This window comes from Prionailurus bengalensis, chromosome X (genome assembly GCF_016509475.1).
Source record: "Prionailurus bengalensis isolate Pbe53 chromosome X, Fcat_Pben_1.1_paternal_pri, whole genome shotgun sequence".
NCBI classification, from domain to species: domain Eukaryota; kingdom Metazoa; phylum Chordata; class Mammalia; order Carnivora; family Felidae; genus Prionailurus; species Prionailurus bengalensis.
In genome coordinates, this window is record NC_057361.1 from 107,582,352 (window position 1) to 107,699,407 (window position 117,056).

General features: G+C 37.5%; 1 protein-coding gene across 6 annotated transcripts; it reads right to left on the minus strand.

Moving 5' to 3' along the window:
- Window positions 1–29,272: 29,272 nt before the first annotated feature.
- SMARCA1 (SWI/SNF related, matrix associated, actin dependent regulator of chromatin, subfamily a, member 1) lies at window positions 29,273–101,518 on the minus strand. Of its 6 annotated transcripts, none has more exons than XM_043571169.1 (25): window positions 101,174–101,518; window positions 96,400–96,486; window positions 93,944–94,110; window positions 93,517–93,617; window positions 93,311–93,411; window positions 90,504–90,683; window positions 86,031–86,186; window positions 84,413–84,544; window positions 83,376–83,444; window positions 77,898–78,007; window positions 76,339–76,565; window positions 75,251–75,372; window positions 72,899–72,934; window positions 71,835–71,987; window positions 69,421–69,553; window positions 68,505–68,653; window positions 67,623–67,742; window positions 61,133–61,243; window positions 60,757–60,870; window positions 51,081–51,203; window positions 48,641–48,773; window positions 44,716–44,834; window positions 44,391–44,603; window positions 31,111–31,221; window positions 29,273–30,011 (listed from the first exon to the last, which is right to left on the minus strand). In XM_043571169.1, the coding sequence occupies exons 1-25, from the start codon at window positions 101,342–101,344 to the stop codon at window positions 29,940–29,942; spliced, it is 3,210 nt and encodes a 1,069-aa protein (XP_043427104.1). In that variant the 5' UTR covers window positions 101,345–101,518; the 3' UTR covers window positions 29,273–29,939. The 6 variants fall into 6 exon arrangements, with proteins under 6 accessions (XP_043427104.1, XP_043427108.1, XP_043427107.1 ...); XM_043571173.1 differs by having other exon boundaries at window positions 29,273–30,080; window positions 101,174–101,466; XM_043571172.1 differs by having other exon boundaries at window positions 31,080–31,221; window positions 101,174–101,466.
- Between the last annotated feature and the right edge of the window lie 15,538 nt (window positions 101,519–117,056).

Sequence of the window (117,056 nt, forward strand, 5' to 3'; positions counted from 1 at the left end):
GAGCCAAGCATAGACGAGAGGCCCACAGAAGAGGGTAGGAAGGGCAGAGAGGCAGTGCACGCTACACAGACTGGCAGAAGGGAGCCGGGATGGTGGAGGGGCAGCCCACCCGGCAAGGCAGAGCCCCCGAGTATGGCTTGCAAAAGTGGAGGGGCCGGATGGAGTGTGTTCTGACAGCCAGTGGGACTTGTCATCTAGAATGTTATAAGTCAACAGCTCTGCTCCAAAAGTGGGAGGGCTAGAGGACAATGGGAGGGAGAGTTGTTGAGCCCCGGAGGACAGCGCTCAGCTTGGTGGGGAACAAAGGTGTTGGGAAGCCACATCTCCCTCACCCATCCCCTAGCCAAAATCCCAAAGGGAACCAGTTCTTGTCACGGAACTTGCTTGCACTGCACAAACACCCAAGCTGTGCATCTGCAGATCATCCCTCCAACAGGTCTGCCTCCCTCCCAGTGCCGCAGGGCCCCTCCCGAAGTGGACAACCGAAGGCAAAGCAAGTTGAGTCTGCCCCTTCCACCCCTGTGCACCTTGTGGCTATACACCAGCTAATACGCCAGATCCCATCGAAGCAGCACCACAAGCCTGGCAGTGTGCAAGTAGCCCAGACAAGGGCCACACCACTCCACAGTGAGTCCTACCCCTGGGGGAGGGGAAGATAAGGTACACACCAGTCTGACTGTGGCCCCGGAGGCGGGCTGGGGGCAGACATCAGGTCTGACTGTGGCCCCACCCACCAACACAAGTTACACAGACAGCACAGGGGAAGAGCCATGCAATTCCGCCCCACTCCAGGGACTATCCAAAGTGGCGAAATGGAAGAATTCTCCTCAAAAGAAACTCCAGGAAGTAGCGACAGCTAACGAACTGATCAAAAACAATTTAAGCATATAACACAAAATGAATTTAAAATAATAGTCATAAAATTAATCACTGGGCTTGAAAAAAGTATAGAGGACAGCAGAGAATCTATTGCTACAGAGATCAAGGGACTAAGAAACAGTCAGGAGGAGGTAAAAAATGCTATAAATGAGCTGCAAAATAAAATGGAGGCGACCACAGCTCAGATTGAAGAGGCAGAGGAGAGAATAGGTGAATTAGAAGATAAAATTATGGAAAAACAGGAAGCTGAGAAAAAGAGAGATAAAAAAGCCCAGGAGTATGAGGGGAGAATTAGAGAACTAAGTGACATAATTAAGCGCAATAATATATGCATAATTGGGATTCCAGAGGAGGAAGAGAGAGGGAAAGGTGCTGAAGGTGTACTTGAAGAAATCATAGCTGAGAACTTCCCTGATCTGGGGAAGGAAAAAGGCATTGAAATCCAAGAGGTACAGAGAACTCCCTTCAGATGTAACTTGAATCAATCTTCTGCACGACATATCATAGTGAAACTGGCAAAATACAAGGATAAAGAGAAAAAGCTGAAAGCAGCTAGGGATAAACATGCTCTAACATATAAATGGAGAGTGATAAGACTAGGGACGGATTTATCTACTGAAACTTGGCAAGCCAGAAAGGAATGACAGGAAATCTTCAATGTGTTGAACAGAAAAAATATGCAGCTGAGAATCCTTTATCCAGCAAGTCTGTCATTTAGAATAGAAGTAGAGATAAAGGTCTTCCCAAACAAACAAAAACTGAAGGAATTCGTCACCACTAAAACAGCCCTACAAGATTTCCTAAGGGGGATCCTGTGAGACAAGGTACCACAGACATCACTACAAGCATGAAACCTACAGACATCATAATGACTCTAAACCCATATCTTTCTATAATAACACTGAATGTAAATGGACTAAATGCTCCAACCAAAAGACATAGGGTATCAGAATTGATGAAAAAACAAGACCCATCTATTTGCTGTCTACAACAGACACATTTCAGACCTGGGGACACCTTCGGATTGAAAGTGCGGGGATGGAGAACTATCTATCATGCTACTGGAAGTCAAAAGAAAGCTGGAGTAGCCATACTTATATCAGACAAACTAGACTTTAAATTAAAGGCTGTAACAAGAAGGACATTATATAATAACTACAGGGTCTATCCATCAGGAAGAGCTAACAATTATAAATGTCTATGCACCGAATACAGGAGCCCCCAAATATATAAAACAATTACTCACAAACATAAGCAACCTTATTGATAAGAATGTGGTAATTGCAGGGGACTTTAACACCCCACTTACAGAAATGGATAGATCACCTAGACACACGGTCAATAAGGAAACAAGGGCCCTGAATGATACATTGGATCAGATGGACTTGACAGATATAGTTAGAACTCTGCATCCCAAAGCAACAGAATATACTTTCTTCTCGAGTGCACATGGAACATTCTCCAAGATAGATCACATACTGGGTCACAAAACAGCCCTTCATAAGTGTACAAGAATTGAGATCATACCATGCATACTTTCAGACCACAATGCTATGAAGCTTGAAATCAACCACAGGAGAAAGTCTGGAAAACCTCCAAAAGCATGGAGGTTAAAGAACACCCTACTAACGAATGAGTGGGTCAACCAGGCAATTAGAGAAGAAATTAAAAAATATATGGAAACAAACGAAAATGAAAATACAACAATCCAAACATATTGGGATGCAGAAAAGGCAGTCCTGAGAGGAAAATACATTGCAATCCATGCCTATCTCCAGAAACAAGAAAAATCCCAAATACAAAATCTAACAGCACACCTAAAGGAAATAGAAGCAGAACAGCAAAGGCACCCCACACCCAGCAGAAGAAGAGAAATAATAAAGATCAGAGCAGAAATAAACAATATAGAATCTAAAAAAACTGTAGAGCAGATCAACTAAACCAAGAGTGGGTTTTTTGAAAAAATAAACAAAATTGATAAACCTCTAGCCAGGCTTCTCAAAAAGAAAAGGGCGAGGACCCAAATACATAAAATCATGAATGAAAATGGAATTATTACAACCAATCCCTCACAAATACAAGCAATTATCAGGGAATACTATGAAAAATTACATGCCAACAAACTGGACAACCTGGAAGAAATGGACAAATTCCTAAAAATCCACACACTCCCAAAACTCAAACAGGAAGAAATAGAAAGCTTGAACAGACCCATAACCAGCGAAGAAATTTAATCAGTTATCAAAAATCTCCCAACAAATAAGAGTCCAGAACCAGATGGCTTCCGAGGGGAATTCTACCAGACATTTAAAGCAGAAATAATACCTATCCTTCTCAAGATATTCCAAAAAATAGGAAGGGAAGGAAAACTTCCAGTCTCATTTTATGAAGCCAGCATTACTTTGATTCCTAAACCAGACAGAGACCCAGTAAAAAAAAGAAAACTACAGGCCAATATCCCTGATGAATATGGATGCAAAAATTCTCAATAAGATACTAGGACATCAAATTCAACAGCATATAAAAAGAATTATTCACCATGATCAAGTGGGATTCATTCCTGGGATGCAGGGCTGGTTCAACATGTGCAAATCAATCAACGTGATGCATCACATTGATAAAAAAAAAAAAGATAAGAACCATATGATCCTGTCAATCGGTACAGAAAAAGCATTTGACAAAATTCAGCATCCTTTCTTAATAAATACCCTCGAGAAAGTCGAGATAAAAGGAACATACTTAAACATCATAAAAGACATTTATGAAAAGCCCACAGCTAATATCATCCTCAATGGGAAAAAACCGAGAGCTTTCTCCCTGAGATCAGGAACACGACAGGGATGTCCACTCTCACCACTGTTGTTTAACATAGTGTTGGAAGTTCTAGCATCAGCAATCAGACAACAAAAGGAAATCAAAGGCATCAAAATTGGCAAAGATGAAGTTAAGCTTTCATTTTTGCAGATGACATGATATTATACATGGAAAATCCGATAGACTCCACCAAAAGTCTGCTAGAACTGATACAGGACTTCAGCAAAGTTGCAGGATACAAAATCAATGTACAGAAATCAGTTGCATTCTTATACACTAATGATCAAGCACAGAAAGACAAATAAAGAAACTGATCCCATTCACAATTGCACCAAGAAGCATAAAATACATAGGAATAAACCTAACCAAAGATGTAAAAGATCTGTATGCTGAAAACTATAGAAAGCTTATGAAGGAAATTGAAGAAGATATAAAGAAATGGAAAAACATTCCGTGCTCATGGATTGGAAGCATAAATATTGTTAAAATGTCAATACTATCCAAAGCTATCTACACATTCAATGCAATCCCAATCAAAATTGCACCAGCATTCTCCTCGAAGCTAGAACAAGCAATCCTAAAATTCATATGGAACCACAAAAGGCCCCAAATAGCCAAAGTAATTTTGAAGAAGAAGACCAAAGCAGGAGGCATCCCAATCCCAGACTTTAGCCTCTACTACAAAGCTGTAATCATCAAGACAGCATGGTAGTGGCACAAAAATAGACACATACACCAATGGAGTAGAATAGAAACCCCAGAACTAGACCCACAAAAGTATGGCCAACTAATCTTTGACAAAGCAAGAAAGAATATCCAATGGAAAAAAGACAGTCTCTTTAACAAATGCTTGCTGGGAGAACTGGACAGCAACATGCAGAAGGTGGAAACTAGACCAGTTTCTTACATCATTCACAAAAATAAACTCAAAATGGATAAAGGACCTGAATGTGAGACAGGAAACCATCAAAACCCTAGAGGAGAAAGCAGGAAAAGACCTCTATGACCTCAGCCACAGCAATTTCTTACTTGACACATCCCCAAGGGCAAGGGAATTAAAAGCAAAATGAACTATTGGGACCTTATGAAGATAAAAACTTCTGCACTGCCAAGGAAACAATCAACAAAACTAAAAGGCAACCAACGTAATGGGAAAAGATATTTGCAAGTGACATATCGGACAAAGGGCTAGTCTCCAAAATCTACAAAGAGCTCACCAAACTCCACACCCGAAAAACAAATAACCCAGTGAAGAAATGGGCAGAAAACATGAATAGACATTTCTCTGAAGAAGACATCCAGATGACCAACAGGCACATGAAAAGATGCTCAACATCGCTCCTCATCAGGGAAATACAAATCAAAACCACATTGAAATATCATCTCATGCCAGTCAGAGTGGCCAAAATGAACAAATCAGGAGACTATAGATGCTGGCGAGGATGTGGAGAAACGGGAACCCTCTTGCACTGTTCGTGGGAATGCAAACTGGTACAGCTGCTCTGGAAAACAGTGTGGAGGTTCCTCAAAAAATTAAAAATAGACCTACCCTATGAACCAGCAGTAGCACTGCTAGGAATTTACCCAAGGATCCAGGAGTGATGATGCATAGGGGCACTTGTACCCCAATGTTTATAGCAGCACTCTCAACAATAGCCAAATTATGGAAAGAGCCTAAATGTCCATCAACTGACAAATGAATAAAGAAATTGTGATTTATATACACAATGGAATACTACGTGGCAATGAGAAAGAATGAAATATGGCCCTTTGTAGCAACATGGCTGGAACTGGAGAGTGTTATGTTAAGTGAAATAAGTCATACAGAGAAAGACAGATACCATATGTTTTCATTCTTCTGTGGATCATGAGAAACTTAACAGAAGTCCATGGGGGAGGGGAAGAAAAAAAAAGAGGTTAGAGAGGGAGAGAGCCAAAGCATAAGAGACTCTTAAAAACTGAGAAAAAACTGAGGGTTGATGGGGGGTGGGAGGGAGGGGAGGGTGGGTGATGGGTAATGAGGAGGGCACCTTTTGGGATGAGCACTGGGTGTTGTATGGAAACCAATTTGACAATAAATTTCATATTAAAAATAATAAAAAAAACAATTGCATCAAAAAATAATAAAATTCCTGGGAACAAATTTAACCAAGGAGGCAAAAGACCTATACTCCAAAAAGCATCAGACATTGTTGAAAGAAATTGAAGACAACACAAATGGAAAGCTATACCATGCTCATGGATTGGAAGAATACTGTTAAAATGTCTATACTACCCAAAGCACACTATAGATTCAATGCAATCCTTATCAAATTACCAATAGCATTTTTCACAAAACTAAAACAAATAATCCTAAAATCTGTACGGAACCACAGAAGACTTCAAATAGCCAAAGAAATCTTGAGAAGGAAGAAAAAAATCTGGTGGTATCCCAATTCCAGATTTCAAGATATACTACAAAGTGTTAGTAATTAAAACAGTATGGTACTGGCACAAAAATATATACATACATCAATGGACAGGATAGAGAGCCCAAAAATAAACCCATACATATATGGTCAAGTAATCTACAACAAAGCAGGCAAAAATACACAATGATGAAAAGACAGTCTTTTCAATAAAAGACTGTGGAATTTAAGAAATAAAACAAATGTGATATCATGGCCTGTGAAATAGACCCCTATGTCAGGCTCTGTGCTGACAGCATGGCACCTGCTTGGGATTGCCTCTCTCTTTCCCTCTCTCTCTCTCTCTCTCTGCCTCTCCTTGCTCATGATCTCTTTTGTTCTCTCACAAAATAAATAAACACTAAACAAAGAAATAAAACAAATGAACAAACAAAAAAAACAAAAAAGACTTAAATACAGAGAACAAACTGGTGGTTGCTAGAGGGGAAGTTGGTGGGGAAATGAGCAAAATAGAGAAATAGTACTAACAGGTACAAATTTCTATTTATAAAATAAATAAGTCGGGGTGCCTCAGTGGTTTAGCAGGTTAAGCCTCCGACTCTTGATTTAGGTTCAGGTCATGATCTCATGGTTCATGAGTTCAAGCCCTGTGTCTGGCTCCACACTGACACTGCAGAGCCTGTTGGGATTCTCTCTATCCCTCTCTCTGTGCCCCTCCCTCGCTCAGTCTCTCAAAAATAAATAAATAAACATTTAAAATAAATAAATAAGTCATGGGGCGCCTGGGTGGCTCAGTCGGTTAAGTGTCCGACTTCAGCTCAGGTCACGATCTCGCAGTCTGTGAGTTCGAGCCCCACGTCGGGCTCTGGGCTGATGGCTCAGAGCTCGGAGCCTGCTTCCGATTCTGTGTCTCCCTCTCTCTCTCTGCCCCTCCCCCGTTCATGCTCTGTCTCTCTCTGTCTCAAAAATAAATAAATGTTAAAAAAATTTAAAAAAAAAAATAAATAAATAAATAAATAAATAAGTCATGGAGATGAGAAGTACAACATAGGAAATATAATCAATAATATTGGAATAACTTTGTATGGTAACAGATGACTATACTTATGATGAGCGCTGAGTAATGTATAGAACTATTGAATCAATATATTGTACACCTAAAACTAATATAACATTGTATGTCAATTATACTTCAGTAATTAAACAAGAGAATTTTCTCCTTAAATAAATAATAATAATAACTTACATGATGTTCTGTCTGAAAAAATATTTCGAGGCAATAAGTACCTATAAGCATAACATGCATAATAGTCCATTTTTCCCACTAATAATTTAACACAGTGATTAAAAGTATAGGCTCTAGAGTTTAACCCGCTAACATCTACTGAGGACCTACTAAGTGCCAAATCTATCCATCTTCACAATAATCCTTTGAAGTAAAGTGTTATTTAGCACCATTTTTTAGATGAAGAAAAAACAAGGCCGAGAACTTGAATTATGTACAGCTAGTGAGAACCTGATGGCAAAGCCCAAGTGGCGCTACTCTAGGTGCTCCTAGAAGGAGTCTAATCTACCCAGAGTCATGTTATGAAATTAGCCACAGGGATCTGGTAGAAGGGGAGTGTTGTCTTCAATTCTTGTCAACGCTGTCAGAGCAAAATCTTGTTTTCAGTTCATTCAATGATTTCAGTAATTTTGACACCAAGGAGTCCAGAGAATTCAGACACCTTTGCCAGAGTTTTTCAGACTATTTAAATGTTCAAACTACCCAAAGGAATTGACAGATTCAATGCAATTTCTATCAAAATCCCAATGGCATTTTTTACAGAAATAGAAAAAACAATCCCAAAATTCATATGGAACCACAAAAGACCACAAATAGCCAAAAGAAGTTTGGGAAATAAAAACAATTTTAAATAGCAACCTCAAAGAGACTTAAGATATTGAATCCCTAAAACAAGGACAAAGTGCTACGACAAGGGACCAATTAGAGAAAAGGTTTGTATAAACTTAAAATGTTATTTCCAAAATAAAACCTTGTGACAAGATTGAGCATAAAGCTGAGGAAATTTCCCAGAAAATAGAATGAAGAGAAAAAGAGGTGGGAAATCTGAGCAAAAAGATAAGAGACATAGAGGATCAACACAAAATTCTAAATTTGATTAACAGGAATTTCAGAAAAGAGAATTGAGAGAGGAGAGTGAAAGAAATGATCAGAACAAATAATACAAGGTAATTTTATGAGTTTTGTGAAGAACAGTTTCCATATCAAAGGGGCCTTCTTCAGTGTCAAGTGCAATGAATCAAAAACACTCCACAGCAGGCCACGTCATTGCAAAATTCCAGAATGCCAAAAATCAAGAGAAGTTGCTAAATGCTTCCAAAGAGAAAAAACTAGTCATCTACAAAGGTACAAGAACCAGACTGACATTATATTTTTCATCAGCAACATCAGATGCTAGAAGACAACTGAGCCATGCCTCTAAATTCTGACCAAAAAGTACTTTCAAATGAGAATTCTGCATCTACAAAGTTATCAATCAAGTGTAAGAATTAGAATAAAACATGTTCACACATTCAAAATTCAGAGTTTATCTCTCACACATTCTTTCTTAAGAAGTTAGTTGAGAAGCTGTTCCATCAAGAAAAAGTAGTAAGCCAAAAAGAAAAAAAAAAGACATTGAGGTCCAAGATCCAGTGGCTCTCTACTCAAGGACTGAAATGAAGAGACCGCTTTTCTTTAGAACTAGGGAGCCAAGTGGAGGGCTCCAGGAACGAGGTATCCACAGAAGACAACAGGCATCAAGATATCTTATACTATCCTTAAGAGGTGCCTGGGTGGCTCAGTAGGTTAAGTGTCCAACTTTTAATTTTGGCTCAGGTATGATCTCATAGGGTTGTGGGATCAAGCTCCATGTCAGACTCTGCACTGACAGCACAGAGTCTGCCTGGGACATCTCTCTCTGCCCCTCTACCCTGTTTGCATGCTCTCTCTCTCCCTGTCTCAAAATAAATAAATAAACATTTAAGAAAATAGAGATGTTATACTGTAAAAACAGGAACAACCTAAGGAGATGATAAAAGCAGGAAACACCTGGGAATTAGGAGAGCAACTGAGGTAGCAATAACTTAAGTGATACAATGCCCACAGACTCTTCTGGGAAGAACTACTTAAGGATGTAATATATTCAGGCAAGAAATAAACAAAATAAAATCTTATAAGTAGAGATTTATTGGCTAGTGTTCTTTGGTAAAATTGGCTAGTGTTCCAGGCAGTAAATCAATGTAAATATAGAACTAAAATCAAGCAAGACATTGAGGTTACAGGGACTTCCCACATTGTCAATGTGGTAAGTAGCAAAACTACATTCCTCAGCCTGCCCTACAGATAGCAGATGGCTGGGGCAGGTAATGAAATAAAAATGGCACTTTAGCCTTCTAAAAGAGTCTTTTTGGGGGCACCTGGCTGGCTCACTCAGTAGAATATGCGACTCTTGATCTCAGGGTCATGAGTTTGAGCCCCACATTGGGGTTACTTAAAAAAATTAAGACTATGAAATAAAGTATATCTATATATTTTTAAAGTCTTTTTCACCTTCTTCCCCCTTCTTCCTGTTTCTTGCCTGGAGTATAGACACAAGGACTAGAACACCAGCAGCCACATTATAACCTTGAAAATGAAAATCACACACTAAACATGGTAAAACAGAACACAGGAATGTTAGGGAGTTCCTAATAAGTTCATGGAGCCCTGACCATGTCCTGACTTACCTCCAGTCTTTCTGTAGGTGTGAGACTAAACCCATACATGTTTAAGTCACTAGAGTCAGGTCTCTAGTAACTGGCAAACGCAATTTCTAACCAATTACTAGAACATGAAATAAATGTTACAAACCTTGACTTTGTGATTATTGTTATATTAAACAGAACTTGTAAGGGGAGAGGGAAAAACATAAGTGTGATTTCCTCACCTTTCATAGTAGAGAGTCAATCAATATAATTAAAATTGAAACAATAAGGATATAAATAACAACCTCTTGATTTTTTTTTCATCAATTTTTCCCTCAATCTTACAGGATCTATTAGAAACTGATATGCCTTGTGGTGAATAAATATTTTTCCAAAGTGTATAGTTTCTCCAGTTCGACCTCATTTTCATTTTATTCCATTAATTTCTAGTAACAGTACGTTGAGTAATCTTGATAAAAAATGTGTAATATGATTCAATTTTTTTAAAAAAATGATTCTGTACATCTATCATCTGTCTGCAGTGGGATATCTAGAATGCTGTTAACCTCACATTAATGGTGATTGTATCAGGGTGGTGGGGATTGGGGTGGTTGTAGCTCTCAACATTTTACTTTGAATGGCTTGAATTTTTTAATAATGAGGATGTATCAATTTTAGAAGAACAATAAGGTCATTTTGGAATGATATTGGATTCAAAGGTCTCCAAAAATCTCTAAGCTCTATAAGTCTATGATGTAATATTTTATGAAGCAAATATAGAGCTATAATTCAATGATAAAAGCCTCTACATTTTTTTAAAAAATTATGCCTCACTTTATCTTCTAGCCTCCTATGATAACTGATCTTTGTCTAGGTCCAAGACCTATTAGAAATACACTAGATAGGGGTGTCTGAGTAGCTCAGTCGGTTAAGCATCCAACTCTTGATTTCAGCTCAGGTCATGATCTCATGGTTCGTGAGATCAAGCTCTGAATCGCGCTCCACACTGACAGCACAGAGCCTGCTTGGGATTCTCTCTCTCTCTCTCTCTCTCTCTCTCTGTTTCTCTCTCTGTTTCTCTCTCTCTCTGTTTCTCCCTCTCTCTCTCCCTCCCTCCCTCTCTAAAAAATAAGCTTTTTTAAAAAGTGTTTAAGAAACCACTAGATGACCTCAAGCAATTAACCTTAGAAGGCAGTATGTTCTCATCTCAACTAAAAACAATTTCTTGAATACAAATGAAAATTTTAAAACAGGAAGCAAAGATCCAATCCAAGAACAACGAAGAAACATTACTTACACATAAAGCCGTTCTAATATTTAATTGTATGACAGTAAACTGTCTACCTAGAGAGGTTGTAAATATAACTTACATTGGCATCCTTTCTTCAAAACAAGGAATCAAAATATACTATCTGGTAGGAACACCCACTATTCCCCTAATCTCCCAGCTCTTTCATACATCTGTGCCTTTATACACACCCTAATGCCTTCTCCTTCATCTATAATTTGGATAAATGCCATTCACCTGGCAAAATTCAGTCTTTCCTACAACTACAAGCCTATAGCACTTGGCATATACTGTTATAACAGTTTGCAGGGCCACAGTGTATAATTGTATAGTTTGTGCACTGCACAAAGGTACCCAGATAACGGAGTAAGTGGGAGCTGAAATTCATCTTGAGTTCAGCTGCCAAGCCAGGCTGTACCTGTCTAGAAGAAGTCTTTTTTATTAAATTTGCACAAGGTGCCTTATAGGTTCACATTGACTCTTACAATTATTAGGTTGAAATCAAAGTTTACCCATCTATTGTACCCATCAAGGACCCTGCATAAAGTAGTAATTTAATGTTTGCTTAATGGATCCTGAATAAATATAAGATATAAACAGTTCCCTTAATCTCTTAACATCACAGTGAAAATAAGTGTCAGGCATTTTTCTCTTCTTTTATTTAACTTGAAAAAATATTTTTTTAAGTTCTACAGAAAAAAAAAGGAAGGATATAAAACTAAAATTTCATGAGTAGCAACTGTATGTCAGGAGCTTCACATGTATTATCTCATTTTCTTTTCCCAATAACCCTACCCATTAAGTCTCATTCAGAGTGATAACCAAAATATTTAACACCCAGTACAACATGGGCATCCATCCATCAGAGTGGACAATGACCCAATCAGAACAGAGCCCAGCTGCAAACAGCTGCTCCACTCATGCTGGTAAGTATCAGTCCTGAGTATATCATATCATCCTATTACAGATGGGCAAATTAATGCTCAGAGAGGTTAGATAATGTGTCGAGCTCACATAGCTAGTAAGTGGACAAGCTAGGACTAGACCCTGGATGAGTCTGATTCCTGAAACCAGTGCTCTTTCCATGATACCATGATGCTTCTCCCTGGTCTCTAAAGCCCAGCAGGAGTGTGGGAAGTTGGGTCTGAGTTTCCTGATGTTTAATCCAATGTCTATTCACTAGACTATTTACTTCTCCAAAAAGGAATAACCATTGTTTACAACTCTAAAGTAATGACCCTCATTCCACAAGTCACACACAACAAATAGTCACATTGCCTTAGAGTCATACTTCGTATCTTAATAAATCTGAGTGAGACATTTTTATTACTTTATATATTGAAGGGGTTAGTAAAAGGAGACAATTCTTGAATAATGCTCCTGGCTCACTTTGCATTTTTAAAAGTCTGTATTCTTTAAATTTGAACTACATAATGCAGTTCCTTTCAGTAAATACACTTCAACTACTGAAGAATATACCAAATGTAATTTTGTTCTGTGACAGTTAAGGGCAATACTTTTGTATATTACACAGTTTAGTACCAATTGATGAATTCTAGCTTGTTTTAAGACCTCATATGTTCTATGAACATATGTTCATTTATGGATCTTGTTATTTACTCAATCCTTGGATCAGCCATTGCATAGCACTATGGCCAGACACTATATACATCATGCCAAATCCCTACTGAGAGTGAAAACATTCAATAATGTTTGGTTTCCTTTCAGGTTGTTTTCCATTACAGCCTTGTAGGAGATTTTAATAAATTTGTTGCTACTATGAAATCAGTTCTTCTCTGTTAAGGAAAGGGGATTTCCCCCCTTAGGTCAGTTTTACTAGAATATAATACTAACTTAGAGGCAATCACCTCATTCTGATTTGTGACCAAAATGAATTTTCCTGGCATTAAAAGAATAAACCTAAAGAAAGATTATCACTTTAAAAATGCTTTTTTAAAGACTTGATTTCTTCTTTTTTACAGAAATAATTGGTGAATGTCTAAAAAATGCAAAATTTATACAAAGACACATTGAAATTGCTTTAGAAGAAATCAACCCAACTACAAAATATGTTATTTACAACTATACTTACATAAGTAAACATAGAAAATATTGTACATATGCCTTCTGTAATATGGGTTTGGAATCCTCTTTCCACATAAGCCACAGGAGTGGTATTCAACATATTTAACAATCACTATGGCAAAGACATCAGCCAATCAAAATAGAAGCCAACCTTAACCCTGGAGCATAAGCCTGAGTCCTCATACCACAAATTCACTTTTAGTTGCTAGGTAGTAAGAAGACCTTGGGGTTTCCAGGGAGAGATCAAGTCAGCTGGGGTGAGGGAGGCACTCAAGAGGCTCAGGAAGGAACTATTTACCAATCACTAAGAGGTATTCAATATTTTAAATATATATATATATATATACACACACACATATGTATGTATATATATATTAATGTTTATTCATTTCTGAGAGAGAGAGAGAGAGAGAGAGAGAGAGAGAGCATGAGCAGGGGAGAAGAAGAGAAAGAGGGAGACACAGAATCTGAAGCAGGCTCCAGGCTCTGAGCTGTCAGCACAGAGCCCGACACAGGGCTCAAACTCACAAGCATGAGATCAAGACCTGAGCTGAAGCTGGACACTTAACCAACTGAGCCACACAGGTGCCCCTTCAATATTTTAATAACAAGTACAGTGGTACTGGCTATTAGATAATTAACATTAGTATGTTATAATGAATATTCTATTTTATTAAATATTACTATATTATTTACAAAATAATAAGTATGGTAGGTACCATCTGAAAACTAATCCTGCCAGTCAAGATGCTATACTTAAAATGTCCGTCAGTGCCTGGCATACCCCAAGCCCTTTGTTTAACCACCCTACCCTTAACCCCTGCTGTCCAGGCAGCCATGTTATATACTATATTACTCAGACATTCACTGGCCACAGCCACCAGGACTGGCCATAGCCAATGGGACTCAGTATGGGCTCACAAGCCAAGGGCTGAAATCCAAAGGCCAGCTAGGAACACTTTCTGGCCTAACACAAAAAGATAACCTGACCAACCAATCAGATTCCTAGTCTTAGGATTTGGCGTTAGGAAACACAAAAAAGTACGCAAGGGGCAGTTAGTCCTTTCCTGGGGGGAAATTAGAATGGAAAAGATGATAACAAAGTTATCACTAAATACACAGAAGAAGGGGTCAACTAGGGTTGAACACAAGTGGCAGCAGTTAATCACAGAAGAGAGTATGGACATCACAATCAGCACATAAAGAAGGATGGCAATCCAGGTGCCAACAGGGACAAACACAGTGAGACCTGAGGGGTTCCCACAGAATAGAAAACCCAGAAATAAACCCACAACTAACTATATGGTCAATTAATCTTCAACAAAGCAGGAAAGAATATCCAATCGGAAAAAGACAGTGTCTTCAACAAATGGAGTTGGGAAAACAGACAACAACATGCAAAAGAAAGAAACTGGACCACTTTCTTACATACATCATACACAAAAATAAGTTCAAAATGGATGAAAGACCTAAATGTGAGACCTGAAGCCATAAAAATCCTAGAAGAGAGCACAGGCAATACCTTCTTTGACATCAGTCATATCAACTTTTTTCTAGATAGATCTCCTGAGGCAAGGGAAACAAAAGCAAAAATAAACTATTGGAACTATTGGAAGGTAAAAAGCTTCTTTCTGCACAGCAAAGGAAATAATCAACAAAACTAAAAGGCAACTAACTGAATGGGAGAAGATATCTGCAAATGACATATCTGATAAAAGGTTAGTACCCAAAATATATAAAGAACTTATAAAACTCAGCAGCCAAAAACAATCTAAATGGGCAGAAGACATGAACAGACATTTCTCCAAAGAAGACATCCAAATGGCCAACAGACACATGAAAGGATGCTCAACATCACTCATCATCAGGGAAATGCAAGTCAAAACTACAATGAGCTATCACCTCACACCTGTCAGAAGAGCTAAAATCAACAATACAAGAAACGACAGGTGTTGGTGAGGCTATAGAGAAAGGAGAACCTTCCTACACTGTTGGTGGGAATGCAAACTGGTGTAGCCACTCTGGAAAACAGTATGGAGGTTCCTCAAAAAGTTAAAAATATAACTACCCTACAGTCCATCAATATCAGTATTGGGTATTTATGCAAAGAATACAAAAATACTAATTCAAATGGACACATGCACCCTCATGTTTATAACATTATTTACAATAGCAAAGATATGGAAGCAGCCTAAGTGTCCATCGATTGATGAATGGATAAAGAATATGTGGTATAGGGGCACCTGGGTGGCTCAGTTGGCTGCGTGTCTGACTTTTGATTTTGGCTTAGGTCATGATCCCAGGGTCGCAGGATCCAGCCCCACATTAGGCTCAGCATTGAGCATGGAGCCTGTTTGGGATCCTCTCTCTCCCTCTGCCCTTCTCCCCCATTCATGCTCTCTCTCTCAAATAAAGAAAGAGTATGATACACACACACACACACAATGGATTATTCAGCCACAAAAAAAGAATGAAATCTTGGGATTTGCAATGACACCGATGGAGCTAGAGAGTATTATGCTAAGCGAAATAAGTCAGAGAAAAAAAAATACCAATTCATTTCATTCATATGTGGAATTTAAGAAATAAAACAAATGAGCAAAGGGAAAAAGAGAAAGAGTGAGAAACCAAGAGAAAGGCTCTTAACTATAGAGAACAAACTGATGCTTACCAGACGGTAGGGTGAGGGAGCTGATGGGGATTAAGGGGTGCACTTGTCCTGATGAGCACCAGGTGAGGTATGAAGTGTTGAATCACTATATTGTACACCTGAAACTAATTTAACAGTACATGATAACTAGAATTAAAATAAAAACCTAAAAAAAAAAACTTAAAAAGCCAAAAAAAAATTTTAGGGATCCCAGTAACACAACTGACAGATAAACTAGAGAAATTCTCCTGGCTTGAAACTACCAACAAAACCTCACTTCTTTTTTTAATGTTCATTTATTTATTTATTTGTGGGGGGAGGGGCAGAGAGACAGGGAGAGAGAGAATCCCAAGCAGGCTCCACGCTGTCAGCATGGAGCCCAACACAGGGTTCCATCCCACGAACCATGAAATCATGACCTGAGCCAAGATCAAGAGTCCAGTGCCTAACCAACTGAGCCACCCAGGCACCCCAAAACCCCACTTCTACATGACCACCAAAGGCCTGATTCAAGCACCCTAGAACAGGGGTTTTTAAAGTGTGATTCCTGGACCAGCAGCATCTACATCACCAGGGAACCTGTTAGAATGGAAATTCCCACTGAAGGCCAAACTCTGGAGGTGGATCTCAGCACTCTGTTTTGTTTTTTTTGTTTTTTTTTTTTTCTTTTGAGAGAGAGAGAGAGAATGTGAGAGAGCATGAGTGAGCAAGCATGAGCAGGAGACAGGCAGAGAGAGAGGGAGAGAGGGAATCCCAAGCAGGCTCCTTGCTGTCAGCACAGAACCGATGCTGGGCTCTATTCCACAAACCATGAGATCATGACCTGAGCTGAAATCAAGAGCCGGAAGCTCAACTGACTGAAGCCCCCCAGGCGCCCAGCAGTCGTGTTTAATAAGCCCCCCAGGTGATTCCAATCCAAGCTCAGGTTTGAGAAGTAAACCCTCAAAGCTGCCTTGCCCAGCATGCCAGTATTACCTGGAAGTGGACTGCCACTGCCCTTAGAACACGTCAGGGGTAAGTCCTCCCAGAGGCAGATTCTCCAGTTGGTCAGATTTGCTGACCAAGGAATTGACTTCTGTGCAATAACGTATGCCTACTGATTCCAGTATATAATTCACCATACCCAAGCAGCTGCAGGATGCAATATATACTCTGAATAAACAACCATAGGTAGGCCCAGGACTTGAAGATTTGAAGATGCCACCTAGAAATTATCAACACTGGGTCCAATAAGCAGCTTTTATTGAGATCTTTCCACATCTAGATAAAACTGGCTTGTCTTCCTCCTGCAAGTGGAGGGAGCCGGTGTTTGTGGCTGAAGCCTAATAGGTAGATTGTTTCAGGCAAAAACAACTTTGGTGCAGGATACAGGAGAAAGATTAGTATACATTGGGCAAGAACCAGACTACAGGGAGGTATCAATCACTACCTGCTTACAACCTCTGCTGCTCATGCTGCCAAGTTTCATATCACATGACCTTGCCCGGTAGCCACAGGGTGTATGCCTGACCCAGTTGCAGCCAAGTCAGTCAAACCATTTACCTACAATGTGACCTGATGCAGAAGATGATCTATGTCCCTGTGATTCTCCCACTCAAAAAATCTGAGGACTGTAGCAGTTAGAAATGACAGCTAATGCTTACCAAAAATGCCCTGGAGAAGAGAAGGATCTATGAAGGATCATGGCAAGGCAAAGTAACAACAAAAGCAGAATGCATTGAACAGCATGAGGTTCCAAGAAATAAAATCAGTAGGCCATCCATTAAGGCTATAGAGAAGCAGAGATACTGAGATAGAATGACAATGACAAGGACATTGAGAGACATCATGTGGTCCTAAAGAGAGACCGAAAGTAAAACTGCCTGGATTCCTGCTGGCTTACAATACTCACCTTTGCATATTTAGGTATCAGAGTGAGTTACTAGAATGCCTGAGAAGGGGGCCATTTAAATTTGTTTTGGTGTAAGAGCAGGTGAGGGTGATTAGCAAGTTGAGAGAGACAGATGCACTGTAATGAGAGAGACAAAGAAAACAACAGAGAAATACAGGTCAAAGGAGACAGAGAAAGTCCTACTGATGCAAAGCTTGAAGGGCATTCTGTCAGACAAGTGGTCACGGCTACAACCCCTTCTCCCAGAAGTTTACCCTAAAGTCCAGTGAAATGAAGAACAAAGGAATAAATGAATGCACAAATTAATAAATAATAAATACATTTTAAATACATGAAATTAATGACATTTGTCAGGATGGACAGAGGTGACTCTGGTCAAGGCCCTGTGGCAGAATAGAGCAAGGGAGCTTCTGAGATCAAATCACTATGAGAGTAGAAAGAGATGGCACTAGTGAGCCAGCCCTTGCTCACAGCCAGGTAGTCAAAGAGGAACAGGACTGAATCTGAGGGGTGCCAAACCCAGCAACCAATTGCACCTCGGTTCTTCTGGTGTCCTTAAGAAAAGTTAATGTTTCTAAAGAGTTCAGGTGTTTGAATTCCAGATCAGTTTTTGCGAGAGCACCTTGGCCCAGGGGTGGCCTGGGTGGGATCTCACTAAGGGGCCAGGGAAGTGACTCGAGTGGGAGTGTTCTGCACTAAACATATCAACTCTGTCATGATGAGTGACAGCGCACAGTCCAACACAGCAATGGCAACAGGGGAAATCAAAGGATCAAAAACCTTGCCAACTTCAGTAGCAGTGAAAGTGACATAAAAGCCTGTCCTGAAGCAAACAGTTTAGAAAAACCAAGGTAGAAGTCTCCACCCTCAAAGGGCTTGTCTGAGTTCAGACCCAGTGCCAAGAGAAGACTAGCAGGACCAAGCCCTGAACCCAGATAAACATACAGGACCTTGGGGGCATTCCCAGACACACAGAACATTTTGCTCTTACTGCCTATTTTGACCCTGCCATCTTAACCCCAGAAACATTTTTGTTCTGTGTTTTGCTCTCTCCTCGACACAGAGTGGAGTCACTCAGGTTAGAAGAATTCAACCTTGGTAGGAGTTTAATGCCTCTACTTCAACTTATAAGAAATTCCTTTGAATGTATAAATAGGGACTTGACATCTTGAAAGCAACTGAGCCCATGAGGAAAGACACTGTATGCTGATATCCCCAGTTATACAGCTGGCATATGTTGCATTAAGTCCTCTTCTCAGAGTACTCTTGTTTTACCAGTTTATAACAATGATAACCTGAAGTGTGGTGCCTGGGGGCAGAAAAAAAAGGCATCTCCTGAAATCCAAAAGCTGGCCTGATGGTCACAGCTAGGTCGTGTTATTCTCCTACTGGACATTAACAATTTCACATATCAACCCCAAAAAATGTTACTCTGAGAACATGAAAGTGTGCGACTAAACAAAGCCACTTCATAATTTTGTCCTAAGCCCAAAGTCAAGGTCACTGTGCCCCCAACAAACTACCAAACACTGCTGCTCCCTCTCAGCTAAAATGAGTAATCGCTATTTCTTTACCAATTATAGCTTTTCTATCTCTAACCTGCCCTCTCTATAGATTTTACTGAGAAACCCAGTTATAGAATCATCCCTGATTTCTGACAGCATCCAGTCTAGAAGGAACCCTCATTTCCTTAGACCCTCCCTCAATCACCTAACCAAAGCTCAAATCCTATAATAGGTTCTTTCTACTATCCTCTCAATGTGAGACCCCATGGTTCCCCGTGGTTTGTGTTCTCTCCCCTACAGCAAGTAATAAGCCCAACTTGTCCAACTACAGGTGTGTTCCTGGTAGACTTTAGCTGAAGATCACTGGCATGCCCCTAAAATGTATTATTTTAATTGATTAATTTTGTCTTTATTGTTATGTGTGTGTGTGTGTGTGTGTGTGTGTGTGTGTCATTAAATGTTGGAGGACATAAACTTTCAGTATCATATTGATGATTTCTGGGGGTGGTAATAGGGTTTTACATGTTGAGCATACAATAGCTGCAAAGAGGTTAAGGAGAACAGGTAAATAGCTATATTATATTAAGAGAAACTGCCTAGTTAGGTTATATAATGGTAAGTAACATTAATTATTAAACCACTTGAGTGCATTTTAATGGAAATTTGGTGCTGTTTTAACAAAATTGGTGTCAATTTGGGGGCTCAGGGATGCGTGACATTTTCTCCCATTTAAAGTAATGGTAATTGCAACTTTGACTTAGGAGGATTTGCACTAAAGGAGATTGCCAGAAACAAATGACAAGAGGAAAGATTATAAGTATGGATGTGCAAGACCACAGATTCATTCTGAAGAATGGGAAAATTCTGGAACATCTGAGGGGAGTTGCTCATAATTTCCTTATGGAATCACCAAGAAATTACTATCAATTTCCAAGTCATAAAAATATAGCAAGTAGAACTAATCAACACAAATAAAATGGTCAATGTCTAAAACTGCACATAGTAAAATTTATTAGAAACAAAAAAACAAAAAATACATGTCATTTGTAACATTGGAAACATGGTGAAACTGCACATGATAAAATTTGTTATTGACCATAATTTTAAAAATCACACGTTCTTGAAAAATTTAGATTTATAAAATTTGACCCAGGGAAACTATACCTTGATGAAAATAACATCCACAAATATGAAAAATAATTTATTGATAAGTTAAAATGAAACTAATCAATCCCAATGAAAATATGTTCAGAATAAAAATACAAATGGAAAAAAATGGAATTGTTCTACCTTGCAATTTAGAAAACTCATCAAGGATTTTAGTTAGCGTAAGGGAATTTATTTCAAATATTTGCTCAATAAAAAATCATCAATACTGGGGTATTAGTTAGGATACAGTTCCATATACCAATAACAACAAAATTTAAGACAGGGGCTTAAACAGATGAAAAACCATTTCTCTCCCAAGATAAAGAAGTCTAGAAGTGGGGGCACCTCAGGGCTAGAAGGCAGTTCCATGGTCATCAGAGACCCAGGCTCTTCTATCCAGCTACTACATCATCCTTGATGTGCATCCATTTAATTCAAGATGATTGCTTGAACTCCAGCCATCAAGTCCACATTCCAACCAGAAGGAAAGAAGAAAGGATGAAGAAAACTTTTAAAGACACTTTCCAGAAGTTGCAATGTCACTTCTGTTTACATCTCACTGGCCAAAACTTAGTACAGGTCCATACCTTGCTACAAAGGAAGCTGGGTAATAATAGTCTTTTAAGCCAAGTGGCAGTGTGGAAAACTGAAAATAAATGTTCTTACTAAGCAAGAAGTAGAAGATGTGTACTGGGATGCAATTAGGAGTGTCTGTCCCTGTTAGCATAATTGTGATATACATGCTTATACTCGGAAACAGGGAGTCCAAATATTCTTGGAGCCAAAATAGATGGGGGATCCAAACTCCTAGATCAAAAATACTACTAGGTCAAAATGGTAGCCAAAAATAAAATACTTTGTACCCCTCACAAATATATCAGGAAGGAAGTCTCTAAGTGATAGACTCTGAACTTTCCACTGAGCTATGCCCATGGGGGCTCAAATGTTATAATTTGGGATACTGCTAGAGGACTATTATTCACACACTAACTATAAATCGGGACACCTCAACAGAAAGAGCCTGTGCTAGATTCCCCTCCACACTCATCTTGTACCCAGTCCTTTTGCAATGTAACACTGCAGCATCTCCCATCTAGAACTGGAGTCAATTTATCTACCCCTTGAATCTGATATGGCCTTGTGATTTGCTTGAAGTTGTGTGAAATCCAAGCCTGGGCCTCAAGAGACCTTGCAAGCTTTCGCTCTTCCTTTTGGAACCCTGCCAAGTTACCATGTGAACATGCCCAAGCTAACCCACTGGATGATAACAGATACATGGCTGAGGTACCCCCACTGACCAAGCCAACAATCAGTCAACCACCACAACCAGAGTCACCTAACTGACCAGTAGTTGACCAAAGACATGTGAGTGAGCCCAGTCAAGACCAAAAGAACTGCCTATCTGAGCCCAACCCAAATTGCCAACCCACAGAATTGCAAATTAAATAAATGGTTGTGTTGGGGTGCCTGGCTGGGTCAGTCGGTACAGCATGAGACTTCTTGACCTCAGGGTTGTAAGTTTGAGCCCCACATCAGATGTGGAGATTACTTAAAAACATATAAAAAAATAAATGGCTGTTTTAAGCTACCAAATGTTAGAGTGGTTTGTTATGCAATAAAAGCTAACTGATGCAGGGGCGCCTGGGTGGCGCAGTCGGTTAAGCGTCCGACTTCAGCCAGGTCACGATCTCGCGGTCCGTGAGTTCGAGCCCCGTGTCAGGCTCTGGGCTGATGGCTCAGAGCCTGGAGCCTGTTTCCAATTCTGTGTCTCCCTCTCTCTCTGCCCCTCCCCCATTCATGCTCTGTCTCTCTCTGTCCCAAAAATAAATAAACATTAAAAAAAAATTAAAAAAAAAAAGCTAACTGATGCAGAACCTAAATAAAACAAAACCAAACCAAGCTTAGTTGTCTTCAAAGCCTGAAGCTGACAATTCTGAATACAATTCCAAATGTTTCCTTCAGTATATTAAGTCCAAACTCTACATCCTGGGAGACACAATCACTTTTACAGTTCTACGAGGTTTGAGCAGTGTAGCAACTCCAGCACCGACCTAGCACTCTGGAAGATCTCCACATAAGGAAAATTATGGCATGCAAATTATTCACACATAGTTTACATTGCTGTTTAAAAAAAAACCCTACAAAATAAAAACAAATGTTTTAAAAACATGGGCATGCATATTCAAATTTTAGCAGTAGATGTGCATTTATAATAGCATATGAAAAGCATCACTTTTTCTCCTACTATCATTACTAGGCAACCATTGCCATATCGCAGAAGAGAAAACTCAAAATGCTGTAACACTGTTGTATAATAAACCATTGTTCACTGATAAACTTAGTCTCACCAATAATCACAAAATATGATAGATAATAAAAAATCCCGCATAGATGATACGATTCTCATTAGAAGTTACCAAGTTTGTATTCTATAATGGTACCTCTTGTGACACCTCTTCTATTAGTCAATGTTCCTGCCATGTATGATCATGTAATCAACCACAAGCTGTAGGAACTGACCTGGCTACAGAAGCTGAACACTGAAGCAGTGTATGCATAGTGTCCATACTGGCCCCTAGAGGCAGCGATGGGTTCAAGGCTCTTCTGTGGTCCTCCCCCTATCCTCCTACACAAGTAGTGGAGGAGTCTGAACTGATGGGTAAGATTCCCAAACACTTCTTGAACCACAGTTTCTAAGTGGGTAGAGCTGTAGAAATCTAAACAATCCCATATGGATAGCCTCTTTCTGGATTCATTCATTCCCTCTGGAGTTGGTAGTTTCGAGTTTTTTTCTCATTGGAATGGCAAATTCTGAGTTGATTTCGGCCTAAGGGAAATGCTAAACCATTCATCTGGCTTTGGTTCTGAGTTCCAGGCAGCCTCTACCTTAAACCTCCTTATGCTCAAGCCCAACTCAGTAGCATGCTAAACTGGAGTTTGGAACCAATGTCCCAGTTTATAAGATGCTACTTAGCTTTCTTTTACCACTCTTTTATGCACATGTATCCCTTGTGGAACACATAGAGGTGGTAAGGCCAAGGCAGAATTAAGTATTCCTGAGTCCCCAGGCCTATTAGCATCATAATTCTACCCCTTAATAGATTTATAATAGATTTATAATAATCTCACCTTCACCCCTAACACTGGCATGATCTCAGCAGACAGAGCAAATATATGCCCCAGGGAACTGACATTTGGAGAGCAAAGTCCCAAGAAAGAGATTGAGTTTCAGTCCTCCAACTTGAAGCAGTGCTTCTGTACGCCCAGAATATAATCTCCCACGTGTAACAGGCAGGTGTTAGTATTGATGCAAATATTCATTTTAGGAGGTAGGGCAGACTTCAAACTGCAGGAGCAGCAAAGGTCCAGCACATGACCTAAGTCTTCCTAAAATAAGCAGTGTGACATATTTGGCCTACTGGATTGTTAGATCCAAAGAGTCACATGGCCAAGTAGATGGCAGGCCCAAACTCTTAATTCTCTTAATGTTGTTTTAAACTACATCCAGGGATAAAGAGAGAACAATGGTGGGATGAAATTCTGGGGTGTCATATGCCTTCTCTAAAGTTTTCTGAGTCCCTTGTCCGTCATACGTTCTCATGTTGACTCTGATTTGGGCATTATCTAAATCCTAATCTATGAATTTGTGGAAAAAATATAAAGGGATAGAGTAACAGAAATAACCCTTAGTGATTGGCAAGGCCTAATTGGGAGAAAATACATTCCTTGCAATGGCTTTCCTGATCAGGTATCTTCAGTGAGCACTGACCAAATGTCTAATCATGGTTGTGAACTTCAGAGGCTTCAGAGCATGGATGCAATCACTGCATGTAGAGTTCACTAATAAAAAAGGAATTGAGGGCTTTATTGCACAGGGAAAGTAGACTCTTTGAGGTGGAGAGGAAAATTTAATAAAGAAAAAGCAAATCCAAAAGTCAAAAAGACATTAAGTAATGCCTATACCCAGAATGGCTTGGCTTTGAGAACTGGGTTCACCTGGAAATAGTGGAAGGCTATTAGTCAGCAGGTAGAATGATTACAGGATATTTTAAAACTTTTGTCCAGGAGATACTTTGAGCTTTTGTTGTGATGGGAGAAAAGTTAGAGAAGAATTAGGAAATAAAGAAAGAGAATAAAGTTTGACATCTTAGAAGCCAGGATAGATGTATGAAAGAAAAAGATATACCCAGACCTAACTGCAATCCTCCCTCATGAAGGTAAGGGAGGCTGTCTACCTACCTGTACGCAGTATAGCTAACACATATGGAGAAACAATAGATGGAATACTCTTGGCGATCAGAAGAAAATGGGTAAATTATATTTCATCAATGCTCTCATATGGCCAGTACAAAAACTAAATGGCATTTGGGAGACTTATACTCAATTCTGGGAGAGAACTGAATAAGGTATCTATCAATCCCAACTGATGATGATAATGGTCACACACCAAATATTCTAGAAAAGATAAGACCTGGTGCAAAGATCTTTACTGTCTTAGATATAACAAATGGGCTTTGGTCTTTACCACCAAATGAGGTATATTAGTTCAAAGCTGTATTCATGATGGGAGGTAGACAACTGCACATACATGGTACTCACCATCAACCTTCCATAGATAAATGGGGACTCTCAAAAATAGACCACAAAATTTGGTAGTCCTATACGGACAAATACTAATAGCTATCTCATGGGGAAAAGATCAGAAATTAACCAAGCATGTCTCGGCCTTCAATGGAAATATATAGCTTGAATCTGATTACAGTGGCCTAGATGAAAGTTTCCCTAGTGGGAAAGCAATGTATCAGGAAATGGACAAATCATCAGGTCACAGATGTAAAAGCCTGGTGATACCACAGCACAGTTATATGCCACACCACAGTGATAAAGGCCTACACTTGGCCCAGTTATCTCGTGAACCACTGCTACAGGCAAGAGGCACCAACCAGCACGGACACCACTTATAGAGACAATAGCCTGGGCACTAGCTTTGGCCTTACAAAAACTTTGTAACCTTTTAACCTCTGCCGAATAAGAAATCCCAACGCCACAGCTACTGGTTATATGAGAAAGTTTCATTTGTTTATGGAGAGAAATCAGAACCTAGCACTTTGTACCAGTGCAGAATATCCTGATCCAAGCACATCATCTGCTAAGTGTCCATAGAGGAGTAGACCTAAGAACAGGTCAGTGATATACTATCCAATCAATATTCTCCTTGAACACTCTACACCTTTTAATGAAATAACTAAGGGCTAAGAAGAACTATGTATACAAGGGGAGTGTCTTAATTGGGGTTTCCTCAGAAGCAGACCCTGGGATGATTCTCAGGCAAGTAGTATTACCGACAAGTTGACTCCAGAAAATACCCAGAGAGGAACAAGTGATACAGGGAAAGAAACAAAGTCAATAAAAAGTGTGTCATCAACACAACTACTACTTTGAATGACTGGAGCTTAATTCTTTGAGTAAACTCCAGGGAACCATATAGAAAAGACCCAACCTGATTCCTTGTTTGCAGAATGTGCAAAGAGGGAAGTGGATAGAAGAACAGGGACCCTGAGAAAGACCTCACTCAAGGGGTGAGAGAGTTTGGGTACTTATACACCAACCCCAATTAGTTTTTGGTTAAGAGGCACTCAGAGGTGTTAACTTTCTAGTTCTTCCAGCCTATCATGCAAAGGGTAGAAAAGCCTTCCAAAACTTCTGATAAAGTCCTCAGACAAAGCCCTTAGACAAAGAGCGGCAGTTAGAAATCAGCTGGAGCACACAGAAATAAGGCTGAGGGATAGGGGACAGAACAGATGGCATTAGCTATATATATTTGAACCACAGGAAAATCTTACCCCTTGTCAATTGGGGAGGGTAGCTTGGACAGACTAAATGAAGGAGACATGGAACAGAATTCTGATAGAAGTTTGAAATTTGATGACAACTAGAGGATTTCAAGAGTTAAGAATAGCTAGAGAGAAAACAACGTGGACACCAGCACCATCATGGGACTTGAAACTGGCAGGGGAATCTGAAATAGCTGCATTGGCTACTGCACCACAGAGGAGGAACAATAACCTACAGTGGGGACCTTGGCCAGTAATTGGGAAATAATAGCATTTTATTTTGGTGACAGTAGACAGCTCCACCAGTTGAGCAGAGGCTTTTCAAACCAAACACCCTGCAACTAAGATAGCTGCAATAACTTCTCTTAACTGCAAGGTCTCAGACAATACACCAAATGTGGGCACAGGTTTCATGGGAGAATTGTGTAATGCAACAAGTATCCAGGTTTTCCATATAGCATAACCACTCATAGGCCAGGGAAAAAGGAGCTGTGCAATAAAGAATGAGATACAAATGGCTATTATTACAATGAGAGATTACTGAGCTCACTGCCTTCTTTTGATTCTAAGGAAATTAGTGCCTGAGTATCCAGTGGATCAAGACAGATGCTTTCCAAGTGCCTCTTTGGGAGCCCAAGGATTATTGGTAAACCCATTCACCTCTTGTCTTCTACAGAGGTCTTGAGTGAATAAAACCACTCAGGGTCCCTGTTCTTCTATCTACTTCCCTCCTTGCACATTCTGCAAACAAGGAATCAGGTTGGGTCAGATTCCCATACAACCGATTGGACCATTTTTGCTGGTGAGCTGGATCATTGTGCATTTATACAATTGTATTCAAGAATACAGCATGCTCTTCTGCTTCCTCTGGCCTCCAAGTAGCTGGTAAACTTATTGTCCTGCTTTATCTCTCCAACAGGGCAGCCAAGCCTAAGGCTACTACCCCATCAGTCTCAGCCCCTTGTTAGAAATGGGATTTCTTTCTTAGAACTTTTGAATTTTCTATCATACCTTAATTTCTCTGTGTAAAACTGACAATAAGAGAGGTTTCAAATAGAGACTTGGGCATTTTGTATCTCCAACATTGTATTATTTGGACTATGCTATCATCTGGGGTTCACTGCATGGGCCTCCTTGGTAGGCTATGTGCAACAACAATGCTGTACACAAAATAAGATGAATACAGTAGGTGGTGATTTTTTCACTGAATATATAGTGTGGCCTTTAAGTTAAAGTCCTGAATAAAACCATTTCACAAGTTTCTGAGGATGACATCAGAGGTATTCAGTGAACATTTTGGAGAGCTGAATTTCACTTCTCTTTGGTCCAAAAAAGTTTCATAAGAGCCATGATATGGATCAGGAAAATGGCCCCATGAAAAGGTTCCAGGAACTTACCTGCAGATTTTCTCCCCTAAAGCAGATAGTCACATACAGCTTAACTATTAACCCCTCTGGGTTAACAGAAAGAACAAGCAGAGATTGTTAAAGTTCCATGAAAGAAGTTTAAAGATCCTAATTGTACTTGCATGCACCCTGCATCTTAATTCCTAAGAAATGCTGAACTGATTGATCAGAGTCCAGGACCCTCACTGTTTTTCAGTGCACAAAACTTGGGGGTTTCAAAAAAACCCTCTCGGGTATCATTTTCTCTAGCTCAGGTAATACAGCATTTAATCTCACTGGTGTACAAAATTCCAAGATTTTATTTTGGGCTTAAGAGCTCTGGATTGAAGTCTGAAGCAAAAGCACCAGCTATTGAAGAATTACCTTGCTTACCTTTGCCTCCTTTGTGAATCTTACAGAAAGGGTAGTTAAGTGGGACAGATTTGGGGATCTCTCGGTCCCTTGACCTAATATCACCCTAACCTCATAATAGCACCTTCATTTCACCCCAATCTCCAACAGAGTACAAGACTCTAAGTCCTAACAATAGAAACAGTAAAAGGAACCCAATCAGGAGCATGGCAGGAAGAAATATGAAATCTAGACAATGAATGAAGACTTGGAAGAGTCCAGCAGACACTGGTTTGTCCTTCTAGATCTATTCCTATGTTTCAGAATGCCTACAAGAAGACTGAGGGTGTAAAAGATGCTGACTTGCATGCACGGCTACCCAAGTTTTGCTGGTGATACATTAAATAGATTCTGATAGGAAATGCAAAAGATCTTGGTGGGGGGTGGGAGGGTGGGGAACAACTCTTTAGTGATCCAAGCCTTGTTTGGTAATGAAAATCACTGTCCTGCATTCCCCAACTTTGCTTATTTGCTGTGTGTTTCACACTAGATCCCAATTCATTTTCCCTGTTCCCCTGACAACCTGACCTCCATCCTGATTAATCACAAACCAACAGTTTCATGTGAAAGACACAGGTTGTTTCCTGAGCCAACAGGCCCCGTGGCAGAGGCAGTAATGTTAAACACTCCATTTGTTCCCCTACATTTGCCAGCCCTCTTTCAGATACACAGGACCATGTGACTACTTTGGGACAATAAAATATAAGTGGGTGTGACATGTGTCACCTCTGAGCCTATGTAATGACGAACCTACATGAGACTCTTCAGCTTCTCTTTCTCCTACAGTAGCAGCTGAAAAGGCCACATGTCCCAGATTGTACTGCCACAATACTAAACACTGGAGCCTCAGTCAGTCTGGAAGCTTAAGTGACTGTGTGAAACAGATCCCCTCCCATTCTCATATCCTTCTGACCTGCATGGAATCTGTAGTGTGAGCAAGAAATAAACTCTTGGTGTATAAAAACTCTGATACTTTGAGATTGTTTGTTTTCTGAGCCTAACTGTAGTCCTATGGATGCCAGCCCCCATTCTTCTACATGCATAGCACTTATTTCGTAACCTTAACTTAGTTGTTAATAACTCTACATGTTATACCCAGACTCCTCTGAACTGGCTCTATGGGACAGAAGATCATGCACAAGTCAGCAAACAAAGCTTTAACTTTCAACCAAATACATAGTAGAGTGAGCAAAACAATTCAATAAACACAACTATTTTTCTACTGCACAAAAAACAGGAAATAATTAAATTTCTTATAGACATTTCTTTATTATATTTTCCCACTTGAATATTTAGAGAATAATTTAAATGTAATGCATACTGACAGCAAGCACAGTATCAAATATTAGTTTTTTTTTAATATTTTTCTGTTCTCACCCTTTATTCCTTTAGGAAAAAAATATTTAGATGACCTCAAAAGAAACAATTATTATGCTAATCACAGTATGCAGTAACACATACAAGCCCATACTCAATAGAAAAGAAAGCAACAAAGAAGTGAAAAAGTCTTTCTCCTCAAATCATTTTAATTCATTTTTCCACAGCCATATAAATTTAAAGTATGAAACAACAATAATACAGCTATAGAATCTAGGTTCTCTTTCAAAGCAGCGGCATATAAAACATAGAAAAGCTAAAACCTCAGCACAAGCTTCAAAAGAACAAGGACTGAGAGGATTTTGATGAAGACATGAAATGCACAAAATACAGTACACAAAAATACTAGAATGCATAAAATATAAAGCTACACATTTCAGGTAGAAAGCATTGTAAAATATATAAAATATGCAAGAAATCAAAACCAAAGAGATTTTTCTTAGAGTACCATGAATACACTGGAACTGGCAATTAGCATTTGAAGATGGGAACAAGAAAATAGCAGTTTCCCATTTAAAACTTTATTTCTAGGCTTTAGGATTTCACCTTCTTGACATCCTTCTTTCCAGAGCTCTCAGTAGCTGACTCTGCTTTTCTTTTCTGTGACTAAAATGGAAACAGATTTAATGTTCTGCTCCAATATGCACATTTTTAAATGGCCCAACAATGTTAAATCTAGGATGTAAATGCATCAAAAAAAAATTTTAACATGAATATTCACTTAAATGTTATACTCACAGTTAATGTTCTATATAGCCCAACAAAATATATAACCCAATGTAAAATAACCTTCAAAGACTTTTTTTTTAAAAAGACATAAAATACCCATCAAAAATAGTCAGCAAATGTCTACTTACACAGGGTACCATAAATGTACTCTCATGTTAAAGAACTACTTAATACTTAAAGTTTTCTAGGCAAATGCTATTTATTTTTAAAACCTTATGATAGATGTTAAAGCACCATATTTCATATATTCTATGATGCGCATTTCTTTTTCACTTTAGCATCTCTGAAATCAGGATGCATCTTAAAATTGATGACAAATGAGTTAGTTGGCAGCAGTTTCACTTAGCAATACAGAAAATGATGCTGTTTCTTACAATAGGAAGCATCTTAGACTTGATGAAATATGGTAGTTTACTTAACCACACTCAAATACTATGATCTATTAAAGAATATTTCAAATTGTAGCTACACAAGGCGACCTGACTGGATTAAAACCAAGTCATCTTATTATTCAGCAATTTATTTGTTACCAAGTAGACGAAGTAAAGCTTTGCTGTCTGCTCCAAGTCTCATTTGTACTCATAGTTCCACAAAGATCAGAAAACTTATTTGATCAAATCAGAACTCCAAGTTTCAACCTCAGCCCCATCCCATCCCACCCCACCCCTCTCCTACTCCCCCACGACAACTTGACTCTCCATTCAAAGGATTTTACTTGCATTATACTTCTGCTTAAAGTCATGAGGAATTTTTTAAAATATTGAGCCCTCTTACTAGGGAGTTCCTAACCATATGTTCTACAAACAAATAAGGAATGCGGTTGTAGTGTATTCTTTTTCTGTCAAAAACAAATTAGCACTTCATAAAAACAGTTTTTATAATAGGTATCACGTGGCATTAAACATAATATAGGCATTTTAATTATGTAAAAAAAGTGAGATCTACCTAAAAGTTAGGAAAATGCTGAAAATTTTACCATTGGAGTTTTAGTTGCCCGTTTCTTCTTTTCTGCTCTCTCTCTTTCCTCAATTTCCATATTTTCTTTCTCAATCAATGAAATGAGAGTATTACAGCGTCTCTGGAATTCCTAAACCAAATAGTAACAGACTTTTAATTTCTGCAACTCCAGCATAATCTTTAAAAAGTTGTATGGGGCGCCTGGGTGGCGCAGTCGGTTAAGCGTCCGACTTCAGCCAGGTCACGATCTCACGGTCCCTGAGTTCGAGCCCCGCGTCAGGCGCTGGGCTGATGGCTCAGAGCCTGGAGCCTGTTTCCGATTCTGTGTCTCCCTCTCTCTCTGCCCCTCCCCCGTTCATGCTCTGTCTCTCTCTGTCCCAAAAATAAATAAACGTTGGAAAAAAAATTAAAAAAAAAAGTTGTAATTATTTATTGTATCATTTCTGTGGTACAGGATTTCTAAAGTTGATTTACTTCAGAACAATATTCATACAGGATATTAATGGATTCCACCAAAAATATATGGAGGGGGTAAATGTCATCCAGTGGGGTGAATGGGTAAACCAACTGTGGTCCATCCATTCAATGAAATACTATTCAGCTATAGGAAGGAAAGAACTATTGGTACACAACAACCTGGATGAACCAAAAGTGAATTACACGGAGTGAAAACAGCCAATCTCAAACAATTATTTACCATATTCTATTTACAGTACATTCTTGAAATAACAAAAGTTTAGAAATGGAGAACTTATCAGTGGTGGCCAGGAGGTAGGAAAGGGGGGGAGAATGTGTGTGACTATAAAAAGCTAGCATAAGGGAGTCTTGTGGTACTGATTATACACACCTACAAGTGATGAAACTGCAATGAACCACACACATACACACATACACACACACACACACACACACACACACACACACACACACACAAGTGCATGTATAACCAATGAAATCCGAATAAGCTGTATGGATTATACTACTACGGATTTTCTGATTTGACATTGTAGTATAGCTATGCCAAGATGTTACCATTGGGGAAAACTTGGTGAAGGGTGAATGGGACCTTCCTGTACATTTCTTTATAACTTCCTGTGAATCGTTTCAAAATAAAAAGTCAACAAAAATCACAGAAACAAAAAAGGGGGGAAGTCCTATTGCCAAAATAAGTTTTGGAAGTATTCAGGCTACAGATGTACAACAGATTTCTTTCTACATACAGGGCTTCTCAGTTCCTGATGAGCACTCTCAAGCACTAGGTGGGAGATGTAGGATGCAAGCAGTTCTCAAAGCTATTCAACCAACAGAAATCTCTTCTCACAGGACATCTTGTAGGATCAGAGTCCTGAGGAGCACATCTCAGGAAACACTGCTGTATTTGTTAATGCAGAGAAAACAATAGCTGAAAAGATTTTGCCTTAACCTTGCCACTACCTATATTTCACTGCCAGCAAATCAATGCATCCAAACCATAAATAGTGCTTATAAATGTATGGTGAGCATTAAACATATGATTCATTAATATGGATACTCACATATATTAACCCTGCATACACAGCTGTATTTAATGGTAAATCATAGATAAATAACATTTTAAGGTACAATTCCTTTTCTGTATTAGCAACAGGGTATGATACATACAACATAGCTAAACACACAAATGAAAATGTAGGTTTACTGGCAATTAAGAATCCCCAACAGGTGGCTCAGTCAGTTAAGTGTCTGACTTTGGTTCAGGTCATGAGTTCAAGCCCCACATCAGACTCTGTGCTGACAGCTTGGAGCCTGGAGCCTGCTTTGGATTCTGTGTCTCCCTCTCTCTCTGCCCCTCCCCTGCTCGCTCACTCGCTCTCTCTCTCTCAAAAATAAATAAACATTAAAAATTTTTGAAAAAGAACCCCCAACAAAAATATGGTCAAAGTACAAGAATAGAAAACTCATAAAAAATTAAAATGTCCACATATTTACAAAATTTTCACTGAAACTAATGATCAAAACCATTATTACACTATATGTTAACTTGGAGTTAAAGAAAATTAAATAAATAAACTAAATAAACTAATGATCAAAGAAATGCAAAGTGAAACAAAGCCATCTTTATCAAATTACCAATGATATGTGCATGCATGTGTATGTGGTGTACATATCCAGTATTGGCAATAAGATGGGGATATGCGAACGTTCATTCACTGATGATGGCATGCCAATTTTAATACCTGTTATGGACTGAATTGTATTCCCCCCAAATTCATACATTGAAACTTAACACCCCCACAATGTGACTACTGTTTGAAGATAAAGCCTTTAAGGAGTTAATTAAGTTAAATGAGATCATAAGGAGCGGGGCCCTAATCTGACAGGACTGGTCATCTTATAAGAAGAGGAAGAAACACCCAGAGATACCTCTCTCTACACTCTTACAGACAAATGGCCATGTGAGAACACAGCAAGAAGACACTATCTATAAGCCAGGCAGAAAGACCTCACCAGAAGCAAACCCTGCTGACACTTTGATCTTGGACTTCCAGTCTCCAAAACTGTGAAAAACTTCTGTTTAAGCCACCCCATTTGCGGTATTCTGTTATGGCATCCCAAGCAGACTAATACTCATATACTACGTTCATGGCGACTGGCTGGCTCAGTCAGTGGAACACATGACTCTTGATCTCGGGGTTGTGGGTTTGAGCTCCACTGGGTATAGAGATTAATTAAAAATAAAGTTTTTAAAATAATATATACTACACCTTCCTAGAAGGCAATTTGGGAGTATCAATGAAGCATCTTAAAAATCTCCTACCTTTTGAGCTAACAATTCCATTCCTAGAAACTTAATGTAAGAAAATAAGAGATGTATACAAAAACTTACAAAAGAATATTTTGAGAAGTTATTATTTTTTTAGCATGGAAATACTGAGAACGAAATTTGTGATCATTTAAAAATGGAATACACAGACAAATCTTACTATATACATATCTACAGAATTATAGCGGAGAGATTACTAACTACAGCATTACCAGTTAGCAGCAACTACCTCTAAAAGTAGGACTAATGCTAACTTTTTTATTTTCATGTTTATACTAGTCTGTATTTTCCAAATTTTCTGCAATGAATGTGTAACTCTTGGGCAATCTATAACATTTTTAAGAAATGGCAAGTGACTTTTTAATACACTTTTACTTTTCCAAATAAAAGCCAGAAAATGACATACAACATAGGAAATGATACACACAGAAATATTATTGACTATCCAAGCATTTTCTACTCTCTAAAAATTCAAGCCCAAAAGGAGGCAGAAAGCCAAAGGCAGTGTAACCGAAAAACAAATCCTCTTATTGTTTTTAAAATATTACTATTTAAAAAAATATGTATATTACTATGTATTAAAAATAACCTTACAGAACACTGTACATTCACGTTTCTTCTGCATCCTCAATTATACAAGGTTAAATAATTTAGGAAAAATAGCATCCTTACTTACCAAAATAATACTGATGTTTTTAATATGCAGACCAAATATTCTCCATACCTTCATTCAATAACACACATACAAACTAAACAGCATGTTATTCAATTTATCTATTATAAAAAGGGCTAAGTTGACCCTGATGAGATTTGATTGTTGGTTTCTAGGGAGACTAGATAGAGTCTTTATGTGAAGCTGATTCTTGAATCATTAAGCTATACCCTCTGGCTGTTATTATTCTCAATAAGTAATAGCAGCCAGTGACTGAAGATATCTGTAAGATACATGTTCATGGTTCATATGGGTGATTCAGGGGAACTAATACTTTTGAGACTGTGTCATATGCTGGGAAGGAGAACTTCTCCAAATGATTATAAATAGACTGTATAATAAGTTCTCACCTTTATTCCTTTTAACCTGTCACTACTCCAGACACAGAAAAATACCCTCTCTAGAGAACAGCACCAAGGAGTGGGAGAGTATGGATATTACCTTCCTAGCATAGGTAATGTCACTTCCTCTATAGATATCAACCCCATTTTTTATTCACATGCTTAAACACTGCCTAACTAAACAGATGGTATCATAAACAGAACACTAGCTGAAACCAGAAATTACAAGGCAAAAGGCCAGATTACCAATAAAACAGTGATTCACTTTTTGAATAACTAAGTGACTATGAAAAATTTCATGACATCTAAAGCACCTTCATCTTACATAATTTCTCCTTTCACATTCATATTCTCCTAAATTCTTGCACCTCTTTATATTCCTATTTTCCTGGGGTTACAGGGAGTGTTTTGTGTGGTCTCAAAAGGTTTCCACAAACTCTGCAGTCTAATTATCTTTTTCACCATTTCCAAATGCAGGATTAGGAATGAAGTTGGAGGGAGAAAAACAGCACATAAGAGGAAGAGAGAGAATGCAAAAACAACAAAAAACAAAAAAGAATACAAAAATGACAAATGGAAAACTGGTCTGCAGTGTGAATAGTGGTGGCGAAAGGAAAAAAAGTATTGTGTTCATACATGTGTGGGAGATGCTATAGTTTTAAAAAGTTAAGCCAAGCTCTTCTCAGAGCGTTTAGTACCCTAATGTAGATTGGAAGTGTCAAGGATGAGATTCAGTATCAGCATTTCCTAAATCTATTTGAACACAGAACCTTTGTTCTACATGTCACAGATTTGCATATCCTAGAACAATGTTTGGTAGAAACCAAGGTGGGAGATGCTGTGCAGGTTAAGATAGATGAGGCTAAGTTTGGATCAAAGTACAAAGAACCTAGACACTACCAGTGGAGAACTGAAGAATTTTACTTAATTTAGCTGACAAAAAGATTTCATTAATGGATTTCTATGCAGAAGCAGTGATGTACTCAAAGGTGTATTTTGTACTGGGAAATCTTCCCTTGATACAGATTCTCGGTTGTGTGAGTTCATAAAATTACAGACTCTCAAGATTAGAAAACTTTAAAAATCATTCAAGATGATGCTGAATCCTTTCTACTAGGTCCTTGCTAGTTAGTTGTCTGACCCGTCTGAATTCTTCCAATGATGGGAATACCAATAGACTACCTCCCAAGGTTTTCTATTCCACCTTTAGACAAATTAAAAATGTTCCATAATGCAATGCTACCTTATATTTCCAACAACTGGTTCTAGGTCTAATTCTTATACTCACAGAGAACAAGCTGATTCCCTCTTCTGGATGACAATCCTTTAAATATTACAGGAAGTTCCCATGCCTCCATCACAAACACCTCCCAAACACCTCTCTTTTGAGCTAAATAGCCTCTCCCTTTACCTATCCTTCATTTAACCTGATTCACTTAACCTTCATTTACCCACATTCTTTTAACCAGAGCTCAGCACGTCTTCTCTGTGAAGAGCCAAACAATAGTTTCAGCTTTGCAGACCACACAGTCTCTGTCACAACTACTCAGCTCTACCACTGCAGCATGAAAGCAGCTATAGACAATACATAAATGAATGAGTATGGCTGTGTTCCAATAAAACCTTACTTACAGATACTAGAATTTGAATTTTGTAAAATTTTCACATTTCACAAAATAGCTTTTTAATTTTCTTCCAACCATTTGAAAATCTAAAAATAATTCTTGGCTTGCAGGCCAATACAAAAAAGGTTGGTGGGGGGCAGGCTGTAGTCTGCCAACCCGTTTTAAACTATAGTCTTTAGATTTACTTTAAACAAATTGTGGTGCTTTGGTTTTTCCATACCTTCTTAATGGTTTGTGATTCTATTCAATGCAAAGTCACCCATGTTTCAACTTTTGAAATACTTTTCAAAAGTACTATTCAACTTTTGAATACTAGGATATGTATCTCTACTTTTATTTAATAAATGATGAAATATTTGCAATAAGCAGTGCTGCCCTTTACTGTGTGGTGAATATCAATCACACCAGGCACCAAGTTCAACTATCCTTTGCCCCAATACTCAGCTTCAAAGCATCAATTCAAAAGGCACAGAAGGCATCAATAGACTTGAAGTGACTTATTGAAAGAGATTAAAGAGGCTCCATGTTACACTTCCTATGTACTAAAATCCTAGACACTAAGCCTGCCTAAGTCTGAATGACAGAAGGTCTGTGCTTGTTATAGTTCAAAGTCAAAAGCAGGTGAATGAACAAGGGAAAAAAAATAAATTGCACTTCACATTTGCACCTCTAAATTTGTAGGTAGTTCTAAAAAGTCAGAATTTTCTTCTACAATTCTTAGTAAAACAAAATTGGTATTTTTCTGCTTTGCTCTTTTATTACCTCCCCATACTTTCCTTCTAGAATCAATACCTTTAACTATACATTCTCTGGTATATTTTCCAGGTTGTCACTTTTGAACATTTATCATACTTAAAAATAATGCAACAGCATTCTATATTAGAATCTCAGGGTCCAAGCATATTGGCAGTTAAATGGGAGTTAATATTCTAATAAATATATCATATATGTCTCAAACAAGTATCAAAAGTTATGATACTTTTACATAACTGCTGCCATTTAAACATCATTATTTATAAAATGTTTTTGTCACTTCCTCACAAGATAACACAGAAGTATAAATTCATAAAATGGACCCCTGTTAGTGCATTTACTGTATTTCAGATTGCTAGAATAGTTCAGTCTTAAATCAAACACTGTATTTGCTAATAAAGCACATGATATTTATACCAGGCTTTTCAAACTTACAAAAAAATAAAAAATTCAGGTATGACAGTCAAATAAAGTCTCTCATTAGAAAAAGGTAGACAAAAAGAAAAGAACTCAGAGTCATTCCTACATTTCTTTACTTTCTATCCAAATCTGATCCAACTATAGGAGACTATGAGACAGAAGCCAACTAAAGTACAAATGTTCCATGCCCATTTATTCACTGAATGCCGACTTTGTGCAAGGTGCTATGCTGGTCCCTTTAGATATAACCAATGCACTTGAGGGTTAAGAGAGCAGCAGTATAAAAAAAAAAGGAATCTAGGTCAGATGGTGATACATTAGCCAAGGGAAGGGGGGAAAAAGGAGGAACAGAGAAAAGACAGAGATAGAAATTTGGTGATAATCAGCCTATATGGTAATTGAGGCAGACATTTGCCCACTTGCACAGAACAGTATTTCTAAAATGTAAATCTGATCACTGTCACTGCCCTATTAAAATCTTTCAATGATTCTTTCCATTTCCTATAGACACGAAGAAGACTTCTATACAGCAGACAAGGCCCTTCACAATTTGGCTGCCAGCTATCTCTTCTTCTCTGAGTACCTCCGTACTTATACTAACCTCCTTGCAATTTCTTCATATGCTGTTTCCACAACCCAGAATGTAGTCCCATGGCCATTTCCTAGTTTTCCTAGACTTGGATCCAAGAAGGACGTCTTCTGTGAAGCCATTCCTCTAACCTAACCCCAAGGCAAAGTTAAGCACTACCTCTCCTGTACATGCCTCTGTATAGACCCTTTTTCAAACTTAAGGCTGAAAAGGGACAATTCAGTCTTTTAAATGCATGAGGAATTATATTCCTATGAGCATAAATATATTTTTTTAATATTTTAATAATTCTACAGTCAAGAAGCATCCATCAGTATATATTACAGTTCACCAACTTTACAAACAGTGTAATTGATATTTTCACATTTCTTTGTAATGCTCCAAAATATCAGTATTAGCTATTATCACACAATTAAGTGCTAATACACAAAATTAAAAAAAAAAAACAAGCAGCACTCTGTAAGAAATTTCCTAGACTATGCTGCATAAGCAACAAACCAAAATGTTATTGCGACTACTGAATTAAGTGGGAAATGTTTTTTTTTTTAATTTTTTTTTTCAACATTTATTTATTTTTGGGACAGAGAGAGACAGAGCATGAACGGGGGAGGGGCAGAGAGAGAGGGAGACACAGAATCGGAAACAGGATCCAGGCTCTGAGCCATCAGCCCAGAGCCCGACACGGGGCTCGAACTCACGGACCGCGAGATCGTGACCTGGCTGAAGTCAGACACTTGACCGACTGCGCCACCCAGGCGCCCCTAAGTGGGAAATGTTTTAATTTGACTTTCATTTTTCTAAAGTATCTATAAAGAAAATCCTTCTCTAACTGGACAGATAATTTATAAAATATCCTGTGCTGAACTAGTAACCCAATTATCATTTACTATCACTGATAAACTTATAAAAAGGGAAGCAAGCTAATAAAAAGCTATAGCAATATTTTTTAGAAAGTATTTTTTCTCCTGCAATTCTAATGAGAGATGTCAATGTCTTAATTTTAAATAAGGAACACTTCCATTAATAACAAAGTTGTGATTTGAAAACAAACAGTAATAACGTGAAGTTTTTATTACACTGTATGCAACAGTGTGTGATTCTTTTTCTCAGATGCTATCAGAAAAATTCATTTAACTACCTAAGGCACGGTAATTGTAAACAACTCATTACTAATACTTTGATTCAGTTCCAAGGTACATGGCCACAGGCAATGCACACACAGCTTCCTGAGGTGGCTGTGAGAGGAAAGAAAACAGCTCCTCAGAGGCTAAAAGGTAAGAATGTTTTTTGACTCAAATTAAGAGTCAAAGCAACTCTGTAAAGGATGCAATAAATAGTTATATCAAGAAATGTTCTTTAGCTCAGAGAGTTAAATTCTGCCTTTTCTTCTTGAAGCCCTTAAAAGGACCTAAGCAGGTCTAAGGAATTACTGGTTGAACTTTGGGTATTTTCCACATGTCCTTTCCAGTAAACTGACTAACGTGGGAGATCTTTTGGACCTCTCAGGTTCCTCTCCAATCTCCCAGTCATGTTAGTCTGTCACTAAATGAATGGAGATAATATCCTGAAACTCATTCCCTAAAAGGAATGGCAAAAAAATTAATAAGCTCATGTTAGTAAACAGATTGGCAAGCATTACATAAAAGGTACTATATAAACACAGAGTATTATCATTTCCTCTTATAATCACTTGGTAAAGGTCCTTTTAACTTTGATCATCTGTGAATGTCCTACAACTAAGACCCCATTATAAGATATTTTTCTTTGAAGGAAATGGTAGGGCAATTCACATGCTCTGAGCTTAAAAAACTAAATTGATCATATCCTTCCTACTTGTTTATGTAGTTCAATAGAGACTGATTGCTTACTTAAAGACCACCAAGTTCTCAGAGAAAGAAATCACTATCTTTTTAGCACACAGAAATAGAACTAAAACTCATTTTCTCTTTTGTATAGCCAGCATTTTTAAATGGAGAAAAGCCTCAAAGAAATCTTCATACTTTAGCTGAAGGCTTTAAAAGTGAAGCATATTTAGAAGTGGAGGTTCATGCCTTTAAGCACTTTAAGACTGTTAGTTAAGTCAGGAGCCATGAATTCAGTACTTTGAGATGTCTGAATAAAATATAACTACCAAGGTTCCCACTTTTTTCCTAAGTATTTCACACTATTTATTGGCATCCCTGGGAAAGAAGAGTCACTTTTAAGCAAAACTCTGTTTTTAAAGATAGCTTCTTTGGTAAGCTAAGTTTAAAGTTTAATCATTAATAAGATTTTAATTTGAACACAGTGACACACTCACATAATCAAACTACATCCTCCGTGTTTCTAAGATAGGATTTTTCAAAGAAACAAATTAATATCGGAAATGAAAACTGCCTCTTTCCAAGGGGAAAGTTCTCTTCCTAGATTGTACATGAGTTTCACTGTATGAGAGCAATTATTTAAAATAAGGAGGGCAAATGGATCATCTATTAATACTCCATTCCTTTAACTCCCTAATAATTGATGTTGCCATGAAATATTCCAAAAACACCTTATGAATATATGCATGTTCTAAAATATATTACTTATACTCTAAATCCAGAAGCATAAGTAAAAATTATCCATTAACTAGGAGGGAAATAAAAAGCAATATGATAGAAAAGTTAAACAAAAAACTCTGGATTAAAATATTTAAATATAAAATAAACTATTATATGTTCTCAAAGATTCTTTAGAAATCATAAACTCCACTTTCCAGAATGACAAAGGTATCTTCATTATTAACAAATAAAATAAAGGTTTCGCTTCATATTCACCTAATGAATTAATATTTGCCCTTTGGAAAATATACATAGGAGATTTAAATCTCTTAGTAAAGAAAGAAGTAAATGCTTTGTAGAAAGAAGATGGAGGAAAACGAGGATCTTTACAAGGGAGTTCAGAGCCATCTAGTGGTTGTTAATAATATACCGGTTTTTTTATTTAGAAAATGAAATAAGGATATGTAGTTCCATAGCCATGTTCATGTATTTCAAATAACATAAGGTTTTTCTTGCACTTGTGAATGTTTCATCCTTTGCTTTAGTTTAATGATTCTAGAGACTTAAAACAGCATCAAACTCTCAACATTTTAAAAAATTAGTAACATATTACTGAAATAATACTCAAAATCCAGCAAATGATCTATCACATAAAAGGGCATTTATGATCTAAAACATGATGCACTGACAAATGCAGGTAGGCATTTGTCTTCTACAAGCTTTTGGTGCTTCTCTACATTAGATCATTACACACATAAAACTCCAAATGGCTAAAATTTTTAAACTCATGGCCTTTGAAAGGAGTTCTCTGCTAAACATGGTAATAGATGCACTGAGTTAGAAGACACCTTAAAAGGCCAACTAGCTCACTGCCAAAGCTTTCAGATAGTCAAAGCAGAATCTCTTTCAAAGCTAACAGAAAAGCTACTCTATACCATTCTTCAATAATCTATTTCAATGATCCAAAGAACCCTGTCAAACAACTCTTTCCTACATCAAACTTCTGGCTTTCATGCTACAAATTAATTCTTATCTTTTTTATTCTTATTTTTTAATTCAATGCTTCCTACTATACCTTATTAACATAAACCTCTTCATATTCTTTTGTGTAAGCAGAGCACTTTAAATTTATGCCTATTGAATGTTATGGTGTGAGACTCAACCTATCCATCATTCCAATTTCTCTAGTTCCTTTTGAATCCTGGCTTGATCCAAAGTATTTGCTAGCTCTCCAGCATTATGTATTTCATAAACTTGATAGATATATTCTAATAGTCCAAGAACACTCTAAATTGATGTTACAGTTTTAAGAAATACTTGACCTTATCTGCCAGAATTAGCGTCTTCAGTGCAGCAACCCAGATTTTTCTTTTTTTTCAGTTCACCTTGAACTTAAAATAAAAAATGAATCAGAGGCACCTGGGTGGCTCAGTCAGTTAAGCATCTGACTTGATTTCAGCTGAAGTCATGATCTCATGGTTTGTGGGTTCGAGCCCCACATTGGGCTCTGCGCCGGCGGTGTAGAGCCTGCTCGGAATTCTGTCTCCCCCTCTCTCTCTGGCCTTCCCAGCCTCTCTCTCAATCTCAAAATAAAAAAATAACCTTTAAAAAAATATGGGGCACCTGGGTGGCCCGGTCGGTTGAGTATCTGACTTCGACTTGGGTCGTGATCCCGTGGTTCATGGGTTCGAGCCCCACATCAGGCTCTGTGCTGGCAGCTCGGAGCGTGGAGCCTGCTTCGGATTCTGTGTCTCCCTCTGTCTCCACCCCATCCCTCTTGTGCTCTCTCTCTTTCAAAAATGAATAAACATTTAAAAAATTTCACAAAAAAATAAAAAAGTAAGGGGCACCTGTGTGGCTCAGTCAGTTAAGCATCTGACTCTTAGCTCATGTCATGATCTCACTGTTTGTGGGTTTGAGCCCCACATCAGGCTCTGCACAGCCAGTGCAGGATTCTGCCTGGGATTCTGTCTCTCCCTCTCTCTGCCCCTTCCCTGATCGCTCTTTCTAAAAATAAATAAATAAACATACATACATACATAAATGAATCAAACAAAACATTAAGCATTGCTTTGCACCCTTATTTCCACTTTTGGCCAAGAAAACATTTATGAAAGATAGCAGCTACTTAAAAATGTCCATTATTTGAACTGTTAGTTTCTGGTGCTTTTAATTTTTAGGCTATCTAAAGGTACTTTTGTCTTAATTACCTCAGCTGACAAAAGACTGACAATGCTAATATTAAAAATGTGTTGCATTTTAAAAACCATTCAATATCAATTTGAACTCTGTTAAGCAGCATTAAAATTTAACAGGCACACAATTTACATTAGGAAGTAACAAAGTAAATTGCATGAAGCTAAAATATCTTTTCTACTTAATTATTCTCTGTCTCATAATATTCTTTTAAAGACTCACTTAGGCAACAATTCCTTCTCATTGAAAATAAATCCTTAAGTTGCTCACACAGTGTGAAGCACCACCTGCCTAATTACAAATAGGGAAGTATACCTTTAAAGTGGACAGCTCTGGTGGTCACCATTTTAACCAAGTGATCAAACTTAGCATCACCAAGAGGGGGACAACCTATGTCATCGTGCCCCCTGACGTGATGCAATAAGTACACATCACTTGTGTCACATTCTTGCCAAAAATGCTTAACCTAAATCTAAAAATGAGCGAGATAAATGTGGAACATTCTATGGGGTGCCTGGGTGGCTCTGTGGGTTAAGCGTCCGACTTTGGTTCAGGTCATGATCTCACAGTTTGTGGGTTGAGCACCGCATCGGGCTCTGTGCTGACATCTCAGAGCCTGGAGAGCCTGCTTCAGATTCTGTATGTCTCTCTCTCTCTCTGCCCCTCCCCTCCTCACACTCTGTCTCAAAAATAAACATTAAAATTTTTTAACAAAAAAAATGTGGGACATTCTAGAAAACAGGAAGTTCAGGTACCTTAAAAAGCCATTTGTCATGAAAAACAAAAAGTTGTAGATTGAAAAAGACTAAAGAGGATCAGCAACAAAATGCAGTATGTGAACCTTGCCTAGATCATCAATTTAAGAAAACAGCTATGAAAGACACTTTGAGAGAAACTGGAAAATTCTGTACATGGGACTGTATACCAGATGACGTTACTGAATCACTGTTCACATTTTCAGGTAGGATAAAGGTATTATGGTTATGTAAGGAAAAGTTCTTATTTCTAGGAGATAAATGTTTAAGTATTTAGAGGTGGACACTCATGATTTTTTCAACTTACTTCCAAATGGCTCAGAAATAATAGAATGTATATTTATGAATATCAGATACAGATACGTATTTCTGAATATAGGTATGTTCCTGTATTTCTGAATACAAAATATAGGCTCTATGTGTACATACAGATTCTATGTATATATGTACAAATGTATATGTGGGTAGGGGGAGAAAGCCAATTTGGCAAAATGTTAACCATTAAAGAATCTAAATGAGGAATATATGACATTTGAAATTTTTCAAGATAAAAAGTTGAAGGAAATAAGAAAAGAATACATACCATGGCAGTTCTAGACTTGATAAACCAGTCAAATCTAAACTGAGGAGCATTCCGTACACACTGTCTTAATTCTTCATACACGTTTTCTCTGTCAAAGCCCATTTTGTGTAACATACAAATCAAGAATCTATCTTCTTCCTCAGTATAGTTCTTTCCTTTGCTGGTTCCATACTGAATACGTAACTGATGAAATGGAGCCTTGTATCTTGCAATCTATAAATTTAAACAAAATAGTGATTTTAACTAAATGTGTAATAAGTCAAAACTAATCACTGTATCAATTAAAACAATCTAATAATAATTTTTAAATTATGAAATAAAGTACTTTGGCATCCAGGGCTTTCTTGATACTGATCCTTCGTTGAATTCTTGCTTCTCCACGTTCAATCTGAGCCATAATTTTCTCAATGTCCTGTAATTCATTGCAACGTTCCCAAAAGACAGCTGAAAAACACAATTATTACTTTTCAATAAATGTACTACCATCTTAAACAAATGAATCCAAGGAACTATAGAATAAAGAATTAACAGGGCATGATGTAGTAAACGTACACTGTTTAAAACTTAAGATTCAGATTCATCTGTATATGTGTATATGTTCAATTATTAAATACCCCTTTTTATTTAAAAGTAAGACCTTGGGGCACCTGCGTAGCTCAGTTAAAGCTTCCGATTTCGGCTCAGGTCATGATCTTGCAAACCAGTCCATGAGTTCAAGCCTTGCGTCGGGCTCTAGGCTGACAGCTCAGAGCCTGGAGCCTGCTTTGGCTTATCTCCCTCTCACTCTGCCCCTCACTGGCTCACGCTCTGTGTCTCTCTCTCAAAAATAAACATTAAAAAATTTAAAACACCTCAACAAGAAGGTTTTAGGTTAATGAATTTCTTTTCATGAAATATTATAGAATTTTTAATTATCAATCTCAAATGACTAGAATTTTTAAAGATACTACAGACACTAATTTAAGCTATGCTTTCATTCAAACATGATATAAAAGGGACCAAACAAAGTGAAACAGGAGAGAGGTAGCCATATAAACTTAGAGAACACAGCTTCCTAGCAAGAAAAAACAAAAACAAAACCCATTATCAACTCAAACTTCTTATGAAGCAGCAATTTATTCCTGAAACTTTTTGTTAAATTTATCTTGAGAGAGAGCAAAAGAGAGTGCATGTGAGAGAGAGAGGGAGAGAGAGATTCCCGAGCAGGTTCCGTGCTGTCAGCACAGAGCCCAATGTAGGGCTCAATCTCATGAACCCAGAGATCATGACCTGAGCTGAAACCAAGAGTAGAACTCTTGAGAGCCACCTAAGCGCCACTCTTACCAAAACTCTTATTTCACTTTTGGAACCACTCACTAAACTTACAATATTTCCAACAACCTGTACCCTGTTTTCTAAACTTACCTGAAATAGTCTTTTCTCTTAAAAACAAAACAAAAAAACACAAAGTCACCCAAATTTTATATATGATCTAAATGATCTGGCTGCATTAGGTCACATCTTATGACTTCAGTGGAGGGTATTTTAATGTTTGTTTGTTTGTTTATGTTATTGAGAGAGAGAGAGAGAGAGAGAGAGAGAGAGAGAGAGAATCCCAACCAGGCCATGTGCTGTCAGTGCAGAGCCCGATGCAGGGTTAAATCCCATGACCATGAGATCATGACCTGAGCCAAAATCAAGAGTTGGATGCTCAACCGACTGAGCCACCCAGGTGCCCCAGTGAAAGGCCTTTTATTTTTTTTTTTTTAATTTTTTTTTCAACGTTTATTTATTTTTGGGACAGAGAGGGACAGAGCATGAACAGGGGAGGGGCAGAGAGAGAGGGAGACACAGAATCAGAAACAGGCTCCAGGCTCTGAGCCATCAGCCCAGAGCCTGATGCGGGGCTCGAACTCACAGACCGCGAGATCGTGACCTGGCTGAAGTCGGACGCTTAACCGACTGCGCCACCCAGGCGTCCTGAAAGGCCTTTTAATGGCATACTCTACATTCTCAAATTTTTCATTTTTAGAGCCTATCACAAAAGGAATGTTAGTGCTCTCTGATTTTTATTTGCGGAAGGGGGGGGGCTTCAATAACAAACATTTATTTCTCACAGTTATGGAGGCTGAGAAGTCCCAAGATCAAGGTGCTGGAAGATTCCAAGTCCAGTGAGAGCCCACACCCTGGTTCATAGATGACGGTCTTCCCAATGTGTCCTCACATGCTGGAAAGGGCAAGGGAGCTCTCTGGGGTCTCTTTTATAAGGGCACTAATCCCATTCGTGAGTACTCCACCCTTATGACCTAATCACCTCCCAACCCTACCTGCTAATACCATCACACTGAGGGTTAGGATCTCAACATCTAAATTTGAGAGGGAAACATTCAACCTATAGCACCCAATCTGAACATTAGTGGGCCATTTTCTTCTTTGCGCTGGACGTTAACCACCCATCTCAGCATCACAAAAGAAACTGTCACTCTCTGGTTTTTATAAGCACCTTTGTTCATTTATTCATTCTCTCTTATTCATTCAGCATACAAATGCCTGCTATGTAGAAGATACGAACAGCCAATTATATACACTTCTTTTATTGCAACCAACTACATGAAACCATTCCGATCTCCCCATCCTGTGACATGGCCCCAGTTTAACTGTGCTGAGCCAGTCCTGCCACCGGGCTTGGTGTCAAATGTGAGAGAACATCTGATACGGTATCTTTCTGAATCACTTCTTTTCTTGCAATTTCATAAACATTGATGCTATTTTGAAGAAAATTCTACTTTGGAAAATCTCTCCGCACAAAATCTCTTATATTCTTTTCATTAGAATGAAAATGCTGTTAGAATTTCTCATCTATTTTTACCCTTTCTAAGCCCCCAAATGCTGTAAACTTATGTGATAAAGCTTACAAGTAATAGTAATGCTATACTGGAATCAAGGAAAAGGAAGTTCATAAATTTGGTATTATATGAAGTAAAAGCTCAGTATAATCAGCCTCTAAATTCCTTGTTCATCACCAGAAACCCTCTCTGATTTCCAAAAGAAAAAGTGACTTTTCTCTTATTAAACCTGAATTTCTTCAAGCACTAACAGTACAGATAAATTAAAAGCTGTTCCTAGGTTATATTAATTTTTGGTATATTTATTAGTATCCTCTCCCAGCTATTTTTCATGGCAAAAACACAGAATTTCAACTGTTAAAGCCACATAGGCTTTGAGGGGTTAGCACAAAAACCTAAACCTACTTTGTAATATTGTTTCTATAAGGGAAAAAAATGGTCTAAATTCTAAATAGCTGATACTCAGACTAAATTTGAAAGTTCAACCTATTTGTAAGTAAGAAAATTCCTGTTCTACATATAGAAAACTTGCTAGAGATAATTACCTATTTTTACTAAGATTTCTTTCAGAAGCCTGAGGTTCCATGTGCTGCGACATGGGCATTCATATTAACTCTATATGCTTCAAGACCAAAGACACAGCTAAGTAAGGGAGAGGATTCCAGAACCAATCAAAAGATTTATTGTAGGGGGGTATCTGGGTGGCTCAGTAGGTTGAGCATTGACTTCGACTCAGGTCTTGATCTTGTAGTTTGTGGGTTCGAGCCGCATGTTGGGCTCTGTGCTGATAGCTCAGAGCCTGGAGCCTGCTTTGCATTCTCTCTCATTCTCTCTCTCTGTCTCTCTCTCTGTCTCTCTCTCTCTCTCTCTCAAAAATGAATAAACATTAAAAATTTTTCTTTTAATTAAAAAAATTTAAAAATTAAAAATAATTCTAGCAGTCTTTTTAGATCTATTCCAGCTTGCCTCAAGTTAATGGAATCCACATGACCTGTCTGGAGCTGATTAGAACTCGAAGGGTGTTTGAGGACCTAAATTCCCTGAGAAGAATCTTCTACTTCAAAGATGTCCTAGAAAGACACAAATTCAATCTTCTGAACCTCAAGTCTCAGATCTGAATTGCCCATAAGAGGATCAAATTCCAGAGATGGGTAAATGGGAAACTCATTTTGTCAATGCTCATTCAACAGCTACCCTTGTTTCGTTAGGACTTTACTTGGCTCGATAAGCTAACTGCTAAGGATAATAGCAGCCTGTTTAGGTAAATCTTATAATCTTATCGTGGAAATACAATTACATTTTATACTGTTACCTACACTTTATGCTTAATAGTTTAAAAGATCTCTGAACAATGATACAATTAAATTGATACTAAAGAAATGAATAGGTTACAATTAAACACTATGTTTAAAGTTATACACAAACCTGAATACTCCATGACCTCTTCAGGTGATTTGCCCTCCACCTCTCGAGCTATATTATCAATGTCATCTCTTCCATACTTCTCATTAGCTTTAATAAACTGGTTAAAATCTCGCTTAGTCCAGTTTGTGAATCCCTGTGAACAAAATATTAAGCATCATCAACAGAGGTTAAATTAGCAAATCCATTTATCCATTTATTATTCTACATGTTTTTTACAATGATACATTAAAAACAGTTTGAAAGACTTAAAATGTTCCTCCTTATAAAATCCCAGGGTATTTTTGGAATCAGAAGTTGAGTGTTATAAAAATAACTGATTTTCTATCATGAAGAGATATACTTCTAAGTACTACAAATGGATATAGTTCCAAGATATTGTGTAGTTTTTAATTCCGTATTTTATAGATGCCTACATTAAAATACAAATGCACTGATATAAAAATGCTAATATAAAAATGAAGTCCTTTATATTTCAGTGCTTCAACAGTTTTTTTTCAGATCTGTTCCCATGTAAATTAAGAAAGGAATGTGGTTGCGTTAAATCCAAAAAACTTAGAGGGAAAAATAAGAATGCATAAAATATTTCATACTCTTTATAGCATTCCAAATTACAGGTGACCCTTGGGTTTGTTTTTTTTGTTTTTTTGTTTTTTTGATGAATACAGTGCAGCACTATAAGTGTATCTTCTCTTCCTTATGATATACTTAATAACATTTTCTCTTCTCTAGCTTACTTTATTGTAAGAATACAGTATGTAATACATGTAACATGAAAAGTATGTGTTAATCTGCTATTTATGTTAGCAGTAAGGCTTCCAGTAAACAGTAGGCTATTAGTAGATAAGCTTTGGGGGAGTCAAAATTACAGGAAATTTTTCAGCTTCATGGGGGGTCAGCATCCCTAACTCCCACATTGTTCAAGGATCAACTGTACTGTGAATAAATAATCTCTATTCAAAATTGTATTCATAAAATAGAATCTGTATAAACAGAATATGACTGGTCCCACTCAATTTCCTTATTAAAAGATTGAACAGTTTAATCACTGTTTTAAATCTCTGGTATTATTAGCATGTCTGTGAAATCACAAAACCAAGAATTTGTTTTCTACTTCTTATTTCCCAACCCATAAAAATGTGATATCCCTGGCAGTTCAAAACTCTATCCCTAGCTTTTAGTTGATGAAGATTTCAGGTGACCCCACATTTTGTTTCTTTGCCATGATTTTTTATTAAGATTAATTATTTAAGGCACCAGAGAAAGATGTTTAAAGATGAATATAACTACTAGGAGGAACAAAAAAAATTGACTTTACTTCTAGTTACAAACTAAAGCAATTTCTCAGTTGATAATGTGTATTCACAATATACTGTACATTCACCATATACTACAAGCCAAGTAGTATTTAAGACCAGAACTTTACTTTTGTGTTCAGGAAATAAATTGTGAAAATACAACATGAATATTTAAATGTTTTATTTTATTCTGTGGTAAGTCCTAATATTCAGCCAAAGCAATTACATTGTCAAACTAAACTTTATGACTTCCAGCCATTTGGCTGCAAAACTTATGATTATACTTTGCAAAAATTCATTCAGTAAAGTTACACATCATAACAAAGATCTATATAATAAGATAAAAATACAAAACTATCTTTCAATAATTAATGTGACCAACTTTCCTAGCACTGTGCTTTGCATATTTTTCAAAAGTACTTGTTGAATAAATAAATCTTGCTAGCAACTTTCTATATACTAAGGTGGTACCATCCAGTACATTTGTTTATTATCTTGCAAGGGTCTTTTACACTGTAACTTTTTTTATCTTCTACAGATTATTTGTGTATTACTTCTATACTCATAAAACTCATTAAACCAACAATGACCATAAAGCATTAATATTTTGTTCAAATGAAAATGTTCCCTATTTAATAACTATTAGCTTTTAATTATACAATAATCACATTACAGGTTCAGAAATCTCTCATTGTTATATGAAAGTCCTTTCCAAGAAAGGATAAAAAGCATTTTGAGAATTACGAAATTATTCTAATAAAATATTAGTAGAGTACAATTTCAGAGGACAGTTCACAAAAATGAAATAAATTTAAACTTTGAAGAATATGCTCATAATTACTGTCTACCAAGCTTCGTATGTGTATTAACTGAGTTTAGTATAATTGCTAAAATATGTCTTCTTAGTAATAACTGACACTTATATTTTGCATTTATGTATTCTCTAGCATTTCCAAATGCATGTATTCTACAAATGGGATAAAAAAAAAGAGGAATATCTGATCTAAATGTATGTTTACAAAATAGCCCTGAGTGTTGCTGATGTGTCTAATCAGCCCATACAATAAAAGGTAAATGTGATCTGTTTTTTTTTTCTTTTTCTACTGGTTAATGAAGAAGCACTTCAGCCACTTAAAATATTTTACTTGTGTGAGAAGTTTTTCTTTTTCTTCAGTCTCTTCTGGTGTAAGAGGTTCAGCTCCATCAATCTTTTTTTGCTCCTCTCTTTGAGCCACAGCTGGATTGGGGATATCAGGATTCCTTGGGACCTATAAATCAAGAGATGAATTTTAATTAAACTGTTAAGAAAAATTAATTAAGGGTATATATATATATATATATATATATATATATATATATCTCAATCTTAGAGTTATTTCAACAGTAAACAATATAAAGCCATACCAGAATGATACGGGATCCTCTCCACATTCTTACTACAATGCTATTACCAAAATAAAAACCATTTTTAAATGTGCCATGTGGTATTTTAGAGTTAAGCCCACAGCTAAATGCCACATTATATTCTAGATTTATTTATAACTGTGGAACAAAATACATCCTTGTAATATTGTAATATATGGTGGTAACAATAATACCATTATGCCAACACTAACATTATACAATAAAATTTCAAGCCCAGAAGAAACAAAAAGTTTGGCAGTACAAAAAGAACTCATACACACCTGGCAATATAGACCAGGGTAGAGAAGTGCAATGCACTCAATGCTCTGATCACTTCAAAATGCAAAAAGAAAGGAATGATTTTACTGCCTGCCAGGGCATGGAAAGGGAGAGCAACTTCACATAAAATGCCAAGACTGGAAGAAGTGACAGGATAATGAAGAACCCAAACTCTACACTCTACATATATAGAGAATATATGTAAGAGGGAAAGGGTGGCCGAGTATGCGAACAGCTGTGATGCAATCAGCAGTCAAGAGAAAAAGATAAAGTAGCAGTGACCAACAGAAATTCTAGTGTTTAGGATACAGAGTTACAGATAAACTGACAACTAAGAAGAGAGTTCAAGTCCAACTCTTGAACTCATCCAACTCTGGCTCGGGTCATGATCTTGAGGTCCTGGAGTTCGAGCCCTACATCGGGCTCTCTGCTGTCAGCACACAGCCCATTTCAGATTCTCTGTCCTTCTCTCTCAGTCCCTCCCCCACTCATGCTCTCTCTCTTAAAAATAAATACAAAAAAAATTTTTAATTAAAAAAAAACAGGTTGACACTAAGCCTTCCACTGTTTGATATGCACACCTATCATAAACAACTCATTCCCTATGGTTTTACTACAATGTAATTATGATACACATCAGAGTACATTTTTCTAATTGTTGTACATATTTCATAGAGTTTGAAACCATAGTGTAACTTGAAAATAAATATTTTTTAATTTATTTTTTGAGAGAGAGTGAGTGAGCCAGTAAGCGTGAGCCAGGGAGGGGCAGAGAGTGGTGGGGGGGAGACAGAGGATCAGAAGCAGGTTCTGCATTGACAACAGTGAACCTGATGCAGGGCTCAAACTCACAAACCATGAGATCATGACTTGAGCCGAAGTCAGACACTCAACAATAATTTTTTAATATTTTTATAATAATTTTTAAATTATTGTATCCAGTAGTTTTTTAAATGTAAACCCTACTAATTTTAAAAGAATTACTGAAAAAACAGGTTCATTTGCAATCATCAGTACCAGACAATCAAATTAGTAAGTACAGACTAAATGTCTATTATGTCTGTAGCACCATGACAGGTATTCACTGGAATATAAAATCAGTGGACATGGTCCTTGCCTACAGGAAGCCTCACAACCCAGTTGTGGAATTTTGAACTCTAAGGATTTGGGGAGCTGAAGAAGAGGCAAACAATATTTGAGGCTGGAACACTAGGAGCAAAACCAGTAAAAGCAATGCCAGGAAGGATCATACAGGGTTTATGTTGAAAAGGGGTAAGAAACAAGGCCAGGTGGAGAGAGATTTACAAGCCTTTTAAACTACACAGTACACAACAGCAAGCCACTGGAGATTTTTCAATAGGAGACTAAAGTGTCAAAACGTGTTTTCACTTGGAAGCTTTGTGCTGGATGCACCGAAGTGTGGAAACGGCAAGAAAACCAGCTAAACGGCCATAATCTAGAAATGAGGTATGATCACCTGGCCTAAGATGGTTACAAATGTAAATGGAAAATGTATAAATTAAAAATGAAATGCAGGCCAGTGACAAGCATGACTAAAATAACTTTTATCAAAAAATATATATATAAAATAACTTTTCAATAGCTAAATTCAACTTTTAAATTACAGGCGCACCACCAATTCCATTCCTAACATATCTATCTATACAAAGGCTTTTACAAAGGGGTGCCTGGGTGGCTCAGTCAGTTGAGTGTCTGACTCTTGATTTTGGCTCAAGTCATGATCTCATGGTTCGTGGTTTTGAGCCACATCAGGCTCCGCAGCAGAGCCTGCTTGGGATTCTCTCTCTCTCTCCCTCTCTCTCTACCCATTCTGCACTCTCTCAAAATAAATAAATAAACTTAAAAAAAATACTTTTGCAAAAATGTTCACAGCTTTACTCCCAACAGCCAAAAGCCAGAAAACAGCCCAGATGTCCATCAACATGAGAACAGATAAGCAAACTGGTATATCCTTACAATGGGATAGTACTTAGCAGTAAAAAGGAACGAGCCACCAAGAATGGGACATGAATGAATCTCAAAAACATTATGTTAAGAGAAAAACACCTTACACATAACACATGATTACATTAATGTGAAATTCTAGAGTAAATAACTAATCTATGGAGGAAAATACCATCAGAACGGTGGTTGTCTCTGGGGAGTGAGTATAGAGATTGACTGGGAAGAGGCACTTTCTGGGGTGACGGTAATATGCTGTATCTCCATAGGGGTTTAGTTCTGCAAATATACATTTGTCAAAATACAATGAATGAAACACTTAAGATTTATACATTTCATTGTATGCTAATTTTACCTTGAAAAAAGTATCAAATAAATATTGAACACTGGCTAATAATATGCACGTTGAAGTGTTTGAGTGAAATATACTTAGGTCTGCAACTCTGAAATGCATAAAAAATAAGCTGGATATCCATTTGCTAGAAGGCTGGAGAAACGGACAAATAGGTGATAAAGCCAATATAGTAAGATATAAATTGAAGAATATATGTGGTGTGTATGTAGATGTTCACTATACAATCATTTCAATATTTTTATATGGTTAAAATTTTTACATAACAAAATGTTTGGAAAAAATTACAGACAGAGCTTTAAAAAGTTTAATAGACCTGGGGTGCCTGGTGGCTCAGTTGGTTAAACATCCAACTTTGGCTCAGGTCATGATCTCACGGTTCATGAGTTCAAAAGGCCGCATTGGGCTCTGTGCTGACAGCTCAGAGTGTGGAGCCTGCTTCAGATTCTGTGTCTCCCTCTTTCTCTGCTCCTCCCCTGCTTGCACTCTCTCTCTCAAAAATGAATAAACATTAAAAACATTTTTTTAAAAAAAGTTTAATAGACCCTTGGTGATATATGAAATTACTGTGACTTTAAGTTTTAATTTTAACTGAGAAAAACTTATTTAATCTTAAGATATTTCTCTATGAAATAGCTTCAAAATCTCCATGTCCAAGAAACCATTTTAACAAAGTACATATTTTATAAACATCTAATTTTATGCCAGAAAATGGAAATACACCTGGAAACATACCTGCACAAAATAAACTGCTCACTCCTATGCAGATATACCCAATACTAAAAATTTCCCCCTTGAACTTTAACAAAAGCAAAATCATAATACTATATTACACCATTAGATTTTAGGCTCCTTGGCAGACTACTTTTTCCACATCTACTGTTAATATTTTCAGTGCAGCAAAACTTTAGAAGGACTTCATCTGTGTTATGTTTACTATTTTAATTAAAATACCTAACCGCTAAAATTTCTAGTATTAGAAATTACTCAAAATGCCTACATTCTCATATCTCTTCCTATAATATTCATTTTTAAAAGGTATTTATTTTTTCATTTGTCATATTTGAAGCTGGAGAAAGCTGTAGAACATTCTAACATTTATCTTCAATAAAAAATTCGTTAGGGACAGATACAGACATTTGACAAATGGAGAAAGTTCTATAATCTCCGTGAGTTTTGTACATATTTTATAAATATGTTCTTATCAGCATTAAACTTCCTGGAGTGATTTCAAAGTGCTATATAAGAATTAAGTAAATAAATCATAGAGATACCTACACACTACCTGAAATATTCATACTGTATGTCTTACTGATGCCCCTCCCCCCAGTAACACTTAATACAGCCACAATAAACTAAAAGTTATCTTTCGAGAGGAAACATCTCCATTATTACTTGGATTTATAGTCAGACATTAAGGAATGTGCAACTAAGAGCTGTGTTCCATTGAAAAGTGAAAAAAAAATTTGGTCATGGTCAGAATGAGTTTTAGGACGCCTTTCATAGAAATATGGAACAATGAATTAAATGCAGTGGCACACAAAGTCATGTAGTGACCTGAAATCAGCACATGGTACTGTCCTGCCACTGCAAACAGCTGGCTCACGATGGCACATTACCAAAACTCACAGAGATTATAGAACTTTCTCCATTTGTCAAGTGTCTGTATCTGTCCCTAAAGAATATTTTATTGAAGATAAATGTTAGAATGTTCTACAGCTTCCTCCAGCTTCAAATATGGCACAGGTCTTTCACACCAGATCTTAGACTCAATGGGACTTACAGATCCTCTGTTTTTTTTTTTTAATTCTGCAATCGAAATTTCAATGAAGTCATCCTCTTCCAATAGAAAGATTTCAGGGAACAAGTGATTAAACACACTGAGTAACTCATTTAAGTTGCAAGGGCAGTAAAGCTTCTGAATGTGTCTAACTTGCAGTAAGGTCAAAGCTAAGACAGCAGGGAGAATTGGCACATGATGCGCTGCTATCCAACAAGTGGTTAGGGCAAAACAAACAAAACTTCTCAGGTTCAAATAAAATAAAATGCTTTAATTCCAGATGTTATCATGAGCAATATTGTTGTGACCTTGTTGTGCTGAGTATCAGGGGGAAAAACAAAATAAAATTAAAAATCCAAATAGGCAGGCTCTGGAGAAAAAATGTTCTTTACTAAGTGCTTCAAAAGTACAGAGCCCCCAACTAGACCCACCCAAAATCACTACAGAATAAGACAATGGGGGCTCAAAATGGAGAAAACAGTACCGTGCACCACAATTCCCCCAGCTATAAGACAACACCTCTCTCCCCAACAATCCTTTAAGCAGAAAGGGGGCAAGAGTCCTTTTTAAGAACCTAACTATGCTTCAAGAATACCAGGTAGTTTCACTGTAGCAGTTGTGTTCAACTGAGAATAAACCATTGCTCCATTCACTTTGTGGCTCTAGTGAGTTTTCTATAGCTATAGGGGGAAAAATGTTAGATACCTCTGAGAAGATATGTATAACAGTTATTAATATCACATGGTCCTGGGGAAAAAAAAAACTTTTGCAGAGGACTAGCATGCCATGCTCCTCTGCCTATAGTCTCAACTCCAACACGACACCCACCCAATTGAAGCACACACCTTAGCTCAGATCTGCATCCCCTGGTAAAGAATGGAAGAGACAAGGTTCAGAAAGAGCCAACATCCAGAATGTACTCTTATTTGTGTTATAAATCCTCAACTAAATAAATATGCATATGGAGGATCAAGGCAAGTCTTAAGATGACACAAACACAATCCACGATGAGGCTGAAGAGAACACACAGCTAGTAGAGTGGTAGGAGATAAATTCTCCTTCCACCATTGCCACCATGCTCCAAGCTGCCATCATCTTCTCTCATCTTTTCATCCTTCAACAGCCGCCTGGCTGGTGTCCCTGGGTAAAGTCATCATTCTCTGTATGTAGTCAGGGTGATCTTTTAAAAAATGTAAATCTGATCATACTCCACATCTTAAAAGTTGTTTAACCTAGGGCAAATTACTCAACCTCTATGTGCCTCAGTTTCCCCATCTGTAAAACAGAAATACAGTCTCAGGGCTGTTAGGAGGATAATGAGCCAATCTTTTTATTTTTAAATTTTTTTTAACGTTTATTCATTTTTGAGAGACAGAGAGAAACATAGCACGAGCGGGGGAGGGGCAGAGATAGCGGGAGACACAGAATCCGAAGCAGGCTCCAGGCTCTGAGCTGTCAGCACAGAGCCCGCCGCGGGGCCGAACCCACGAACCGTGACATTGCGACCTGAGCTGAAGTCGGACGCTTAATCAACTGATCCACCCAGGCATCCCGAGCTAATCTTTTTAAATAACTTAGAACAGAAAGCAACACAAGTAAGGACCAAATAGGTAACTGCTATTAGTATTTCACGACCCACTCACCCCTCCACCTTAAGAACGTCTCAATGGTTTTCCTTTGCTCTAAAACTAAAGTTCAACTTAATGGGACCTACAATTAATGTTCAGTTAATGACCCACTCCACAACTTCATCTCACTCCTCTCCCTCATCACTCCTTACCAACCCTGGTCTGCCTTCAGTTTCTGAAGGGGCAATCCTCCTTCCTACTGTAACACCTTTGTACCTATGGTTTCTCTGATGAGCTCTTCTCTCCCACACTTCATACTTTGGCTAATTCCTGTGCATCTCTCTGATCTCAACTTAATGACACTGCCTTAGGGACCAACTCCCTGATCTCCCAATCCACATTTGATACCCATATCATGTTCCCTTGCAGCACCCTCTGTAAGCACAGAAAACAACTAATGCCATTACTCTGTTGTATCAACTTAATATCCATCTCCTCCAATGAAACACAAGTTCCATGCACTGAGGGACCTTGTCTGTCTTATTCACTACTTTATCATCAGTGCACGGCATAGGACCTGGCCCAGAGGAGTCCTCAGTAAATATGAATTAAATGAAAAACAGCCCTCCTTTCACTCATACTCCCTTCTCCTGTTACTTCTCTCTGGGAGGTGAGGAAGAGAAAACAGCAAGGTGCCATAGCGTGGATTCCATACCATCTTCCCTTTCCTCATTCATCCCTGTCCTCCCTCCTTCCACCTGCCTGCTTCTTGTCACCCTCTGCAGCTGTCCCTTCATTCCTCTCTCTACTAAGGTTTCTCTCTCCTCCATCTCCTTCCAGTTGGCTACTACCCAAATATGATTGTAAGACCTCACCCCTAACCACAAACCGCCCGTAATGAAAGGCACTGCTTACATTAAAACCAGAGTTGTGGCGAGAATGTGGTGGGCACTGTACTATGACAGGGAAAAGAATTTCAGTATCTCCAAAGGAGCACGAATAGTTATATCCACAGAGATGATTTTTTTCATTGCTGCTATTTGACTACCACTTGGCTTACCTCCCAAACAACATGTCACACCACTATAAACACAGTCCTTATTTAGGACTGCAAAGAGAAGCAGGGTTATGTCACATGCAGAAATAGCCCAGAATGCCTGGGGGAAAGAGCATAGCATTTGAACAGTGAGAACTCAGGTTTGAGACCAGCACCCTTGGCAACTCTGTTAGCTATGTGAACTTGAACAAGTCTTTTAACCTCTCTGAACTTCGGTCTCCTCATGTCTTATATGGAGGAGATAACACCAATGTCACAGGACTGTTAGAAATCAGATGAAGTGTGTGATAAAGGATTTCATAAATTATAAAAGGCTCTATAAGATATTTGATTAATAACTGGGTCTAACATTTCAAGTAATTTTCAAGTCTCACTGATAACAGTCCATAAAAGTAACAATATAATGATTAACATTTTTATAACTTTAGTGGGATAATATATATTTGTATATTTGTTCACCTCATGAAATATTACTAATCACTTTATTAATATACTATTTTCATTTTTATTTTGAATAATTATTAAAATAACATGTTATTATCACTATTTTTGAAATATTGGATAATTCTCCATTAATTTTACAGTTTCTTCTGGCATATTGCCATTTTCACTTTCTTTGAAACTGATTTTACTCCTGGTCTGAATGTTCAACCATGGTACTTTTACTCTTTTACAACTTCCTAAGACAGATTTTATCCAGTCATGTTGATTCAATACATTCAAATTTAATCACATTTCCTAAGCAGATTATAATTAACTACTTATATTCACCTTAAGTTTCTTGTTCCTGTTTATATATATTGAAATTTAGTACATAAATAGCAAGCAAACCTTTTTTGCTCCATTTCAAATGGTACTGCTCTCACTCTGGACAAACAGTAGAAATACTCTAGAAATTCACTCTACTTTCAAAATATAAATGAACTAAGCATCTTATATACATGAAGCTGTTCTAGACACATTACAACTACTAATCAAAATAATTGGGTATAGTTCCATTTGTGATAAAGGTTCACAAAATAAATTAAAGCATAGCTTCCAATGCATGAAACAGAAAAGCTCATAAAACTACAATAGTGTTAATATTTTTTTAAGTTTTTTTATTTATTTTTGAGAAAGAGAAAGAGAAAGGAAAGGACAGAGAGAATCCCAAGCAGGCTCTACACCAACAGCACAGAGACCAACATGGGGCTGGAACTCACGAACCATGAGATCATGATCTTAGCCAAAATCCAGAGTTGGACACTTAACCGACTGAGCCACCCAGTCCCTAGTGTTAATATTTTTTATAATTTTGTTTATACTACTGAATTTTATACCTTGGTCATCCCTTTCCATTCACCAGAAAGTGAGTTTCAGCATATAGAAATAACCAGGTATGCTTAATCTCTCAGTGTGAAAGCTTTAGGGTGACAAACATTTCACTCACTAAAAATGGGTTCCTATCTACTTAAAAATTAAGAGTTTTGATTTCCAAACTATCATTTTTTAAAGTTTTTTAAAATGTTTATTCATTATTTTGAGAGAGAGAGTGTGTGAGTGGGGAGAGGAGCACAGAGAGTGGGAGAGAAAGAATCCCAAGCAGGCTCCACGCTGTCAGCACAGAGCCAGAAGTGGAGCTCCATCTCATGACCTTGAGATCAAGACCTGAACCAAAACAGACATTTAACCAACTGAGCCACACAGGCACTCATCTAAAAGATCATTTTAAAATGTTAAAATTCATTATAATGTTTATTATTAGCTTTAACACCTACGTGGCAACAATCAAATAACCACCAACAGTGCTTTCATCAACCCAAGAACAATAAATACAAAAGTATTATTTCTTGATCTTATTAAGGAAAATGATTAAAAAAAAAACCTCCTGTCATCTATCATATATTCACTTCTAATTAAAGTTAATTGTTCGATTGTTCTTTCTACATAGTCTCTGACCAAACACTAGCATTATTAAAATAATGTTATTATCACTATTTTTGAAATATTGGATAATTCTCCATTAATCCCATTTCAAATTCATCCTATTGGTGACTTGATAGTTTGATGCTTTACTTCTAGTTAAACCTCCTCTTTGGTTTTAAAAACACCACTATTTTGAATTATTCTGATGTTCTCTCACATTAAAATGGAATTCTGTCCAGTCTACTTTAACAGATTATATTAGTTTAGAAGATTAGATTATAGGGCTTCCTGGGTGGCTTAGTTAAGCATCTGAGTCTTAATTTTAGCACAGGTCATGATCTCACAGTTTGTGGGATCAAGCCCCACATCAGGCTTCACGCTTGCTGGAGCCTGCTTAAGATTTCCTCTCTCCCTCTTCCTCTACCCTTCCCCCACCTGCATGCATACACTCTCTCCTCAAAAAAATTATACTAATCTGAAAACTTTTAAAAATAATAAACACTTGAAAAATTACCTTATAGCCTATTGTCTTCCTGTAATAAAGAATTTCCTTTTCCAGGAGCTCAAACAAACGTGGTGGGAAAAACTGAAAATCCTGAACATTTGGCTGCTTTGGAGGTCGGGGAGCCTATGGGGGGAAATGCATTATACACATATTTGTTTTCAGTACATGAAGTGAACATACTTATCTTTAACTATTTCTTTAATATATAGAAAAATAAATATAATAAGTCCCTTTATATAAGGCTGAGCATACCAGCTACTTTTCTACATTGTTGCTATATTTTAAAGACTATAATTTCACACTAATATAAACCAATCTAAATCATAGACCATGTTACAGGAGAATTCTGCTGTAGAGCAAAACAACAGAGCTCATTCTTTTTTACCTTTGGAATCTTTGGCTCACTGACACGTAAAGCCTCTCTAAAGTAGGCATCCACTGCGTAGTTTGCTTTGCGTTCTCGTTTAGGAGGTTCGATCCACTCCACCATCCCAAGCTATACACAGTAAGAACAAGGAATTTAATTATTCCAAAATGTTTACAAAAAATCAAATACAGCAAAGTTGCACAAGCATGAGAAAACTAAAGCTATTAGGAAGAATCAAACTTGCTTTAGATGTCACAATTATGTATCCCAAGTTCCAAAACCTTGTACCATACAGGCCAAGTTCAGGTTCAAGGATGCTTATCTTTTTCCTTTTTTTTTGTAAATAAGTTTAATTCTTATTTTTAAAAAAACCTAGTTCTTCCTTAGTAATTGGGAAGAATTTGCACAATCAGATTAGTATTTTATGTTAAAATGAATACACAGTATCTAATACAGATGGAAGACTAACACTGATTCTGGTGACTGTGTCAAGTGTATGAATTAGAAATAGCTGAATGGAGTACGATGAATATCAACACAACAGGCATGTGTCCCTTCAAATCAAGAGTTAAGTAAGGTCTTGGGGCACGTGGGTGGCTCAGTCAGTTGAGCATCCAACTTCAGCTCAGGTCATGATCTCACCAGCTCATGAGTTCGAGCCCCACATTGGGCTCAGTGCTGACAGCTCAGAGCCTGGAGCCTGCTTCAGATTCTGTCTCCATCTCTCTCTCTCTCTGCCCCTTCCCCACTCGCACACTCTGTCTCTGTCTCTGTCTCTCTCTCTCTCTTTCAAATGTAAATAAACAAATTTTTTAAAAAGATGTAAAATGAAGTAAGGTCTTAGTAAGACAGCTGTGGGAAAAGTCAGTGGAATCAGAAAGACCTGAATTTGAAAACAGGTTCTGCCACTTTACCAGTTGTAGAACTTGGGGAAGATTAATTTCTCCCTCTATGAAGTGGGAATAGTAATACCTAACTTTAGGATTAAATGTGACCATGTAAGTGAAGGTATTAAATAAACTGCCAGGAGGTAAATGTAAATTTTTATTAAATATCCAAAGTTGGGTGAACAATGATTAGGTCGCATTAAAAGACTTTACCCCAATATTAACTAGAAAATACAATTTAAAAGCCAATAGGCAAAACTGACAATCCAAAATTCTGGAGTCTCAAGAGATGGTTTTCCAGTTCAGATATTTTTTTTTTTTTTGGTTTCAGAGTGTCTATCCTAGTGCCTGTACACAAAAGAGGCCATTAATCTATAATTAATACCATTCTATTTGATTCTATCTGAGGGTTGAGTTCCAACCTTGGTATCCTATTTTAAGAATGGATGATAAACCAAGATGACTAAGATGGTCAGAGATCTACAAACTCTCAGTGTCCAGAGAAGGGAAGACTAAAGACAGACATAATGGTGGCATTCACATATGTAAAAGTCTATCAAATAGAAGAGAACACAGTTCTCTTTTGAGCCATAAGGTTAAAACCAATGGGGAAAGTAAACTGCTACTTGATATAATTTAACAAATATGTTGTAAGTACCTATTTTATTATTTACAAGTCAGTGTCATGGATACAAAGATGAATAAAATAATGTCTTCCATCAATGAGCTTGTAAGTCAAATAAGAAGTGTTATGAGAAGCAAAAAACATAAAACAGTGAAATGAACTCTCCCAAGGAGTATGATTCCCAACATGACCACATGCAAACAGAGGCTGGATAACTGTCCTACATGCTCTAGATGGGATTTCTTAATTACAAAAAAGGTCGGACTAAATGACCTTTAAGTTATCTTTTAACTCTAAAAGCTTATGAAATACAGATAGTATAATGTAAGTTTACATAAAATAAAAACACTCAGTGAAATGAGTTTTGTTTTTTTCCCCTCAACTGAATTAATGTTAGAGGATAGTAACAGAAAAGATGTTTTATTAATAACAAATATGTTATTTGTCTCAATTGGGATGAAAATAAATCAATAATAATTTAAATTAACTTAATCAAAAGTAATGTACTGGCCATTTAACCCAAACTTATATGCAAGTCTAGGTATTCAAACTTGGAATAAGCATTAAGGGTCAATTCCCAAACTTTGAAAAACACCAAATGGTGCTGAATTAGTTTTAGATAAGTAAATTAATACAAACTAATTCAAGTTGATTTCTTCAGGATCAATGTCAGTCATTATGATTCAATTTACCGGACAGACATGGCTGTAAAGTAATGCAACTGGTTCAACAAATCATATATGAACATCTACGTCATTATATAATTCCCATGATTTATGTACAAACAACATTCTTCTATGTTTTCAATTCTCTTCAAAGGATAATATTAACCTATTTTTTGAACCTATCTAGAAAATAGAAAAGCCAGAAATAAAAGGTAATCTCAAGTCAGAATATTTTTAAAAATCTTATTTGGCCATTCAATTATAAAAACACAAGTCATCATAATTATTACTAAAATTTCTCTATATGTGTACATTACTTTGCTAGAAATGGAAGCACAGGAAAACCTGATATATTAGAAAGACAAATATTTTACTGAGTCTAATTTTACTCTAAGAATGTAGATATGAAGATCCACTGATATTTAGACTTTTCGCTGTTTAATATTTTTCCACTTTATAAAACACTCTTATTACCAATAAGCCCATGGAAATAACTGTAAAGTTTACAAAATTCATACCACACAATGAGATCTGGAAAACAATTTCTACCTTATGCATGCAAGCCATCACGTTCATCTCATCAGAATAAAACATAAACAGTCTAAACTAAGACTACAGATAGAACCACCAAATAGATGTAAGTGAAGACACTAAAAACTACCAGAACTAATGATAGCAACAGAGCATTATCAGCTTACTAGTTGCAATGCAAACTAAAATGGCTCACCTCTCATTCTTCAGTAAAATCAATATCCAAAATAAGCTTTCTTATTTTAACAAAATTCATTTCTGTGAGTTAAAAATATAACAGCCTTATGGAACAATTTAAGCAAACAAAATGATAAAATTATATTATAACTCAGAAAGTGAAATAAATATCCATGAGTCCATGCTGATATAAATAACTGAGTATATAAATAAATGGGAAGGGACAGGTCTTCCTTACAGAAAACTCTCCACTAATAAGTGTAGGAGGAATGAAAGGAAAACAAAATTACTATTAGGCAAACACCACAATAACTATTGCAGGCAAACTCCAATACATGCTTAAATCAATGGGTATGTTTGAGGAGTATATTCCCCAAGATATTTATCAAGTACAAAGGGAAAATGGTAACTCTACAGTGAAGAAACCCAGAAGACACCACCTCAACTAAGTGATCAAGGTTAACAGTCCCTACAACACAGCAACATCTTATATTCCCTGGTAAGATGTACTGAGGACATAACATCTCTTCCATGGCATTCTTGCCAAAAAATATATAATCCAATCATGAGATAATGTCAGACAAATCCAAAATGAGAGACAAACTACAAAATAACTGACCAATACTCTTCAAAATGGTAAAAACTGGGAAAGACAAAGAAATACTGAGAACACAGATTAAAAGAGCCTAAAAATATCAGCAAAAAAATGCAATCTGGGTCAACAGAATGAGAAGACAGGCTCAGAATGACAGAAAATATTTGCAAAACATAGCTTATAAATGACTATTATCCAAAATATACAAAAAACTCCTAAAATTCAACAATAAGAAAACAAACAACCTGATTTTAGGTGTTTTTTTTTAAGTAGGCTCCACACCGAAGATGGGGCTTGAACTCACAAACCCCAAGAACCAGAGTCACATGCTCTACTGACAGAGACAGTGAGGTGCCCCACAAACAACCTGATTTTAAAAAATGGGCAAAGGGGGCATCTGGGTAGCTCAGTCGGTTGGGCGTCTGACTTCAGCTTGGGTCATGATTTCACCTTCCGTGAGTTCGAACCCCACATCTGGCTCTGTACTGACAGCTCAGAGCCTGGAGCCTGCTTCTGAGTCTGTGTCTCCTCTCTCTCTGCTCCTCCCCTGCTCATACATTCTCTCTCTCTCTCAAAAATAAATAAACATTAAAAATTTAAAAATAAATAAATAAAAATAAAAATGGGCAAAGGATCTGAAAAGATGTCTTGCCAAAGAAGACATACAGATGGAAATAAGCAAATGCAAATAGGCTGAACATCTTCTGTCAGTGAAATACAAATGAGAACAATGAGATATTACTACACACCTGTTAGAATGGCCAAAATCCAGAACACTGGCAACACCAAATGCTAGTGAGAATGTGGAGCAACAGGAACTCTCATTCACTGCTCATAGGAATGCAAGAAGAGTTGGCAGCTTCTTACAATACTAAACATAAACTTACCATGTACTCTAGCAACCATGCTCCTTGGTAACTACCCAAAGGAGTTAAACTCTCTGTCCATCCAAAAACCTGCACATGGGTTTTTATGAGAGCTTTATTCATAACTGCGAAAACTTGGAAGCAACCGGGGTGTCCTTCAGTAGGTGAATGAATAAATAAATTGTAATACATCCAGACAATGGAGTATTACTCAGCACTAAAAAGAAAAGAGCTATCAAGCCATGAAAAAAACAGAAGCCACCTTAAATGCATACTACTAAGTCAAAGAAGCCAATCTGAAAAGGCTACATACTCTAGGATTCCAACTATATAATATTCTGGAAAATGCAAAATTATGATGACAGTACAAAGATCAGTGGTTGCCAGAGGCTGTAGAGACAGAGAAATGAATAGGTAGTGTACCAAGGACTTTTAGGGCAGTGAAACTATTCTGCATGATACTCTAATGGTGGATACATATCATCATACATTTATCCATACCCACAGAATGTATAACACCAATAGTGAACTCTAACATAAAAGATGGACTTTGAATGATAATGATGTATCAGTGTCAGTTCAATTTTAACAAATATACCACTCTGATATGGGAAACTGGTAGTGCAGTAGGCTATGTTTGTTTGGGGCAGGGAGAATATGGGAACTCTTTGCATTTTCTGCTTGATTTTGCTGTGAATCTAAACTGCTCTTTAAGGCTTCAGGGGTGGCTGGGTGGCTCAGTCAGGTAAGCGTCCAACTTCGGCTCAGGTCATGATCTCATGGTTCATGGGTTCAAGCCCCACATTTGGCTCTTGGAGCCTCCTTTGGATTCTGTGTCTCCCTGTCTCTCACTGCCCCTCCCCTGCTTATGCTCTGTCTCTGTCTGTCTCCCTTTCTCAAAAATAAATAAACATTAAAATAAATTTTTTTAAATAAAGCTCCATTTTTAAAAATTGCAATGTTGAGACCCTGGATTGTATTTCCTAGAACAGAGAAAGAACATTAGAGAGAAAATGTGCTTATTTCCTGGACTTGATAATTGTACTATGATCATGTAAATTGTTAACATTAGGGGAAGCTGAGTGAAGGATACATGTGAACTCCATATTATTTTTTGTAATGAAGTCTAAGTCATTTAAAATTTAAAAAAATTCAGGGGCACCTGGGTGGCTCACTCGGTCAAACATTTAACTTCAGTTCAGGTCATGCTCTCTCTCACAGGTCCTAGGTTCGAGCCCCACATCAGGCTCTGTGCTGATAGCTCAGAACTTGGAGCCTGCTTTGGATTCTGTGTCTTCCTCTCTCTGCCCCTCCCCTGCTCACACTCTTTCTCTCAAAAATAAATAAATATTTTAAAAAAATTTTTAAGTTAAAAAAATTTAGTTATGGGTGGCTCAGTCTGTTGAGTGTCCGACTTCAGCTCAGGTCATGGTCTCCCGATTTGTGAGTTCGAGCCCCACATCAGGCTCTGTGCTAACAGCTCAGAGCCTGCAGCCTGCTTCAGATTCCGTGTCTCCTCCTCTCTCTGCCCCTCCCATGCACATGCTCTGTCTCTCTCGGTCTCTCAATAATAAATAAACATTAAAAAAATTTTTTTAATTTAGTTATAGCCATAATTTTAAACAAAATAAGTAAAACTCCCACTTCCTCAAAGGACTCTTGTTGTCCATACAGTGCATTACTGTACCCTCAATTTGACAGGGGAGAAAAATGAGTACCCAAAGTCAATTAGTGACACAGTTGGGATTTCAGCTTCAGAATCCAGGAACTCAACCACAATCCTACACTGCTTCTCAAAAACAAGAGTAGCAGTAGCAACAGCAGCAAATACAATGATGAAGATTATGGTACTAATAACCTAGCAGAATATATTAAAAGATAACACTTGCATGAGATCTTCTGATTTACAGCAAATTTTACTCCATAGCAGAGCACTGTAAGAGTTAAGTGCCAGTGGTTATTTTATTTTATTATCATTTTAATTTTATTTATTTTTTTAAGTAATCTCTACACCCAACATGAGGCTTGAACTCACAACCCCAAGACCAAGAGTCGCATACGCTTCTGAATGAGCCAGCAAGGCTTCCCTGCCAGTGTTTTTTAATAATGGTTATGGGGAGAAATGCTAATTTGAGAGTCTAATGGTTAAGGTAAAAGGTTACCTTCTGTTTTTCTCTATAATCTTCTCCTTCAAACTTGTACAAACTTTGTTCAGTGTCCATTCTAAAATTTCTCAGAGAAGATTCTCCCATTTTCTGCAAGCGTTCATTCATCTCTGCAGTCTAAAGTTCAATACGTTGAAATTAGAAAATTATCACTGAACTGCTTATAAAAATCTGTGGACTCTCTTTTTAGAAGTCAGGTTTTGACATGAAATATCCAATCGGTTAATTTACAAGGTAAGAATACAATGCTAACATTAAGTGAATATAAATTTAACTTCAAGTATTTTAAATATTTAAATGGTTATTCAAGTATTCTCTATTAGGCTTTCTTTAAAATCTTTTATCACTGAAGATGTAGTCACACTTTGATTTCAGTCTACTCTTACTTATATTTGAAATTATCCATAATTTTAAAATAAAAGAGATAAATTCAACACAAAACTATAATAGTCTGAAACAGCTTATTAGACTTTAACAAATGATCCTTTAATATTTCATGAAATGTTCACAAGAGATTTTCATTCAATGCAATTTATCAGTAGATAATTTCTAATACAGTGCAAAAAAATGGGAGTTGTAAAAATGTGGTCCTGATAGATGTGATTAAAAATGAAATTTATTTGGCTCTTAAGTAAATATCAACATCATTTTCAATAAAAATAAGGTATAAGGTCACTCAATTTTAAACTCTACTTCTTAGTGTTTATCGCCAAAAACTAAACTAAAAAACCCTAAACCACCTCTGGATATCAATCTACAAATCCTTAAAACAGGAATTATTTTAAACATGCATTTGAAATGATGAAAATACAAGAAGCATGCCGAAGTATGTTGATGTTAAAGCAATTCATCATGAAAACAAATTCCATTTTAACAAACCTTCTTTTCCCCTCTTTCTAGGAGAGTTGTAATATCTTCATCTGTCAGCTCACTTTCTTTAGAAGCAAAAACATGGGTGGCTCCATGACGTATCATTTGCAACATTTCCTCTTTTGCCAGCTTATTAGACTGTTGGTCAATGAGTCTTCCTAATAATAAAAGTTGTGTATTTTCAATTATATTCCAGAGAACGCACAGCCTCATAGTTCTAACCAGACACTACCACATTTAACCATAAGTCAAGGTTTATAAGAAAGAACAATTAATGAACTTTAAAGTTATATTAATGAACAGCCCTACCAATTTTTCTTCTACCATACCTTCTATTTCAATAGAAGTTTTTCTGTAAAATTCTAATTTTTAAAAAAGGAAGAACTTCTAAGCTATGCCTCACTGACATTTTAATTGCTTCCAAAAATAGTAAATTATCCCATAATTTATTGGGATTTTGAGTGCAAAGCTATTTTGCATCTTTGTACTTCTGAAATTAAATTTCTTTATCTTAAAATGTGAGTCACACTGACAGATGTGACTCTAAAACTCAGAAGAACAGAAATATTTTTTCATGTTCAAACTTCATTTTTCAGATCAAAATTTCTTTCCACCAACAGGCACTCTCTAATACCTGCTTAAAATGTTTTAACCTAGACATTTTAACTGCTGCTTAATATCAGAATCTTCAGAAGACATGCCATTGGCATTCACCTAGAAGGTAGTGATGTTCAACTATCTACTCCATACATTACTGAATACAAGGCTTTAAATTAGAAAGATTTAAATTAGCACTTATTAAAAAAAACTGACTTTTTTCCTCTAAATTTGCAAATTTTTGTCAACTTTAAAAGTAATCTCCTTTAAAGAAAATTGCATGTGTTTTTGCAAAAAAACACCTAATTGAGTTTATATGTTTAAATACCTTGTTGTATAACAATTGAGTCAAGTCTCAGTTTTATCTCTGCTCTTTCTACAATCCTTTCTTCAACAGTGTTGTCAGTGATGAGACGGAACACACGTACTGGCTTCTTCTGACCAATACGATGTGCTCGATCCTAGTAGAAAGAATCCTAATGTAAGATATTGGGTATTCTGGATAAAATATATAGTATAGCCATCATATGCTATAAAATGCTGGATATAAAATTAGTTTCTGAGCTCTCTAGACCTGTCACTTTTTAAAGAAGGATGATGAGAGGTGGTGGTGACTCAGTCGGTTGAGTGTCTGACTCTTGATTTCAGCTCAAGTCATGATCTCACAGTTCATGGGATCAAGCCCCACACTGGGCTCCACACTGACAGCACGGAGCCTGCTTGGGATTCTCTCTCTCTCTCCCTCTCTCTCTGCCCTTTCTGTGCTCACTCTCTCTCTCAAAAGTAAATAAGCTTTAAAAAAGGAAGATGATGAATATTAAGAATATCTACAGATCACTGTGACCAAAAAAATCTGCAAATATTATACTATACCATTAATGGAAAACTTCCAGAAAGACAACAGCCAAAGCCCCTATAAGATGAGGACTAGAGGGAGTTTATTAAATAAATTTACGCCACTAAATACAAACATCTTCCCCACTAGCAAGAAATTTTGTGAGGGGCAAAGTAATTATCAAGGGTTGCTGTGGTGGCAAAGTTAGCTTTATCTCATCATCACGCAGTTCCTTCTGTTTATGGAGGCAATTCAGGGATGTAAAGGGTCATAAAAATTAATGGTATACCAAAATCCTTACTATATAATGGTCTAGAATTAGTCCTATGATTTATAGTTGGTAAAGGTGACAGATGGCAAGTACTGATTATATAAAAATAGCTAGGGAAGTGTCTTTAAAACACAGACGCTGCTAGGGGTGCCTGGGTGGCTCAGTCTGTTAAGCATCTGACTTCAGCTCAGGTCATGATCTCAGGACTCATGAGTTCGAGCCCCACATCAGGCTCTGTGCTGACAACCCAGAGCCTGAAGTCTGCTTCAGATTCTGTGTCTCCCTCTCACTCTGCCCCTCCCCCACTCGTGCTCTGTCTCTCTCTCTCTCTCTCAAAAGTAAACATTAAAAATATAAAAATAAAAATGTCCTGATGGTCAATATGTTTCAATTCTCTATTATAAAAAAAAAAAAGAAGGTGGTGGGTGCACTCCTGAGTTTTGGCCTCAAAAAATATAAATACAAATATATAAATACATTTTTAAAAAAGGAAGAACTTGGGGCGCCTGGATGGCTCAGTCGGCTAAGCGTCCGACTTCAGCTCAGGTCATGATCTCGCGGCCAGTGAGTTCGAGCCCCGCATCGGGCTCTGTGCTGACAGCTCAGAGCCTGGAGCCTGTTTCGGATTCTGTGTCTCCCTCTCTCTCTGACCCACCCCATTCATGCTCTATCTCTCTCTGTCTCAAAAATAAATAAACGTTAAAAAAAATTTTAATAAAAAAGGAAGAACTTCTAAGCTATGCCTCACTGACATGACTTTAATTGCTTCCAAAGAGAATAAATTATCCCATAATTTATTGGGATTTTGAGTGCATAGCTGTTTTGCATCTTTGTACCTCTGAAATTAAATTTCTTTATCTTAAAATGTGAGTCACACTGACAGATGTAGCTCTAATTTAGTAAATGACACCATGATGAAAAGGAAGAGAAATAGCTCCTTGAAAAATTTTTTAAAGAGTAGGATAGTTTAGTTTTGTTTGAGAAAGAGAGAAAGAGTGTGTGTGTGCACACATGCAAACAGGAGAGAGGCAGAGGGAGACAGGGGCAGAGAATCTTAACCAGGTTCCAAGCTCATCACAGAGCCAGATGCTTAACCAAATGAGCCACCCAGGTGCCCCAAAAGGGTAGGATCGTTTCTAATGCTATCCTTAGGTAGCAAACATTTTCCTGGAATATATTCTTTTGTTACCTTTTTACCTCCTCACTTCAAATGTTTTATTACAAAAGGTAAAGTCATATCTCTCCCAATTTCAGTGCTAAGGATTTTAATGTATTTATATATTAAGCAGAATTAATACTGACAGATTGACTTTTTAACCCTTTTCATTAAGACGTACGTATTATGTCCCCTTCAATATTCAGGAGTGGGAAAAAATATTACTGTTTCATGATAAAAGTCAAAATAAACACACAAATACTATCATTGGGTCTGGGGTATATGTGTGTTTGTTTTTGTTTCCTTTTTTGTCTTGCAACTGGCACAGCATCTTTTGTTTCCCAGGATAATCTATTTCAACATCTTGAAAACCTCCCAAAAAATAGTTACCCTTTTATCATTATTTATGTCTGTGCTGTATATATTAACAATAATATTCTGAGCTAAGATAAATATCTGGCGTCATTGAAAATTACTAACCATAGCTTGTAGATCAACCTGTGGATTCCAGTCTGAATCATATAGTATAACCACATCAGCACTTGCCAAGTTAATTCCGAGACCCCCAGCTCTGGTACTCAGCATAAAGATGAATTTGCTACTATTAGGAACATTAAAGGCCTCTATTGCTTCCTTTTTTAAATTGACATAGGAGATGAAAGAAAAAGAGAGAAAAAATAACATTTTATTACCACAGTCCTTAAGAAACAAACATTTTTAACATGCATATACAAAACCCCACTTTATAATATTCTTCCATCTCAAAAATATTAAAGCAAATGCCTATATATTGTACTTTGTGAATTACTGTAGAAAGTATATTATATAAAGTTCCTAATCTTTAGAAGCTTACATCAATAGAGACAAACTCAGAACAACTGCACAAAGTAATAAATATTTTATTTAAAGTAATAATAGTGAATATGTTTTAATTGAGAGCTGAAAAATATCTAGGAAGTAAAATGTCAGCTATCTCAACTTCATTCCCATTACTTTATATAGGATTAATAAGGAAGGTATAGTTTAGAAGATCAGCCAAGAGAGAAAAAGGTTCAGGATGCAAATGAGAGCAATGGATAAAGGGGAGGCTAAGTAGATTTATTTCCATATCATGAAAAGGGGTAAACAGGGAAGTAATGAGGAAATTCAGGAAGGTAATCCAGGGATATTTAGTAAAGAGTCTTAACAATTAATGGGATGCTAACATCTAAACTATATAAAGATCTCATACAAATTAATTAGAAAGAAAACACTAAGACCCCAATAGAAAAATGAGCAAAAAGAAAAAACAGACAACTCACAGAAGAACAAATACAAATGGCTAATAAATACAAAAATAATGTTCAATCTCACTAGTAAACAAATAAATGCAAATTAAAACATAATACCATTTTTTGAAGATTAAAAAAATGATAATACTCAATGTTGACGAGGGGGCGGTGAGACGGGCACTCTCATACATTGCTGCAGGGAGTGTAAATTGGTACAACCTTTCTGGAAAGCAATTTGGCAATATGCATCAAGAGTCTTAAAAATGTTCATACCCTTTGACCCAGTAATTCCACTTCTAGGAATTTATCCTAAGGAAATAATCAGAAATGTGCACAAAGATTTATGTATAAGGACTTTCACTTTAGCATTATTTATAATAGTGAAAAATTGGAAACAACCTAAATGATCAACAATTGGGGAATAGATCATTTATAGTACGTCCACTGGATATATATTATACTTAAATTATTTACAATAAATTTTATTACTGATATAGGAAAGTACAACATAATGCTAAGTAAAATGTTACCAAACTTCATATATAGTATATATAATTTAACAGCAATTACTTATATATGTTATATATACAAAAAGAGATTGGCCAGAAATACTTTTATTTTGCAAATTTCCTTCAGCAATCATATATTACTTTCATAATCAGAAAATACAGGAAGTTATATTTTTAATGAATGGAATGGCATGGTCAAAAGTTGCAGCAGAGGTGACACTCACTGCCGCAGTCCATATAGCATGTAGAGGGGGCAGTGTAGAAAGCAGCATGGTGTAGTGAGAGGCAATTTGGTGTAGAGGAAATAGCAAAAACCTGGTGTGAATCATTATCATTCATTACACATGTGTTTCTAAGCAAGCATTTAACCTCTCTGAGACAGTTTCAAGTGGAGAAAATTATACCAGAAAATTATACTTTACTGGAATGCTAGAAGAATTCAGTTGGAACTATACATTGCCTAGCTTCAAGTAGTTGCTTGACAAATGTTATATCCTTTCCCTATAACAGTGAGGAGGCCAATTAAGTAAAGGTTATAGGAAATGAGTCAGAGAATGACCAGAGTCTTAGCTAGCTGAATTTACCTGTACCACTGAAGGGCAAATCTGAGAACTACTGAAAAAGAACTGTTAACAGCTGGCGAATAATGAAAGTAATGAATCAAATATGGTCATTTCCTCCTTACTAGGGAAATAGATGAAATGATTATGTGGACAGCAGTATAATGGGAAAGGGGGGCATTTCCAAAAAAAAAAAAACAGCTCTGCTTTGCTGTATCTAAAGTCTAACTACTATAGTTAGTAAACTACTAAAGTAAACTATTATAGATCAGGGATCAGTGTAAACTTTGAGACACCCATTATTTGCAAATGTTATCAATGGGTAGCAGGTTAACCCTGAATATTAAAAGAGCCTGTGTGTCTGCTATAGGCCCTATCCTATGCTATGAACCAAGCTTCAATAAGTAAGCACACAAGGGACGGTGTTCACTGAAGCTATGGAAGGAAAGAGACATGAACTAAGAGTCTTTGTAGCCTGAGATGGGGCCCTAAAGTTGAGGTAAAAGGCCTGTGTGCAATTTCCTGACAGTGTATCCTGCATGACACAGTTTAAAAACTATACTCACATCTATTATATCCAATGATCCTCACAACATTATCAGAAAAAAAGAAGCCTAGGTATTAACATTACCCTAATAATACAGTTAAAAATACTGAGGCTCAGAGAATTAAATATCTTGCATATACTACAAAGTGGTGGAGTTGATGTTAAAATTTAGGTCTTCTGAAACCAAGTTCAATGCATTTTCCACTATACCATGAAATCACAATCTTTGCCCAGAGCAGCAGAATAGACTTAAAAGAGAAGTCAAAGACATAGCCTTGAAGGACCACAGAAAAAAGAAGATAAATTAGCAAAGCCCTCCTCCCCCCAAGAAAGTGCTTTACATTAGACCCATGACATTCAGGAGGGATAATCTAAAGATCTGTTAATAATTCCTTTTGGAAATTCTTACAGGCTGAGAAAGATACTGGGTGCTAGTTAGCCTTCCTCACTAGCTAAGTGACTCATTCCTGTACACCAACCTTTTAGTATTCCAAGATCCAAATGCATGATAAGCACCTATACCTAAGCTTATCCAATTTCAGTTTTACAAAATCTCTCTAACACTGAGATTATTCCCTTTACAAATTACTGTTTCGTGAGTCTTTAGGGTTGCTAATAAACTAGAAAAATCTCAACTGTTAAACTCCAAAATGGCGAGGGTCTACTGTAGGAAGGAAATCAAGAAAAGTAAGATACAGAATCAGAAGTTAAAAAGTAGGATGAGAAACAGTAATCAAAAGGTTAGAGATAGCAGTGGTTAGAGGAGGTAAGGGTATAATGGTACAGTGTCCTTTAAATAAGTAAGGATGTCTTTGACGATCTTGAAAAGGGTGATTTGTGAAAAGTCAGTGTAATGGGAGCCAAACTGAAGATCTCAGACAGAGAGAGAGAGGTGTTAGTGAGAAATTCAATGCACCTAGCTTAAAAAAAAAGTCAAAGTTCAAAACTACTGAATGATGAAAAATATGGATTAACTGAACTCTGAATTTGAAGGTTTTTTTTTCCTCACCTCTCTTTCTTCATGTGGGGTTTGTCCATCCAGTCGACAGTACTCATAACCACGCCACATACAATAATCCTCCAGAATGTCCAGCAAGCGAGTCATCTGGCTAAAAATGAGAACCCTTGAACCTAAAACATTTCCCCCCAAAGAGCAAGTTATTCAGTTTGTGTAAAACTAATTTGAAACTTACAAAAATAAAAGTAAACATCACATGTAATAAAAATGCATAGTGCCTGAACACTCCACAAAACACACACATGCACACACACACAACCTTCAAGGAATGCTATACAGAATTATGCATTGCTGAATTATGCATTTTTAAGGACTTCAAAACCCTCCACACATACTGAGATTATTTAAAGTCTTCCTTTATTCTGTCCCAAGGATGAGTGATGGTCCACACTACCTTTCACTAGACTACTGCAGTAGTCTCCCAACTAGTCTCCTGTTTCTCATCTGTCATCCTCAGTGGAACCCGGATACTGCTTCCAAGGTTCTCCTTCAAACATAGAAGTCTGATCGTGCCAGCTGACACAGCAAAATCTTCTAGGACAAACCCCCTCCTCACCTTCCAAGTGGTCCAAAGTCCTTAAATCATGCTTAAAAGGCCTTCTATAATCTGGCCCATCCAACTTTCCAGATTCATCAACTACCACTGTACCCAAATACCATAAGCTCTGCATTCCCTATTCTCACACTGCTCTTTCATTGCCCTAGATAATGTTTCCCTTCCTTTTCCCCATGAGTTACTCCTACACATTCTCCAGTGCTTAACTTCAAATATTGTCTTTATGAAGATTTCCCCAACTCCCAGTATCTCAACTTACTTATTACTTACTTATTACTTACTCCCAGCATCTCAACTTACAAATTGCAACTATTCCTCTTCACTACACTATGAGTTTCTCCAAGGCAAAGACTGTTGTCTTACACATCTTTGTACACCCAGCCCATAGGACAATTCCTAGCAAATAATAAGTACTCAACAATGTTTGCTGAATGAATGGATGATGAGTAAATACGCAAAATATTATTTATACACAAGTCACTAATACAGTTATTTCAAGTGAATGTATAGATTTGTAACTCACCCTGTTCTTTCAGTTTGGCCAAGAGTTTATCAAGAACTACCATTTTACCACTATTGCTGACAATGTGCTCATCAGTGGTATAAGGTGGGCCAGGTTCAGCACCATCAAACAGGTAAGGATGATTACAACACTTTCGAAGCTGCATCAGAATGTTTAAGAGTCGCATCTTGTCCATCTTGCCAGCAGAGTTTAACACATCAATATCTTTCATCAGGATTTTTGTATACCTAAAATTTTAAACTATAATTAATCATTGATTATTAGAAAGGTTTAATGGCATAAAGCAATATCCCTTTGGTGATCAGCATTGAGTCCTATTTAAATATAAACAACAGGTCTGACTTTGAGACTAAATCTGATCGCTAAAATCAAGAAACTTTTGAACATTTTAACGTGTATATTGCCCATAAACCTGTTTCCTCCTGCTTTATCCATTGCTACAAATTGCCATTAGCTGATAAGTATTCAGATAACTGTATCTGATAATTAACTATTCAATAACTACAATATTTGCTGAAAGATGGCATCTAACTTTTACTTGAGCTTAAAACTATCACAATTTCTTATGCCTATATTCATAAGGCATTTTTTTCTGATCTATAAATGTTTTTCATTATCTTTTGTTGACCTTTACCCAGATGAAAACAGACCTATTTATCCACCTGAACAGCAATTAATATTTAATTATAGTAACAGCCAACTTGCACTGAGTGAAAGTGCCAGGTATCATGGGAAGGGCTTTCTATAAATTATCTTGTTAAATCTTCACAACAACTCTGAGGTAGGTACTAGAATCACCCCCATTTTATGAATGGAAATTCAGGCAGCTATGAGAAGTGAAACAGCCTACTCAGGACCACAAAAAGGGACAAAGCCGGAGTTTGGTCTTTTGTCTGAATCTAGAGAAATATACTCTTCACCACTACCCTACACTGGTCTCAGTAGTAGAGAAGTCATTATATATTATAAGTGACCTGATTTTATTTATATAAGCAACATTTTGCTTCTTTAAACAGCATTATGACATAAGCATATCTAATTTGTGATTCCTTGTGACTTCTCTTGTCAATTTCCTGCTTTGCTTGTACTTATCAAACCGATTCAGCTTCTATTTTTGTAATACCCACAATCGCTATTCTCATCCATCTTATTATTACTTATTATGGTTATTACTATTTTCACTGATGCAAAAAGCAAAAATAACAAACAAACGTGCAAGTGACATCAGCCTCTTTAACCCTGACATCAACTCATAAGCTAAGTATCATACCTGTTTTACAGAAGAGAAACTGAGGTTATAGAATTTGCCCAAGCTAAATAGCTACTAAGAGACGAAGCACTGTATTCAAATACAGGTGTATAGACTCAAGGCCGACATGCTTTCCCAAAAGCTAAATAAAATATTCACTAATTTTCTATTAAAATATTTGAAATACTTAACTTGCCATTTAAACATAAAATGTAAGTTTTGATCTAAAGGCATAACTGAACCACTAAAAAGTTAAATTTTAATAAATCCTTATACATAAATAAATGCTAATGGAAACAAAATAGCTCACCATTCTCGCTGCATCTTACTCAGTCCCAAGTAAATCTTTATTTCCTTTTTAGGAGGTAGGCTCTTCTCTACATCAGTTTTTATACGACGTAACAAAAATGGTTTTAAAACCTAAAAAGTGACAGTTTTCATAAAAGTTTATAAAATATCTAATATTATAAACTACATCTTTCATTGACAACACCCTAGTGTGAAATTTACTTCCCAATGCATAATCTGAAAAAAATCTGGCATCCACCAATGCCAGATGCCAATATTCTCAGTAAAAAAGAATCAAGTAATGGCCCATTAGAAAATCAGAATGGGGAGGGGGGTCGCCTAGGTGGCTCAGTTGGTTGAGCGCCAGACTTCAGCTCAGGTCATGATCTCACAGTTCTTGGGTTCAAGCCCAGTGCTGACAGCTCAGAGCCTAGAGCCTGCTTCAGATTCTGTGTCTCCCTCTCTCTCTGCCCCTCCCCCTCTCCCTGCCCCTCCCCCCTCACAAAAATAAATAAACATTTAAAATTTTTTAAAAAAATAAAATTGGAATAGGGAACCTAAATTAGATATTCTTAATTTGATGGCACAAAATACATTAAAAAGACAACAAGATTACTGACTACTGAATAGTCATAAAAGAATCTCTTTTTAAAGTTTATTTATTTATTTTGAGAGAGACAGAAACTGTGAGTGTGGGGGAGGGGCAGAGAGAGAGAGAGAGAGAGAGAGAGAGAGAGAGAGAGAATCCCAAGCAGGCTCTGTGCTAACAGCACAGAGCCTGACATGGGGCTCAGTCTCACATACCAAGAGATTATGACCTGAGCTGAGGTCCAGAGTCAGATGTTTAACTGGGGCGCCTGGGTGGCTCAGTCGATTAAGTGTCCAACTTTGGCTCAGGTCATGATCTTATGGTCCATCGGTTCAAGCCCTTCGTTGGGCTCTGCACTGACAGCTCAGAGCGTGGAGCCTGCTTCAGATTCTGTGTCTCCCTCTCTATCTGCCCCTCCCCTGCTCACACTCTGTCTCTCTCCATCTCTCAAAAGTGAATAAATTTTCTAAAAAAAACTTTTTAATTAAAAATAAGTCAGATGCTTAATTGACTAAGCCACTCAGGTGCCCCAAAAGAATCTTTTTTTTTTAAAGCTGTTGTCATACAAGATTTGTTTTTTCATTTGGTATAGGAATAATTTTGATGGTAAGGAATATATATTTTTCCAAAAAAGACATACAGATGGCTAACAGACACATGAAAGATGCTCAACATCACTAATCATCAGGGAAATGCAAACCAAAACTGCAATGAGATATCACTTTAACTTTACACCTGTCAGAATGGCTCATATCAAAAATACAAGAAATATCAAGTGCTGGCAAGAATGTGGAGAAAAAGGAACTTCATACACTATTGGTGGGAATATAAATTGGTGTAGCCACTGTGGAAAACAGTATGGAGGTTCCTCAAAAAAAATAAAAATAGAAATACCATATGATCCAATAATTCCACTACTGGGTATTTACCCACAGAAAATGAAAACACTAATTTTAAAATATATATGCACTCCTATAGTTATTGCAACGTTATTTACAACAACCAAGATACAGAAGCAACACCCAGATGTCCATCGATAGATGAACAGATAAAGATATTTGTATATATGTGCATATATGTGTGTGTACATACACACATGATGGAATGTTACTCAGCCATAAAAAAAAAGGATGAAATCTTGACATTTGTGACAACATGAATGGACCTAGAAGGTATTATGCTAACTGAAACAGCAAGATTTTTAAATCTTAGAGGAAATCTGAAGTCAGAGTATGGATCAGAGTGTCACTAAAAGTAAGATAAAGATGTAGGCCTCTTCAAAATAGCTAAATATATACATGAAGAGAAAATGGTTCAATGTTAAGATACAGATAAATGGAGAAAAAAGGTGAAATAATCAGTGTATACCTGCAAGACAGATTCTATCACAAGAACATAATAGCACTACCGTCTATAGAGTACCTGCAATGTGCCAGAAACTGCACCATAAACTTTACAAGACTGAGTAATAAATCCTTACAATACATCCTTAATGGGAATGTGATTATTTCAATTTTTATTAACTTAACCAAAGTCATTTTGCCAGTAAGTGGTAGAAGCCGAATTCAAACCGACATCAAGCTGATTCTACCATCAGCTCAGTCCCTGAATAGCTGTTATGAGCCTAGACAAGTTCCTTAACTTTTCTGAGACTATTTATTCATCCATTCATCAAAAAATTATGATATATGTATATGACAAGCATTTTAAAACTAGGATAATGATACCTATTTCCAAAGCTGCTGAGAAAATTTGTGGTAGTACTTGTGTAGACCTTAATAACTGTAGATGTTAGTAAACAGCAGATATTATTATTAGAGATCTATGGGAGGTAAAGAAAAGGAGAGTAAAAGACAACTTCTGGTTACTGGTTTGGGCCACTTACATTTGTCTAAGAGAGGTTCTTAAGAGTTTAAACTGTCTGTGAGACATTTAGTCAGAAAGACTCAGAAGGCAGTGGGATATGTAGGAACTCAGCAAGAAATATGGAGAGAGAAACTTGATAGTTATAAATAGATAGGTAGTTACTAAAACCACAGGAGTGGATGCCCAGAGAGAGCACATATGAAAAAGAAAGTCAAAGACAAAGCCCTACAAAACATGAAACTTTCAGGGACAGACTAAGAAAAGCCCATAAAGGAGCCTGATAGGAATGGCCAAAAAGGTAAGAGAAAATCCACTCTGTATCCCAGAAACCAAGTAGGAAATGGTTTCATGCAGGAGTGGTTAGCAGTGCTAAGCAGTACAGAAAAGACAAAATACTGAGCAAAAGGTATACCCTGAATTCAGCAACTGGAAAATGACTGAAGACCTTGCAAGGTAAGTTTCAGTTGTGTGGAATGGATAGAAGCCAGTGGTCAGCGGTTTCAAGAGTAAACAGGAGATCAGGTAGTAGACACGGAGAATATAAACTAATTTTTCAAGAAGCTGAGATATCAAGGGAAGAAACCAGAATCTCAGCTAGAGACACACAATGTTGAGAGTACTATTTTGTATATTTGTGAGGGTGGGTGGGTATGGGTATGAGTTTGGATTTTAAAATACTTCAGCATGTTTACATGTTAGAAAAAAGAGCCAATATAAAGTGAGAGCCAGAAAATTCAGCCAATAAGAATGATAAATAATGGGGAAAGGTCCATAAGGAAACAGGAAGAGATGAATGAGATCCAAGGTTCATGCTGAAAGACTTAGCCACTGACCAGAGAAAACACCTCTTCCACTCAGAAAGAAGGTAAACACAGAGGCAGATATCCTTGGAAGATGGATATCCTTGAAGGAGTTCCTACCTAATAACTTCTATTTTCTCTGCTGAGAAAGGAGAAGGGCAGGGAGTATCCATGATAGAAGTCTTGGAGAGATTGGGGAAGGTCTGAAATAGTTGTTATAGGAAATTGGAAAGAATGTTATAGGCAGCCATGTTGAAGGATTGCTGACATCATCCAATCCCAGCTTATGTTACAGAACATGAAATCTGGAGTTGTTCCAACGTATACAGTTGTATAACCTCCTTTATCAGTGTTGAGAAGCCCCCAGTATAGAGCAAGTCACTCTTCTAGTAAATGGTAGAAGCAGAATTCAAACCCAGAAGACAGAGACAGTTATAGTATTCTAGTTTAGGGTTTCCAGGGCAGAAATGACAGATGGACAAGAGAGAAAAAGAGTTTGGGAGTATTGGCAAAAGGGTGATTCAAGAGATTGAAAATGGGCTCAGTTCACTGATACAGAAAAAAGTAACCATAGGGGCTCCTGGTTGGCTCAGTCAGTGGAGCATGCAACTCTTGATCTTGAGGTTGTGAGTTCAAGCCCCATGCTGGGTACAGAGATTACTTAACATCTTTTTTAAAATTTTTTTAATTAATTTACTTACTTTTGAGAGACAGACAGCACAAGCAGGGGAGGGTCAGAGAGTAGGAGACAGAATCTCAAGCAGACACCACACCATCAGCACAGAGCCCGATGCAGAGCTCGAATCCACGAACCGCGAGATCATGACCTAAACCGAAGTCGAACACTTAACTGAGCCACCCAGGTGCCTCACTTTTTTCTTTTTTTAAATAAAGGTTTTGGGGTGCCTGGGTGGTTCAGTCGGTTAAGCGTCTGACTTTGGCTCAGGTCATGATCTCGCAGTTCGTGGGTTCGGGCCCCACACTGGGCTCTTTGCTGTCAGCTCAGAGCCCATTTCAGATCCTCTGTACCCCTCTCTCTGCACCTCCCCTCACTTCAAAATAAACATTTTAAAAAACTTTTAAGAAAAAAGTAACAACAGAAAAGAGGTAATGGATGGGGAGAAAAACAGGGGTCCAAGGACTAGAGGTCTCTGTATGGTAACAAAGTACAGGAGTAACAGGAATGAAGGAGTTAAAAGGACATAAGAAGTTGTTATCAAAGAATAGAAAAGTGTTGTCTTTTCTTAAGTTTATTTATTTATTTTAGAGAGACAATGAGAGTGAGCAAAGGAGGGGCAGAGAGAGAGGGAGAGAGCTCTGCCAGTGCAGAGCCTGATGAGGGCTCAAACGCATGAATCGTGAGATCATGACCTGAGCTGAAATCAAGACTCAGACGCTTAACCGACTGAGCTACCCAGGTGCCACAGAAAACTGGTTTTTAACAAATGTGAGGGAGTCACCTGGATGAATAGATGACAGAGAAGAGAATGGATAGAGGTTGGACCTGCAACATAACTTAAGCTTTAAAGGAAGAGTTCTATACATGATGGTGGAAAAGCAGTGGCTTAGAAGTGGCATGGGGGGGGGCATCTGGGTGGCTCAGTCTGTTAGGCATCTGACTTTAGCTTAGGTCATGATCTCACAGCTTGTGAGTTTGAGCCCCGTGCTGGGCTCTGTGCTGACAGCTCAGAGCCTGGAGCCTGTTTTGGATTCTTTATTTCCCTTACTCTCTGCCCCTCCCCCACTTGTGCTCTGTGTCTCTCTCAAAAAATGAACAAACATTAAAAATTTTTTTAATTAAAAAAAAAGCAGGGGGCGCCTGAGTGGCTCAGTCAGTTAAGCATCCAACTTCGGCTCAGGTCATGATCTCACGGTCTGTGAGTTCAAGCCCCGCGTCGGGCTCTGTGCTGAGAGCCCAGAGCCTGGAACCTGCTTCGAATTCTGTCTCCCTCTCTCTCATGCCCCTCCCACACTCATGCTCTTTCAAAAATGAATAAATGTTAAATTTTTTTTTTTAATTTTAACAAGAAGTGGCATTGGGGAACTAGAAAAATACTGATGCCATCTTGAGACAGGCTGAGAATATAGTGGAGTTCATTTCCCAAAGAGGCTGTCAGAAAGGTTGGGAGAAGCAGTGAGACTGAGCCAAGAGGTAAACCCAAAAGTTCAAACAGATTCTACGGCCGTTTGTTTTCTAGCTGGGTTATATACATTTAATTACTAAATTTTCTTGTCTATTACTTACTGCGTGAAGTCTTTCCACAAGTTTTTGATCACCAAGACAGTTTTTAGTGTCAAACCAAGAATCAAAGTCCTGTGGAGGGGTGGAAATTCTGCAGTAAGCACACAGGTGTTTGTTTGTTTGTTTTAATAAACTCAATATTCTATAAATTCTTACACAGTGATACAGCAGTAATTCATTTTAAAAGCACTTTCAAAAATATATTAACCATGATGGTCAATATTATTTACTTATGAAAATAGCTAAAATACTGGAGGAGTTAAGAAAATTTGAATTCCATGATACAGGAACTCCGCCAGCAGGGTTTCCTTATAAGACTTTTATGAGGCTTCCCCACACCATAGTAGTATTATATCCAGTTAAAGAGTTAGAGTAGGAGTGAGAATATAAAATTGAAGGCACATAATGATAATGAAACTTTTACACAAACAATAAAAATGAACAAAAGCAAGATAAGGTATACAAACCAATGGATAGCTGAACTTGGTACTTTTTATTATCAATTAATAGCAGTAATGAGGAAAGCTCCAAAAGTCCTTAAATCATTCAATTCGGTTTGCTGCACTAGCATAACCTTGTGTTAATGATAAAAACAATGTAAATCATACATTTACAAAATATGTTGTTTTTCGAATCACACATTATGAGCTCTTCAGTACTCACAAATATTAACGACTACAATAATCAAAGATCATTTTAAAGACTCCACCTGCCAACCTAGTATGTAGAAAGCCCTTTCAAAGAAAATTTTGAGCTTGCTGTTAATGAACTCAGCCTATCTCATATCTTAAGTTGTGGTAACAAGGAGATATAGGCAAAGTTTAAAAGGCAGAATAATCTCAAAGAAAAGAAAATCATTTCTCTAAATATCCCCATTTGAAAAATTTGTGCTTAAGAGCTTTTTTTCTGAGAACACCAAAACACACAGATAAACAGTTACAAATGAAAAAAGAACTATAAATTTTATCTATATTCTATGATTGGAAAAGAGATCTGTGAACATAAGAAGACTGTACTTAAAACATAGGACTTAAACTTACATCTGCAGAATTAAAGACATCAGGCAATAAAAAGTTGAGTAATGCCCAGAGTTCATGCAGGTTATTTTGCAAAGGTGTTCCAGTTAGGAGCAAGCGGTTAGTTGACTTGAACTCACGAACAATCTCTGAAAGCTAGAAAAAAATAATAGTTCTGTTAACATTATTTCATTTGTAAGAATGCTCAACATCCGGAGTTATTTATCCAACCAATGCATGTTTTTTAAAAAATCTTGAAAATTATCTTTCTATAGAAAAATATCCTAGTTCAGGTGACACTGCCACAGTGAGTCACAACTGAACAAAATATTCTAGGCATTTTTACACTTATAAGAACGCAAATCATAGTCCTACCTGACACCCCTCCCTCACTTTAAAAAACTTATTTGGTCTATTTTGGGTCCACAGAAACAGTCAGAACTCCATGGAATCCAGGCTAGTCACTTAACACAATAACATCTTTCTCCCTGCCAATCATGTTCATCCACATACCTAGCCAAGTTCTAACTTGGCCTGGTGACAATTTTTTTTTAGGTAGGCTTCGCACCCAGTGCAGAACCCAATGCAGGGCTTGAACTCACAACTCTGAGATCAAGATCTGAGCTGAGATCAAGAGTCAGATGCTCAACCAACTGAGCCACCCAGGTGCCTCAAAGGCCTAGTGACAATTTCTAAGCACCAGAGTTGAGCCCATTTTCCCTGATATCTTAACTTTCTAAATATAAGACTATAAAAATTAAAGCACAAAGCATAAAAGAACAGTAATCTTATCAATACAAATGCATATTTTTATAATGCTCTTAAATAATTATTCTCTAACATGCATCCTTTTATAAGGTATTAGTCTCAATTTGAAGTTAGTATGATCTGCCTGGTGGTTTTGCTCCAGTTCTGTCCCTGTTTCTCCCAAAGTAGCCCAGTAATCATAAAAATCGATGCTTTTCCTATTGTTGATGGAGTTGAATAGCAAGAAATAGTGGTATTTTTCAAAATTTACACCATGCTCTAACTCACACAAATCAGGTAATTCCAGGAAATTATTTTTTCTAATCCTTATGAATACACATAAGGTAGAAGGCTCCTCAATAAAAATCAATGCAAATGCCTCTGGTACACAAATATTACCAAAATATTAAAATACTGTAGCATAACAGAGTTAGACTGCAACAGGTATAGAAAATGAACACCTTATTTTCTTTACATTAAAAACTGTGTTCGGGGCGCCTGGGTGGCGCAGTCGGTTAAGTGTCCGACTTCAGCCAGGTCACGATCTCGCGGTTCGGGAGTTCGAGCCCCGTGTCAGGCTCTGGGCTGATGGCTCAGAGCCTGGAGCCTGTTTCCGATTCTGTGTCTCCCTCTCTCTCTGCCCCTCCCCCGTTCATGCTCTGTCTCTCTCTGTCCCAAAAATAAATAAACGTTGAAAAAAAAAACTGTGTTCAATTTTCATGTCTCATATTCAATAATTTAAACTTCAAATCATTTTTAAAATGGATTTTCATTCATATTCTGTGAATAAAATCAGAATCTTCCATCACATTTTTTCTTTTGAATACACAGAAGTAATAAACGGACATGGTTAGTTAAAAGAAAAGTTTAACAATGATATTGAAAACTGGCTTACCTTAGATTTTTCATTCTTTATTCTGTGAGCCTCATCAATGACTAGGTATCGCCAATGAAACTTTTTAAATACAGATTTTTCTTTAATTACCATCTCATAAGAAGTAACACAAACATCCCATTCTCCTGGCATCATTTCATCACGAATAAAAGCAGCCTAATGCAAAATAAAATTCTTTATATTAAAATACACTGACATGATGATCACAGAATTAAAGCATCAAGAAAATACTAATAACTCTAAGAGCCCTCAGAATCATTTTGTCTCATCCATCTTAAAGATAGGAAAACCATTTGGTGTCATCCATTTTAAAGACAGGAAAACCAAATCCCAAAGACACATTATCTGGGTGGCATACTAATATCAACAAAAGAGAAGCAAAGGCTTCCCTTAACCGAGTACAACATATTCAATGAACTGGAAAAGTTCTTATCACCAGATGACAGATATTAGGCTCTCTTCATACAACAAATGGTCCAAAAAGACAGGAGCAAAGTAAACTGCTTTCTGAAAAGCATGTTCTTACTAAGGTCAAAGCACTACCAACTATTACCAACACAGTTTCAACAAATGAAAAGAACTCAATATACATGAATGATTTCCACCTTTTGATCTCTTTTATGTTCCTTCCATTTCTAACAGGAATGAGTCATATATTTTGTTAAGGAGTCATGAAAGCCCATTAATGCTTTTGTGAATTCCCTGATATTGTTGTAAGACTACAAATATGATCTTATAAAGAGGACTTGCTCTATCTAGTACAGAGGGCTATTTAAGACAGTGAGACTATTTAAAACTATTTTTAAATCTTCTAAATCTTCATAGGCAGTGGCCAACATAGTAGCCAAGTTGACTGAGAGCATTTTTAACTTGTATGAACTGAATTTCAGATGTTATGTATGGGTCAAAATAAAACCATAGAAGTTAACAGGCAGCAGCCAAATCTATATTGAGAAGGTTCTGATTAGTACTGTAAATATGAAATTACAGTGCATAAACAAAATTAACCATTCACTGCAAACTCATTATTTCATAAACTCACAGTTATGCACCAAACACACTGTGGACTCATTCAACAAATATTTACCGAGTGCCCTGATATCTAAAAGGATTGTCTGGACTGAAGTAGAGGACAGAAAAAAGGCCTTTGTAGAGATCCCAGTTGCACTCTGGGAAGTGGTCATATTTAAAAAGTTAATTAAGACATTACAGAATTGGAGGCAAAATAAAGAGAACCAGGATGCCAGACTCCATTTGGTCTTGCAAACACCTTATCTTTGTTTGATTTTTTTGAAACACTCAATTTTGAAACTCTTACAGTTTCACGGAACACACATATATTTTTAATTTATATTAGCTCTGCCTTGAAATTTGTGTAACAGAACACTGAACATCACATAATCCAAAAGCTCTTTTATAGATGACAAAATGAAGGCCCTTCAATTGTCACTCAATGTCACACACGGTCAATAGCAAAGCCAGAACTAAAACCACATCTCCTGTTTCCAGGTCCAAGATCTTTGATGTCTCTGGAGTGGAAAAGGAAGGAAAAACCATGTTTGGTGGGGCGCCTGGCTGGCTCTGTTGGTAGAATATGCAACTCTTGATCTCAGGCTCATGAGTTCAAGCCCCACATTGGGCGTGAAGCCTACTTAAAAAATAGAAAACAACTAAAAAACCATTTTTGGGATTCACACCTCTATATACTGCAGGACTACATTAGCGCCAAACTGGGTCAGGAGTATTACTAAGAATTTCCCAACTCAATCAAATACCTGTGGTAACCTACATCAAATTTTTTATTAGTAAAACACTGACCTCATAAAATGTTTACAGAAGGCCAGGAAATTATAAAAACACATTGTATCTATCCCATGTGGTACCAAGATTCAAATTTGTCTATAAATAATTATCTGGGTGGTGCCTAGGTGGCTCAGTCAGTTGAGCATCTGACTTTGACTCAGGTCATGATCTCACGGTTCATGGGTTCGAGCCCTGCATCAGGCTCTGTGCTGACAGCTCAGAGCCTGGAGCCTGCTCCGGATTCTGTGTCTCCCTCTCTCTCTGCCCTTCCCCAACTTGTGCTCTGTCTCTCCCTGACTCAAAAATAGATGTTAAAAAAAATTTTTTAATAATTATCTGGATTTTCTCTATACATTCTAACACCAATCTGTAAGTGCTGAATATAGTACATTATTTATGTAATTAATAATTACCATTCCACAAACTCTTTGCCCATGGCCCACAATAAAATAATATTTTAGGTTGCAATCCTTTTTTAAAAATGTTTTTAAGTTTATTTATTTATTTTGAGAGAGAGAGCAAGTGGGGTAGGGATAGAGAGGGGGGAGAGAGAGAATCCCAAGTAGGCCCCTCAGCATCAGTGCAGAGCCTGATGCAGGGCTCGAACTCACAAACTGGGAGATCATGCATGACCTGAGCCAAAATCAAGAATCAGATGAGTAACCGAGTGAGCTACCCAGGCACCCAGGTTGCAATCCTTAAAAAATGAGCAATACATATCCCTACCATGTGCGAAACACTCTATTTTCTATTCTATTCTCATTTTTTTTTATTGTTGTCCACACCAGCACGAATTTGCAATATTAATGACTGGCAATATGAAAAGCACAGACTTTGAAGACTGGTTTTCAAGATTAAAAAATTTTTGAAGCCACTAGTAAAATCTCAGCCACTCATGGGGTAGAGATAGGGCAGTCACAAATTAAATACAAGCATTCTTCCTTTAAAACTCCCAGAGAGAAAAAAAAAAAACTCCCTGAAATATTTCATGAAATCCTTGGATTCCATATAATATAGGGGAAAACCACTGACACAGTTTTATTGAGACATATGAAAACACAAGTGCACATATTTCTTTTTCTTTATGATCTTAGAGAAATACTTTCAAACAAAAATCAATACTTCAGAAATACAAAGTTTTTTAAGGAATGATATTACATTAAGTAACAGCAGTGATCAGAAAAGGGTTCTAAGTGACTAATTTGCCACTGGGAAATATTAAGCATAAGGAAGAATCAAGCCTGTAATTCTAAATTTATGAGCTCAGTATTTCAATACTTAAATTATTTATAAGCTGAATTTAAATAAATTTAAGTAATTTTTCTGCAAGTAAAATGGTAAGAATAAAATTACATAATTCATTATGCTACCATTCTTTTGAGGATATCTTTTGATAACCTATCTAAATACGAAAAATAGAATAAATCTTTTCTCTTAACTATGTCCTCTGGAGGCGAAATAAAGGCAAGGTTTAATAATATGCTTTCTAAGCTGATTATTCATTTTTATATTTTTGCATAATTTATTTCTTTTAGATTAATTCTACAGTCCTAAAATCATTGTAGCCTACTAAATTGACAAATGGCTAATTTAAGCAAGAGCCCAGCATTTCCAATACCTAAGAATGTATGCAGGTATGTATTTTTCTATTCAAAGAGCAAAACTGGGGGCGCCTGGGTGGCGCAGTCGGTTAAGCGTCCGACTTCAGCCAGGTCACGATCTCGCGGTCCGTGAGTTCGAGCCCCGCGTCAGGCTCTGGGCTGATGGCTCGGAGCCTGGAGCCTGTTTCCGACTCTGTGTCTCCCTCTCTCTCTGCCCCTCCCCCATTCATGCTCTGTCTCTCTCTGTCCCAAAAATAAATAAAAAACGTTGAAAAAAAATTAAAAAAAAAAAAGAGCAAAACTGAAAGCTGTGCCTTTGCAGAAATACAAACACAGGCTCTCTGTATGAATAGAAAAGGCCCCATTCATGTGTGCATCTATGCACAAGTGTGTGCATGTATACCAAATCAAAGTTAAAAAATTAAAAATTTAAACATAAAAAATTAAGTCATACAAACGTATATATTTTTGGTGTCAAAATAATACAACTGATGAGTCACTGATAAGATATACTGTCAATGATGATTTCTTTTAATAAAAAGTGATTTAAAATGCAACTCAAAAAAGCTGACGTTAATGTGCCAGTTGAAAGTAACTGCAGGGGCGCCTGGGTGGCTCAGTGGGTTAAGCGTCCGACTTCGGCTCAGGTCACGATCTCGCGGTCCGTGAGTTCAAGCCCCGCGTCGGGCTCTGGGCTGATGGCTCAGAGCCTGGAGCCTGCTTCCGATTCTGTGTCTCCCTCTCTCTCTGACCCTCCCCCGTTCATGCTCTGTCTCTCTCTGTCTCAAAAATAAAAATAAACTTAAAAAAAATTTAGAAAAAAAAGTAAATGCAGATAAGCATAATAAAAGTGATTGCGTGTTATTAATAGGTAACACATCTACTTCACAGGAGTGTTGGATTAATTAATATATTAAAGGCATTTACAACAGAGCCTAACATAGAGTAAGCACAATGTGTTATTTACTAGTAGCAGTCAACTTAAATGTCTTTTATGGTATTTGTATAAAACTTAACCCCAGAAATGATGTTATTCTTGATTGCCTCTTTAAATCAGTTTCTCACTTACTCTTGCATCCTTGTCTCCAACGAAACAAATAACACGGAGAGATGGGACCCATCGTTTAAATTCATTCATCCAGTTGTATAGAGTAGACTTTGGAACTAAAACCATGTGAGGTCCTGGAATGTTTCGGTAATGTTTCAGGTAACCAAGCAAAGCAATCGTTTGTAAAGTCTTACCAAGACCCTGCATTATCGTTACAAAGAAAAAATCCATAAATGTTTATTTAATGAAACATTTTGTTAGTAATAACAAAGACATTTGCCAACTATCTCACATGGGGAAAAATTTTAAAGACCTTTGTTTTTTTTAAGTGAATAACCATACCAATTTGTACTTACTGTGCGCACAAAAAGAAACCAGGAACTTGCAGGCAGAAAGTTGCTTTGTTGCTCCTCTTAAAGGAGCAAGTAGCATACTTCATAATTTTTTCTAGTGGCAAAATTAGGGAATTTTGTGTATATGTGTTTCACACTCAAATACCAGCCTGCTTCGATACCAGTCTTTCTTTCCCATTGTCCCCAACATTATTACAGCCCAGGCATGAAATATTCAGACTATGCATCTCAAGGGGCTTGTAGCTCTGTACTTGCATCTCACACCTTTGAAGACCTATGGAACCATAAAAGAACAAAACATGAAAGAACTCTGCAGCCAGAAAAGGCCTTAGAGATCACCTAGTCCAGTAGACTTTTTAAAAACAACATACTGAACAGGGGAGCCTGGGTGGTTCAGTTACCTGAGCATCCAGCTCTTGATATCAGCTTAGGTAGTGATCTCATGATAAGGGGATCAAGACCGGCATCCAGCTCTGTGCAGAGCATGGAGCCTGCTTAGGATTCTCTCTCTCCCTTTCTCTCTCTGCCTCTCCCATGTGTATGCACTCTCTCTTGCTCTCTCAAAATAAATAAATAAGTAAACATTTAAAAATAAATAAGTAAAAATAAAAAACATACTGAACACCATGAACCCACCACCTAACCCATGAGGAAGGGAATGATGTCCTATGCTGTGTGGCCTTTTAAAACAGTTTCTGGTTTTATCTCTATGCAAGGTATATATTTTCTTTTATAAACCTAGGCTCAAAACTATTTTTATAGGGTTTATCCTAATATTTCACTTAATGAAATGCATCAAAACCTTAAAATACTTAAAATTCCTTAATCAAGCAATTCCATTTTTAGGAATCCTATGGAAATAATTTGAAAGGTACAGAAAAAGTAAATTACAAGGGTTCTCACAACAGCATTATTATGTACCATATACACGTGTATCAACCAATATATACTATATACATCAGTCCAAATGACCAGCAATAAGGGAGGATATTAACAGAATTATGGTAATTCTCCAGGATTATTATACAGTAATTAACAATTATTTTTACAAGTATTTGAATTATGCAGAAAATATGTATGAATGTGAAGAAATCAGAATACCAAATTATATGTACAATATGATCTCAACTATATAAAATAAATACATCCAGAATTAAAATGCTAAAATAAAAGATGCCAAAATGTCAACTGTGATTATTTCTGGGTAGCATAATTATAATTTACTTTCAATTTTTTTCTTGTTTTTTTTCCAAATTTTCTATACTCCTTAAAGTATCTTTCCCTTTTTTAATAAAAAGTACCTGGTGTCAGCATAAATTCAATATGAAGGATCTTCAGATCCTTCATGTTTAAAGGCTGCAGTCAAGAAGAGCTTGGGGCAAATAATCCTAGTCTTTCTGCTATCCAATTAACCAAGCTCCTCCCCTCCTGAGCTAATTGTAGTCTCCAACCCAGAATACTAAATATAAGGAGCTACAGACCCTTGATTTTAAAGGACCTCCTGCCACACACCTAACAGTTGCTTAGCATCTATGGGATCATTACTACACTACATGTTATAGAGCATAAACAGTCATGTGGCTCTTCTGGAGAAGAGTGATTGCAATAATGGCTCCAGAGTTTCATAAACAGGAGTATCACTGGGTCATATAGATCTAGAACTCCCCCCAGTCCTCTCTTAAATCACATTTAATTTATTTTGTCTTAAAATACCAATCTAAGTCTTCATATACTCCCCCAATCTGCTGAATTAGCATCTTCAATGGACTTACTTTTTCTCTTTGGTCATTTTATTTATATGTCCATCACTCCTTAGCTTACTTCCCAGGCCCTACCTGGTATTCTGCTAGGTCAGAACTCAACATTGCTCTTTACTTTTTTTTTCCATCTATTCACTTTCTCACTGCTCACACATTGAGGCATTTACATTTATTCATTCATGCTTTCATCATTTATTGTCTGGTCTATTCATTCACTCATTTAGTGTTTGGTTTATATACCCCACCTCATTACCAAAAGGATTTCAGGTAGCCTACAAAGAAAACATGTTTCAGGTGGCCTACAGTGAAAACATGGAACGTAAATTAATGGTAAAATAGATATAAAGAAGGGCCAGGGAAAGATTAGAAGGTATTGAATAGGAAAAGACACAAAAGACACAATGGGCCAACCATTACATTACACAGGTGCTCCATTTTGGCATTCATTTTGGCTCTGAGCTTCCTGGAAGCCAAAGTATAAATAAAAACAAAAGTACAAGGAGGTTTTTTAAAACCATTTGAGGAAATCACACTAAGAATTATGTAGCCTGTGAAAGTGTAAACAATCCTAGACTTTACAAATGCCTTTTACATTATAACTAAATAAAGCAATTAGCCTCCAGACCTCAGGGGTGCAATATAGCTCAGGCACTTCAAATTTACAAAAAAAAAAAATTGATAACTGAGATCCTGTTTCTGGCTATCATCTCCTTACCATTTCATCTGCCAAGATACCATTGACTCCATTTTCATACAAAGAGATCAACCAGTTCAGCCCTCGAATCTGATAATCCCTCAATGGTCCTCCTTTCACATCTAAAAAAGAAATCAAGATGCCTCATACTTTTATTAATATAATCAAGTAGATTTTTTCTAAAATCAAATTGGGAAAAAAAAACACAAACATGATGAGGTACTTACATGAAGGTGACACCTCAAATCTAACACACACATTAGATGTTTTCCGACTCTCTGAGAGTAGCTCTTCATCTTCTTCTTGTTCCGTGCGCCTGTGGCGGTAGCTGAAATGAAAAGAAATACCTTTATGTTCAACACAAATGTTAAGGTGTCAATGAAGTCAGTATACATCGCTAGTATCTTCATGAAAAGAAAATGAGTTACTTAAGGTCTTGCTTAGAAGTTGGTAGAACCGGCCTACATTTTTACTGATTTCTAGTGAGAAAAACATGTTGCCTCCAAAACTTATTTACACTGACAATAACCTTATTTTTTGAACACAGAATTATACTGAATAAGTGAAGAGGGAATGAGAGTATAAGGAGGGAGAAGGGGGGACAGGAGGAAGAGAGGGAAAGAGGGAAGAAAGTAGAGAGAGATGCCAACATACTCTCCAGCAGAAATTAAGCTCTGCTTGTCATCTTTCTTTATTCGAGGACGTCCCAATTTCATGTTCAGAGGAGATGTTGGAGATTTCTGTGCTGACGGTTGAATGAAATGTGCAAAAAGTTCTGTTTGCTTTAATAAAAATTCAAATCTCTTTGCTCGGTCTGCTTTCTAATGCACAAAAGAAAAAGTAATGATTTTCTTTTTTATTTGCTCAAAGTTATTTAACAAACACTTACATTGCCCTTACTTTGTACTATGTTCTAAGCACTTTAAACATACTAACTCATTTAATTCTCTTAATAAACCTATGAGGTAGACACTAATATTATGTCCATTTTACAGATGATAAAACTAAAGTACCGAGAGGGTAACTAACTTGCTCAAGTTCCCACAGCTAATAAGCACCTAAATTTGAAAAATGGCATTTTCAGATACTCTGAATAGAAGCCAAGTGATCTAACAGAAGTAAATGCCCCAATAAGAAGTATCCTGCTGGGGCACCTGAGTGGATCGGTCTGTTAAGTGGTTGTGCATCCAACTTCTCAGGTCATGATCTCATGGCTCTGTGAGTTCAAGCCCCGCATTGGGCTCTGTGCTGATAGCTCAGAGCCTGGAGCCTGCTTCGGATTCTGTGTCTCTGTCTCTCTCTGCCCCTCCCCAACGCACAAGCGTGCACACACATGCTGTCTCTCTCTCTCAAAAGTAAGCAAACATTAAAAAAAAAGAAGTACCCTGCTTAAAGAGTCAGGGTCAGACAGCAAATCCTCTTTCCAAACCATAATAATTTTCTTTTCCTAGTTAACAAAATAAAGCATCATAATATGTAATATATCCTAAATGCAGAAATATAAATTATTGGCTTTGATATACATATACCATAAACTGATCTCTTAAGAATTTATAAGATTTGGGGGAAAAATACACGTACACATATAAGTAAAATAGTTAACATATATTAACTATTAAAAATTTATATGTGGGGCACCTGGGTGGCTTGGTTGGTTAAGTGTCCGACTTCGGCTCAGGTCATGATCTCCCTGTCTGTGAGTTTGAGCCCCGCATCGGGCTCTGTGCTGAAAGCTCAGAGCCTGGAGCCTGCTTCGGATTCTAGGTCTACCTCTCTCTCTGCCCCTCCCTGCTCACACTCTGTGTGTGTGTGTGTGTGTATGTATGTATGTGTGTGTGTGTGTGTGTGTGTGTCTCAAAAATAAACATTAAAAAAATTTAATTGATATGTGCTATAATTTCTCAATAAATTGTAAAAGGTCATGTAACTTGTACCATATTAATGAAATAAAACTTCACTAAAAAATCTTAGAAGATCAAAAAATGTACACATTATTCTAGATGAAGAAAAAATGAAAATGATTTTTTATTTCCCAGTCACTTTCTGACCACAGGGTAGGGAATATTTGATTGCTAATGAAGGATGCATAATTAATAATACCAGAAACTTACAAGAGTTCATTAACATAAACACAAGAATTAGACAAACATTCAGACCAGAAGCTGGAAGGAGGCCAAAACTTTTCCATTTTATGTTATCCTCACTGGAATGTTGTTTTTAGAGTTGTTAAAACATTAACTGTCTATATTAGATGTGACCTTAAACATTAAGGCATGGAGTATGGCAAAATCACTATGAACAACCAAAAAAATACTTCATTTCTACTTATTTTTATAATATTACTGCAAAAGCAACCCCTCAACAAAAAAATTCAGTTCCAACTACTTGTTAAATTTCTCTTTTGAATTAACCAAGTTCACTGGTTTTGAAAGATCCCAGGGCATAAAAGATTAGTTAAAATGAAAGCTAAGATATGGATTTTAGTAAATAAAAACTAAATAATTTGAAATACACAGCAAAGCAGTAGGTGGCATAATTAAGATTATACTGTTTAAATACGTAACAGTTTCATGTACTGGGAAAATGTCCTCTCCTCCAGAGAAAGTGTTACTGTATTACATGTCTCATAATATGTAACATTCATTCAAATATCCAAAGCAAGAACAGAGGGAGAAAAAAAATATCAGTCCAGCTCTGTGACCTGATTTCTTTCAGCCATACTGATATTCCCACTGATATTGTCACTTAGTGGATACAATATTTCTAGCATAAAGCATCTTATTATGAGATAAAGAGTGCTGAACAACAGTGAAGAGATGTGGTTTCTGTTCCCAACTATTTCATATAGTTTTTCTGCTCCTTATTTTCTCATCTGAAAACGAGATTCATTTATTCAACAAAATTATGATGGATTTATTATTAAATTACTTTCCAATTCTAAAATCTATGATCCTGTATTCATTATATATGAACATGTATCATTTTAATCTTTCACATCTCCTCAATAAAAATCAAGTACAGTGAAACTAATGTTAATATTGGGTGCCAACTACAGTTCAATGACAAAAAATCAACTACATTATTCATGATCAACCCAGGAATATATTTACCATTTTCTCTTCATATTCTGGGTCCATTTCCTTTTCAGATTTAGAAGCTTTAACAGCAAGTTTGAGTTGAAATGAAGAAACATTTTTCTAGAATTTCAAGAAAAAATAAGCCATCAAATTGCAAAGCAAGATCTTAAAAATGGTCGACATTGTCATTTGAAGAAAGTAAAAAGTAATTAAATACTAAATAAATAAATCAACATGGGCCACACATAGACCAATGATGAGAGCATGTCATGAAGCAGGGCTTATGATTAATCCAGTTCTGTGCACCTGGGGTCCAATAAAAAATCTGTATTATAAAAGCTAGAGAAAGAACATTAATTAAAATAAACACCAAAAGGTGAAACATTGAGCCATTTCATCTATTTTTTAATTTCAAGCATAAGAAAGTACAGAACCACTGAACAGATTTAAAATCTAGAATATGGTAATATTATCATCCACAAACCAAGGAATTCAAGGAAAGTAAATATTAATTCTCAGAAACACATCTTTATGTAATAGAAACGAGCCAAAATTTCAGAAGGAGACTATGGTTTCCGTTCCTGAAAAGACACTTTTTCATTGTTTTCATATTCTAATAAGAACATTTAAACTTTTTAATGTAATACATGTTAATTTCTATTTAAATAATAACACAATACAGTTTTAAACTTTTGATTTATCTTAGTTTTTCCCAACTGGAAAGAAAACTATTTTAAACCCTGTTACATAAATATTTTGTAGCAGTTTCTCAAGGCTATCAACTATTAACATTTGATATTTAAAAAGTTGTGATTTAGTGAAAACTAACATAAATCAGCTTCTTCAAAATATTGAAATTATCTGGGGGTTATTTCATGCACACTATCCTTTGTAAAGATAAGCTTGTACTTGCAAATATAATTAGGTATATAGAATATACCTCCTTCCCTATAATAAATAGAAAAATAATAAAAACACAAATCTACCGTTTAGTATCAGAGCTGAGAGTATTTCAGTTTTAACACAGATTTTGCCCAAGTCACAAATCAGTTTGTGAAAACTACAGAAATTACGTCCATTTTGTCATGGCTTTTGTCAATCAGTTCCTGAAAACTTAGATCATAAATCAAAAACAGAATGTGATGTTAAACATAAAAAAAACATAGCTCCAATAGTTAATGAATATGCCTTCTAACATTTACTGAAATTCCTAGTTTAAGACAATTCAAACTAGGATTATGGAATTTGACCCTGGTCAGTGTTCTACTTTGAAGCACTGATCAGATATTGTTCAGTTATTCTTAACCCAAATAATAGCCATCTTGATTTAAGCATCACATACATATATATTGTCCATGTGAGATGTTTTGAATGTAATCCTGGATGGACAAGAATAGAAAACTGCTAAAATCCCCTCAATCCCACTCTTTCAAACTGTCCCATGTACTATAAATCTGATTTTATTTTCAAAGCAACAAGTAATGGAATACTGGGTAACAAAATTCACACCTTTATCATTCCTTGAAAAGCTATATGAAGTCTAGTTTTCAAGTTTCAAAACAGTAAAAATTACTTCACATCATATACACAAGTATATATCTAATAGTGTGGGACAAAGACTTCACTTATAGAAAAATTAAGGCTTTAATTAGAAAAAAAACTTTACTCAATACTCTTGCCTACCTTGTGGTAGAATACCATAAAATTTAATTATATGCTAATTAAAATTCCTAATCTTAAGCAGTGCTATTAAAAGCTGCGGGTAATTACTTAATTGGCACTATCTTCCACAACAAATTTTAAAATACCTACCTTCTAAACCTTCTCCTTTGCATATGTTTTCAAAAATACACTTCTTGTACAAGAAAACATAAAAGGATATTTTAATGAATTTCCTATAGATTTCATCATCTGGTAGTTTAGATGCCATGAGAATGTGGACAAGGTCATCAAGATGCCCTTAGAGACCATGACCTTTTTCTTGATGTTTTCATTACCAGAAATACCAACTCTAACTTCCAGTGTTAGGTTATCCACTGTCACTTAAACCAAGTTAAGCTCAAGAACCAGAACGTAAACAAAAATACGTTTCTGTAGCTAAATGTCACAAGTCAATCAACCAAATCTCATCTACTTTATGCATCACAAAAATGCTCTTACTCAGAGCCTATTTTCTTTTACTTGATATACAATTCTAGCAAGTTTGATCATCTGACTTGCCATACTACAGAGAATAAAAGCAACAGCAAATGACACAGGAAAGATCACTTAGAAGAAAGAAAGCACAATGTCAACAGCAAGAAGGGATGGCAGAAGCCCAGGACTAAAAGAGGAGTTCCACTGCAGTAACATCCCTTTTCCTTACTATTCAGGCATAATTATTTCCCTCTCCCTGCTCCATCACTTATATTTTTATATTTTGTATTTTTACAGTTGTTTTAAATGATTGTATGGTTTTGTTACATCTATGTCATTTTATCATATGTTCTTTCTGATGAAAGTAGATGAAGTTTTTAAAAAATGATAGCTAACACCTGACAATTGAAGGAGGCGAGTGAAAAGTCATTTAGGAAATCAACACAATACTGGGGGCACTGGCTAACTCAGTCCATAGAGCATGCGACTCTTAATCTCAGGGTTGTAAATTCAAGCCCTGTGTTGGGCATGGAGCCTAGTTAAAAATTTTTTACAAAATCAACACAATACTGGAAATGCCCGGGAAGTGGTTATTTAATTGAGGGGGAACAGCCTCCTACATCTCAAATACTGTACACTTTCAGAGTACAGTAACTGATGAACATGAAGGAAAGTTTAATCTACATTTTCAGTCCATCACTTAGGCAGTCAAGGTAGTGAGCAATCTATTTAGATGGAGTGGGGGGAGTGCCAAATTACTTTATTTAAAGGAATGAAATGATACACATGAAAGAACTTAAGTAGATATTTGGTACTCTTTAGATTTTTCAGAAAAAAATTAAAAATGAAAGATGTGGTGACTAAAATAATCAACTTAAGGTATTCAGAAAGTTCCTGCCATGCAACACTTCACTTCCCAATGCTGAGCAGACAAATGAGATAGTATTAGGACAACTTCTGATGAGGCTATAGAATTCATTAATATATGTATCAATTCAGTGTTTGTTACATAGGTTTTTTTTTATTGATTCCCAATTTTTTCACAACTCAAAAAATTTACACAATCTGGAAATTCAACAATCTTTACTGCCATACAAAAGAGTTTATCCCTTACATTTGCACAGTCTAGGGAATAAAAGCCACCTAGACTCATTGGTGAATTCCCCAGCATTTGATTTTATATTGATACTTTGTATCTGAACCATCTTTACAATACCATGTTACTGATTCAAGTACCACATAGATCTTAAAATGTGTATGTTTTGTACGGTTTTCACTTACCACTACAATTGTCTTTCTGTTTAGTCAACCTTGTAACAGTAAAATATATCACTTTAAACAAATGCTGGATTTAAAATTACTAATTCACGGCAAAAGGTGTTAATTGCCTTCAAAAGCTTTTCATTTGGTCGCATCGTACCATATAATAATTCAGACAAAGCCACTTGAGATCTCTAAAGCATAATTTTAATTACCTACCGTTGTTTTAATTGCGAGATGTCTACTCATAAACGGAAAAAAAAAATCTACCCATAAACGATCCATTCTACAATTTAATTATACATCAACAATCCTTATACCCCATTTTATTTTTTATTCTGAACGTGTTTCATAGTTTCATTTGCATGTCTTGGTCCATATGAAATATGCCTTATGGAGATAATACATATTTTCTGGATTTGGCTTTAATAGGTGTCTGAGTGGTCCCTTTATGTATGTTAGCAGGAGCTCATCCTAGCGACGCTGGGTTAAAGAAAAAGAAAAAGAAAAAGAAAAAGAAAAAGAAGAAAAACCCTGCATGTGTCCAGGAGCCAGCAGCGCCCACTAGGAGAGGGAGGCGGAAGCCTGGAAGGCTTGGGGCCGGATTGGGGGACCATTTGGGTGGCCCTGGAGTGAAACACTATACCGTCGAGGGCGGGGCAGGAGAGGGTGAGGGTGCACACGTTGGAAATTTTCCTAAGCCAGCGTCCACGGTTCCTCAGTTTGGGGTCTGGATTGCGGGGGAGCGGGTAGCACGCGGAGAGCTAATTTTCTCGGGGTGACACCCCCGCTTCAGCAGGCGGGGACCAAACGAACAAGGGATGATTTTTTTGCTGCCACCTAAAAGGCCGACATGGCCATTCAAAAAAAATAAAAGTCTCTCCTATCGTCCTCCGCCTCCCAACCACCAGCACCTTGAAATTCAAATTAAAAAATTGTAAGCCTCAGCAGAACCCCTTTCGCGCGGGTGTGGGATTGAAGGGCCCAGATTTCCCAGGCAGAGGCCGACGGGAAGGGGGGGAGAGGGAGAGAGCGAGAGGAGAGGGAGAGGCGGAGGCTTTTTCCTGCACAACCCCATCCCCCACCCTGTTACCCCAGTTCCGGGAATGTGGATGGGGCCGGGGGCTGTCGAGGGGCGTCCAAGCCCCCCAAGCCCCGGGATAACGGGCACCCTCCGCCCCGCGCCGCGCCCGCGCCCAGCCCCGCCCCCGCCCTCCAGGCGGCATGGAGGAAAGGGGGAGGGGAGCAAATGCTAGACTGTTCCGCCGCCCCCCACTCCCAGCGCGCCCGCGGCCCCCATCCCCGCTGAGCTCCGCCGGTACCTGTCGGCGCTGAAAGGTCAGGGCTTGGGCCCCTCGGAGGGGCCCGGCTCAGGATTTGTTGACTACACACACACCCCCTTCCTATTTACCTCCTTCTTTTCGCCCTTCTCCGTTGCCACGGTGGCTTCGGTGGCCGCGGCGGCCGCTCCCTCCTCCTTAGAGGTGGATGGCCCCGGCTGCTCGTCCTCTATGACTACGATTGTGGCGGTCGCATCAGCAGCTCCCACGGTGGCTGCCACTGCAGCGGTGTCCGGCTCCATTGCGTTGGAGCGGGAACGAGGAAGGGGACGAGAGCTCCTGGGCGGCGGCAGTGGCTGCACTGGAAAGAGCTAGATGGAGCAGGGGTGGGGAATCACTCCGCTTCCAACCCCTTCGCTCAGCCCCCCCTTCTTTAAATAACCCTCAACCCTGCCCCACTTCCGTCCACCCACCCTACGTCATGGCCTCCCCCCGTCACCCTCCCCCCTTCCTCCACCCCCCCCCCTCAACGATCGCGAGACTCCCCCTCCCCACCAAGAGCCCGGGCCGGCCCCGCACGACCAACTGTTGCCCGAGTGTGGGGCGCGGACTGGGGTGGAGGCGGGAACCCACAAGCCCGCGGCTCCCTAAAAATCTCCCTTCCCACACGCCCCCAACAGTCAGCCTGAGCTCCCCACGCATATGTGTGCAGAAGGAATCCTCTTTCCCTTAAATCTGCTCTTTGTACCTCGGGGCGCTCTCCCCTTCTTGCACAAAGAACTTTTACTCTGCTTGTAACTGCACTGTAAAAGGTCTCACTATTTGCAAAGCAGAGAACCCCTCTGGGGACTGCCCTTTCCCAGGTTCCAAAAGGGGTATTGGTGGTGCTATTCCCACCTTTGGAAATTCTGCAGAAGGAGAAGCATTCCTTGAATCTCTTGATTATAGCTGCAAACATTCTCTTACAAGGCAAAGCGTGACACTTGGGTTTTATTTGCAACTCTGATACTTCTCAGATGGCCAAAGTGCAGGAGCCCTTCTGTTGCCATCACCGCTGAATTTTAAAACTCGTTGCGTGGGGGACAAGGTCAAGGGCCTCAGAGAACCTGGGGCAAATCATGGTAGAAACCCAATATTAGTAATTAAATTACCGTGAGTTTTTTGGTATGTGTTCTTTTTGTATCCCCATTAAGTAGTAATTAAACACCAATAATAGGCATAATCATGGATATAAAAGCATTTTGTAAAGGGTGGGACAGTAGGCAAATGTCGACTATTAAATATTATTGTTTCTATTTCTCCTCACCATTTATTTTGATCAATCATGGGAAGGTTTACATCTTTCTAGATTTTGATCATTACAGACGAAAGATAGCAAAACAGGTGGAAAATAGTATACCAAACAACAATCACAAAATCTACAATTTCCAAAATGAAGCAAATACTTTTCAAAGTGTAAACAAATCATGATTAATTTCCCTCAACACACCTTCCTAAATTACCAATTAAAATCAAATGTGATTTCTATGAATAGCAGGAAAGCACACAATTGCCCCCCAAATATATCCCTTTTTCCTGGGAATAATAGCCTAAATTCCTCTCTGTTTTAAAGTTGTGACTGCTTCATATGCAAAATCCTTGTGACATTTTACCTACTATTGGTCATTTAAACCTTAGTGTAAAGAGGTGTGAGATACTGTCCAGGGACTGGTTTTGCACAGAAGCACACAGGTTTTTAGAGGCAAAGAGCAAGACAGTGGTGATTGAAGGAGTGTGTCACTGAGACTGGTAGTGATAGCTTTGCTCTGATTTTACTTTCATTATTTTTATCATTTGCCCTTATTTCTCATCCTGAAGTACACATGTGTAGTATCCAATGGGTGTGTGTGTGTGTGTGTGTGTGTGTGTGTGTGTGTGTGTGTGTAGCATATATAACAATGGTTTGTATTTCTGGAACATCAACCTTAAAAAGTGGGATGGAATTAAACCACTTAACTGATCATTTGAAACACTATTTTTTCTGTAAAATATGCAGATGTATTAAGGAATGAACTGCAGAGTTTGAACTCTCTCCACATAAAAGCTTGAGACTTCCAGTTAGATATCCTACCCCTTCACCACCACCTTTTCAGTCTCCTCAGTCATTAAGACTTGTTTCATAGGGAAGTCCAGGAAGCACTAAAAGACAAGGATGTACGTATCCACTTGACTTGAAAAGGATCCTTCTAGAAAGTGTGATGAAAGATTTCTTTTTCATGAAACTGAAGCTATGGAAGGATATAATTCCCCTTTCCTTGCCTGGGGATTCAAAGAAAAAAGGGTTAGTAAATATTTATTATGTATTGGTGTGTTCCTGCTTACAAAGATACTTTATTCCACTGTATTTCTCATTTCCAACGTATAGTATTTCAGTTACACCTTGGGCTAAATGCACTCTTAGAGGAAATCTGGGAAACTCACATCCGTTTGTAATACCTTTTCTTTCGAAACATGTGTTTCAAGTTCCAAAAAAAATAAGTTAGAAATTCATTTGGGGGCCAGAACATATTTGTGTGTTGGTAATTTTCCATATGTGTATAATGTGATCCTTCCTTTTCAGGATGACATGGCTGAAAGTGCTACCAAGTAATGAGTTTGGCTGGAAAGGTCAATGCTTGGTCCATAGACCTTGCTTCAGGATTCATGTAAATATTGCCCTTTGGCTTGTGGCAACAGCTGCTATTTACAGAGCATGTGCTATCCTTATTTGCAAATCTGCCTAAAATTCATGATCTGTAGACTTTGCTCAACAAAAGTCATCTCATTTCTGAGCCTACCCAACACCTTGCTCTACCTGTTGCTACTACTACCTTCTATTTTGTCTTTTCATTTGAAATGGTCTTTAATTGCTGTACTCCAGTGAGGTAGGAGAACAAACCAAACTTTTGTAGAGGATCTTGGGGTCATATTTGGGAGCCTCAAAACCAATCCTAGTCTACTAGACAATACACCCATCTTGGCAGATAGCAAGTATCATAGAAATTATCCAATAGTCATTTTTGTATAGCCAAACAGTATCTGCCAGAATGCATGTCCAGTAGTGGTATTAAATACTTTGATAAAGTTCATGAAGGCACGGTCAAAGACTTGGTGTTCATTCTCTTATCCTGTATCTGATATTTATCATTGAAACCACAGTGTGACTTAAAACTACATTGTGATCCCACTAATCAACGTTCTTTAGAAGTTGGTACAAAGGATTCCGGTCACAGTATCTTGCTTACCAACTATAGTAACCTCTCTGTTCTTAGCAGTAAGCTTTCTCACCATTCTCCTTGAAGACATTTATGATATGTCATTTTTGAAAATATGGTTATTTCCTCAGCACTCTGTATATTAAGGAAAATGTCATCATAGTGGCTAGTATACATCAACCATTTCTTGAGCACTCACTATTGTACTAGGTTCCTGACATATGATGTTGCTAATCCTCCTGGTAATGCTATGAAATAAATGTTATTACCCTTATTTTACAGATCCGAAAATGGAGACTTAGGGTAATAACTCATCTAAGGTTTCACAGCTAGTGAGTGACAAAAGCCAGATTCAAATCCCAGGCCATCTGGCTCCAAACTTCATCTTTCCACTTTACCTTTATTAAGTTCTCTGTTCTTCATAGGGCTCCCTCTTTGACAGTTGAAATCATATTGAGAAAATTACTGAAAAATACTTTTGCCATCTATCTCCAAAGTGTTCCCTCTGGATTTCTGAGGAGACATTATCACTCTTAAGGCTCTGGTAGTATGCACGGCCAGATAATTTCTTAGGCTGTACATAAAAGTTGCTGTAAGGTGGAGATTAGAGAATAATTTGGGATTCTTGAACAGCATGTACCCAACGTAAATTCTCAGAACAGTAATGGGACTCAGGACACAGTGCAGAGTGGGGGGAAAGCTAACTGAAACAACTTAAATGTGCAAGAGGAAGTGTTTGGCAAAATGTTGTACCAAACATTCATAAAGGGAATACTATGCAATCATTATGAATGGTTATGGAAGTATGTATCTGGTTGATATGGAAATATAACCCTAATAGGTTGTTTTTTCCATTTTTCAAGTTTTTCATTTTGTTCATTTTATCATGTGTATATAAAATATTTGAGTCTCAACAGTCAAAATTATATTAAAATATATGTTCCTAGAATCTCTACTACAACACTGCCTTATCTTTTTTTCTGTTCCCATCAAGTAACCACTTGTATTCTTTTTCAGTTTTCTTTCCCATTTTTACACCAAAAAGCTAACTGGCTATATGATATTCTCCACATATAGTAGAGATCACTCCATATTAGATTGGTAGTCTTTCTCAGACCTTTTATAACTCCACCTTATAGAATCATGTGTCCCCCCTCATTTCCTAGGTCGTTTTTTTTGTTGTTTTATTTTTTTATTTTTGGAAGAGAGAAGGGGAGAAAGAGCGTAAGTGGGGGAGGAGCAGAGAGAGAGGGAGACACAGAATCCAAAGCAGGCTTCAGGCTCTGAGCTGTCAGCACAGAGCTGGATGCAGGGCTTGAACTTACAGTGAGATCATGACCTGAGCTGAAGTCAGATGCCCAACTGACTAAGCCACCCAGGCACCCCTCCTAGGTCATTTTCAACAGGGCGAGTCAATATGACAAATTCTACCTAATAGGATAAGAGTAGAATAGATATCTCACTTCTAGGCCAATTTTTTAAGAGATAGTCTGTGGCCTTCTTGCTCCCGGTTCCTTTACAGTCATGATCACAGAGGCCCCTAATATATTGTTGAGTGAAAAAAGGCGAGCAACGAAGTAGAATGATCCCATTTTTTAAAAGAAAGAAGGAAAGAAAGAAAGAATTAATTAAGTAGGTAACTAATTTACATAAATAGATTTCCACAAAGGAAAAGGTCTTGAGGGTTCTACCCCAAATGTTAAAGTAGTTGCAAGAAGGTGGTGGGATTATGAGTGACTTTTTTCTTATTTTGTTTCTCTATTACTTGTAATTTTCCTTGGTGAAGGTGCTTATACTTATATAATGAATAAATAACATTTTAAAGGATTAATTGCAAAATATTTCTCAAAACTAGACAGGTTGAAATAATCCGTAACAGATGGAGTAGGAGCTAGTAGACAGAATGATTCAAAAAAAGGAAAAGAACACTTTCATACTAAAGAGACAACACAGTTATTTAATGTGTAAAGTAAGAGAAGAAATATAAATTACTGGGCCGTTTGCAATAATGTTACCTGGTTAAAGAACTATTTTTGACATTATCATTTTAAGTTGTATGTAAAAGGATTTTTCAACTTTTAAAAATTATCACCCAAATCCTAGTTCTAAAAAAAAGATATTGTCAGTTTTTTTAACACTTCCCACCCTGAAATTGTATACAGCAAAGCATGCCCTAAAACCTGTAACAAATACTAAGTAGTCTGAACTGGGTTTTCTAAAAATACATGGTGAATATTACCGGAAGGAGAATAGCACAATTATTACCAACCTGGGCTCTAGAGTCAGAAAGACTTGGAGTTCAAATGCTACCAAATTATTTAACCTCCCTACGCCTCAGGTTTGCATCTGCAAAATGGATATAATATCTAACTCAAAACCAACTGCAATTAAAATAACAACTTTTAAAAAACCTAACTCAGAGTTGCTTTACAGAGAATTTAATGCACAAGCATATGTAAAACATTTCACATTGTCTTGGTACATAATGTGCATTCATTGGATGGTAGTTAACATGAAGGTGATGCATTGAGCTTCAGACTGAGCCAAGGAAAAAGCCAGGACACAAGAAAAGTCAGTCTGGAAGTAAGTCGTGAACTAAAGTGGAAATAAAGCAAAACTGTTGTTTGCCAAGTTAATTTTCTCTCTCCATTATCATTTATTAGGGTCAGCAATTACACTTTCTCAAAGGTAAGTTCTGAAGAAAAGTAGTAAATGAGGGAAAAGAGGGTCAGGACACTTTCCTACATAGACCGTGACCTCCTTGAGGACAAGGACCATATCTGATTCATCTTTGTTAAAAGCCTGCATGAAATGAGGTGGAAGGAAGCGGGCCCAGAAACTGACTCCCCAGCTCCATTGTGTCTTCCACCCTCCACATATACCCTTCAGATTTTATGTTTGCCCCTGAGGTTTCTCCCACTTTTCCTCCTAGGTATCTATTTGGCAAGATCTCATATGCATAAAAATGCATCTATAGGACACGTTTGAAGGCTCTTTTACAGCTTATCCACTATGGGTAGAACTAAATAGGAAGGACTATGATGGCTCACAAAGAGAATGGATGAGGTCCTTGTCCTGCACCTAGACCAGAGGTCTCAGACTTTAACACATCAGCATCACCTGGAGGGCTTGTTAAAACACAGATGGCTTGCCCCATTCCCAAAGCTTCTGAATCAATAGGTTTGCAGTGTGGCTAGGAATTTCCCTTTATAACAAGTTCCTAGGTGATAATGATGCTTCTAGTCCAGGGACCACACCTTAGAACCAATGACCAAGAACAGAGATAACAAAATTTTTCTGTAAAAGGCCAGATAATAAATATTTCAGAGTTTGTGGCCCTTAAGGTCTTTATCACATGACGCTATTGTGGTAGCATGAAAGCAGCCATAGGCAATAGGTAAACCCATGAGTGTAGCTGGGATCCAATAAAATTTTATTTATTTATGGACACTGAAATTTGAATTTCATATGAGATATTATTCCTCTTTTGATTTTTTGAACAATTAAAAAATATAAAAACCAGTATTAGGTTGAGGGAGCATACAAATATTGGCTCAGGCTGTTTTCTGATCCCTGCCTGAAAAAGGTTCATTATCTAATGAAGGCAAGACAAATACAAGTGAAAAAATGAGACATATCAAAGGAGTAAATGTATGAGAAGGTGTTTAATCTCAATAGTCATCAGAGAAATGCAAATTAAAGCCACAACGAGGGCTCAGTTGGTTAAGCGCCTGACTCTTGGTTTCACCTCAGGTCACGATTGCATGGTTCATGGGTTCGAGCCCTGTGTTGGGCTCTGCACTGACAGCGCAGAACCTGCTTGGGATTCTCTCCTTCCCTCTCTCTCTCTGCCCCTCCCCTGCTCTCTCTCTCAAAAAAAAAAATAACAAACTTTAAAGCCACTATGAGATCCTGCTACACATCCACTAGAAAGGCTAAAATGTTTTAAAGATTAACAGTACCAAGAATTGATCAGAATGAGAAGCAATAGGAACTCTCATATAGTGCAGGTGAGAGTGTAAATTGTACAACCATTTTGGAAACCAGTTTGGCATTATTAACCAGAGCTGAACACTTATATATCCTATTGTAGGTTGTGGTAGAGAAAGAGATATAATGCCACCCAGATTCCCCTTCAAGGAAGGACATTCTGCACAGGTATGGGTAATGCACCAACAGATAGCCTCCAGCTGCCAGCTCCTTGAGGGTCTATATTATCTTCAGAGAGTTGCTTTGCCCAAGGTCACACTCTTCCTAAGGTGAACGAGCAAGGCAGGAGCAATGCAGAACACATGAATGAGCACTACTTGTTCCAAAGCTCTATACCAAATCAGCTCAAACTTTGTCAGACTTGTATCACAGTTCATCTTTTTTCTCTGCTTAATCCTACTTCCTTCACCTTTCTTTCACAAATGTTAGTCCCTAATAAACATCTTGTACTCCATACTCCATCTCAGCCCTTACTTATGGAGAGCCCAACATGCAATACCTTTGACCTGGTAATTCCACCAGGATAATATACCCTAGAAAATAATCATTCATATGTGCACCAAAAGCCATACACAAGAATGTTCATAGCAGGTTTTATTTATAATAGCCAAATTCTTGCAACCATTTATTTTTTTTTTCTTTTTATTTTTTTTTTTATTTTTTTTTTTCAACGTTTATTTATTTTTGGGACAGAGAGAGACAGAGCATGAACGGGGGAGGGGCAGAGAGAGAGGGAGACACAGAATTGGAAACAGGCTCCAGGCTCTGAGCCATCAGCCCAGAGCCCGATGCGGGGCTCGAACTCACGGACCGCGACATCGTGACCTGGCTGAAGTCGGACACTTAACCGACTGCGCCACCCAGGCGCCCCTCTTGCAACCATTTAAATGTCCATCAACAGGAGAGTGAATGAATTGTATTCATACAATGGAATACTATACATCAATGAAAATGACAGCTACATACAGATACATGCATGACATAATATTGAGTGAAATGAGCAAGACATGAAATAGTGCACACTGTTATGTCATTTATATAAATTTCAAAAACAGGCAAAGATATTTGTGGCTGCATCTGTAAGGGGTAAAACTGTAAAGAAAAGCAACTAAATGATTATCATAGAAGTCAAGACAGTGGCTATGTACAGGGATGATCCTCAAAAATTTAAACAACTGGTAAGACACAAACCTTGACTAATCCAAACAGACAGAAGCTTTTATGCCTCATCAGATTATCCTGGCTCAGTACCAGCCCTGGTTTGTTTGTTTTTTTTCTTCAACGTTTATTTATTTTTGGGACAGAGAGAGAGCATGAACGGGGGAGGGGCAGAGAGAGAGGGAGACACAGAATCGGAAACAGGCTCCAGGCTCTGAGCCATAAGCCCAGAGCCAGTACCAGCCCTGGTTTAATTCTGGGTGGAAGAAGAAGAGGTGGTCAGAAAGAGAGGTATCAGGTTGAGGGGTGTCTTCCAAAATGCTAACAATGTTTGCTTTCTTTTCTTTTTCTATTAAAGACTTTATTTTTAAGTAATTTCTACACTCAACCTGGAACTTGAACCGTCGGCCCCGAGATCAAGAGGCACCCCAATGATGTTTGATTTCTTGACCTGGCTAGAGGTTACATGGGCATTCACTTTATAATCATTTGTTAAGCTGTACATATATATTTTATGTTCATCAAAAGAAGGAAAAAATAGGCATACTATGGAAAAATATAAATAAATGTTTTGTAAATGATTTACCTGAAAAAGTTGGGGCGCCTGGGTGGCGCAGTCGGTTAAGCGTCCGACTTCAGCCAGGTCACGATCTCGCGGTCCGTGAGTTCGAGCCCCGCGTCGGGCTCTGGGCTGATGGCTCAGAGCCTGGAGCCTGTTTCCGATTCTGTGTCTCCCTCTCTCTCTGCCCCTCCCCCGTTCATGCTCTGTCTCTCTCTGTCCCAAAAATAAAATAAACGTTGAAAAAAAATTTAAAAAAAAAGAAAAAGTATAACAATAAAATGCTGAGGAGGTGGTGGGAGAGTAAAGATAAGAAACATCAGAGCTCATCATGTGCTTATTCGTTCTGTAACAATATGATACAAGATAGACCTTGAAAAGTTCCAAGAAGTTCTATAAGAGGTACACAGAGACACTGTTGTTCAGAAGAGGGAGCATTCTTTTCCAGCTGAGGGGTGACAGGAGAAGAGCTTCAAGAGGAAGGACCATTTGAGGTGAGCATTGAAGAACAGAGAATATTCCAGCAGGTATAGTTGCAGAGGAGGTTGGGGAAAAGACAACATTAATGAGATGGAAATCGTACCATGTGATCAAGAAATTAAATAGTCAAATTGATTAAAGCAGCATTTCACAACTTGTTTTGATGCTTAACACCATTAGGAAAATTCTAAATCATGCATTATTTTCTGCAAGGGATAATTATATGTTCCACAGATACCTATCAAATAGCTACCGTGCTAGGTGCTAGGTGCTAGGTACACAGCCATAGCAAGAGAGAAAATGTTCTTGAGCTTACACTGCCTATATTTAGAATTAATTTCTTTCTAGAGGCACCATTCTTCCTGAGAGAAGAAAACAATCTAGCCTTGTCCCCGTAAATTCAGTCAATTCATTGCTGTGTGTGTGTGTGTGTGTGTGTGTGTGTGTGTATCATTTCATGTTAAACTCAATCAGATTTAGGAGTTACCTCTTCCCTTCTTTACTCTCACGTTGATTTGGAACTCTAGAGTTTATGCAAGACTGAAATAGCAGTGGTGGGGAGGAAGTGTCTACTTCTAGGGCTCTTGATATATTCTGCACCATCCTTCCCTGGGATATACAGTCACCCTCTTATCCATCCCTACTGCCATTTATTAAGGCACCTAACTCCCCATCAGGCCTCTAATGACACAGTCCCTACTGCTACCAAACACTGCTTCCTCTCATCATGACCACAAGATCCCATCTTCTAAGTTCCCTTTTCCTACTTGCCTTCCTCTTCTCAGTTCTGAGGCTTTTATCCACTAGGGTAGAGTAATGGGGTGAGTAACATAACATATCTTCCCCAGCAAGTATTCTTCCTAAATCTGTCTTACACCCTGGACTGAGGCATAAAACAATAACCTAAAAACCAAGAGAATGTTCTGTCCTTCTTTCATGATACCTGTGTTGGAGGTGAGACCAGTCTTATGTGTCACTGCCTGCCTCGAGAAGGGTCACAGGGTTGAGGATAGAAGGGAGCTTAAGTAATGCTCATAGATCATCCCACTAGATCTATCACAGTGTAGATTTTTTTCATAGTGGGCTCCATGTCCAACATGGGGCTTAACTCATGACCCTGAGATTAAGAGTTGCATGCTCTACCAATTGAGCCAGCAGGCGCCCCCACAGTGGATTAAATATCACAAATAGACAAAAAAAAAAAGTTGAATTTAGTCATAACCCTATTTTGTCTTTTCAGGTTTTTGAAGTATGTACTAGAGAAATCTTTACGTGCCATGTAAGAATTTTGATCAGATAAGTGCAACTTATGGGTCCGATGATTATCACCTCGAGAATTTGTAGAATTTTTATCATTTTTACAGTCTGTGTTTCAACATCAACATCTCTCTAATTCTTTGTGGGTATATATTAACCAGCTTGTGACCATTAAAAAAAATTAACACTCTATAAAGGTTAAGACCGAGATGACAAATTAGCAGTATTCAGCTGAATTATCAATGGAGTACCTGAATCATGAGCACACCAGTCTGATTGCCACTAACCACTGCACATGTTCAGTTCTTAAGAGAAACGCTGGGTAGAGCATAAGGTTTATAAAGAGTGGTCTTGGGAAGTAACTGGGAAGATATGTTCAGCATAGAATCCTTGGGGCCTTAAATGCCAGGCTAACTCTATATTCTTTCAGTTCAGTATCTCCAGAAGGAAAGTAGGCCTGGGCAATGCCAGACCTGGCTATGGGATTCTTGAAACAGAAAGGAGAGCCTGACCTAGCAGAAAGAAATAGGGGTGGAGGCAGAGGGAAATGAAGAAACTAGCTAGGGTGGGAATAAAGCAGCAAGTACCAAATTCTAAAAGAAATGAGAAGTACAAATGGAAATCTGTAAACAAAAATGAGCTCTTCTTTATGCCACTTTGTATGGAAAGCCAGATCTATGTTGGATTTGTGTATATGAAAAGTGAAGCTTTTCAACTAGCAGTGATTTAAAAATCAGTGAATCATTTATACCTCTGTTCAGCCTGCCTTTCAGCCTTTGGCTGCTGACTCACCTATGTGAAATCCTCCCCAGCCTCATCTATGTTAGGCAGGCCTGTTTCTGCCTTTGCAGGCCCTAAGCTCTCTCACTTGTGAAGGCTTCAGCCAGCATCATATTAAACATATTAAAATGCATCCACATCTTGCATTAAATATTTATATTTTTGTTATAAATTTTTGAAAGGGCTTTTGTAATTCTGCTTTGGAATTATTTGTCTGTGCATAACTAATTTAATTTATAATGGCTGTGATTTCTCCATAATTATTATGCATATTGGAAATTCTTGAGAAGTGAGAAGATCCAACCCAGAAATTGTTTTTAAAGACAGTGGATTTGTTTAATAAATAGAAAATTGGGGTGCCTGGGTGGCTCAGTTAGTTAAATGTCTGACTCTCAATTTTGGCTCAGGTCAGGATCTCATGGCTCCGGAGATAGAGTCCCTGAAGCCCTGCTTCAGATTCTCTTTCTCCCTCTCTCCACCCTTCCCCCACTCACACTCATGCTTGCATGCTTGCCTCTCTTTCTCTCTCTCAAGATACATAAGTAAACTTTAAAAAAATAAAAAATAAAATGTAATAATGAACTTGATATGTTATATTTTGTAGCCATTTAATTAAATAATTATTTATAAGTTTTCTCATTTTCTTTTAGTATTTTATATTCTTTTCTTAAGATCTCACTTTTTAAATTTTGTCTCTAAAAAGCCTGTAAGTTCTAAGCTCTTAGTTACAGTAGTCTAATGTATAAAAGATAGGCACTGAGCACCAATTTAATTGTGTGTGTGTGTATGTTGTACATATATGGTGTGCATGTGTGTTGTCTGTGTATATTTGTGGTGGTGAAGGTGGTGAGACTCATGTTTTCTTGAAGCTAGAGTTTCATTTAATTTTTTTAATGCTTATTTTTGAGAGACAGAGAGAGTGTGAGCAGTGGGGGGGCAGAGAGAGAGGGAGACACAGAATCTGAAGCAGGCTCCAGGCTCTGAGCTGTCAGCATGGAGCCTGACACAGGGCTCGAACCCATGAGCTGTGAGATCATGACCTGAGCCGAAGTTGGATGCTTAACCAACTGAGCCACCCAGGTGCCCCACTAGAGTTTCACTTATTTAAATTTTGTTCCACAGCCATTTAACTCTTTGCATTGGATGTCTCTTGCATCTAAATACAAGTATAGGCTGTAAGACCTTTATTTAGTTAGGCACAATGCCATCTGATGATGATAGGTGAGAATGATCAGAGATATACACTAAGGAATTTGCTATAGAACTGACAAAACTTGAGTTATTGGATATGATAGATGAAGGGGAAACACGGTTCACCAATAAATCTGAAGTTTCAAACTTGGGTGACTAAACAATGATATCATTAACAACTGTAGCTAAGTCAGAAGGTGGTTGTGGCTAAAATAATGATTTTAGCCAACTTACAAAAATTACTTAACATATACAGAAGCATCTAAGTAAGCATAGTCCCTGAAGTGATCCTAAAAAAATACAATAATTTGCTACAGGATCAGACCTAGGGGAATGATTGCATTCGTCAAGCTTGCCTTCATTCTCTCTGCTGGTCTTAGGCTGAGGGGATACATACCTTTACTTAACTTTGACTCCAGAATAAGCTATTTCAATGCATCCCAACTACCACTTTAAACTCCCTCACCCCATGACCTACTGCTTTGCCTGCTATACTAATTCCCAAGCTTAATGCACCTTCTTGGTATATTTTTACTACTCCCGCTTTTCAAAATCTGCCAAGCATTGCTACAGAAAGTTACAGACCCGTGCTGATTTGGACCACCATAGAAATTCATGTCATCTTCCTCCAATTGGGCTTTATCTGTTGACCCTAAACACTTTATTAATTTTTCTGGATTCACTGTCACTCTCCAACTGTGGCTGTTCCCTCCTTCTCCACCTTATTCAAGTTCTCAAACCCTCTCTCTCAACTTCAGTTTCATCAAATTAAATGCGATAATACAGGTAGGGAAGTTACCATAATGCCTGGCACATAGAGGGTTCTAAATAAACACTTACTGTTAATACTGTTAATATTGAACGAACAGCATAATGTGTTTGGTTAAAAAGTTCCAACTCTGGGGTGCCTGCATGGCTCAGTCAGTTGAGCAGGTGACTCTTGGTCTCAGCTCAGGTCCTGATCTTGAGGTCGTCAGTTCAAGCCCCCTATTGGGCTCTGCACTGGGCATGAGGCCTACTTTAAAAAAAAAGTTCCAACTTCAGAGCCAGACTAACATTAACTTTGAATCTTGATTCTGACATTTACTAGTTAATGGGAAAGCTGCTGAACTTCTCTGAGTCTCATTTTTCTCACCTTTAAAATGGAAACAATAATATTACCAGTTTACAGGGATTTAGTGAGGATTAAATGAAAGTATGTATGTAAATCCACGTGGAGATTGTCACATGAGCATCAACATTAGCCACGAGGATTATTTTTGGTATTACTATTACAACATCCACTTACTATTTTTTTTTTTGGGAGAAAGTCATTGTCTCCCCTGTGAGAGACCACAGTTTTTAGTGACCTCACCTCAATATATTTCCATTTTTTCCCAACCTCTTATTTGTTTTATTTTAGAAAGGGAGAGAGAGCACTTGTGAGTGAAAGTGGGGCAGAGGGGCAAAGGAAGAGAGAGAGAGAGAGAGAGAGAGAGAGAGAGAGAGAGAATGAGCAGGGGAGAGGGGCAGAGGGAGAGAGAGAGAATTCTAAGCAGTCTCCATGACCCTGGGATCATGACATGAGCTGAAATCAAGAGCCGGATGCTCAACTGAGCCATCCTGGCGCCCTGGTGTGATGTGAATTTTCAAATTTTGCCAAACCAATGGTTGTGAAATGCTATCTCATTGCTTCAATTTTCAATTTCTCTGAATAGTAATGAAGTGAAACTTCCTTTCTTGTCTTTATTGGCCATTTGGGTTTCTTTGACTATGAATTGCTTATTCATATATTTTGTCAATTTTTCTACCAGGTTTCTTTCTTTTTCTCACTGATTTATAGCAGTTCTTATACATTCTGAACACTAATTCATTCATTACTTTAATCAATATTTTTCTAGTGTATACTTTGTTCCAAGAATGGTTGTAGGTGCTGGGAATGCAGTTATGAACAAAACAGACAAAATCTCTGCCCTCATGGAACTTATATTCTAGTGGAGGAAGGTAAACAATAAACAAGATCAATAAGTGAAATATAGGATAATGGATAGTGATGAATCCTATGGGGGGAAAAATGAATGTGAAAGATGAATGAAGCTGCATGTTTCAGTAGAAATGGATAAGGAGATTGTTGAATTGCAATGTTAAATGAAGATGTCTAGGAAGGCCTCACTGAGAATGTGTCATTTGAACAAAGACCCAAAGGAGGTGAGAGGCCAGGCAGAGTAAACAGCAAGTGCAAAGGCCCTGTAGCAATAGTGTGCCTAGAAAGTTCTAGGAATAACAAGGAGCAGTGTGACTAAGCAGAGTGAGTTGCAGAGTGTGATGGGAGAGAAATAGGTAAGATGATGACAAGTAGAAGTGTAGAACTTCGTAGGTTATCCTTGTCAGTTATATGCATCAAAAATATCTTCTCCCAGTATGTGGCTTGTCTTTTAACATGTTTATGTTGTCTTGAAGCACATGCATTTTGAAATTTAATGTAGTTAAATGTATCTATTGATTCCTTTATTGTTTGCACTATCTGGTGTCTTAAAGAGCCATTCTCATTCCCTATTCCCAGCTCATAAAGATATTCTCCTATTTTCTTCGGAAAGCTGTAAAATTTTGCTTTTTCACATTTGGATCTTGAATCAACATGGGATTGAAATTTTCCTCTATGGTATGAGGTAGGGATCTAGTTTTATTATTTTCTATAGTGATGATCAGGAGTCCCAGCATCATTTAGTGAATCCATTCTTCTCCCATTGATTTGAAATGCCACATATGTTGCATATCAACTTTCCATATATGTGTGGGTCTGTTTGGGGCTCTGTATTCTGTTCTATGGGTCTGACCAGCTCCACTCCACACTGTTTTAATTACTATAGATTTAAGATCAGTCTTGCTATGGGGTGCCTGGGTGGCGCAGTCGGTTAAGTGTCCGACTTCAGCCAGGTCACGATTTCGCGGTCCGTGAGTTCGAGCCCCGCATCAGGCTCTGGGCTGATGGCTCAGAGCCTGGAGCCTGTTTCCGATTCTGTGTCTCCCTCTCTTTCTGCCCCTCCCCCGTTCATGCTCTGTCTCTCTCTGTCCCAAAAATAAATAAACGTTGAAAAAAAAAATTAAAAAAAAAAAAAGATCAGTCTGGCTATTTAGTCCAGTGTAGATTCTTGAACAAGTAAAAAATACAATTGAAACATTACTCTGAGAAGAATGTTGTTATGATTATCAACAGAGTAAAATGATCAAAGGAGATATCACAAGAGCTAACAAAGTGAATGGTGGTACAGATGGGGAGAAAACAAGGAATCTGAAAGTAACTCCAAAGAAAATATTAATAACCTTTGTTGACGGATTAGATACAGAGAAATTAGGAGAGAGGAAGAAAGCATATGGCTTCGAAGT

Excerpts from the sequence above, each read along its gene's own strand:
- SMARCA1 (XM_043571169.1), bottom strand. The coding sequence starts at position 101,344 with ATGGAGCCGGACACCGCTGCAGTGGCAGCCACCGTGGGAGCTGCTGAT. Across the intron at positions 86,187-90,503 it reads TTGGAGACAAGGATGCAAGA|GCTGCTTTTATTCGTGATGA; the intron begins GTAAGTGAGAAA and ends ATTTTGCATTAG. Across the intron at positions 61,244-67,622 it reads ATTATAGAGAAAAACAGAAG|CTTGGGATGGTGGAGTGGAT; the intron begins GTAACCTTTTAC and ends TACTGTGTATAG.